The sequence below is a fragment of the Dromiciops gliroides genome, chromosome 2 (assembly GCF_019393635.1).
Source record: "Dromiciops gliroides isolate mDroGli1 chromosome 2, mDroGli1.pri, whole genome shotgun sequence".
NCBI lineage: Eukaryota > Metazoa > Chordata > Mammalia > Microbiotheria > Microbiotheriidae > Dromiciops > Dromiciops gliroides.
This window is the reverse complement of record NC_057862.1, coordinates 353,794,409-353,938,587: the sequence shown is the minus strand read 5'-3', so window position 1 is coordinate 353,938,587 and position 144,179 is coordinate 353,794,409. Positions and strand designations below refer to the sequence as shown.

General features: G+C 41.7%; 1 protein-coding gene across 2 annotated transcripts; it reads right to left on the bottom strand.

Moving 5' to 3' along the window:
• Positions 1-26,025: 26,025 nt before the first annotated feature.
• CPLX2 (complexin 2) lies at positions 26,026-111,876 on the bottom strand. Of its 2 annotated transcripts, XM_043982122.1 has the most exons (5): positions 111,631-111,876; positions 104,071-104,167; positions 36,845-36,962; positions 29,826-30,001; positions 26,026-28,846 (listed from the first exon to the last, which is right to left on the bottom strand). In XM_043982122.1, the coding sequence occupies exons 3-5, from the start codon at positions 36,873-36,875 to the stop codon at positions 28,649-28,651; spliced, it is 405 nt and encodes a 134-aa protein (XP_043838057.1). In that variant the 5' UTR covers positions 36,876-36,962; positions 104,071-104,167; positions 111,631-111,876; the 3' UTR covers positions 26,026-28,648. The 2 variants fall into 2 exon arrangements, with proteins under 2 accessions (XP_043838057.1, XP_043838056.1); XM_043982121.1 differs by lacking the exons at positions 104,071-104,167; positions 111,631-111,876 and adding an exon at positions 41,811-41,995.
• Positions 111,877-144,179: the final 32,303 nt, after the last annotated feature.

Below are 144,179 nucleotides of genomic sequence, written 5' to 3'. Positions count from 1 at the left end.
CAAAAAATAGAAGAGAATGGAGTCTGTGAACAACAGGTAGTGAGTTTTGACTTTGATTCTGGGCAGAATATACTAACATATTAAGGAGTTGGCTATAAAACATCTAGAAAAGGAAGTGGTGATCACAAGGAGCTTATATGGCTACATCAAAGACAGGTCTTACTAGACTAACTTAATTTCTTCTTTTTTTAAAAAATTGGTTTTTTAGATAGGTCAAGGGAATGTGGTAGATAAAGTTGACCCAGATTGCAGCACAGCATTTGACAAAATCTCATGCTATTCATGTGGAAAATAGAGAAATGTGGGTTAGATGATAATATATTGAGGTGGGCTCAGAGCTGGTTGGATGAATGGACCCCAAAGCAGTCATTAATAGTTCAATGTCAATTTAGGAGGAAATCTTTACTGGAGTGCCAAAGGGATTTGAGCTTGGCCTTATGGTAAATAACATGTTTATTAATGACTTGGTTTGAGCAGTCAATGAAAATCATTCATTAAGTATAAATAATGTAAATAAATAAAGTAAAAATAAATAACTATGTGCTAGGCACTAGAGATACAAAGACAAAAATGAAATAATCTCTGTCTTCAATGAACTTATATTCTATTGGGATATGTGTCAGGGGACAACACCTACACACATTAACAAATACAAAATATTTTCGAAGTAAACAGATGGCATGCTTATCAAGTTTGTAGACAACAAAAAGCTAGGAGGAATATCTAACACATTGGGTAACAGAGCTGATTCAAAAGGGAGAAGGGAACAAGCATTTATTAAGTACCTATTATGTGCCAAGCACGGAGCTAAATGCTTTATGGATATTCTCTCTGTTGATCCTTACAACACATTTAGGAAGAAGATGCTATTATCTTTCCACAATGCTGTTGAAGAAACTGAAGTGAACAGAGGTTAAGTGATTTACTCACACGGCTAGTATGTCTGAGGCTGGATTTGAATTCAGGTTTTCCTAACTCCAGGCTTGGTGCTCTGTCTAGCATATTATCTCCATGCCTCATCTAACAATGGTTGGAAGTTACAGAGAGGCAAATTAAGTCTTGATATAAAGGAAAACACTCAAGATCTATCTAAAAGTGGAATGGGCTCCCCAGTGAGGGAGGGATTCTTCCTTCCTGGATTTCAAGTGAAGGCCTTGTGCAGGCAGGAGTTGGAGTAGACAGTGTCTATGGTCTTTTTCATTACAGTTTCCATAGTCCTTTCTAGTCCTGATGTTCTGCGATTCTGTGAGCAGAGGAAAAAAAAAGAAAAAAATGAAAAGGCTATATTGCATGATAGATTATGCTGAGGGAGACTGGAAAGGTAAGAAAGGGCCAGGTTTGTGAAAGGCTTTAAAAGCCAAACATATATTTTAAAAGCCAAATATATATTTGGTCCTGGAGATAATGGGGAGCTACTTGAGTTTATTTAACGGTGTGTGTGTGTGTGTGTGTGTGTAATGCTATTTTCCCATATATCCACATGAAATCTACCTCTGTAGATCTAATTCCCCCTCTTTGTTTCCCTTCCTGGATATAATCATACATAATCATAACAAGTATAATCTTTCTTCTTCATGACAGCTCTTTAGACACTTGAATTCGGTATCTTCAGTAAGTCTTCTCTTCTCTAGGCTAAACACCCACAGCTCCTTCAACTGACATACCTTGGAGTGCTTTCCCAATCCTGGTCATCCTCCTTTGCATAAGCTTCTCATTTTCAATGTCTTCCTTTTTTTGTTGTTTCTTAATTTAAAAATTATTAATTAGTTTTTTCTCAATTAAGTGTAAAAACAATTTTTTTTTCCGTGAGGCAATTGGGGTTAAGTGACTTGCCCAGGGTCACACAGCTAGTAAGTGTCAAGTGTCTGAGGCTGGATTTGAACTCAGGTACTCCTGAATCCAGGGCCAGTGCTTTATCCACTGGACCACCTAGCCTCCCCTTAAAAACAATTTTTAACATTCGTTTAAACATTTTTTTTTGAGTTCCAGATTCTCTCCTTCCCTTCTTCCTCCTTGAGAAGGCAAGCAATTTGATATAGATTATACATATTCAGTCATTCAAAACATTTCCATATTAGACATGTTACAAAAGAAAATACAGACCAAAAACCAAACAAACAAAAATCCCAAGAAAAGTAAATTAAGAAAAGTATGCTTTGATCTGCATTCAGACTCCAGAAATTCTTTCTCTGGAGGTGGTTAGCATTTCTCATCATGAGTGCTTCAGGATTGTCTTGTATTGCTGAGAATAGCTAAGTAATTCACAGTTGGTCAATACACAAAATTGCTATTGCTATATACTATGTTCTTTTGCTTCTGGTCACTTCACTTTGACTTTGAGTCAGTTCATGTTAGTCTTCCCAGGTTCTTTTGAAAGCATCCTGCTCATCATTTCTTATAGCACTATAGTATTCCATTATATTCATATACTACAACTTGTTCAGCCATCACCCAATTGATGGGCAAACTCTCAATTTCCAGTTCTTTGCCACCACAAAAAGAGCTGCTATAAATACTTCTGTATATGTGGGTCTTTTCCTTTTTTATGATCTCTTTGGGATATAGACATATTAGTGGTATTTCTGGGCCAAATGGTATAGATAGTCTTATAGTCTTTTGGGTATAGTTCCAAATTGCTCTCCAGAATGGTTTGATCAGTTCACAACTCTACCAACAATGCATTAATGCCCCAATTTATTCATATCCTCTCCATCATTTGTCATTTTCCTTTTCTGTCATATTGCCAATCTGATAGGTGCGAGGTGATGAGAGAAATTTGCATTTCTCTAATCAATAGTGATTTAGAGCATTTTTTTCATATGGCAATAGATAGCTTTGATTTCTTCTTATGAACATTTCCTATTCATATACTTTGATCATTTCTCAATTGGGGAATGACTCATATTCTTATAAATTTGACTCAGTTCTCTATATATTTGAGAAATGAGGCCTTTATTAGAGACATAATTATAAGAGTTTTTCCTCCAATTTCCGGCTTTCCTTCTAATCTTGGCTGCATTGGTCTTTTTTTGGTGTGAAACCTTTTAATTAAATGTAATAAAAAATATCCATTTTATATCTTGCAATGCTCGCTATCTCGTTTGGTCATAAATTCTTCTCTTATTCATAGATCTGATGAATAAAATAATTCATGCTCTCCTAATTTGTACATGATATCGCCCTTTATTTCTAACTTATATACCCATTTTGACTTTGTCTGGGTATATGGTATGATTGGTCTATACCTAGTTTCTATTATACTGCTTTCTAGTTTTCCCAGCAGTCTTTGTCAAATAGTGAGTTCTTATCCTAAAAGTTTGGATCTGTGCTCTTATCAAACACTAGATTACTATGTTCATTTACTATAATGTATTGTGTACCTAATCTATTCCACTTATACACTACTCTATCTCTTACCAGTACCAGATTGTTTTTTTTTATTTGTTTGTTTTGTTTTGTGTGGGACAAGGGGGATTAAATGACTTGCCCAAGGTCACACAGTTAGTAAGTGTCAAGTATATGAGGCTGTATTTGAACTCAGGTCCTCCTGAATCCAGGGCTGGTGCTTTATCCACTGCACCACCTAGCTGCCCCAGTACCAGATTGTTTTGATGATTACCAGTCTGTCATACAGTTTGAGATCTGGTACTGCAAGATCACCTTCCTTCACGTTTTTTCCCATTAATTCCCTTGATATTCTTGGGCTTTTGTTCTTCCAGATGAATTTTATTATTTTTTCTAGTTCCATAAAATAATTTTTGGTACTTCGATTAGCATAGCACTGAATAAGTAAATCAATTTAGGGAGAATTATCATTTTTATTATATTGGCTCAGCCTACCCATGAGCAATTGATATTTCTCCAATTGTTTAGATCTGACTTTATTCATATGAAAAGTGTTTTGTAATTGTGTTCATATAGTTCCTGGGTTTGTCTTGGCAGGTAGATTCCCAAGTATTTTACTCAGTGACTCTCTTCAAAGGATGTACCTAGAATTGGATCCAGTACTTCTGATGGGGTCAGGCCAAGACACCCCAAAATGAGTGAGATGTTTCCTTCCTTTGTTCTGGACTCTACTTCTATGAATGCAGCCCAAGATGTAGTCAACTTTTGGATCACAGAATACTGAAACTTAGAGATGGTAAGGACATTTGAGATCACCTAGTACACTAATTTCATTTTACAGATGAGTAGACTGAGATGGAGTGACTTGCTTAAGATTGAAAAGGGAGGAGACATCAGAAGCTAGATTCAAACCCAGGTCCTATGTCTCAAAATCTAGTGGCAGGGGCAGCTAGGTGGCACAGTGGCTAAAGCACTGGCCCTGGATTCAGGAGGACCTGAGTTCAAATCTGGTTTCAGACACTTGACACTTACTAGCTGTGTGAACCTGGACAAGTCACTTAACCCTCATTGCCCTGCAAGAATAAATAAATAAATAAATAGTTTAAAAATCTATTGGCAGTCCCATGCTGCTGTAATGGCAGCTTTTTGGTTTGTTTCTAGGAAGCACTCAATTCAATTTAATTAATAAACATTTGTTAGATGTCTATTGTGTGAGAGATTTTGTGATGGTTGTTGGGAATGCAAAAGGTCTTGAATGGGAAGATGCTTTAAAGATAATCTACTGTCATGTTCTCATTTTATATCTGTGGAAACTAAGGCCCAGATTGGAAGTGACTTTTCCAAGGTCGCATAGAGGAAGGATTTCATCCTAGGTTCTCAGACTCCAAATCCCGTGTCTCTTTCCATTGTACCATAGGACCTTAGTAGAATGTAAGTTTATTTTGAGTATGGATTGTTTCATTCTTTTGTCTTTGTATCGCTAGGGGCTGGCACATAGTAGATGCTTAATAAATTCTATTTGATCATTGTTTGATATCATGTGGAAGAGTGATTAAACTTGCTCTGCTTGACCTTCAGAATGAAAAGCAATGAGGAGAAGTTGCAGGAAGGATGATTTTGTTTCATTGTGCAAACCCAGCTTAAGTAGTGGCCCCTCAAAGACATTTTGAACAATGATGCAATGCCTTTAATAGGCTGTCAGAGAATTGGGAAGACATTTTAATACTGAGAGCTGTCCTAAAGTGGAATAAGGAGGTAATGAGCAGCTCAGCATTGAGAAGATCTTCAGAGGACAACTTGTCAGGGATGCTAGAAAGTGGATTTTCCAGCACAGGGTCCATGTTGGTCTAGAATAATATTGGAGGTATTTTTCTGACCTTGAGATTATGGAATTCTCTTAATCTTCTAGGGAATTTAAATAATCCTTGTTGGAGCCAAGATTTCATATCTATCTTGGGCTATCAGTTGAGGGTCATTTTGCTATTGCCCCTCATGAGCCCCTGAGGATAAAAAAGTCAAAGTGAAGTAGCAAAAGGTCCTGAATTTGGAGCCAGAGGACTTGGGTTTGTATCCTGGCCATGTTACTTACTATCTATATGACACTGGGCAAGTTACTCTCTCCGTGGATCTCAGTTTCTTCATTTATTAAATGAGGGGGGCGGACTTGGTTATCTGTAGGCCTCCTTCCAGCTCTAAATCCTGTGAATTTATGACACACAGACTCAGAAAAGCACCCAGGATACCCAGGCAACATCCAGAGGTAGTCATGGGCAACCCCAGTGGTCTCATTTCTTTGGGCTGAAATACTTCAGGATTAGTGCATATTTTATCATGCAATGGAGGGCTCAGTAGAGTCACCCAGAAGCTGAGATAAATTAATCAGAGCTGGGCAGGACATAATGCAACCTGATAAATCAGAAGGGGCCCTGGATGCAGAGCCAAATGCCTGGATCCAATTCCCAGGTTTGCCTCTTACTAGTTGTGTGATGTTGGCCTGGCCCCACATCCTCTATTTGGCCTTCTGTTAACTCCTCTTGTCAAATTCTTTCAGTTGCTTCCTACTTCTCACTGAGTAAAGTCAACACCCTTTCCTCCACCCTTTTCTCATATTACCCTCCATGTACTCTATTATCCAGTCAAATTGGGTTATATTTTTTTCTCCTTCACAGACTCCAAATCATAGGATTTTTGATGTGGCAGAAGATCTTAAAGCTCAGTTAGTCTCAATTCATCATTTGATAGATGAAATGACTTGCCCCAAATCACAGACATAGCAATAGGTAGACCTGGGATTCAAACCCAGGCCTTCTGCATCCAAATCTAGAGTGATTTAGGCAATGTTACATTACCAAATAGGGCTACTGTCCTCTCTAGCAGCTACATGGCGCAGTAAATAGAGAGCTGGGTCTGGGGCTAGGGAGACTCTTCTTCCTGAGTTTAAGTCTGGCCACAGACACTTACTAGTTGTGTGATCCTGGGCAAGTCACTTAACTCTGTTTGCCTGTTTCCTTATATGTAAAATAAGCTGGAAAAGGAAATGGCAAACCACTTCAGTATCTTTGCCAAGAAAACCCCCAACAGGGTCATGATTAGTTGGACTCAACTGAAACGACAGGGCAACTGCTCTGGAACGATTCTTGTGGTCTTTCCAGCTTTGGGACTTTGATCATCCTTATTCCTGAAATTTCTTCTTCCCTCTCCCTTTGCATCTATTCCTTTCATGTCCATGTCTTAAAGCCCACCTGAAATTTTCTCTTTTCCAGGAAGCCTTTCCTGATCCTCCTGGGTCAGTAATCGATCTCACAAGGCATTTCATTTTCAGCTTTCTCATGCACTTCTCATGTAATACTGAGTATTATAACTCTATCCCCCTTCCTGCATTGAAAACAGTCTGAGAGCAGGAACTCTTATCTATATTTTGTACTGCTTTCAGTGTCTACCATGGTACTCTGCTAGCTATGGGACACAGTAGGTGCTTAATAAATGTTTGTTGAATTGAATTGTTGAATCTGAATGTCAGAATAGTAATACTTTATCTTGCCTTGAGCTTATTTGGTTGTTGTGAGGAAAGGGCTTCACGAATCCTTGAAATGGTAGAGAAGTGGGAGTTATTGTTCATATTAATATTAAATGTTCACATTTCTTTGGTACTTTAAAATTTAATACTAAAAATAGCTAACATTTATATAGCACTTTCTAAGTGCCAGGAACTCTGCTAAGCAATTTACAATTACTACCTTTTTTGATCCTAAGAACACTCCTGGGAGGTAGGTGCTATTATTATTCCCATTTTATGGTTGAGGAAACTGAGGAAAATAGAGGTTAAGTGACTTGCCATGGGGCACAAGCTAGTAAGTATCTAAGACTGGATTTGAATTTAGGTCTTCGTGACTCCAGGCTGATATTCTATCTACTGAGCCAACAACACTGTGCAGTACTGTGCAAGTATTATTATTCCCATTTTAAAGACAAGTAGATGGAGGCTCCAGGAGGTAGGGGGACCTTGCCAAAGGTTCAGTAGTTTCAGTCATGTCCAGCTCTTTGTGATCCCATTTGGGGTTTTCTTGGTAGAGATAATGGAGTTGTTAGCCATTTCTTTCTTCAGCTCATTTTATAGATGAGGAAACTGAGACAAATAGGGTTAAGTTACTTGCCCAGGGCCACACAGCTAGTAAGTATCTGAGACTGAATTTGAACTCAGGTCTTCATGGCTCCAGGTCTGGAGCTCTATCCCTAGCTGTTCCCTACCCCATTAGATTGTAAGCTACTGAGGCTAGGGACTCGCTTTTTATTAATTATATTCCCAGTGCTTTGTTGGAGATTAATAAATGTTTATTGGATAGAATTGGATTAAGATATGAGTTGTGCCTAATTTTCTCATTTACTAGCCATGTAAACCTGGACCAAATCCCTCAGAACCAATCTGGCATAAGGTGAGTTTGTACTAGTCTCCACAGGAGACTGGGGAGCAAAGTAGGAGTCATACAGAAAGGAGGGTTAGAAGGAGGATGGTGGAGAGGAATCAAGTTTCTTAGGACCAGAGCCCATTGCTGAGTTGGGAGAAAAGGAAAGTGATTACACAGATACAAGAAGCCCAAGGACATGGATTTAAGCAAAGCCCAGATTAGAAAGGACCTTGTATCTGAAGAGATCAGTCAGGTTAGAAATGGCAGCTCTCATAGGAATTGTAAGGCTTCCCGGATCAACTTTCTGGGAATGACCTTTCTCCTTTGACCTTGTGTAAACACATTATTTTGCTTCTCTTGAATTCACTTAATCTGTAATTCTTTTCTATTATATAATTATATTATGTTGTCGTCTCTCTACTGGACTGTAAGCTTCATGAAGGCAGAGATATGTCATTAACTTTACATCTCCCCAGGTACCAAGCCTAGGTGGTGTAGTGGATAGAGCACCTAGCCTGTCCTCCTCCTCCTCCTCCTCCTCTTCTTCTTCTCCTTCTTCTTCTTCTCCTTCTCCTTCTTCTTCTTCTTCTCCTTCTTCTTCTTCTTCTTCTTCTTCTTCTTCTTCTTCTTCTTCTCTTCTTCTTCTTCTTCTTCTTCTTCTTCTTCTTCTTCTTCTTCTTCTTCTTCATTGCTAACATTTATTCTGTTTACTATGTGCCAGGTACTGTGCTAAACACTTTGCAAAAATCTCATTTGATCCTCACAGCAACCCTGGGAGGTGCTATTATCCCACCCATTTTATTTATTTATTTGTTTTTTTTAGGCAATTGGGGTTAAGTGACTTGCCCAGGGTCACACAGCTAGGAAGTGTCAAGTGTCTGAGGCTGGATTTGAACTCAGGTCCTCCTGAATCCAGGGCCAGTGCTTTATCCACTGTGCCACCTAGCTGCCCCCAAAATTATTTATTTATTTATTATTATTAATTTTTAATTTTTATTTATTTATTTATTTTTTAATGGGGCAATGGGGTTAAGTGACTTGCCCAGGGTCACACAGCTAGTAAGTGTCAAGTGTCTGAGGCCGGATTTGAACTCAGGAACTCCTGAATCCAGGGCTGGTGCTTTATCCACTGCGCCACCTAGCCACCCCTATCCCACCCATTTTAAGGATGAGGAAGCTGAGGCAAACAGAGGTTAAGTGATGGTTAAGTTATATTTTAAAGTTCCTTTCAGTCTTGGAGTCAGGAAGACTCATCTTGAATTCAAATTTAGCCACAGACACTTACTAGCTGTGTGACCCTGGACAAGTCACTTAATCCTGTTTCCCTCAGTTTACTCATTTGAAAAGGAAATGGCAAATCACTTTAGTATCTTTGTCAAGAAAATCCCAAGTGGGGTCATGAAGAATTGGATGTGACAGAAAAATGATTGAACACCAAGGTGCTAAGCCTATGAATCTGCACAGAGTATCGATGCTGGATAAATGTTTGTTGAATGAATGAATGAGGTTATGGTTCTTTAGTTTGACTCTGAAGCCATGAGCCTGAGGATCAGGGCTGAAAGGAAGAGTCTGAGGAATAAAGGAAACTGTGATTGAAAATTGAAAACCCCGAGAAATCTGGACATCTAATTGGCATTTTGAGGACATCTGAGTAATGAGAAACAGCAGGAAAATCTCAGAAATCTCCAGATAGCGGTGACTTTCTGGCCAAGAGGTGACAGTTTTTAAGGACTTAATAGTTAAGTGTCAGAAGTCACAGGGCCAGCTATGCGGGACCCTCTAATGCCAGGTTGATTTGAAATTAGGCAATAAGACTTAATGAGTTCCAGCTGCTCCCACACTGAGCCCTCGCCCCACCTCTGTATCCAGCTTCTTACCTCATAACTTTATTGTGCCTGTACTTCTATCTCCTTGAAAATAGGAACTGCCTAAATCTCAGAGAGCATCTGCCAAAACCAAGAGGCCTATGGATAGGAGAGGTGTTTATTGAGGAAGGACATAAGTAAGCCTGGCACTTGCCTCACTTTCCTGTTCTGTAAAACAAGGGGTTTGGGCTGCATGGTCTCTAAGGTTCCCTGTAACTTTGGTATTTTGTGTTCTCCAGCTCTGATGTTCTTTTTTAAAAAATTATTCTAATGTGAGATGTTGTGTCCTGTAGTTTAACTTCCTTCTAACCTCTGATGTTTTGTATTTTAGCTTCCTTCCAGTTCTGATAGTGTTCTAAGATCCTTTTTAGTCCTGATAGTACTTATTCTGAGAGTACCCCCAATTCTTACAACAATGCAATCAAATCATTGAAAAAAAATTAATTTGGGCTATTTATTGGAAGGTCAAATGCTGAAGTTTAAATACTTTGGCCACATAATGAGAAGATGGAACTTGTTGGAAAAGACCCTGATGTTGGGAAAGATTTAAGTCAAAAGGAGAAGGGGACAGCAGAGGATGAGATAGATAGATGGTGTCATGGAAGCAATGAACATGAGGTTGGATAGACTTAGAGACTGTGGAGGATAGAAGAACCTGGCATGTTATGGGCCATGCATTCATGAAGTATCAGAAACACTGGACAACTGAACAACAATAACAAATTCTGACATTATATATGTCAGTCAGGTAGTATAGAGGCTGGAGCACTGGAGCTAGAGTCAGAAGGACTGAGTTCCAATCCTGCCTCAGACAATTACTATCCTGGTGGCCCTGAGCAAGTCATTTAACCACTCTCAGCCTCAATTTTCTTATTTGTAAAAAAGGGGACAATAATAGCACCTACTTTGCAGGGTCGTTGTGAGGATCAAATGAGATAATGTTTCTGCAAGAACACTTTGCAAACCTTAAAGTGCTATATAAATGCCAGCCATTATTCTAGCTCTGACATCCTGTGTTTCATGGCCCAAGGTTGCCTGTAGCTCTAACATTTTATGTTCTATGCTCTAAGGTCATTTGCAGCTTAATGTTTTCTATTTTCTATTATGATGACCCTTCTCCATCTGACATTCTGTGTTTTAAGGTCCCTGCCAGCCCTTATATTCTGTATTCTATTTCTATAGTCCCTCTCCCAGTTCTGACACTTTATATTCTATGTAAATCATCATCATCTTCATTGCTAACATTTACTCTGTTTACTATGTGTCAGGTACTGTGCTAAACACTTTGCAATAATCTCATTTTATCCTCACAGTAACCCTGGGAGGCAAGTGCTATTATCACGCCCATTTTAAGGATGAGGAAGCTGAGGCAAACAGAGGTTAAATGATGGTTAAGTTATGGTTTTTTTGTTTTGTTTTGTTTTTTTAGTGAGGCAGTTGGGGTTAAGTGGCTTGCACAAGGTCACACAGCTAGTAAGTGTCAAGTGTCTGAGGTCGGATTTGAACTCAGGTACTCCTGACTCCAGGGCCGGTGCTTTATCCACTTCGCCATCTAGCTGCCCCAAGTTATGTTTTAAAGTTCCTCTCAGTCTTGATAGTCTCTGTTCTCTTTCCCAGGTCTCTTCCTAGCTCTGACATTCTATGCTTCAGAGTCTCTTCTAGCTCTTACATTCTGTGTTTTGTCTTTCTGCCCCTGACCAGAGCTGGAACTAGTGGGGGGAACCCTGGATTTTGCACCATGCTTCCTCTCTCTGGAGTGCTGCCCATGTTCTCTGCCCCACTCCATGGCCTTTGTTAGTCTTTTAGTCTCTCAGCCTCTGGTTTTCATGCCCTTCTTTTTGGGCAGGCTTCTGATGCCCTATTTTTACCTCCTGGCCTGGGTGATCCACCACAGATTGCTGGAGGAAGAGGAAAATGTTTCAAGAAGAGAACATCTACAAAGCTGTCTGCTGCCCTCTCCCTCCAAAAAAAAAAAAAAAAGAAAAGAAAAGAAAAGAAAAGAAAAAGAAAAAGAAAAAAAGAGAAAAAACCCAATTTATAAGAGGGGGTAATAATGCTTACACTACCCATCTCAGAGTGAGGTTGGGAGGAAGTGTATGCTTAATGTGCCTCTTCTGCCTCCCAAATGTTCACTGTAGGTTTGGATGAATATCTCAGGCAGAAAGATAAAATATGTATGTTACTAGAGGAGGGTATGACCAGTTTTGTGAGTGACAGTTTACAGAGGGACCTTCGAGACTGTCTAGTCTAACAGTGAGACATGAGAAAACTGAGGCCCAGATAGGTAACCTTTCCAGTCTTCTTACACCCATGTACTCTGTGATCCAGTGATGCCGGCTCCTTATTGCTCGTTTCACAAGCTACTCTGTCTTCTGACTCTGGGCATTTACACTCACTGGCTGTTTTCCTTGCCTGGAACATTCCCTCCTCATCTTCACCTCCTAGCTAAAAAATTAAAATAAAACATTAGTTCCCAGCTAAAAATTCTACCTTCTACATAAAGCTTTTCCCACCCCCTTCCAACAATTCTAATGATTCTCCTCTGTTACGTCAAATGTGTCCTGTCTATATCTTGGTTGTTCACAATTGTTTGCATGTCTTCTCCCCCCTTAGACTATCATCTCCTTGAGAGAAGGGACTATGTTTTGCCTTTCTTTGTATGTTAGTGGATACATGTAACTGAGGTGCAGATGACTCCCCTTATAATTGCAGGGAATACCATCAGTGGTATCAGGAGCTGGAGTAAATGGTAGCCCTAAGCTGTGCTAAGTGTTTAGCGAAGTGCCTGGCACACAGTAGTCACTTAATAAATATTTATTGACTGACTGTCTTGACTTGCCCAGTACTATACAGCTAGGTAGGTCTCAGGACATGTGAGTTCTAGATGGGTTTCTGCCAATCTTAATGATTCCCATCCCTAAACTAATATCCTTGTGAAACAGCGATCATAGGTTGCTCTGTCCTGTGCTTGTTTTCACGCCCGCCATCTTGACAACTGAGTGGTAAACAGGAGCAGAGCCTTATATGTAGTGGTACTAAATAAATATTTATCTGATGAATGAAAGTGAATGAGTGCTCAAATATTGTGTAGGTGGAGAGTTATTTCTTAAGAGTATGAAATAAAGACTCTTCTCCCACTATTACTAGGAAAGAAAGCAGAGTTGACAGAGAAATGATTAATCTTAAGCACACATCATGATGTAAAATGGAACTGGTGACTCTTTACTGCTTCTCTAATACAAATAAGCCAGAAAACATTCCTGGGCGTGGGTGCATTCTTCATGTTTAGAGTTGAACAGTATCCTCTAGTCTACCTCGATGCCTCTTCCTTTTCATTTTGCTGTTTTGGTAGAGTTTCATTCATTACAAAGATACTAGGATGGGAGAACAGAATAATACAGGTATGTCAGTGAAGAATAGCAAATAACAAAGGGCTTGTTAGTGTATTGAGGCTCTTTGGAGTGTATCTAGTTCACCTGACATGGAGGCACCCCTAAGAGGGCTTTCCTGAGCACCCTCAGATCTCCTAAGATAGAGACACTCTTCATTCCCTAACACATGGTGACCTTGGAGTCGGGATCTTAGGCAGAACGTTATAGCCAGCCAGCTCAGCAGGGAAGCCTAGAGAAGCCAGGGTACCTGAGACTCAAGGCCAAGGGGTTTTTTTGATTTTTAATTGGGACTCTCATCTAGAAGAAGAGAGCTAAGCTATGAATTTAATTGCCTCCCCCTCCCCAGAGACTGAGGTGATACAAGGAGAGGTAAGGGAATGATGCCTCCCACATGTTGAGGGAATATGCTTGTATTTTTGTGATTATACCTTTTGAAGTAAATATTCTTTTTATTTTTTATTTTATTATTATTATTTTTTTTTGTGGGTTAATGAGGGCTAAGTGACTTGCCCAGGATCACACAGCTAGTCAGTGTCAAGTGTTTGAGTCCAGATTTAAACTCAGATCCTCCTGAATCCAGGGTCAGTGCTTTATCCACTGCCCTGTAAATATTCTTTTTAAAAAATGAATGCAATGTTAGTAGATAAATATAACTCAGGTGCAGATGATTGCCCCCTTGTAATTGCAGGGAATACCATCAGTGGTATCAGGAGCTGGGGTTAATGGCAGCCCTAAGCACCCCTAAACTCCCTTAAGGGTTCTGGGGAACCCTAGGGATGGGATGGAAGCTATCATGCCTGATCTTCAGGAGGTGGGGGCCAGGTAGTCAATGTTACATGAGAAAGAATATTTCTTTCAGTATTTCAAGGACCTGTGATTTTATTGAGAGAATTCCCTCTTCTGATTTGATCACAATCTTTCTACAACTTCCTAGATCAGGGGTTCTGTATCATGGACCCCTTTGGAAGTCTGGTGAAGCCTAGGAACATCTTCTCAGAATAATATTATTAAATTCATCAAATGAAATACAGAGGACTACAAAGGAAACCAGCTATATTGAAACATGGTTATCAAAATATATTAAAAAAAAGTTCATGACCCACTCTCAGGTTCAGGTTCAAAACCCTTGTCTTATATGATTTTTAAGTGTTATCATGGTAAAAAATGTCATCATTCTGCTACCAAGCTGGTGACAGATGTCTCTGGACTTTGTTAGGTTGGTTCTTGGACAGATACCTAGTTTACCATTGGGCCACTACAGAGAAGTCTTATTCTGATAGCTTGTCACAGCATGGAGATGGCCCTGGGCTCATGAAGGCTTTGACAGCTGAGTTCAAGCTTCAGCAAGTCCTACCAATTTGGAAATGATGATTAGAAGGGATATGGGATTAAAAATTCTAAGCCTCTGGGGTATATAGAACCTCTGGAAGTCATTAAGTTTATTCTGTCGCCTCAAAGCAGGGCTCAATTCACTGTCCCATTCAGAAAGGCATCTCTCTTAGCTTAAAAAATCCCCAGGGAAAGAGACTCCGCAGTTTCCCATAGCAACCCATTTCCATTGCTACACAATCAACTGTAATTTAAGACAGTATGTGATGCCATTGTAAGAGGGTTGGAGAGGGAGAGAGTAATTTGGTGTCTATGTTATTGAAGGGAAGTGTAGAATTGAGAGTAGAAAGGAAATGCCGTATGTACATTTTTTTGTTGTTGTTTAGTCATTTTTTTTTAGTCATGTCAGGTTCTTTGTGACCCCATTTGGGGTTTTCTTGGCAAAGATACTGAAGTGGTTTGCCATTTCCTTTTCCAGCTCATTTTATATGTGAGGAAACCGAGGCAAACAGAGTTAAGTGACTTGTACAGGGTCACGTGTATGAGACCAGATTTGAACTCAAGAAGATGAGTCTTCCTGACTCCAGGCCCAGCATATTGTGTCACCTGGCTGAATATTGTCTCCCTCCACCAGAATGTGAGCTCCTTGTGGGCCAGGGTTATTTTTGCTTTCCTTTGTATGCTCAGTGCTTAGCTCAGTGCCCAGCACAGAGTAAGTTCTTAAACAAATACTTGTTGAATTGATTTGATTGAGGAAAGTGTAAAACTTAGGGTAGAAGATTTCTGGGTGATACTTCAACTCACTCCATCCAATTCTATTCATGATATCCATGGCCTTACGAATCACTCTCCCTCCTCTCCAGTAAATTTATTACTTAATGTTTAGTTTATCATGTTTTTTATCCTCAACCTCTGGCCCCCTTGAATTCCTTAGTTTCCTCAATTTCCTCAAATCACTTGACATCTGTCACTAGTTAGTCTCAACTATACATAGAAATAATAGACCTCTCCCCAATCCCATCCAGGCTTCAACTAAATTTGCCAGAGGCATTAGAATTCCTAGTTTTAGTTCTGGCTCTGACATTCTGTCTCTCAGTTCTAACAGATGATATTCTAAAGCCCCTTCTAACACTGCCATTCATTCTGTGTTCTAAAGTTCTTTCCACTCTGCTATTCTGTGTTTTTTTTTTTAAACACATATTTTATTTGTCTTAATCAGCAATTTCTACCTTCTCATCCTCTCACCCCAACCTCCCCATACTCTCACCCCCTGCAGTTGTGAATACATGAAAAACAAAATCCTTTATAAACATGTATAATGAATAAAAACAAATTTCCACATTGGCCATGCCCAAAGAATATTTGTTTCATTCTGTACCGAGTCCTTCATCTCTCTATTAGAAGGTAGGTAGTATGTTTCCTCATTAGGTCCTCTGGAATCTTGGTTGGTCATTTACACCGTTAAGAATTCAGCATAGTGGTATTCCATCACATTTATGTATCATAATTTATTCATCCATTTTCCAATTTATGGGTACTCCCTCAGAGTCTCATTCTTTGCCACCCTAAAAAGAGCTATGACTATTTTTAGGCATCCTTAGAGTTTGTTTTGCTTTGAACTAATTCCTCCCTTAACCTTTGTTGTTGTTGCTGAGTCATATCATTCATGTCTGACTCTCCATGGCTCCAATTTGGGGTTTTCTTGGCAAAGATGCTGGAGTGGTTTGCCATTTCCTTCTCTAGTTCATTTTTACAGATGAGGAAACTGAGGCAAATAGGGTTAAGTGACTTGCCCAGAGTCATGCTGCTAGTAAGTGTCTGAGGTCAGATTTGAATTCAGGTCCTCCTGATTCCAGTGATCTATCCACTGTGCTACCTCTAGCTTCCTTCCCTTAACCTACTCTCCCTCTAATTCCCTCTCCCCATCTTATCCTGTTTCCGTCCTATTTCCCTGTTGAGTAAAATGTATTTCTGTACCCAACTCTGTGTAAATGTGTGTATATGTGTGTGTGTGTACCCTCTTCTTTTGATGAGTTCAAATGAGTGAGGTTCAAGTGTCCACCACTCCTCCCAACTTTCTACTCCTTGTACTTGCGTACTCTGATTACATGAGACAATTTCCCCTAACTTCCCTTTCCCTTTCTCCCACCTGGCGCATTTCTCTTTTCCTCTCTTTTCATTCTTATTTTCAGATCATCAAAACATGACATAACTACTCCAAGCTTTCTGTCTAATTAGACTCCCTTTGTGATCCATGATAATGATAGCGTTCAGAAGGGGCACACGTATAATTTCCCCATATTTGAATTCGAGTTTATCCTTGTTTAGTCCTTTATCATTGTTCATTTGTTGTTCCCCTTTTTCATGTTACTTTTCACATCTGTGTTTGAACTACAACATTTCCCCACAGTTTTGGTCTTTTCATCAGGAATACTTGGAAATCCTTCCATTAAAGGTCATCCCTCCCCCCACCCCCCTCTGCTTTGTAGCAACATTCTCAATTTGGCTGGGTTAAGTTATTCTTGGCCACAAGCTCATATTCTTTTGGAATATAATTTTTCAAATTCTTTGTTCCTTCACTGTGGTGGCTGATAAATTGTGCACGACACTGACTGTGGCTCCTTGGTACTTGAATTCTTTCTGGCTACTTGCAGGATTTTTTTTGTTTTGTTATGTTTATGGGAATTTTAATTTTGGACTTTCTTTTAGGAAGTGATCCATAGATTCTTTTTTTTTCCACTTTCAATTTGCCCTCTGGCTCTAAGAGATCTGTGCAATTTTCTTTTTCTTTTCTTTTTTTTTTTTCAGGGCAATGAGGGTTAAGTGACTTGCCCAGGGTCACACAGCTTAGTTAAGTGTCAAGTGTCTGAGGCTGGACTTGAACTCAGGTCCTCCTGAATCCAAGGCCGGTGTTTCATCCACTGCGCCACCTAGCTGCCCCCACAATTTTCTTTTAAGATTTCTTGAAATAGTATGTCTTGAGGGGCAGCTAGGTGGTACAGTGGATAAAGCACCAACCCTGGATTCAGGAGGACCTGAGTTCAAATATGGCCTTAGACATTTGACACTTACTAGCTGTGTGACCCTGGGCAAGTCACTCAACCCTCATTGCCCTGCAAAAAAAAATAGTATGTTTTGTTTCTTTTTTGCCCATGGCTTCAGATAGTTCAATGGTTCTTGTTTTTTCCTTGATCTGTTTTCCAGGTCAATTGTTTTTGCTATGAGATACCTTACATTATCTTCTATTTTTTCAGCCTTTTGACTTTGTTTTAATATTTCCTACTGCCATTGGCTTCTATATTATCCATTCTAATTTTGAGAGTTTGTTGCTTGGTTAAGGTTTTGTGCTTCTTGTGCCAAGCTGTTAATTCCTTTTCTAATTTTTTCTTTCATAGGTTTCATTACTTGTTCCTTTTTTTTTCCTCAAGGACCCTCTTTCCATTTATAAAAACATCTTTTAACTTTTTTCCCTCTTGCTTCATCTCTTTCAGGAATTCTAGATGAGTTTGCACCCAAGCTATATGCTTTTCTGAGACTTTACTTGTAGATGTTTTAGAGTCATTCTCTTCTGCATTATGTTTTGAGCATCCCTGCCACTTCAATAGCTCATTATGGTGGGGTTCTTCTGTTTGTTCATTATTCTAATTTATTTCCTGACTTCAGACTTGATGTTAGGAACAGACTTTTCTGCATTTCTGGAGGGAAGTCCTGAGCTAGTCCTGTTGATACTTTCTTGTGGGGTATTGAGTGTTTATGCTATTCCAGGATCTTAGGCAGATTGTGTACCTGTAAGCTTTTAGTCTGAACCAGGGTAAAGTCTCTTTGCCTTCCTGTTCTGAACTGTGAAAGTTCCTGACCTGGGTTTGGGCCTGAGCAAGAGTAGACTTCTCCTGCACACAGCCCCTATAAACCAGCTGGAAAGCTTCATTGGTTCAAAGCAATTGAATTATATGGTCCCCTTTAGTCTGGGGTTTCTGGCTTGGTTATTCCTCTGTAGCCTGGGCTAGATGCTGGAAAAAATGAGGCACTGCTTGCTCTTGTGGTCTGAACCAAATCACTATTGTTTGCTTCTGAATGTCCCTCTTTCTCCATATATCACCCCAAACCTCCCTACCTGGGAATGCCACAGCTGGCATGAATAGGTCCCTTTTTCACTCTGCCCTGGATCTGTGACCCAAAACTGGGTGCTTTTTCATACCTCATTCTTCTGCAATGGCCTGGTCTGGATCTGGGACCTCTTCCTGTCCTGGATACCAGAGTGTTCCACTTGCCATGTGCTCCTTCTCCCTCCTTCCCTTTGCTCTCACTGTCTAAAGACTTCCCTGCCTGTTTTTATATGCCAAGCTAGGCTGGACAAAGGATTCGTTTTGACTTTTCCTGGATTTACCCACCAGGATTCTGTCCGGTGAATGTTCTAGATCTGTTTGGATGAATCTATGGATGGGAGCTCACCACACTTCTTCCTACCACTCCCTATTCCATGTTTTAAGTTGCTTTTCCCAATTCTAGCATTATATGTAATGATGTACCCTATAGATATGATACACTTTGTCTATATTCTAAGGTACTCTTCCAGCTCTGACATGTTATATTTTCAGTTCTAAGGTACTTTCCATCTCTGGCATTCCAGTTTCTTTGTTCTAAGATTTCAGGCTCTGACATATTATATCCTAAGGCTCTCTAAGCTGGAATGCTCTGTAATTAATATTTTAGGGGCCCTCGAAGTTCTAACATTGTAAGTTTCTTGTTATAAGGTCCCTTCTTTTTCTTATATTCTATATGCTGAGCTTAGAAAGGTAGTTTGCATTCAGATTGTAGAAGGCCCTAAAATGTCAGAGGAAGGCGTTTATCTGCCAAATGACAGATGATGAGGTACAGTATATGTTCCAAGATTTCTTCTATCCATGCTGGTCTTTGTTCTCTGCCCTGTGTTCTCAGGTTCCTTCCAGCTCAGATATTTAACATTCTAGCATTCTGTGGTTCTACATACTAGGAAAATCCCTCTTATTGCAGCAAGAATAATAGAATCATTGAATTTGAAAGTTGGACAGGACCTCAGAAGCTATCAAGTCAAAATCATATATGAAAGAAATCCCCAGTACAACAATCCCACTAAGTGGTCACCCAGCATCTGCCTGAAGACCTCTGAGGAGAGAGAACCCACCACCTCTGGCAGAGATGAGCCAAATTGGCCTTTTTTCAACTTCTACCCATTATTTCTGGTTTTGCCCTTTGGGGCCAAGCAGGATAAGCCTCAGCCCTCTTCCTTGTGATTGCCCTTCAGATATTTTGTGGACAAATAGATATCATGTCCTCCCCAAGTCTTCTCTTCTTTAGATTAAACCCTTTGAGTAGTTTCAGCTAATTCTCTTAGGCCAAATTATGTGTGTAACTGAATTCTGTGAGTTCATCAATGTGGAGCTAAAGGGTATTGCTGGAGAAGAAATAAATGGGAGAATCCAAGAGGTGGTTTTTTGGTCTGGTGAAAAAAAAAGTTATCCTAAGATTCTTAGAGGAATCTGATCATGAAACTGTCCAGGTAGGTTTCTAGGCTCCCAGGCATTTTGCTGTTCCCTGGTTTAGAACTCTCTGTTGTTGAGAGGTGCACTGGGTCAGACTGTCCTGGCCACGGTACATATAGGATCTCAGGATGCTGCTATGGGTTGAATTTCTCAGGTTCAGGTCTGGGGCAATTGGAATCTCTTCTGAATGGTGTCACTAGAAACTTCTACCTCTAGATTATTATTTTTTTTTTTTTTGGTGAGGCAATGAGGGTTAAGTGACTTACCCAGGGTCACATAGCTAGTAAGTGTTAAGTGTCTGAGGCTGGATTTGAAGTCAGGTCCTCCTGAATCCAGGGCCGGTGCTTTATCCACTGTGCCACCTAGCTGTCCCTACCTCTAGATTCTTATAAGACATGCCCAATGTGCTCTGGTTCAAGACTGCCCTGTCCTGGGTAAACTTCCTTGGCCAAAGGACCAGTGAGGACAGATTCCCTACTCTAGTAAGCATTGTGGTGAAGTGGAAAGAGGAATGAATCTGGAGTCCAAGGGCCTGGGTCTTGACCCTAGGATTACACGAACACATTCTCTGTACAGGCCCTCTGTGTCACCAGGTCTCAGGAGTGGCGACATTTATCTGAAATAAATTGGGGAGTCATACTCGGTGCCTCCATTGCTAGCATGGGCTTGACTCAGCTTACAGAGGTCTAGGATCTGTACCTTGGGAACCCTGGTCTTACACAGATAGTCACAGTCCAGAGAGCATGGGGGTGGAGCCCTGGGAAAATCATTTATAGGGAGAAAGGTATAGGAGCATGGGGGCAGCTCTTTGACTTTCTCCCCTTCCCCTCCCCTCTCCCTGGGGTGACAGATGGACTCCATTGGCTCCTGGAATGAGAATCAGAGAGTAGAAAGACCACTGGACTTGGTTTGGAAGCCTGGGTTTGAATTCCTTTACCCTCAGCAAATCCCTTAGATTCCCCGAGTCTCAGGTTTCTTATCTATAAAATGGGCATAATAATAGCACCCTCCTGAGGGTTGTTGAAAGGACAGTGCTTGGAAAATTTTAAGGTGGTATAGAAATAGAACCCTCTGTTCTTAATGGCTTGAAAGGCTTAGAGGAAATGGCTCTTTAGGGATTGTGTGAATTTAGATGGAAATTACCTTCTTTTCTTGTCTTTTCAGAGCTGAGGATAAGCCTTCCTGGATCTGTAAAGTTCTTTAGAAAAAGGCATTAGGGCCCTTAAGCAATTAGTGACCCATTGTTGTCCAACCGCTGACAGGTTGGTGACTTGCTTTAAGATTTTACCTCCTTTCCTTCAGAAGTGGGAGAGAAAAGCAATTCAAAGGAGACAGGGCAGCTAAACAGGATACAGAGGGAAGAGATCATCCTGGCTGAGACCTGAAGCTGAGCTAGGCCCTAGCACCATGAAACAACTTTGTTGTTACATGAGACATACAGTCGCTGATGTCACCATCTATTGTGGTGCACTTGTCCTGACTTTGCCAGCACCTCTAACCCTTGGGAAAGCCTTTCCTATTGCTTTCCTGGTTCCCTGGCTTTGGTTGCCCCAGGGAGCACTGGCTTGTCCTGGGTAGCCCCCTGCTTCATCTTCTGGATCACAAATTGGACTCTGATCTCTTCCCCCAGGAGGGTTCTTTTCTACATGTTACTGGCCCTTTTGTTAATAGACTTTAACCGTCAGCTACCTAGCAGCCCCAGATAGAATAGAAGTTGGAACTCTGGACCTGGAGTCAGAAGACTGGTGTTCACACCCTACTGCCAACATTTATAGATGTGTGTGATAAGTGATTTAATTTCTCTGATCCTCAATTTCTTACTTTGTAAAGTGAGGGTTTGGAAATGAGGACCTCTAAGGCTCTGAGGTCCCCCTTCTACTCCTAAATCTATCATTCTCTGATTCTTGGGATGATTTTTGTTGTTGTTGAGTCATTTTTCAGTTGTATCTGACTCTTTGTGACATTATTTGGGGTTTTCTTGACAAAGATACTGGAGTGGTTTGCTATCTCCTTCTGCAGATCATTTTATAGATGAGGAAACTGAGGCAAACAGGGTTAAGTGACTTGCCCAGGGTCACACAGATCATGTCTGAGGCCAGATTGGAACTCAGAAAATTGAGTATTTCTAACTCCAGGCCTGATGCTCTATCCACTATACAACCTAACTGCCCTTGGAACAGGCTGTCTTGAAATGGCTGCTTTATGCCTCTTATAACTCTTCTAGCTCTTTTATTTTCTGTTATTTCTTCCCTGAATAATCGAGTCAAAATTATCTTCCAACTGTTTTACCTCCATAGATTGTTGTTGTTTATCCTGCATTCTTGGAGAGGACCATGACATCACTGATGTCATGACTTGTGGTGAATTGTATGTAAATGAGGGAGGGCTGTGCAAAGTCACCAACCTCACTCTCTCCTCCAGAGCCATCTTGGTCTAGTGAAAAGATACATTATCTGGACAACAGGAGATGGCCCTGGGTACTTAAGGCAATTGCGGTTAAGTGACTTGCCCAGGGCCATATACCTAGTTAGGTGTAGGAGGTGACATTTGAACTCAGGTCCTCCTGACTTCAGGGCCAGTGCTCTATCCACTGCATCAACTTCATAGATAAGAGAGGAAAAAAGGGGTGCCCAGGTGAAGGCTTAAGGAATTTCTGGAAGCACAGAAGGTGCAGGCTTTGGCTACTAGAGGATTATGGGATTCTAAGGCATAGACCAAAGGGAACTGTAGTAATCATTTTATAGATCCCAAATCATGCAGGTAGTTGGGACTCGCCCATGGCTTCTGCTCCCACAACTGTGCTCCTTTCATAACAACACACAACTGCCAAAGTTGTAGGGCACAAGGAGGAAACTCTCACAAACTCCAGAAGAGTTAGGCAGGGTGGTATAGTGGAAAGAACACTGAATTTGGCATCAGAAGGGCTGGATTTCAATTTGAGCTCTACCATTAAGTAAGCTGTGTGACCTGGGCCAAGTCCTTTCTCCTCTGTCTCTGAACCTTAGTTTCCTTCCTTATATAAGGCAGTAGTGGAGCGAGCACTGGACTTGGAATCAGCAAGACCCAAGTTCAAATCCTACCTAAGGCATTTACTAGCTGTGTGACCTGGACAAGTCACTTAGCCTCTCTGATCCTCAGTTTCTTTATCTATAAAATGGAAATAATAATAGCACACAACAGAGTTGTTGTCAAGACTAAGTGAGATAATGGATGTAAAGCACTTTGTAAACCATATAAAAAGGAGGGAGGGGCTTTATGGAGCTATGAATATTATTATTAGTACTGTAATAACAGCGACAATGTTGTAGAGCAGATCCTTGTTGAGATGCAGTTTGGACTGAATGGCCCTAACAGATCTGTGAGTCGAATTTGTGACTAAAGGTCTCATTCTGAATGTCCATTACTCCTTGCTGTCCTGAGGCATTTCTTTGTAACTGTAAAATCACTTCCTGAGGTTCCTTCCATACCTGGGGAATACCTGCCCTCCTCCCCCACCCATCTTCTACTTTGTCTTGTGACCAAGGCCCCCATACCTCCCATTGCCCACCCTGCCATTTCCCGCCATCACTGGATAGACAGAGACAGACAGATGGAGAGCTGTACAATGTCTTTTCTTGGTCGCAGTTGATTTTTGTACATCCGTAGTTAGCTTTTTGCGTCATACAAAGTTGGGGGTGGGGGTGGGGGTGGGGGGGAGCGGCAGCCATGGCTTTAGGTCAGATTCAAGAGGGTGGGAGGGAGCCCCCCTCCCCCAGGCACTGACACATTCAGGGGATGCGGGGCCACAAAGACACAATTACACACAAGAGGGTTGGGGGTTGGATTGCCTCTGAGGTTGATGGAAAGCAAGATGGTCACTCAGCTTGGCCTAAGGCCCCCCCCCACCTCACACTTCTTCCCCTTGGGACCAGGGCCAATGGGCCTCTGGGGAAGGTGGAGGCAGAGGGTCCAGAAATGGGGGAATAGGGTCCTGCCCCCAGCTTCCAGATGAACTCAATGAATAGGGAAGTTACTCCCTAGCTTTCAAACTCTCTCCCCCCAAGATCCTTCCTCTTTCCCCAGGTTTCTAGAGTCAGAGCCACCAAGCCACTTAGTCCTAGAGAAGAGTCTACATCTTGGATTAAGGGCAGGGTGTGGCTATCAACCTCTTGTCATGGTATGGATCTCAGGAACCAAGCTGCTAGGGGCAGACTTATTGCCTAAGGAAATATGGCATTGGGGAGATCTGTCAGATACCCCGTGTCTTAGATATGGTATTCACCAGCCTTTTAGATAAGAACCCAAATGGGAGGTCTGAGGGTCTGGGGCAAAGCCAGCCTTTACGTCTCCTTCCTAGCTGACAATTCTTGGCCAAGGAAGGAGGGTGGGAGGGCTTTCCCTCCAACTCTGCCTTTGCAATAGCTTCATGCACACATGCTAGCTATACCTTCCCCTCTGCCACATGCACTTGTTTGCTTCCTGAATCACCAATGAGTTTTCCCAGGTGGGGATCCTGCATACTTCACATTCTCTATTATCAAGTGCCAACATATTTCCACGGATGGCAGCACATGCTCTTTCTCTTTTCCTCTTCACCTATACTATGCCCTGTCAGCAGATTCTATCTCATTGCTCATCTGGGCAGGGAAGCTAGAATCAGTTTGTCTCAAGCCAGTCCCTGCGCCCAAACAACTTGCCGAACACTAACCACCCTTACCCCCCACCGCTAGCCTGGGTCATACACACACACACACACACACACACACACACACACACACGTACACACATCAGTCCCCCAGTCCATGCACTGAATGCAAACACACATAATCTCCCAGATGGTGCTCCATATATCATCCCCTCTTCCCCCAGTGTATCAAACATACACATGCCTTCTCTAGGCAGTGTCTTACAATCAGCTACGTAGGCAGTGTGTGTGACACACGTGCCATATATCCATCCCCTTGCCAATGTACTCCCTATGTGGCACCCCTTTCCCCATGGCCTATGTGCCATGCACACATTCCATCATCCCCAGATCCTTCCTTGACCTGCCCACTGGGGGTGCCTGGATCGGAAAAAGCTTGACTGGGATTAGTTACACTTCTTAGGCTCTCTAGAAACAGTCTCCTGGGGTGTATCTTCCCCCTTTCTCCTGTTTCTTAGGAGTGGTCCCCAAGGAAGCCAGCACCTTGGGGGTGGTTGGGGCCTCCCAGGGCAGTTAGTGGTTAAGTCTTGAACTTGTAGGAGGTCTGCTATGTATGTGGAAAGATCTTAGTGGAGAGCTAGTTACCCTCAAGGGCCCACCTTAGCTTGCAACTGTGGCAACAGCAGGAGCAGTCTTGTGCCCTGGGGGAGAGGCGGGGAGTGCTTTGGAAGCCCAGAAAGGCCCCTCCAAAGTGAAAGGCTCTGGGCAGCTGAAGGCCCCAGAGTTCCTTTTCACTAAGCAGGTAGATTTCCCTTTCTACACCCAGAAATTCTTTATATATGTTTGCAGACCTTTTCTTTTTCTATCAAAGTTTTTTTTTCCCCCCGACTTCAAACTCCTTTGTACCCCTGGGGATCCCCTTATATATCAGTAGACTCCTTATATGACTTGGATTCTCTTTGTACAACTGGGAATCCCTTTGTATTTCTGCAGACTTCCTGTGTATTTGGGAATTCCTTTGTGGGTCTTTGGACCTCTTGTAACTGGGCATCCCCTTGCGTCTCTGCAGACCCTATGTTTAGCTGGGAATTGGTCCCCAGACATCAGAGGAGCCTCTGATATTGTTTCCTGGAGCTCACGATGATGACAAATGACAAGAACCACTAACATTCTCTCAAGAGAGGCAAATGGCTCAGGGACTATCCAGTTTCTGCTCAGCTTCCACTTAGCCCCAGCTTACCCCTCACCTCTGACCCCACAAGACCTTGCAGATGACCATCTTACTCCATGGACCATGGACAAGCAGAGACAACAATGGGGTGATACAGCAGTTGAGGGGGTTGTTTCCCCCATTACAGAGACATACATGGACACACAAATATATGACCCTGGGGGCCGGAGACTGGGGCACAAAGAGGCAGGGGAAAGAGTTGGGAGTTGGGGGGAAAGGAATACCTGGGGGCTGGAGAAACAGATCACCCCAGGACAGAGGGGATGAACAAAACTCCCTTTCTGGTTTTAAATCTATGGTTTTTTTTCCCCTCATCTTTAAAGTATTGCAGTCTAACTGATATGGCTTTAACTATTGGAAACGGACAGAGAAGACACGACGTGAGCTGCTTTCTCTTTTGAAATTAAAGGAAAAATTCTCTAAAATGAAACACCCCAGTATGCAAACTGGGGTGATGGTGAAAAGTGGTGGTGGTGGTGGGCGGCGAGGGGCAGGCATAGCAACCCTCTCTGAGGCATCTCCCTCTTCCACCCCTAGATCCAGCATGGCTTCTCTGTTAGAGGGACAAAGGGCAGTCCTGTTCCTGCCATGGCCACCCAGACCAGTCTGAGCTGCCAAGTGCTTCCCAGGACCCAAACAGGATTCTTCCCATCACATCCAGTGAGGGAGGAAGGTAGCAAAGGCTTGGCTCAGGGAGCCCAGGGGAAGAGGGAAGGTCTTGGGCCATTAGGAAAAATTTCTCCTCTCACATCTGTTCCAGGGGTGGTGATGGGTAGGGACTGACTGGTCTGAGGGGGAGAAAAGATATTTTCCAGGCCCTGCTACCACTCTCAGTCATGCAGACAGTCTGCAAAGTGTTACACATGCATTTTCATACACACACATACCCCACCCCCCCAATATAGACAGTCTATGATACAGACACACAAAATCTCTAGCACACATACACACTTTCTAAAACACCCACCCACACACTCTCTATGCATACGTATTCGAATCCCTAGCATTCTAACACAATCTCTAATACACATATAAGAATAGTCTCTAAAACATACACATACAATCTTTGACACATCCATACACACATACATATTTATAACACATACATTCACACCATCCCAACTATATACATACCCATTCTGCCACCACCACTCCCATTCCACCCACATTCATATGCACTTTCACATTCACAATCCTTCCTGCCCTAGGGCTTCTCAGAATGGTGGGGAGGCAGAGTATTGGGTATGGGAGGGGAGGGGAGGGTTGAGTGAGGTGTATAGGGATTTCCTTGGCACATCTGAGAGGAGAATTTTTTCCTGGCCACAAGACAGACCCATAGATGGATGGACAGATGCCTGCTTTGGGGCTTAGCATATGGGCAGACAGATCCTCAGCCAGAATGAGAGGGCAGCAGCTCAGCTGGGGCTGTCTTCTCCTATGGGATCAGGGCTACACTGTAGGTAAGCCTGCCCTCAGTGCCTCAGCCTGAGTCCTGCTTATGGGGAGCCCTCCTGGGGGCCAGTGGAGCCTCCTGGACATGTTGTCCACTCAGGGCCCTGGAAGCGCCTGGATGGGCTGGGGAGTGGGGAGGGGAGCAGCATCTCTTCTCCACTAGGTGTTCTCTGGTCGAGGATTGATGCTGTCCGATGGCTCCAGCTTTTAGTATGTGTTTGGAAGGGGCTACCCTATTTAGGGAGAGGACCCTAGGCTGGGGTGGGTGGGGGGAGGGCCCAGCATGCCTTTTCAGGAGAGAAGGGGTCAAGTTACCCCTTTCATAGAGCATGTTCTAGAGTGGCCACAAGGATGTGAGTGGAGGGTGGAGGCTTCCGGGGTTCAGTGGTGTCACAGGGACAACCTTTATTGCCCTGTGGGAAGGATCTGCTCCACTACAGGGGCAAGGACAGGCTGCCATATTTGTGGGAATGGGAATCAACCTTTCTGGTGGTACCCTGCCCAATCTCTACCCAGTGGCCCCTCAGAACTCCAGAATACGCCTTTGGTTAGGGCACAGGCCCTTCTCTGACCCTCCCTATGCTTTGGGGTCTATCTGGGTCATTGATGACAAGGGAATAAGGCCAGGGCTAGGGACTAAGAGACTCTAATGATACCTCCCACAGTCAATTGATCTTCCTTGCAACTCCCAGGCCTTGCTAGGAACAGGGAGGGACTAGGCTGGCAGGGGCTGTTCTTACCATGGTGCGCTGAGTCCCTGGAATTGAAGTGCAATTGGGGAGGCATAGGGAGATATGAAGGAAACAGAGATCTGTTCCACATTCCTCTGGGATTGGCCAATGGGCTCCCTAATGAAGGGTCTAGCACTGGTCCTTGCCCCCTCATCCTTGGGCTATGTTGGGCAGGGCTGGAATGTGTTGGGCATTTTGACCCATTGGGGTTGGGGAACAGGGCTTAGAGCTCCAGTGATCTCTAGGGGAGTAGAGGAGGAAGGATAGGCAACCTGACCTTCCTCTCCTCTGACTCATTCCCCTAGGGTCCACTGGCCTGGCCCTTCCCCCCTCTCTGGCAGTGGAAATCATGCTCAAGGCATGAGGAATGTTCCTGGTGGGAAGAGGTTTGGGAAGAGCGTGTGCATGTGGGACTCAGTGGTGAGGCCTTTCCTCCCACTTCAGCACATCCCGGGCCTCTCCTGAGGTCGTCAATGGTTTGGTCCTAGTTTCTGGCCCTCAGCCCAGGCCAGCAGCCTTCTTTTCCTAGGGCTCCTCAAGAGGCCCAGGGCACTGTGGGGGCAGGGAGGGAGCCCGGGGAGTTTCTGGCCAAAGATGAGGGGCTTGGGTCCCACAGTCCATGTGAGGGGTGGAGGTGGGGGTGAGGTCAAATGAGGTTTGCCTTTCAAAATTCATACTGAATGGAAAGTGGAAAAAAATAAATTAAAAACAAAAGTGGGACTGTTGAGAATGGGATGGAGTTGGGCCAGGGTTACTTCTTGAACATGTCCTGGAGAGGCCCGGGCAGGTACTTGAGAACGGTGTCCAGGATGCTCTCTTCCTCCTCTTCCTCCTCATCCCCACAACCAGCTGGAATGGCTTTCTTAGGGCGGGTCAGGCTGCCCTCACATGGCTGCTCCAGGGCAGCCTTCTCTTCAGCCTCCTTCTCCTCCTTCTTCTTCAGGCCATACTGTATAGGGAGGAAGAAGGGGCAAAGGGGGAGCCCAGTTGTGAGGCCCTCTCCAGTCTCCCCCCACCCCAACCCGATCCTCTTCAGCTCTTCCAAACACCTGTGCCTTTGCCATGGGAGACCTGGCTTAGTTATTAGGATAACAGGATTGGAAGGGAAAACTTAGAGATTGTTTAAATTGATCCTTTTATTTTACCAAGGAAGAAACTGAGACCCAGACAAGGTCAGTGGCAGGGGTGGAAAGTTGGCAGGGATGGGATTCCAACTCTGGTCCTCTGACTTCAGATCCAATCCTGTATCTCATAACCAAAAGGAGGCCCAACTTGGGTGGGGAAAGCAGTGTGGTGTCTTCCAGCCTAAAAGGTGACTACAGGGCTCCCTCCTACAGGAACCTACTTTCCAAGGACCTCTCCTAGGAAGCTATTCTGCCCTAGGAATGATCAGGCACAGGGGTGAGAAGGGAGTGGGCTATGCTGGGAAGATACATACTGTTCTATTCCCAACAATCATAGAACCAGTCCAGTTTATATAAAAGAGCATTGGAAGAGGATTTTAGTTCTGGCTCTGCTAGTCAGAGAAGGGCCTGTGATCTTGGAAAAAATTAATCTCCCCTTTGAGCCTCAGTTTCCATATCTATAAAATGGGAATACTAATATTGACCCTGCGTCTTCTCAGAGGGTTTTTTTTTGTTTTTTGTTTTTTTTTTTGCAGGGCAATGGTGATTAAGTGACTTGCCCAGGGTCACACAGCTAGTAAGTGTCAAGTGTCTGAGGCCGGATTTGAACTCGGGTACTCCTGAATCCAGGGCCGGTGCTTTATCCACTGCGCCACCTAGCTGCCCCCTCAGAGGGTTTTTATGAAGATCAAACGAGTACTTTGTAAACTTTGAAGTCCTATAGCCGATATGAGAGACGATGATTGTTGTTACAGGCAATATCTGGGGAAGGTAAAGGAAAGGAAGTGGGAAGGGCAGACTGACCTTGTCTCGAATTTGCTGCCGGACCTTTTCTCGCTCTGCCTCCATGCGAGCATGCTTTGCTTTGCGTTCTTCCTCCTGCTGCCGTAGAGCCTCCTGCCTCTCCTCCTCTTTCTTCTGGGCATCTGGGTCCTTCTCCTCCTCACCCCCCAGCATCTTCCCCATGTCTTTGGTGGCCCCTGTGATGCAGTAGGAGAAAAGACTAGAATCAATCTGAGGAAAGGGAGGGCCAGAAGTGAACATGGGATGGGAGAAGGGAAGAAGGAGCTCAGGGATGATGGATGGATAATGAGAGGGACAGAAGGGCAATGGGAGGGATAGTTAGAAGGAGGAATGCAATGAGGAATGGAAGGAGAAAAGACTAGAAAGAAGCATGAAGGAAGGTATGGAGAAAGGCCTAAAGGGTAAGATGGATAGAAGAAGGAATGGAAGGATGAAAGAAAAAGGAAGGGGATAGATAGAAGGAGGGACAGATGGAGGAAGGGATGGTGGAACAGAGAGAAGTTTGGGAAGGCAGATATAATAGAAGGTGAGAGATAGTATATTTCATGTGTTAGAAAAGATCATACACCTACATGAAGAAGATTCTTGAATCTGAGGGGAGAAGGTTGTTTTAATTTGTTTGGCGATTAAAGGAAAGGAAAACCAGAAGTGATGTCCTTGTGAACGTGTATTCCAGACTTCCCAGTCATTTAGAGGATATCACAGTAGACTCAGAGGGTGGAGGAGACAAGGAGAGGAGCAGCTACTATAGAAAAAAATTCTGACCACCAAGGAGGAATTGGCCGATGAAGTGGGAATGATAGAAATTTGGAAGGGAGTGACCCTGTCATCTTGGAGTTTGTAGAAATGAAGGAAGGGAATATTCTTCATAGATGTGCCAAATTTTGAAAAAATTCAGAGAAATGGTGGTTATGAGGCCTTGGCTGGGGCTGTATAAAGAAGGTTGATAGGCTTTCAATAATTACATTATCACAGTATAATCACGAATGATTCTAATGAGGAAAAAAAGAGGGAACTCTCTTAAGAATTGGATGTGATCACACAAGCGAGCTCTCAAACTTAGACAAACTTAGATTTATTAAACACAAGTACAAAAACAGAATCATAGAGCTTAGACATTGGAATCAATCTAATAGTCATCTAATTCAATTTCCATCTGAACATGAATACCATTTCCATCCCTGAAGACCTTCTAGTCATTGTTCTATCCCTTACCACTTTCTAACGTAGCCCATTCCATTTTTGGACAGAAGGCATGTCACCAGTAGGAACTAAATATGAATATGATTGTGTGTGCTCGTATGTGTATGTGTGGAATTCTATCTAATCTTGTGAGAAATTCCCAGGCAGAATGAGGTAAATCATGACACATCAACTCTGGAGGACTGAATTATGGTAATTAGTAGGTCTGGCTCTTGAAGGAAATGAGAATGGCTGGAAAGGCATTAGCTTTGAATGGTAAATGGAACCCAAAAGTTAGATGATTGCTGGGATTAGGGGAAGAGTGTGCTGAGGGTGGGAGGTAGGGATTCCCTTAAAATAAGATGGCAGCTGGCCATGCATCATGGATGGTCCCAAATTTAGAGTGGGTAGGAATGGACTTATGTATTCTCAAAGTGGCATCTTCTAGTGTAGTCAAATTATGGAATGGGGGGATGGGAGTGGGGATGGCAGTTCAGCGTAGTAAACATTCAACTTGTCAGAAAACCTGGGTTCAATTACTGTCATTACTATCTTTATAACATTGGACAAGTCACTTAACCTCCATGGTCCTCAGTTTCATCATCTGTAAATTGTTAAATTAGATCATCTCTGAGGGCCCTTCTACTTCTGACATTTTATGTCCTAAAGTCCCTTGAAGCCCTGAAATGCTGTGATGCTGTGGATCCTGGTCTCAGTAAAATGGCAGTTTGGTGCTCTGCATATTTGTTGTCTTTTACCTTCTTGCCTTTAAAGGAAAAAAAAAACCCATCAAATTTCTGCCCTTGGGTGAATTGAGGAAGTGTTCAGGCCAGGCCAGGCCAAGTGAGGCAAGCTTTGGTATCAGGAGAAGAAAAAAAAGAGAGAAGGGGCCACAATGAACGATATCATGAGCCAATCAGTCAATGCCAATGACTGTCAAAATGACAGTAGTAACTTATATATTCAGATTCATGAAGGAATAGATTTGTAGAATCACTGAATATCAGAGCTTGAAGTGCCCTTAGAAACCAGCCACACCAACCCTCTCATGAAGAAATTAAGGCATAGAGAAAGAGGCTGACCTGCCCAATGTCACAGAGCTAGTAAGTGACAAAGCTTGGGACTTGAACGCAATTCTTCTAAGTTGAATCATTCCATGATTGTGCCACAAAGGGTTTGGTCCCTTTTCTTGTCCAGGTTTTCATTATTTGCAAAACAGGGTTAGGAAGACTCAAGCCCAGAAAGTGCTGAGGCCCCTAAGACATTTGAAGCTATATTTAGGGCTCTTTATAGAAGATGGCATAATGCTAATAGATGATATGGAAGTTGAACTAATTAGCTCTAATTCTTCTATCATTTTTTCCAGCAAGAAGGATGGTCATCAAATTGAGGAGGGAAAACAATTCAGCTCGATTCAACAAACATTTATTAAATGTCTGTTATATGCAAGGCACTACCCTAGGTGCTGTTGACAGAAGGCCAAGAATGAGAGATCTCTTGTCCTCAAGGAGCTTATATTCCAGTTGGGGTAGGGGAGGATTACAACATATACATGGTTAAGTAAATATGAGATTCCAGAGGATTCCAGAGCATTACCAATCAGGGGGATCATGGGATTAAAAACCCGGAAGGGACCTTTGAGATCATCTCTTCCAACCTCTTCATTTTATAGATGAAGAAACTGAGATCCAGTGTAGAGATGTGACTTACCCAAGATCACATGGGTAGTAAGTGGCAGAGTCAAGATTCAAGCCCAAATCTTCTGACTTCAGATCTACAAAACAATGCTACTTCCCAGTTTTGATTTATAAGCAAAGTGGCTACCCACTGAGGATCCATGCTTGTCCTTATGCTGTTTAACATTTTTATCAGTGACTTGAATAAAAGCATTCATGTTATGCTCATCAAATTTGCAAAAGACACCAAGCTGAGCTGAGATGGATAGCTAACAGTGTATGGCAGAGTCAGGATTGCAAGTTATCTTGATGGGCTAGAGCATTGTGCACAATCTAGTTAAGATAAAATCCAATAGGGATGACCCACATGTACAAAAATATTTATAGCTGCTCTTTTTATGGTGGCAAAGAATTGGAGATTGAGGGGATGCCCATCGATTGGGGAATGGTTGAACAAGTTGTGGTATATGATTGTACTGGAATATTATTGTGCTATAAGAAATGATAAGCAAGCAGGTTTCAGAAAAACTTGGAAAGACTTAAAAGAACTGATGCTGAGTGAAGTGATTGGAACCAGGAGAACATTGTACATAGTAACAACAACATTGTGCGATGACCAACTTAGCTCTTCTCAGCAATACAATGATCCAAGACAATTCCAAAAGACTCATGATGGAAAATGCTCTCCACATCCAGAAAAAGAACTATGGAGTCTGAATGCAGATCAAAGCATACTATTTTCACTTCTTTTGTTGTTGTTTTGTTTTTTCTTTCTTACCATTTTCCTCTTTTATTCTAATTCTTTCACAACATGACCAATGTGGAAATATGTTTAAGATGATTGTATTGTATCACCTATATCAGATTGCTTGCTATTTTGGGGAGGGGGGAAGGAAGGGAGGAAGAGAGAAACATTTGAAACTCAAAATCTCACAAAAATGAATGTTGAACATTATCTTTAAATGTAATTGGAATAAAATAAAATAAAATACTATTAAAAAAAGAAATTCAATAGGGATAAAAGTATGGTTTTGCATCAGGGAACAACCTCCCAGTGTCAGAGGTATAAGATGAGGGAGACATGGATAGACAACAGATACTCTGAAAAAGATCCGGGGGCATTAGTGGACTACAAGCTCAATATTAGGTAGCAGTGTGACATGGCAGCCAGAAAAGCTAATATGACCTAGGGCTACAGTAGAAGTGGCACAGCTTCTAGGAATAGGTAGGAGATAGTTCCTCTGTACTTTGCTCTCATCAAAATTAATTTGGAATATTGTATTCAGTTCTGGGAGCCATGGTTTAAGGACACTGATAAACTGGAGTGTTCAGTGGAGGACAACCAGAACAGTGAAGGGCCTTGAGTCCATGACATCCATATGAGAATCACTTGAAAGAACTTGGTTTGTTGAACATGGAGAAGAGAAGACTTGGGGTGGGGGTGGGGCATGACAGCTGTCTTCAAGTATTTGAAGGGCTTTCTTTTTTTTTCCTTTTTTTGAGGGGGGAGGGCAATAAGGGTTAAGTGACTTGCCCAGGGTCACACAGCTAGTAAGTGTCAAGTGTCTGAGGCTGAATTTGAACTCACGTCCTCCTGAATCCAGGGCTGGTGCTTTATCCACTGCACCACCTCGCTGCCCCCTGACAGGCTATCTTTAATGTGGAAAAGAGACTAGGCTTATTGCATTTGACCCCAGAGGGTAGAACTAGAAGCACATGATGGAGGTTGCAAAGAGGCAAATTTTGCCTTGATGTCAAAAAACAAAAACAACAACTTCCTTTTTTTTTTTTTTTTAAAGTGAGGCAATTGGGGTTAAGTGACTTGCCCAGGGTCATACAGCTAGTAAGTGTTAAGTGTCTGAGACCGGATTTGAACTCAGGTCCTCCTGACTCCAAGACCAGTGCTCTATCCACTGCACCACCTAGCTGCCCCAACAACAACTTCCTAATAATGAAAGCTGTCCAGGAATGGAATGAATTACCTAGAAAATTGGTAAGTTCTTCTTCCTTGAAGGTCTTTAAGCAGAGGCTGGACAAACACCCTTTTGAGTATATTAGAGTGGTGAGTCCTCTGTGTGTATGAATTGGATTATCTGGCCACTGGGATCCTTTCCAATTATCAAAATCTGTGACAAACCAAATTGTCCAATTTGGAACTAGTACCAAAAGTATGACATCTTAATAGAGTCACACACACACACACACACACTTCTGTATCTCAGAATTTACAAATTCTATTCATTAGGTATGCTCCATTGACTCTGGGCATTTCTGTCAGACCCCTGGAATTCACAGAAAGAAACCATCTATATATAACCTCAAAGGTCATGGATGAAAGATCTTATGAATAGGTAGCTATCCCCCATCTTTGAAATAGAAATGAGAATTGATACCCTATAATATACAGGGTCCTCGAATATAACTCTTGACAGGACATGGACTCAGAACACTTCTAGTATGGCAGAATCAATGAATGTGGTGCATGCCTTTTATTAATAATGATAGCCATTTCTGCCTCCTCACCTCTATATAGAACTCCCAACAGATCTGGGAGGTAGGTAGTTCAGGAAGCATTATCATTCCCAGGAAAGTCTTTATATAGGGTTTGGCACCTTAGCTAAACCTTGAAATAAACTAGAGATACTCAGAGGAGGAGAAGAGGAAGGAGTGCATTCCAGGCATGGGCAATCTGTTGGAAGACTTCGTGGTAAGAGATAGAATAGATAGATAGTTGTGAAACAAGAAGGAGATTACTTTGGAGGAAATGCATCCTTCCCTTTGCACTGGCTGTCCCCATACCTGGAATTCATTCTCCCCTTTCCTCTGTCACATAGAATCCCTGGTTTCATCCAAAACTCAAATGCTATTACTACATTCTACTTGAAGCCTTTCTTCATCTCCCTTCCCCCATGCTAGAGCTTCCCCCACCAAAAAAATGACCTGGTATCTATTTTGTATATACCTATATATGTATGTGTTGCCTCCCCAGCTGGATATTGAGCTGTATATGCTTGCTAATTGTTGATTGAATGAATATAGAATGCATTAAAAGCAGTGTAATGAAATACTTGGAAAGGTAGGCTGGAACCAGATTATGGAAAGCTTTAAATTTAAATTTAAGGAGTTTGCATTTCATCCTTGAGGCAAAAGGGAGCCACTGAAAATGTTTGAGCAGTGGAGGAAAATTATTTTGTTAACTATGTTGAGGATGGAGAGACAAGAGACTAGAAGAAGGGAGAGCAGTTAAGAGACTACTTAAATATTTCAGGCTGTAGATGATAAGAGCCTGAGCAAAACCCTCTAAGGAGGAAATTGTAGCCCAAGATAGAGGAGAAGATAAGAAGAGAGCATCCAGTAACTCTGAATGAGTTCCAACCTCCAAGCCCAGGTGGGTTACATTCTAGGGGGCTGAATGAGTTTATATACATGTAGGTAACAATATTCCTGACTTTTGAGCAATCATGGAAAATGGACAAAAAAACCCCCAAACAAACAAAAAAAGAAAATGGAAGACATGCCAGTAGAGATGGGCAAATGTTGCCTTGCTTTTTAATAATTGGGGGAAATGGTGGATTCAGTAGCTACAGAACAATAAACCAGATGGTCATTTCAGGAAAAATTCGAGTCTGAATTATTAAATAGATATTTTGTGAACATTTAGAAAAGAATTCAGTAATCACAAAGGGCCAACATGTATTTACTAAGAATAAGTCATGCCAAACTATCCTCATTTGTATGCTATATTCCCTTCCTCCCTACCCCCATAAATTCCTTGAGGCAGGGATGGTATTGTTTGCCATCTTTTCAACTCCAGCACTCAGCATGATGTCTTGTATACAAAATGTGTTTAACACATGTTTGTTAGAGTTATTTTATAATAATAGCAAGTAGGTAGATTAGGAGGATTGGAAATCAGATAATGTGTGTTCTGGTCTAGCTCTGCTACTAACTTGCTCTATGTTCCTTGGTCAAGTCATATCTTTTCTTTGGGTCTCAGTTTTCCCTCTGTAAAGTAAGAGGACCTAAATGGGACCCAGACAGCTTCTAGATTTCTTGAAGCTTCAACAGGCTATGTTGGAAGTCCCCTTTTAGCTCTTATGATCTATATTCTAAAGTCTTTCACAACATTGGCATTTTATGTTCTATGACTGTATGACTCACCCCCAAGGGCTTGCTTCATAACAAAGTCCATGATTGTTACTCCAATTAATGCACTCTAACCAACAGTGGAATTTGCATCCAGGGCTTGTAGTAGGACTGCTGAGAGGAAGAATGCCACCTAGAAAGGAAAAAAATGATCCTGGTTAGGTACAAATGTCCTTTCTGGGCAGGAGAGACAGACAGAATAGCAGAAGACAGAGTTTCCAAAGAAATACACTTGACTCAGAAATAATAATCACTTCCACTTCCATTTCTGTAGTAATTTAAGATTTACTAAAGTGCTTTCCTTAAACAACAACAACCACCCTGTGAGGTACATAATGCAAGGATTATAATCTTCATTTCATAGACCAGTAAAGTGGTTTGCAAAGAAGTGAAATGACTTATCAAAGATTAAGTCTGACATTGGGTGTCAGACCTGGAATCCAAACCTTAGTCTGAAAGTGGGTGTCAAATCTTAGCTCCATACCCAAGTCTGACAGTGGGTGTCAGACCTGGGATCCAACCCAAATCTGACAGTGGGTGTCAGACCTGGGATCCAAGCTCAGGTCTCTGGCATTCAAGTCCTGTGCTTTTTAATATATCAGCAGCTGAGGGACTCAGATTCTCAATTTAGGACCCGAGACTTGCAAACTGCTTCCTACTTCAGAGTATGTAGTGTTCCCTGGGAGTTCATGGCAACAGCTGTGTATTAGGAAAGATCCTGGACTTGAAGTCAGAAAACCTGGCTTTTAATCCTGACTCTGCCATTGACTACCTATGTGACTCTCATCAAATTGCTTCTTCTCAGTTTCCTCATCTGCAAAATGGGGTAATAATGCTTGTCCTCCCTAAATTATATAGGGCTGTGATAAAGGGAAAGCATTTTGCAGTGTTAAGTGATACAGAAATGGGATTTATTATCACAATCCTCCCAGATATACATCTCCTTTGCATGACATAAGCCATTCCAGTTAATCATATGGTCTTTTCCCTATCTGAAGAGCTGTCTTATGGAAGAGAGATTCTTTTCATTCTGCTTAGATCCAGAAGGCATAAAGAAGAGAAATTGGGAAAAGCTACAAGGAGAAAGATCTAAGCTAGCTATAAGGATATAAAGAATTCCTTAACAATTAGATGTCTCATGGTGGAATGGGATCTTCCTCCTGGAGGTTTCTAAATGACTGGATAATCCCTGTCTGGGTGACTGTAGGATCCTTTTAAGAGGTAGGAGGTCTACAATGTGACCTCTGAGGTCTCTTCATGTTCTCATTTTTTTCATATTTTTTTCATTTTTTTTTTTAGGTGAGGCAATTGGGGTTAAGTGACTTGCCTAGGGTCACACAGCTAGTAAGTGTTAAGTGTCTGAGACTGGATTTGAACTCAGGTCCTCCTGACTCCAGTACCAGTGCTCTATCCACTGCACCACCTAGATGCCCCCATGTTCTCAAAATATGGAATTAGGTGCCCAAACCTTGCTTTTATTTTCCAGGTCTTCAGAAGTCTTGTCTACTTTCACTCTAGAAGTAGAGCAGGAGGGGCAGTTAGATGGCGCAGTGGATAGAGCACCGGCCCTGGAGTCAGGAGTACCTGAGTTCAAATCCAGCCTCAGACACTTAACACTTACTAGCTGTGTGACCCTGGGCAAGTCACTTAACTCCAATTGCCTCACTAAAAAAAAAAAAAAAGAAGAAGTAGGGCAGGGGAAAGAGCCCTGGACTGGGCACAGGAGACCTGTGCTCTGCCATGAGTTCATCCTATGACCTTGGGCAGTTCAGATTCCCTCTCTGGACCCCAGTTTTCCCATGTGTAAAATAAGAGCATTGGATTGGATGATCTCTGAGATCTCTTCTGACTCCAAATTCCTATGATATTATACTCATATAGGGACAGAGTCACTGCACAGGTGGGAAGGGAGAGAAGAAGTTGCCAGGGTTTGAGTATAAACCTGAGGTTCGAAGGAGGGACATCTTGTAAAGCACTGATAAGTGAGGCCCTGGATCCTGACACTAGGTTCTCACTGTCACCTTAGTAACTGCTGGCCACACTGAGTACTATTTCCTGATCAGGGACAAGGGGCACAGGGCTGGGCAAAAATATAGACCCAGCCTAAAACTCACACCTATACATATATGTGTACTCACAGAGTCATCTAAACATGGCTGTGTGGATATCTTCTCAGTCATGTACATATGTTCATGCAGACATATACATAGATATTCACACAGAAGTGTACTTAAACAAAAAGGCATGGGAAAATACAGAAAAATGGGGTCTAGGGCTTTGATGTATATGGAGGGAAGACAGGAAGTTCTGCATTCATCCTTAGCTGGGGTGCTGCAACATTGAAGGAGTAAGCCCTGAAGGCCTGGTGGACCAATCACAAACATTCATGGTGGCAGCAGCAGCACAAAAGGGTTGGGGCTGGATCAGGACATGAATGTTCCTGATTGTCAAACCTACTTTAAAGCTAAGCAAATGATAGCAAAAACCCAGCAGAATGACTATAACAATAACTACATGTGTGAGTGTGTGTATATTTATGAGTCTTTGTATATGTGAATCTCAGTATTTATATGTATCAACATGTATATATTTTTGTGTCTATATGTCCAAGCGCATATATTATGGGTGAATCTGTATATGAATTCCAGCATATATTTGGCTATGCTTGAGTTGGAGTGTGTGTATACCTGTGTTTTCATAGGGGAATATACACACATCACACACATATATTCACATTTATATTTGATGCCACCAGGGGGCTCTTCCAGCTGGCTCTCCTGAGTTTTTGCAAACCTGTCAGGGTCAAGGTCTGGACTTGATTCTCTCAATTTGGGCGACACAAGGCCTCTGCACCAGGTCTCCCATCCCATTATCCCCTCATGTAGAGTCCCCACCCCATTATTCCTTCAGATGGAGTCCAGAAGCTAAGGGAGCTAGTGATGGGGGTGGCAGCAGTAGGGTTAGGAGGTATCCCTCCCTCTGTCACTTACTAGCTTTGTGACCTTGGGCAAATCACTTGTCCTCTTGGGACTCAGCATCATCATCTAGAAAATGATTGGCCTAGAATGTATTTCAGTTGTCTTTCAGCTCTAAATTGTACAGCCTTAGGTTAAGTCATAGGATTGGGAAGTGGAAATGATCCTAGAAATTATATTGTCCAACAATCCATTCTGAAAAACGATGATTTTACAGTTGAAGAAGCCAAGGCCTGGAAAGGTTATATGACTTGCTCTGCTATGGGGTGAGGTTTCCTACATGCCACACAAATGCAACTCAGTATCACCAAGTGCTTAATTGATATTTTTCTGCTGGGAGGCCCTTCAGATATTCATAAAAATAATAGCTCCAATTTCTATAGCACCTTAATGTTGACAAAAGGTTCTCCTCACAACATCCCTATGAGGTAAGTCATGCAAATGCTAGCTCCATTTTTTCAGATGTGGAGAATGAGGCTCAGAGAGATGAAATGATTTGCATAGGGTCACACAGGTAGCAAGCTTGGAGTTGAGATGTCAACCCAGGTCTTCCAGATTCAAAGCAGGCTTTCTACTACACTAGCTCATCACCCAGAAGATCCTAGTCCAAAGGAAGGAACAGAGCCACCAAGAGGTGTATCTGTCCCTGAATGTCCTCCCCTCCCACTCTAGGTCACCTCTGGACTCAGAGCTGAGGGTAGGGTTCCAGGATGAAGATGGAGAAAAGAGGGGAGAGAAAGTGGTATTTACTCTGGAGTTAGAGTATGCCTTCAGGTCTGGGGGACATATCTTTACTGACTCTGGATTCTAGTACCCACCTAGGCTCTAAGGGACAAGTACATTTTCCTGCCCAGGATTTCCTCTCCTAGCTAGGATATCCAGATTGCAATCAGGTGTCCCAGTGGAATGTGAAAGTGGGAAGTGTTCTGGGAGCTGAGAGGAATGGAGTATCTTTGGAGGGAAGTAGGGAGAGGCTGTCTTATGGTGAGGGAGAATGTTTGGGGGGGTAGAAGGGAGGGAAGGAGGGGGTGTACCGTACTGGCGAACGAAGGGGGAATTTTGGAGAGGGTAAGGATGGAGGGAGAGAGGGTGCGTCTTCTGGAGGTGGTTGAGGTGGATTGCAGGGGGTATCCTGAGCAGCCAGGGAGCCATTATGCAGAAGGGCAGAATGTACTCTGTGTGTCAGGGGCGGGGGGAATGGGGAAAACATGATGAATATATCTGGCTGAAAGGTGGAAGAAAGACAGATCTCCCCGGAGACAGCCGCGCTAAACCCAGAGCTGAGGCTCTCCGGCTCCTGCAGGGGATGTCCAGATTTCTGGGACTCTTGCTCAGGTCCAGCAGCAAAGTCGGTAGGAAACTTTGCAGTAGCTGGGGGAAGCTACACTTCTATGGGGCCCCAGACTCAGTTTCTCGGCTGCTTCCACTCCCCTTTTCCTCCTCTTCTCCCTCCACCTCCCACCCGTTGCAGGTTCCCGCCGTCTTGCGGTCTTTCAGTCTGGAGCGTGTGTGTGTGTGTGTGTGTGTGTGTGTGTGTGTGTGTGTGTGTGTGTGCGCGCGCGCGCGCGCGCGCTCCCTCTCGAGTGTGTGCGCGCGAGTGTGTTGTGCGTGTGTGTGTGTGTGTGTGTGTGTGTGTGTGTGTGTGTGTGTGTGTGTGTGTGACTTTTCCCTCCCCGAGAGGGGTGGCTCATAGCGAGACCCTCCCCTTCAGCTTTCCAGAGATGCGGCTAAGGGCCAAGGATGCTATCCTGGTCCCCACCACCTTAGGTCTATTGGGTTAGAGTTGGGGGGACAGCTTTCCTTTCGAGGGCAGAGGCTGCTTAGAGAAAGACTCCCCTTCTGGGCCCCCAACTCGGCCTCACAATCAGATGGCTTCTCGCTTTTTTTCCTGGGTCCGCTGCCAGTCGGTACTCAACCCTTCCCGGAGCTGTCCCGTCAGCACCCCCCAAGCCAAGACCCTCTTTCCCTTCCTCCGCCCAGTCCCGCCAGTCGGTGCTCACACTGACCTGGCTGCCCCTGACACCCGCCAGTCACTGCAGCGATTCCGCCTGGCCCACAGACGCCGCCGCCGCCTCCACTTCCCTCCTCCCGTTCCGGCTCCGGTCCCGGCCAAGTGCAACTCTGCTCCCCGAGCCCAGCCTGCCGCCGCCGCGGCTAAACACGCCCTCTTCCAATCCCTCCCATCACTCTGGCCCTGACGCGTTGCCTCTCCCCTTCCAGATGGGAAATTCAAACCAGCCTGCCTCTCTCTCTCTCTCTCTCTCTCTCTCTCTCTCTCTCTCTCTCTGTCTCTCTGTCTCTCTCTCCTATCCCTCCCTTTCTACTTCCACCCTAGTCTCCTCTCTCTAGTTCTTTACCATTCTTTTCCTCTCCTATCACTTCTTTTTCATTCTTTTCACTCCTCCCCTCTTTAATGCCCTTTCTCTTTCATTTCTTTCATCTCCTTTTCTACCTCTCCTTTTCTCTATGATTTCCCTCTCTCTGACTCTAGCTTCCCCTTTCTATATTTTCTTTTTACCTTTCCTCCTTACCCCACCTCCCACATCTTCCCTACCTCCATCCATACTCTCAAACCTACCTTCTCCCATTATGGCTACCATTCTGGTGACCGCTAGATAAATGGACGAAAGTGCCTTTGGAGGAGAAGGGTTCTACACTTGTGTGGGGAGAGGGAGGCTAAGAGGACCAACTGTACATCTTTGGGGATGTCTGTTATATTCAGCATTTGCTTTCTGGGGATCTCAAAACACTAACCTCCTGCCTCTTTCCTACTGCCTATGTACGGCCACAGAGACTCTTTGTGTAGAACTGAAATAATTTGTGACCCCATTTTCTCAAGGAACTCATCCTCTGACCCCAGTCCTTCATCTTCTTCAAACCAGGGATTCTTCCCTTACCACCATCCACTGAGAAGACCACAGGATCAAGTGAAACAAATTTCCTTTTTCTCAAGTCTCCTATGAATCTTTTGTGGCTTTCACTCCTCCGCTCCAGGGAATAACTGTATTTTTGCTCACCATCTCTACTTCTACCTTGCCTATATTAATCATTCTTGGCTAGGGGGAAACAGCCCCAGAACTGCCACCCTGCAATGGGGCCTGGAAGGAGTTGCAGCAGTTCATAAATAAGTCACAGCCATGGTAAAGCTGCAATGACTTAAGTTACATCCCTTCTTCAGCACTGCCTGGAATCCTGAAGCAGGAGAAATAGAGTGATGTCAGGGAAAGAGCTTTGGATTCAGACTCAAAATATCTGGGTTTTAGCTCCAGTGGTGCCATGACCTCACTGTGTTGACTTTAGGGCCCTATCTGAACCTCAGATTCCTTCTCTCTACAATGAAGGTGTTGAATTAGGTATTCTTTGAGGTTCTTTTCAGTTCTAAGGTCTCATCAAGCTCTGACATTTTATATCCTAAAGTTCCTCTCAACTTTGACATCTGACATCTAAGTTTTCTTACATGTTCTATGTTCTAAGTTCTCTTACATGTAGTTCTGACATTCTATGTTCTAAATTCTCTTACATGTAGCTCTAACATTGTATGTTCTAAGTTCCCTTGCATGTGCCTTGACATTCTGTTTTAAGTTCTCTTACATGTAACTGACATTCTATGTTCTAAATTCTCTTACATGTAGCTCTGACATTCTATATTCTGAGTTCTCTTACAGCTCTGAAATTCTATGTACTCAATTAGGTTCCTTCCAGTTCTGACATTTTACGTTCTATGGCCCCTCCCACCTTTGATAGTCTATGTTCTAATAATCTCTGTTGGAAGGCTCCTTCCAGATCTAAAGTTCAGTGAGTCTAGAATAGGAAAGTAGAGTTTGGTGTTTAATTCCAGTGTGTTAGATCTGTCATTGATGCCTGCCCTAAGGATTCAGTTTAGATGGGGAAGAAGCCTCATGTTATACATGTTATATTTCTCCCTTTCTCCCAAGACACACAGATTTGGTCAGCATTACTCTGGTCTTGATGGGACACCCCCCCCCCCCATTGAGAGGGACATGGTCCAAGCTGAGATAACTACCAAGCTTGTTTTTTTTTTTTTTTTTTTTTTTTTTTTTTTTAGGCAATGGGGGTTAAGTGACTTGCCCAGAGTCACACAGCTAGTAAGTATCAAGTGTCTGAGGCCGGATTTGAACTCAGGTACTCCTGAATCCAGGGCCGGTGCTTTAACCACTGCACCATTTAGCTGCTCCCAAGCTTGGTTTTAAAGAAAATAGAGTGTTCAGTTCTGGGTATCTCATTTTAGGGGGGACATTGAAAAGCTGGAGCGAAGGAGACCAATATAGGGAAGAGATTAAAAACTATGCCATTTAAACATCAGTGACTAGTGATACTTAGACTAGACATAAGAAGGGATAACTTGAAGGATACCTGTTTTCTAGTATCTAAAGGGATGTGTGGGAGAAGAAGAATTCATCTTGTTCTGCTTGGCCCTAGAATATAGAATTGGGAGTATGAGGGAGGCAGATTTCAGTTCAATATAAAGAACTATCTACTAGTCAGTGCTGTCCAATGATGGAGTGGGATGTCTTGGGGGCAATGGGCTGTTTTGGGGGCCAATGAACTCTTTGTCATTGGAGGTGTACAACCAGAGGCTGTATGCCCAACCATGAGGGAAAGTACAGAGTATTTCTGCACTGACTCATAAATTGGACCAACTGACAATGTAGTACAGTGGAAACACCATGGGGCAAAGGGTTAGAAGCCCTGGAATTGAATCCCAGATTTACTGTTCACTATGTAACACTGGACACAAGTCATTTTTATCTCTTTAAATCTCAGTTTCTTCATCTATAAAATGAGAAAGTTGGGCTAGCTAAATCTTATGCTAAGACATCTGAGGTGTTTTCTAACTCAAATTCTATGATTAAATTCACCTGATTGTTTGGTATTTTGCTGGTGAGAAGGAACCAACAGTCTATATCACAGGATTTAGAGCTTGGAAGGGACCTTAGAGATCATTAGTCCAGCTTTGTGATTTTACAGATTAGTATATTGAAGCCAAGAGATGTAAGTAACTTGCCCAAAGCCATAGAGCAGGTAAGTCATAGAAACAGATTTGTTTTTTTTTTGGGGGGGAGATAGGGCAGTGAGGGTTAAGTGACTTGCCCAGGGTCACACAGCTAGTGTTAAGTGTCTGAGGCCAGATTTGAATTCAGGTCCTCCTGAATCCAGGGCCAGTGCTTTGTCCATTGCGCCACCTAGCTGTCCCCTAGAAACAGATTTTAACCCCAGGTCCCCTGACTTTATTTGATGCTATTTCCATGACAACATATTGCCTATGATCTTAGATCTGCCACATCTATAATTCTAGTGCCAAGGCTGAAGGGTGCCTGGAGGTCCTTAGAAAGCAGGGCGTTATCAACATCTCCACTGAGATGTTCTGACTGCAGACTTATGGAAATGTGACTTTTGCTCTACAGATATTTTTACAGTGACATTTACATTCTTGCCCGTCCTCCAGCTTCTCACCAAAGAAATGGGAATTCACACCCCGAGCAGCGCCCTCCTGTCACACAGGTTGTCTGAATTTGTCTGGAACTTTTGAATTTCTCATCTATCCAAGTGGGAGCAAGAACCAGTCTGACTTCTATCCAGTGGTCCTGCAGAGCCATCTCTGACAGCTGTTTAGAGTCACCTGGTGAAATAGAGATACTGCTCCCCTCATATTATTCTAGAAGGCCTGTCTCTGCTTTTAATTTCTATTTACCAGCAGAGTCAGTGCACCCCAGGAAGCCCATCTTTGAACAGATTTTAATGATATATGGCTTGAATGCTCAGGCAAAGCTAATCCCTGAAGCTAATGATAGTACTTTGCAAGAAGCTCTGGGAACAATGTGGAGAGAATTAAGACTGTCAGATACAGCAAATATGTTGATAAGGGAGGATGGGCTCACTGGCCCCAAGTGCCAATCCAGTTGGATCCCGGAATCACTGAACCATGGCATGTCAGAGCTGGCAGGGCTCTTGGGCACCATCTAATTCAACCCCTTCATTTTAGAGGAGTTAATTGCAGTCCTTAGAGGAGTAGTGACTTGCCCAGGAGCATGCAGGTAGTTGGGTACTAAACCTGGCCTTCTAATTTGAAGTCAGGAGTGATTTCTATCTTACCAGGGAGGTTTTTTCAGATTCCATAGGAATGCATCAATTCTGAAAGGCTCCCTTTCCTATTCCTATCATTCCATCCTTTTAACTTCACTCATCTCCCCTCTTAACAGTAATCTGGCAATGAAGACAAACCAGGGCAAGCTGTTATTCTTTCAGACATATCTTGGCATTGTTTAGTCACTGCCCTATGACTATACTTCTCTAGGGTTTTTTTTTTTGGTATTATGGCTTTTAGTGGAAAGAGTAGACTCCTTAGAGTTGGAAGACCTGGGGCTTCAGATTCAGGCTCTTCTGTTAACTTCCTGAGTGAACTTGTACACTCTACTTTATGAAGATTCAGTAAAATGATGACCCATTTGTGAAGGAGACTTGTAATACAATAAGTAGGTGCTATGCAAGTGCCAGACACTAGCCTAGGCTCCTAGCATCCTACTCAGTTTCTCTAGCTTTTTAAATATTCTGCAAGTCTGACCACCCCTCCCCCCACCTCAGCCTGCAACTGCTGCCAGGGAGGTATGAGCATATCAGAAATTCTCACTTAGCCCACTTGTTGCCCTGCGTTATGCTAGCTGTTTCCACACACCTGCATCTGATCTCATTTGTCCTATCCGTCAATGACTGTGTGCAGGATCCCATAGTATATTGGGCTACGGGTGAGGAGAAGGGTTATGAAGTTTAGAGAAGTCACTGTCTCTAACTTCAGAGAGCTCTCAGACTGGTGACAGGACATAGATAAGTAGGATACAGCATAGATAGCACATGATAATTGCCATTAGAGATGCAGATGAAGAGCTATATCAAATCTAAGGGACAAAGGTCTTTAATGACTTGGGGCATCAGAAAGGGGCTCCCCAAGAGGGTGGAATTTGACTGGATTCTAAAGGAAGAATGAGTCCCGTGAGAAAGTCTCTTTCCTTCTATGGGCCTCAGTTTTCTCATCTGTAAAATGGGTTTACTGATACTTGAACTAGCCATCTTAGCCCTTTCCTCCCAGGGTTGTGAGAAAAGTGCTTTGAAAATGGAAAGTATTAATTATTATTATCATCATTATTATTATATTATTATTATTATTATGTTGTGGGGCAATGAGGGTTAAGTGACTTGCCCAGGGTCACACAACTAGTAAGTGTCAAGTCTCTGAGGCCGAGTTTGAACTCAGGTCCTCCTGAATCCAGGCCAATGCCTTATCCACTGTGCCACCTAGCTGCCCCTTATTATTATTATTATTATTATTAAGTTAATGAAGGGAGGGGGAGAGAAAACATTCCTGGAATAGAGAACTATATAAACAAAGGCATGGAGGTGAAAAAAAATACAATGCTTATTTGGGGGAGAGAATAGGGTTGTTAGGGCTGGTATGTAGAATATGATAAGAAATAGTAAATTCACATTAAGGGAGGGTAATCTTAGGACCTACAATGCCAGGCAAATGAGCCTGAACTTTACTTACTAAGGAATAGGGAGTAATTGTAGGGTAAATGGGGGTGAGATGGAGGCAGAGTGTGTGGGTCCAAGTTTGACCCTCAGGTCCACTTTCGCTTGCCTTCTGCTCTTTATTTTATTTGTTGTTGTTGTTGTTTTTTAGTGAGGCAATTGGGGTTAAGTGACTTGCCCAGGGTCACACAGCTAGTAAGTGTTAAGTGTCTGAGGCTGGATTTGAACTCAGGTCCTCCTGACTCCAGGGCCAGTGCTCTATCCACTGCACCACCTAGCTGCCCCTCCTTCTGCTCTTTATTGAAACAAGCACTCTATGCCTACTGTCTCCCTTCTACCAATCATGGTCCAAAATCCAAATCATTCAGGAAGCTTTCCTGGGTTACCTCAAATCATTTGCCATTCTGCCTCCATCCCTTCACTCCCTATGTTATAGGACAGAACTGGAAGTTCTCAAAATTTGCCTCCAGAGCCTACACCTCTGCTTTCCTAGGGTTTTTAGGCACTGGGGAGATGATCTTCCTCTCTGTTTTTAGATGCTCAAAGTCTTGTGTTCTTTCTTTCTTCCTGCTATCAAAGCCTTCTGTTAGGAAAGGATGACATAACAGTCATTCATATACCATGAATCACAAAATTTCAGAGCTGAAAGGGAACTTAAAGTCCATGTAGTCCAACCTATTCTTAAGCTAGAGTCCCCAGTACAATTGGTCATGTCATTTCCATTTGAAGCTTCCCAGTGTTGGGGAACTCACTCTCTTCTGGGGCAGAACATTCCACCTTAGAACAACTCTGTTATGAAGATTTTTGAGCCCAAATCAGTTTCTCTGCAACTTCCACACATTGCTCCTACAATAGTTCTGCCCTCTGGGGCTGAAGAGAACAGGCTTAATCCTTCTTCCACATGACAGCTGCTGAATAATTGAAATTTAGAATCATAGAACCTTTGAATGATAGAATCTTAGGTTCAGTATATCACAGTACCTTAGAGTTATATAGACTCATAAACTTTCAGGATCAGTGGATCACAGAACTTTAAGAATTCTGCAATCAGACTAGCAGAATCTTAGAATCTTAGGTTAATGGGTCACAAAAGAGTTAAAACAGACCTTCCCGGGTGAATTTGTCCCTGTGTTCCCTCTCTCAGGACTGTTTGAATTCTAAGTAAGACTAAGGCTTATCTCTTGGTGTTGAGAGGCTCTGTCCTCTTCGAGGAAGCAAGAGACGGTAGGATTGGGGTGACAGGTAATAACCTTCAGGGTATCCCTGAAATCTCATTTCCCCATCCAATCTGGCACAAGGCTAACCCTGCATATGTTAACGTGATATTTACATATTGTTGTATAGGCAACCATCAGAGGCCAGTTATGGATGCTTGAGCTGGAGGGGACTCCTCTGTTCCATTTCATAACGGACACCCCCCCACTCCTTTCCAGCAAGGCAGATATTGATCTTAGATAAAGCCTGTGAATGAAGGGGCCTTATTGCTGTTCTCATCTCTGAAGCTGTCTCCATCTGAGGAACAGGAACAAAGGAGACTAATCTGCCCCAGTGCCTCTGGCCAAGGAAATGAAATAGGCCCAGAGGTAATTTTATGCTTTGGAAATCTACCATCTTCCCCCCTGCTCCCTCCCTCTCCCCCTCCCCCTCCCCCAAGAATCCTGCCGCCTGCATCTTGACTACCCATGCAGCTCTTTCCTCACCACACTAGCTTGCTCCCTGAATGAGAGACCTGCTGGGGTGGTGGAAAGAATGCTGCATTCAGGGCCCCTATGTCTGAATCCTGGCTTTGACAATCATTAGGCAAGGCACTTCTTCTCTCGTCTCCCTAGTTCCCACATGTGTAAAATACAGATAACAATACTATTACCTAACTCATAGGGCTGGTGTGAGGAAAGCACTCGGCAAACTTGGAAGCCCTATATGGAAGTGATTTATTATCATTATTATTATTAGGAACTGAGGATTTATTGCTCGTGGGCCTTTGGTTTTACAAGAGAAGGCACCTGTCAGATATTTGAGTGATGGTAATACAGTTGGGCAATGTTCAGATGCTAACAGGGAGAGCTCTGACAAATCTGAGTGATAGAAAACATTACCCAGAGCCATCGTAACTAGACTGATTTGATCTGAAGGACAATGCAAAATTGCCATAATATAGGTATGCCAGCCTGCTTTGGCAAGGGCTCAGAGTTAGGAGACCTTGGGCAAACCTTTTCTTTTCCCTAGGCCTCATTTTCCTCATCTGTACAATCAGCTGCTTGGCCTAGACTTCTGATTCAGGCATCATATGTTTGGTGTTCTAGAATTTTATATATTTAGATATATTCTAGCTGTAATGTTTGAAAATCCTACCTTCTAATCAAGTGTCCGAAAAAGGCGATTCATTTAGAAATTATTCTTTAAAATAAGTTTCATTGATATATTTTTATATCACTTATATTTACTACTGTATTTCTCCTCTAACACCTTCTTAGGGAGTCATCCCTTATAATAATAGAATAAAAAAAAGAGGAAGAAAGAAAAAATTCCACAAAACCAACCAATATTATCAAAAAAGTCTAATCATTACTAGTGTTTATATAGCTCTTTAAGGTTTGCAAAATGCTTTACAAATATAACTCATTTGATCGTTTTAACAATCCCATGAAGGAGGTCCCCATTTTATAGATGAGGATACTGAAACAAAAAAGAAAAAAAAGGGTAAGGGATTTGTCGAGGGAGTATTTGAGGCAAAATTTGAATTCAAGTCTTCCTGACTCCATGTCCTACACTCTATCCACTACACCATCACAATGTATATAGAAGGACAACAATAATAGCAAAGGAAAACTGAATGCAGTATGATTGTGACTAAGACTGTCCCCAGAGAAAACACACCTCTGGTCCTTCTTTGCAATGAGTGGAGAGACTATGAATATGGAACACGGCATATGCTGTCATATTTGGTTGGTGTTGGTTACTTTTGCTGGATGACTTTTTTAAAAAAAATTCTTTGCTTTAAGAGATGGCTCTCTGGGTGGAAAAGAAAAGTATGATATTTTAGGAAATAAAGGCAATATAAAAACAAAAAAACCCCATCAAGGCAACAAAATATTTTTTAAAAGAACAAAAAAAGACTGAGCCCAAAGTTCTGGCCTATTGAGATTTTTTTTGGATCCCGTCCCTGTCATCTGACATGTTAATTATCCCTTTTAGTTGTGAGAAATTTGCAAATTTGATAAACATGGAATCTATACTCTTATCCAAGTCATTGAGAAAAATGTCATATAGCTCAGGGCCAAGCATAGAACCCTGAGGTGCTTCACTAGAGACCTTCCAAGTTGGCATTGAACCATTAATGACTACTCTTTAGGTTCAGTCATTTGACTAATTCTGAATCCCCATAATTATATTATCATGTAGTCCACATTTCTCCATCTCACCCATGAGAATAACATAACAGATTTGGTAAAATGCTTTGCTAAAATCTATCTATAACATCCTCCTGATTTGCCAGTTTAATGACCTTGTTAAAAAAAATGACATTAGTCCGATGTGACCTGTTCTTGATGAAGCTATGCTAGTTCATTCTGGTCACTCCTATAATAACGACTACGACAACAACAACAGCTATTTATATAGCATTTTAAAGTTTGCAAAACACTTTACAAATGTTATTTCATTTTATCTTCACAACAACGCTGGGGAGTAGATGCTATCATTACCTTTGTTTTATAAAGGAGGAAACTGAGATAAACAGAGGTTAAATGATTTCCCCAGGGTCACACAGCTAGTAAGTATCTGAGGCAGGATTTGAACTCAGGTCTATCCTGACTTCAGGTCCAGCATTCTATCCATTGTGTCACCTAGCTGTACCCACCTGGGCAGATAGGGTTTTCATTATTTCCTTGCTTATTTTGGATTCTAAATCCTCATTAGCCATTTTGGTTTTATCCTTTCCAGTTGAATTATTCTTCTTGAAAGAGAAAAAAAAGCATGAATTGAAAAACTCCATCTTCATTCCATTGTTCATTATTTTTGTCAATCATCCCAAATAGCCATTTTATTCTTTCTTCAGTCCTTCTCTTTTCCCAATACAGTTACCTGATTTTTGGTCTTTTTGTTGTTTGTAGCTTTCCCACTGGTCTCAACTTTTTCTGGTTTTAGCACTATTCTTACAGGACTATGTATTTGTATCAGACCCTTATCATTTGCCCTTACTTTCATCCTCTATTCATGTCTTTTATGAGTCTAACTTGGTTGATGAGTTCACAGGACCATCACATTATTCTCTTAAGATAACTGCTTCTTTTTTCTTTATTATAATTGTTTTTCTTTGTGTCTTCAGAATTTCATCCTTGAGAGTTTCCCATATCTTGTGGGCTGAATTCCTCTGTAGAATTTTAGACCAAAGGATATTACTTATCCTTTTCTTGAATCCTTTGAAATTTGTTCTCTGGAAGTCTGGAATGTACATTTCTTCTCTTTATCATAGATTCTAAAGTTGTGTGTTCACAAAGCTCCCATCTTTTCTAGCCAAGGAAGCTATTTCTTGTTGGTGAGAATCAGATCCATAATAGTAATTTCCCTCATTGGTCCTTGTACCTTTTGAAGGATGAAATTCTTTTCATTGTCAGTCAGTCAGTCAGTAAATCGATAAACATTTATTAAACACTTTCTATATGCCAGAACTTATACTAAGCACCAGGGATACAAAGTAAGGTCAAAACATGGAGCCTGCCTTCAAGGAGCTCACATTCTAATGGGGGAAGATAATATGCAAATAACTAGTCCAGGCATGAGACAATGAGGGCTGGAGCAGGGTGGTGGTCATATGAGAAGGGAATATATACACACACACATACATATATACATATACACACACACACACACACACATATATATATATGATGCAGTGAAGGTAGAAATAAAAAGACTCGACAAAAGTTTGGATTAATGCAATTCAATAAACTATTTGTTGCTTTCCTTTTGGCAGAGAAGAGCTATGGTAGATGACTGGATAATTGAAATTCCCTATCAATTCCATCAGGTCTCTGTTTCAGGATTGTGATTTATGTTCCAAACTACTCATCTATTTCCTCTTTCTATGCAAATGGTCTCTTGTATATCTTGATGATAATATCATTTCTGTTTCTGTCTGTTGAATTTTACACAAATGCTCTCCACCATATTTCCCACTTCTCTTTTCTGGATTTTCTCATGTGAGAAACACACACTATCTATCTATCTATACACACATCCACATACATATGTACATACATAATGCAATACCACTCTACTTCCAACTTCACCTGTTACTTATCTCATTCTTTTTGAATAAAGTATACCTTGTCAGTGCCATACTTCAAACTTGGTTCCCTTTCCACCAAGTCTCAGTGATACCTACAAGCTGGACTTAAATATTTGCATTAGGATCTCCAGTTCACCTTTCTTGTTACAGATACCTCGTGCCTTTCTATGCAGACACCTAAGGCTATGCTTTTGGCTCCGTTTTTGTATTTTGCTCCTGCTATCCTGCATGTTGGTTACTTTCTGTGATCTCTAGTTTGGTACATAGATACAGTCTGTTCCTTTTCTCCCTCTTTCCTTTTCACTTTAAAGCTCCTTTGGTTAGATTTTCAAATCTCCAGGTACATGATTTTTTTTTTTTTATGATCCCTTATTAGGTGCATTTCTTCTCTGGCCAAGAGAGTCATTCCTATATTTTAAACCATCATCTCCAATCCACATCCTGTGCTCAGATACCATCTTCTTAACCAGCTGTTCACTTCCCAAATGCACCATTCACTTCCCAAATGCACTGTTCTCTTCTCAAACCCTTATCTTCAATTGGAAACAGTGATGAAAACACCACCTGTGGTCCCAAAGGTCCTCAGTTTTTTGCCCAACTCTGACTTCAGAATACTTAAAAAATTTTGCCTGGATTCCATTTTAGATTTAGATTTATTTATATTTTATATTATATGATTCATATACACATATACATATAGACATATGTCAAGATGTATGTATTTAAGTATATAGATATCTACATACACACAAATCTGAGCATAGTACTCCTCAACTCAATAAATCCTAGTGGCTACCAACTATCACCAGGATTAAATATTAATGCCTCTGTTTGACATTTAAAGGCCTTCACAACTTGGCTTCAACCTACTCTTCTAACATCATCACACATTATTCTTTTTCTTATATACTGTGGTATGGACAAACTGGTTGTCTTGCTTCATATATGGGACTCTGTGTCCCTAATCTGTGCCATTTTCATTGGTTGTCCCCGTGCCTGGAATGAATTCCCTCCTCACCTCCATCTCTTATTCTTCAGCTCATCTGCCACCTACATATGAGGCCTTTCTGATCCCTCACCTCCTAGTGCCTTCCCCTCTAAATCACCTGTCATTTATTTCACATATACCTTTATACAAAATAACTTAGTGGGGCAGCTGGGTGGTGCAGCAGATAGAGCACTGGCCCTGGAGTCAAGAGGACCTGAGTTCAAATCTGACCTCAGACACTTGATACTAGCTCTGTGACCCTGGGCAAGTCGCTTAACCCCCATTGCCTCACCAAGAAACAAAAAACAAAACAAACAAACAAACAAAATAACTTAGTGTAGTTTAAAATTAGGGACAGCTAGGTGGTGAAGTGGATAGAATGCCAGGCCTGGAGTCAGGAAGATTCCTCTTCCTGAGTTCAAATCTGGCCTCAGACACTTACTATATGACCCTGGAAAAGTCACTTAACCCTGTTTGTTTCATTTCCCTCATCTGTAGAATAAGCTGGAGAAGGAAATGGCTAACCACCCCAGCATCTTTGCCAAGGAAAAGCCCAAATGGGGTCATGAAGACCTAGAGAACAACAACAAAAGGAAGTCCTTAATAGAAGTTTGCTGAATTGGATTGAAGCATTCTATTTCCTAAGGACCCTTTAGCTTTGCCATTCTCTGTTTTAAGCTCCTTTCCATCTCTGGCATTGGATGTTCTAAGGTCCCTTCCAGATCCTACATTTTATGGTTCTTTGATCTGATCCCTTTTGGATTTTGGTTCATATGCAAGTAGATGCTTACTGAATTGAAATGAATTAACACCAGTGACAGTCTCAAGCTTATAATCTTTCCTTACTTAGGATTGTGAATTTTGGCTCACCTGTACTCCTGGAGCTGAGTTGGTTAAGGGACTGAGAGCAGAGGGGAGAAAAGCAGCAACAACTGAGAAAAGGGAAGAGAACAGGCATTAGAACAGCCCAGAGCTCTGCTCCTTGCAGGGATGGGGAGGGTCCTCCCATGGAGCTAAATCTTCTGATGTCTTAGTGTCTCTGACAGTGAGTGTGGGAGAGGGATGGTGCCAGTCAACTCCTGTAGCTGCACACTGATGAGAGCAAGGCCCAGGAAAGGGAAAGGATTCACATTTTCCTTCCTTCCTTCCTTCCTTCTTTCTTCCTTCTTTCTTCCTTCTTTCTTCCTTCCTTCCTCCCTTCCTCTCTTTCTTTCTTCCTCCCTCCCTCCCTCCCTCCCTTCCTTCCTTCCTTCCTTCCTTCCTTTCTTTCTTTCTTTCTTTCTTTCTTTCTTTCTTTCTTTCTTTCTTTCTTTCTTTCTTTCTTTCTTTCTTTCTTTCTTTCTTTCTGTCTTTCTTTCTTTCTTTCTTTCTGTGAAGCAATTGGGGTTAAGTGACTTGCCCAGGGTTACGTAGCTAGTAAGTGTCAAGTGTCTGAGGGCGGATTTGAACTCAGGTCCTCCTGACTCCAGGGCTGGTGCTTTATCCACTGCACCACTTAGCTGCCCCCAGGATTCACATTTTCTACCAGGAGGAAGGATCTATGAGCGGCAATGAGAATGAATTAAGGAGTTCAGTTTTCTAGCTCACAGTCCTTGGCCAGCCCCAGCATTTCCATACTTTTAACTTTCTAGTTTACTTTTCTGGGAAGTCTTAAAACTGTGGTTTCCTCCTGCTGTTTCCCTTTGCCTCCAATTGCCAAGTCATAGTTGCAGAAAATTAAAGCTGGAAGTGCATCAAATGTCACTAGACCGTGGACACTGACCACTTAGACAACTTCTAGTCCAAGGGTTCCTAACCTTTTCTAATATCCTGGATTCCTTGGGCAGTTTGGTGAAGCCTATACACCCTTTCTCAGAATTATGTTTCCAAATGAAGGAAACCAAATATATTGAAATACAGTCACCACTTAAAAAAAAAAATTCAAGTTCAACTTCTTATCTAGTCTAATTCCACTTGTTACAGAGGAGGAAACTTGAGTTTCAGAGAAGTGACTTACCTAGTGTTACTCAGAAAATTAATGTTACCCAGCCAAAAAAAAAAAAAAAACAACTGTTACGCTTGTTACAGAGAAGAGGAAACTGAGTCTCAGAGAAGGTGAAGTGATTTGCCTAACGTTTCCCAGCAAATTAATGTTACACAGCAAAGAAAAGTGATACAAAAAGGAGGAAACAGAGTCTCAGAGAAGTGACTTATTTAATGTTACTCAGAAAATTATTGTCAGAACCTGGGAGTAGAAGCCACACCTCCTGTCTCCTTACCAGTTAACTTGAGTAAGCTGGGTGGGAGGTGGGCATAGGGATGTGCTTTATTTCCCACCTCTCATATTAATACTGTGGGCTCAAATCTAGGTGTAAGGCATAGTTGGGTGGGTGCTTCTCCCGCTATTATTTAATGGGTCATGGATCCTATGTCAGGGCAATGGGTTATTACCTGATGAAATATTATAATTATTTGTTTTCTTTCATCCCATTCAAAGAGAGGTCTTTTCCATGGTTCCCTGGGACTGCTCTGAATGGTAATGGGGAATGAAAGAACTCCTTGGAGGAGTTAAAGGGGAAGGGAGGCAGTACATGGTGGAAAGATCACTGGGAGTAAGAGACCTGCGTTTGAATACCCGGTCTGTCTCTTACTAGCTACAAGGCTCTTTCCCTCACTGAACCTCAGTTTCCTCAATAATTTATACTTGTTGAGAGTTGTGAGGCAAGCTTGTGAAAATGCAAGAATGTGTGCTATTATTACTATCACTTTTTTTGCTCTTCCCTCTCTTCCTCTCTAGATTATAGGAATGGAACAAGTGGTCCTGACCTCTTCTCCTGCATTGGGAACTGCCTCAGGGAAGCTGGGAGGTGGCCCTGGCCTGGATTTTCTGCCAAAGGGTGGGAGGAATTTGCCACCCACAAATCTAAAAATTCCTGCTCCCTGCCACTCACCCGCCAGCTGTTTCTCTCTTGGGGAGGGGTGGGTGGTGTTGGGGAAACTTCATTCTGCAAACATGCCAGAAACCTTAGGAGATCTTTCTGAGGTGAGTCAAGAAGGGATCAGAGAGAGAGGTGGGAGAGGGGGGATATAACTCAAAGTCAGGTTATAAGGCTCAGGTGGATGAGAGGCAGAATGTGGCTGTGTGGGAAGGACACTAGACTGTGTGTCAGGACATGGAGATTTGAATTTTGCCTCTGCTAATTATTAGCTGTATAACTTTGGGCAAATTGTTTCACCTCTCTGACTCAGCTTATTTATCTGTAAAATGGGGATAGTTACACTACCTATATCCCAAGGCTGTTGCTAGGTAAGCATTTTGTAGACCTTAAAGCCCTACAGAAATGGGAACTACTGTTATTGTTATAATGATCTTGGAACTGAGTTTGGGAGAGGCTTTGTTTATTTTATATATTTTTATCTATACATTTTCTCTTTATGTTGTCTAGATTTTTTATATTGTCTGGGGAGAATCTATGAAAGTCAAGCACAAGCCAATAATTGCTCCATGGTCATTGGTCACAGAGTCCTTGGGTGGGGAACTGTTAGCTAACATAAGTAATGAATGGGTCCTAATGTGGTGTAACAGAAAGAATGCTGAAGTCAGAAGATCTGAATTTGGATCCCAGTTATGGTGATTATTATCGGTGTTAAGTCTTGTCTAAGACTTAACCTCTCTGGGCCTTGCTTATCTGTAAATGAGGAGCTTGGGCTAGATAACTTCTGAGGTCCCTTCTAGCTCTAAACTTGTGATCCTCTGAGGAACTTGGTGTTACTGCTTATAGGATGTTCAGGGGAGTTAGAGATTGGGAGTTAAGGCTATAGACATAATAATAAAAATAATTCTGACTTCAATATTTCAAGGATCCAGAATCTCATCAGTATAAGCATTTTCTTCCCCAGTGTAGATTTCTACCTTCTCTCTATAGCTAATAGTTTCTTACTGAATTTAGAACTGGAAAGATTCTTGGAGATTACCTAGTCTAACTTCCTCATTTTACAAATGAAGAAAGGAAAGCTCAGAGGAGGCGAGTGACTTGTCTTAGTTCTCCTGAGCAGCTTCATGAAAAAGAAAAACAAACATTCAGTTCCAGTTTCTGATGCTGAGTCACTCTCAATGCAGTTAGACTGGTCTTTGGACCATGGGCACTCAGTTTATCACTGAGCCAGTACTAGAAGTCTTTCTAGCTTATTAGGATCTACCAGGGCTTGTGTTCCATTGTCATTCCAGAATACAGAGTCACCACCATGTTCAATGCTGACAAAAGTGCACATTATTATGGTGCTTGGAGATCTAGAAAAAAAGATTTTCTCACAGCTACTGTGAGGAATGAATGGCAAGGCCCAGAATGGAACCAAGGTCTCTTGCCTTCTCCTCCAATTCCCATTCCACGCTTCCACTCTCTATTTTGTAGGGTTAGATGTAGAACTGGAAGCACCTTTGAAGCCATGGGGTCCAAATGTATCACTTTATGGATGTGACTTGCCTAATGTTACATAGGTAGCAATAGTCAAGTCAACAAACAATTATGAGTCAAATGAGATATAATTGCCTAGCGCGGTGCCTGGCACATAGTGTCTGCTTGACAAATGTTTATCCTCTTCCCTGCCCTTATTAAGCACTTAAGCATTGTGCTAACAGTCTGTAAGCTTCAGAGTTGTGGGTCAAACCGAAGTTCTGTGAATTCAAGTCCAGAGCTCTTTCCATTGTTCCAGCATGCTTCCTTATCTTATCATATCTCATCTCATCTCATCTCATCTCATCTCATCTCATCTCATCTCATCTCATCTCATCTCATCTCATCTCATCTCATCTCATCTCATCTCATCTCATCTCATCTCATCTCTTCCCATTTGACCTTCTGAGGTCTTGGTCCTCCTGGCTTTGCCTTATCACAACTCCCTTTGTGTTCTCTTGCTCCTTGCTCCATCCCCACGTTGTCTACTGGATCCCAATCTCCTTAATTAGGGAAGTGGTCCCAAGTCTAGTGTTCTGCTGCAGACCAGGACAGTAGCTCAAATCCTGACACCTTGGAAGTAGTTTGGATGATTTTCCCCTGAACCTTCCACTTGCCTACACTTTTCCACCCACTCACACACCCAAGCAAGATCTTCCTGCAATTTATCCCTCTCATCTTGGCATTTCACTCTCTGGGAAAGCTTTAGTGGCAGCTGCAGACTGAGAGATGTCACTGTATGCACCCTCCTTCAGATCATTTATACTTACTTCAATCCTTCAAAGATATGTGATCCCATTTGTATGGGTACTTTCTCCCCCAACACACCTTCCACCTCCTGCATATCTTGATAGATAGTCTTTGAATTTTGTTATAACCCCCCAAAATTCATGACCTGGTGGCCACCTCTCAGGTGAGGAGGATCCTGGGCACTCAGTGAGGCTGGTCTTCAGATGACAGTCTTTATCTGGGCCCATGCCTGAAAATTTTCCAGCTTGGTAGCACCTTCTGAAGTCCCCTGCTTTGCTAGCCCAGCTTTTGGGAACCCAGAATTACCTCCACGTCCCAAATGAGGTATTGAAATAGGACTTTAGTGGAAGCAGAGCATGTATTAAAGTGTTGATTTGATGATGCCATAGGAATACCCTGCTCTTAATATACTTTTCAGTCCAGAGAAGTTCCTATTTATCCCCACTCATCATTTCTTGCCTCTTAATCAATTGTCTTTCCATGACCAAAATCTCCCTAATCTCCCAGCGACACTAATTCCTAAAAATAGTTTTTGGCGGAGGAGCCTTGCCAAAGGCTCGTACAAAGTGCTAAATAGGTGTCTGCACAGAGTGCCCTCCATCTAGATACATATTTACCCCCTCTAAGAACCATCAAATAACAGAATGACCAATTTGGAGCTAGAAGGGACTTCATCAGCCATCTGGCCCAACTTTCTCATTTTACAGATGAGGGAATAGAGGCACAGAGTACTTAAATTACTTTCTCCAGGTCACATAGGCAGTAGTGTCAAAAGCATGATTAGAACCCAGGTCGTCTAACTCCACTGTGAGTGTTCTTTCCATTATCTGTCTATAGTATATTTCCTGCCCTCGTGGAGTTTACAGAATCATAGAATCTTAGCACCTCAGGGGTAATTTAGCTCAATTCATACCTGAACAGAAATCCCCTCTACATCTTTTACAAGTGACCATCCAGTTTCCACTTGAATACCTCACTGTGATAGAAACTCATTACCTTATGAGCTTCTTTTGAAATGTTACCATTATAACATGGGGCAATTGTATTTGTTAGAGTTTTTCCTTCTCTCAAGTTGAAATCTTCCTATCTGTAACTTTCTGTCATTTCTCTGAGCTCTGCCCTCTGGGAGTGATCAGAGCAAGACTAATCCCCTTTCCCTCTGACAGCCCTCCAAATACATGAATATAATGGTTATTTCCCAATAAGTCTTTTCTTCTCAAGGTTAAATATCCCCATTCCTTTCAACCAATCCTCGGAGTTGTAGGAGTGCTGGTTCCCTCCTCATTCTGGTGGTCCTCCCCTGGATATAGTCCTGTTCTTAAAGGTGACATCCATACCTGAACATAAGACTCCTGACAGGGTCTGACCAGGGTGGAAGAGAGCAGGGCCAAGCCCTTCCTAATTCTAGACAGTTGGAACTCCAGTAGATTTGGGCCCCTGGTACACAATTCTGCCAGAGTTCCTTCAAAACTCTGGGGTGGATGTTCTCCAGTGCTGTTATCTGCATTCAGCCCAACCATTCTCTGTCATTGAGCTGATTTGTTCAACCTCTCTGCTTCAAAAGGCATTTTTGGGGTGGAATTCTTCCTCAGGCAAAAGAATACTTAGGTTTCTTTGATCTTTCTCTTCCTGTTCCCAACTATTCTGCTTGTGCCTTGAAGATCAAATGGTCTTGCTGGCTCTTGGACAGAGGCCTTTCTTGGTTTATTTAAAGATTCCCTTAGTGTTGTCCTTTGCTAGGTCCTCCTTGAAGCCTTTTGGTCACCAAATGTTGAGGGAACACTTGAGCAGCCTCCATTTTTGAGCTTTCCTGTTTTCATTAGTTGAACTATATAAATACACATATATACTGACACATACACATATGTCTACCTATCTATCTATCTATCTATCTATCTATCTATCTATCTATCAATCTATCTATCAATCTATCTATCTTATTGTTTGTCCTTCATTCTTGAAGAGCACAATGTCATCGGGGCAATTTCATGATGCACTAAATTGGATTTTTTTTTTTGGTGAGGCAATTGGGGTTAAGTGACTTGCCCAGGGTCACACAGCTAGTAATTGTTAAGTGTCCGAGGCCGGATTTGAACTCAGATCCTCCTGAATCCAGGGCCGGTGCTCTATCCACTGTGCCACCTAGCTGCCCCACTAAATTGGATTTTAAGTGAAGAAGGGCTGTGCAAGGTCACCAGCCTCACACTCTCCTCCAGAGCCATCTAGGTCCAGTGGCAAGATCTAGATGAGGATGACTGCAGATGGCTCCAGATGTTTAAGGCAATTGGAATTCAATGACTTGCCCAGGGTCACATGGCTAGGAAGTGTCTGAAGTGAGCTTTGAACTCAGGTCTTCCTGACTTCAGGGCTAGTACTCTATCCACTGTGCCACCTAGCTGCCCATCTCCCCCCTCTCTATATATGTATATGTAAGTATATATATATGTATACATACATACATAATACACTTCTTTATTCAATTCATTTCTACAGTGGAGAAAGCCACTGGGCTTTGTAGTCAAAAGATCTGGGTTAAAATTCTAGCTTTGTTGTGATTTGTGTGACTTTGGACAAGCAGCTTCTCTTTGGGCTTCAGTTACCTTTTCTGTAAAATGTGGCATCTGGAGAAGCTGCCTTAATGTCTATTCCATCTCTAAATATTTTGATACTTTCTATTTAATTCAGTTCAATGAATTAAATGTCCATTAAACATTTACTATGTGCAAAATGAAAGGCAGTGAGGTGTAGTGGAGAGAACCAGGAAGCTCTAGGTTCAAGTCCTGTCTGTGACAAGGACTATCTATGAACAAAGTCACTTAACTCTTCAGGGCCCCCGGTTAATTCTCCATTGCTTTAAATTAATAATGAGTCACCAGTCTGCATCAGTGGTGGCAATTTTCATGATGAGTTCTCCATAGCATTGAAACTACGGGTCTGGAGAAAAATAAATATGCAGGGTCTGGGCTGTGTAGAGTGGATAGAAATATAAACCCCCCAAAGGAAATACATAGCTGTAGCCCTCAAGGGGATTACATTCTAATAGAGGGAATAAAACATGTCCATGGAGAAATGTGATGCAAAGTAGGTTGTGGGTAGGTACAAAGGAAGCCAGGTGACATGCTTAAGGAAAGTTATAAGCAGGAAAGAAAGATCCTTTTTATTTGGGGGGTGGTGGTGGATCAGAGAAGGTTTCATAGAGGAGATGGCAAGGAGCTAAATGAAGAGAATAATTTCAGCAGGTGCATATGAAGATGGACTATGTTCTAGGGATGGGAAACAGACTTCCAAAATACGTGGAAAAGGGAGAGGGAAGGAAGAGAAATAGAGTATAGTCTTTTTGGTTTGGAGTGTGGGGCAATGTGAAAGGAAATAATGAGAAATAGGCCTGGAAAGATAGCTTGGAGACAGATTATAGATAGCTTCAGAGGCCACGCTAAAGAGTTTCTATTTTATCCTATGAGCAACAGGGAACTACTGAAGGTTTTTGAGCAGGACAGGGGCATGGTGAGACCCATGAATGAATAATTGACCAAGGTTCAACCTTAGCCACAATAGGTTTATTTTCAATTGGTGGTTGTGATTCTTAGCACAATTATTCTTGGATTCTAAGCAAGAGTCTTTAAATAGTTCCCCTACTTTCTATATGTTCTTGACTTTAACTTGGTCTTTAATGATTCTCTAACAAAAGTCCCAAAGTTTGTTTGGGGGGAGAATTTATAGTTTCATAAATTGATGGAGATGGAAGAGACCTTGAAGATAATGAGTAGATTTGAGTAGCTATATGTTGTAGTGTACGGAGCAGGGGGCTTGGAGTTAGGAAGACCTGAGTTAAAATTTGGCCTCAGTTACTTATAAGCTATGTGACTCTGAGCAAGTCATTTGACCTCTGCCTTAGGTTCCTCATCCATAAAATGGGGATAAAAATAGTGGTAAATGGATTCAATGAGATCCTTGTAAAACACTTAGCAGGATAGTGGGTACTATAGAAATTGTATTATTACTATGATCATCTTGTCTAGCTTCCTAATTTTATAGATGTAGCAACTGGCCCAGCTTGCTAAGGTCACAAAGCTACTAAGAAATCTGGGACTGGAGCCTGGTTTTAACAGGGCACTTCAGTTAATTCAGTTCCACCCTCTAGGTAGAAAAGCTTAGGAGCATCCCTCCCCCCATCTCTCAATGCCTTACTTCGTCCTAAGGAACTAGGCACTGGACTGACTCAGTTGGCTGACTCAGGCTGGCTCTCAGATGTCCTGAGCATTCAAACCATCAAGACAACTTAGGTTTAAAATTGATAGGGGGACACAAAGAGAAGGCAATGGGATGCTGGCCTTGTTAGTCATTAGGAGGCTGTCTGCATATGGATGGAGAGATAACATTAAAGAATAGGGGAGTGTGAACGGGGGATGTATAGCAAAGCAATGTCTATGTGTATACCACTGTGTGTATCTGTCTCTGTCTCTGTCTCTGTCTCTGTGTATACAAGGAAAGTAGGAGCACGGGGATAAAAGAAAATCTGTGCCTGGCACATAGTAGGCACTTAATAAATGTTGATTGATTGATTGAAGAAAGTGGTTTAGCTGTAAGCTCTTCTTCCAGCCTGGGAAGGTTAGGCTTGGAAGGAACCTTGGGCTGAATATAGAATGTAGAGAATTAGAGCTGGAAGTAACTTTAGAGATGATTGGCCCAGGTCATAGCAGGATTCCTCTCCAAGGGCATCTCATTTAGAGTCCTTCCACAGCAGTAGAAGTTGAAACAAGCACCTATCCCCGAGGCCTCGTGAGCCTTTTTCTTTCTGCCTCCTCTTACTCCACCCCCAGAGTGGTTCTTCCCTGAGTCCCATCAGGGAGGGACTGTCTTTTGCTCTCTAGAGGAGGGGATGCTGGGCGTGACAGCTGAGATGCTCCTGTTTTTAGCTGGTTGTCGGTACTGCTCCCACCCAAACGAGTATTAAATAAACACATCCCACCAGGGAGTGTGGCTGGCTTATTTTGACTCATGACATCACGGAAGCCACGTGGGGAGGGGGAAGTATGTCAAAACACATCTGTCGCTTCTGGGGGTTGCCCACTTATTCCTCAGACTCACAAGGGGACCTGAGGTGCTGCCAGACATGCACATCTGGAACTCAACCCCAGGAGCTAAGAATGGTCCCAATGGGTATGCCAACAATAATCCAGCTTTCTCTTTTACAAGCTATGGAGAAGGAGAATATACTCCTCCCAAAGCTTTCAATAAGGAAGGTGACTTTGAGTGGTGATAGTCCTGACAAATAGGGCAATTAGGTGATGCGTTGGATAGAGTGCTGAGCCTGGAATCAGGAAGACCTGAATTCAAATCTGGCCTTAGACGCTTACTAGCAGTGTGACCCTGGGCAAGTCACATGACCCTGTGTGCTTTAGTTTCCTCATCTGTAAAACGAACTGGAGAAGGGGAAGGAACTGCCTACACTGTTCCCTGACTCCTTCAGGATCTTTACCAAGAAAAGCCGAAAAGGGGTCATGAAGAGTAGCACATGACTGAAAACAACTAGATAACAAAAGTTCAGACAGTCACTGGACAGAGAATCAGGAGACCTAAGGTCCAGTCCTATCTCTGCCATGAAGGGGCTTCTGTGAATCCACTTAAATCACTTCTCTGTTTGGGGCATCAGATTCTTCTTTTGTAAAATGAGGAAAATCGACTGCATGATTTTTTTTTTTTTGTGGGGCACTGAGATTAAGTAACTTGCCCAAGGTCACACAGCTAGTAAGTGTCAAGTGTCTGAGGCCAGATTTGAACTCAGGTCCTCCTGAATCCCGGGCTGGTGCTTTATCCACTGTGCCATCTAGCTGACCCCTAAGCTACTTTTTATATATAAAAGGATATGAGGGGTAACATGAAAAGCCCTCTGTTACTTACTTTCTGTGACCTCGGGTAAATCACTATTATTTCCCCACTATGGGTTGCTTGTTTTCTCCTCAAAAGAATCCTCTCTGTTCTGCCTTATTCCTAGGACTATTGTGAGGATTGGATGTGAGAGTATTTGTGAAAGTGTCATATTCATGTGAAGGAATGTCATTATAATATCAGCCTAATATTAATATATCAAGATGGAAATATAATAGTAGTAGTAATAATAATAATTCATATTTCTGTAGCACCTTATGATTTACAAAAGCACTTTCTTCACAATAACCTGTGAGGTATATAATACAAGTGTTATCTTCATTTGACAAATGAGGAAACTGAGGCATGGAGAAGGGAGGTGACTTGCCAAAGGTTTTAGCACTAGTAACTGGCAAAGACAGAACTCAGAGTTAAGTTTTCTGATTTTTTTGCAGGATGGTGATGGCCCTAGGGTCTGAGACTACAACCTGGGAAATTGGAGTTCTGTCTAACATATAATCTTCCAGCTCTCTGGATTTTCTTTATGGGGCGGCACTATTTACAAAGGGCTTTCCAGAACTACATATGAGAATTCCCTCTGTATGATTCTATCTTTCCTTCCAACGCAGCTCAATCAGCTCAAGCTGTCCATGTCACCTTCTTCAGATATTGCTGTTTTTCCTGTTTTCATGGTTTTCCTCTACTCACAAACTTTCCGTGGCTCCCCATTACCCTCTGGGAAAAGTCCAGAATTCTCAATCTGCCATTCAGAACCCTTTGTAATGTGGCATCAACCTACCTTTCTACTTTTATTTTATACTTCTTTCCTCCCTACATCTCTAGTTAGGCTGATCTGCCTACACTGTTCCCTGACTCCACTGGTTTAAAATACCCTTTAACTCCCCCTCCCTCCAACTCCTACCCCATCTTAAGGCCTAGTTCAGGTTTCACCTTCTCCAGAAAACCTTTTCATACTATTCCATCCCTTTCTGATTCCTCCTTTCCCAAACTCAGACAGCTCTTATAGAACCCTAGAATCTCTGAACTAGAAAGGACCCTGTGGGGCATTTAGTCTATCCTATATCCAAGCTGGAATTCCCTTTACAACAGATCCAGAAATAGCAATTCAGGATCTTGTTGAAAGTCTATATATGATGGGGGGACTGACCAATCCATTCCATTTTGGGACAGTCTTAATTATTAAGAAGTTTTAACTTTTATTCAGCTGAATGCAACATTTTCCTTTTCTCCTCCTTGCCCTCCACCCCTTATTACTTGTTTTAAATCTAATCCCTCTCCCCCATGATATTCCTTAAAAAAAATTGAAAACAGCCATTGTATTCCAACTGTTTTCTCTTTTTCAGGTTAAACATTTGCACTTTCTTTGACAAATCCAGTCCCCTCATCATCCTGGCCCCTCTTTTCTGGCATCCTCCAGTTTGTCCATATTCTTCATAAGACATAATGTACAAAATGCAACACAATCCCTTCCCCTGCATGCAGCTCCTCCCTTCCCTTGCCTTTGTTAAATGGCATCTGATGAGGAAGAGGATCTAGAAGATCTATCTTTATTAGTTCAGTCTAAGGTTACTTTAGGTTTTTTTTTGACAACACAGGATGAACTTGCAGTCTACTTAGACCATCAGGTCTTTTTTTCCAAATAAACTGTTGCCTAGCTCTCCCCTCTCCCCAATATTAGTACAGGAATTAAAATTTTAAACCCAGATGTGTAACTTTATATTGATCTCTATTAAATGTCATCCCTTTAGGTGTGACTGATTGTTCTAGCCCATCAAGAACTTTTTGGATACAAACTCTGTGGTCTGATAGGAGATATGCCTCCCAGCTTTATGCCATGCATAAACTTGAAAAGAGTCCCATTTATGATTTCATATGGTTGACTATATCGCACCATCTAGAACTGCTGGACTGTAACCTTCTGGAAAGCAGGGGAAGTGTTTATTTCATTTTTGAATTGTCTCTAGCCCCTAAAACAATGGATTGAACACACTGTATGGATTTAACCAATGTTTGTGGTATCAAAGAATCCTGAGCTAGAAGATATCTTTGAGAGATAGAACTTTGCTTAATTATGCTTCACTTTATTGTGCTTTGCAGATATTGCATTTTTTTTTACAAATGGAAGGTTTATGGGAACCCTACTTTGAGCAAATCTGTTGGTATCACTTTCCAATAGCATGTTGTTTTGTCACATTTTGATAATTCTTACAATATTTAAATTTTTTCATTATTATTTTCTATTTTCTATTTTTGTTTGTTTGTTGGGTGATGAGGGTTAAGTGACTTGCCCAGGGTCACACAGCTAGTAAGTATCAAGTGTCTGAGGCCAGATTTGAACTCAGGTCCTCCTGAATCCAGGGTCCGTGCTTTATCCACTGCACCACCTAGCTGCCTCTTGTTTTTATTATTATATCTGTTATGGTGATCTGTGATCAGTGATCTTTGATGTTACTATTGTAATTGTTTTGGGGCACCACAAACACATAGAAGATACCGAATTTAATCAATAAATGTTGTATGTCTTCTGACCGCTCCATTGACTGGTCAATCCTTTTCTTTCTCTCCTTGGGTCTCCCTATTCCCTGATACACAACAATATTGAAATTGGGCCAATTAATAACCCTCTAAGCATTCAAGTGAAAGGAAGAGTCAATCAATATGGCAAGCTTCATTATTGTCTTATTTTAAGAAATTGTCACAGCCACCCCAGCCTTGAGCAACCACCACCCTGATCAATCAGTTAGCGGCCATCAACATCGAGGCAAGACCCTCCACTAGCCAAAAGATTACAACTTGCTGAAGGCTCAGATGATGATCAGCATTTTTCATCATAAAGTATTTTTTAATTAAGGTGTGTACATTGGTTTTTTGGCATGTACATTGGTTTTTTAGACATAATAATATTGCACATTTAATAGACTATGGTATAGTATAAACATAACTTTTATATGCACTGAGAAACCAGAAAATTCGTGTGACTCCTTATCATAATATTCCCTTTATTACAATGGTCTGAAATTGAACCTGCAATATCTCTGAGGGATGCCTGTAATCTACCTCCTTTATTTCACAGATGAGGAAACTGTGGGTCAGGGAGGAGAAGAGATCTTCTCTAAAGTGAATAAGTAGAGAAGGGAAGGGAAAGGAAAGGAAGGAGAGGGTGGGGAAAGAAAGGGAAGGGAAGGGAAGGGAAGGGAAGGGAAGAGAAGAGGCCAGGCCTTCTGGCTTGAAATCCATTGCTTTTCCCACTATATCTCAGGTTTACAAATTGCTTTCCTTACCAACAGCTCTATGAGAGCAGTAAGGCAGGTACTACTACTTCCATTGTATAGATGGGAAATCTGAGGCTCAGTGAAAGTAAGTGACTATCTATGAAAAGTGTTGGAATTGAGACCCATGTCTTCTTATTGTAAATGCAATGTTTTTTCTATTATTCCATACCCAATGCCATCCAGTCTGCAGGGGGTGACTCCATCAGGGGATGGTGGTGAGGAAGGCAATTAGCTACATTGTGCAGTGGGATTATATTTGGAGTCAGAGGACCTGGGGTGAGTCCTGGCTATGTCGCTCACTACCTACCTCTGTGACCTTCAGCAAGATGTTTAATTTTTCTTAGCCTCAGTCTCCTCATCTATAAAACAAATGAGTCGGGCTATATGATCTCAAAGGCCCCTTCTAGCTCTAAGTCTGGTGAGCCTATCATTGCCACTAAGTAAGGATATTCTAGAAGGGAGTCTGTACAAGATGCTCTGTTTCATCCCTGCCTTCTTGTAGGGACCATCTGTAGGTGCTATTGTCTTCACACCTGGGCAGGATAAGCTTGCTGTTTCCTGGACAGCCCAACTCTCTTGGACTGGCCTGAGAACTGTCTGGGTTGTCTGTTTTCCCGTGACTCTCTCTTACAGAAAACCAGGCTCTGTCAGAAATGTTTTAGAAAATTTAATGTATCCCAAGATTAACTTATCACTGTATATATTATTTTGCCCAGTGGAATATAAGCTGCCCAAGAAAGGGATGGTTTCATTTTTGACTTTGTATTCCAAGGATGTAGGTAGGAAATGCTCTCAGAGGTCATCCAAAGGTCAGACCCTTCCTGATGTATGAATACCACCTATAGCATCCTCAAAAGCAGTTTTCTAGCTTTCACCTGAATATTTCTAGTGATAGGAAATTCACTACAACAGAGGCAGCCAATTCCATTGTTAGATGGCTCTGTTTGTTAGGAAGGTCTGGTCATTCTGTTCCTCTGCTCAGAGTCTTCAGTGGCTACCTGCTAGCTTCTGAATAACGTCCAAATCCAACAGTTGACTGGCAAAAAAAAATCCTTGCAGCAAATTTCTTTGATAAAGGTCTCATTCCAAGATATATAAGGAACTGATTCAAATTTCTAAGAACAAGAGCTATCTCTGATAAACAGCCAAAGGATATGAACAGGCAATTTTCACAGGAAGAAATTCAAGTTATCAACAGTCATATTTTTTTAAAAAAATGCTCCAAATTACTAATAATTAAAGAAATGAAAATTAAAGCAACTCTGAGGTTCCATTTCATAGCTATCAGATTGGCAAAGATGACAAAAAAGGAAAATGACAAGAGTTAGAGGGACTGAAGGAAAACAGGCATGTTTATGCACTGTTGGTGGAGCTATAAATTGATCTAGTCATTCTGGAAAGCAATTTGGAATCATGACCTAAAAGTCACTAAACTGTGCATACCGTCTTGACCCAGCAATAAATCAAAGACAGAGGAAAAGGATCCATATTCATAAATAGTTATAGCAACTTTATTTTGTAGTGTCAAAGAACTCAGAACTGAGAGGGGATACCCATTTTTTGGGACCCTGAATGAACAAATTAAGGTATATGAATGTAATGGAATATTATTGCTCTAGAAGAAGTAACAAGGCGGGGGGGGGGCGGTTCAGAGAGAGCTGAGAAAACCTGTATAAACTGATGAAGAATGCAGGACTAGAACAATTTATATGATCACAATGTAAAGAAAAACAACTTTGAAAGACGTAGAACTCTAATCAATACCATGAGCAATTACGATTGCAGTGGATCCATGATGAAGGGCCTACCTACCTCCTGACCAAGAGGTGATAGACTCAAATGTATACTTTTTGGACATGGTCAATGTAGGAATTTGTTTTGCTTGGATATGTACGTTTGCTCACAAGAATTTTTCTTCTTTTATTTCTCTCCCTCAATTTGGAGGGGAGAAGGTGAGAAAATAAATAAAAATAAAAAATTTTAAAAGAAAACACAAATTGGGCTTAAAAAGTAACATTTAAATTTTTTGTGTGTGGGCTTAAATGCCCTTCATAATATACTTTTCTAGCCTTCTCTCATGTTATTCCCTGTTACATATTCAAAGTTTTAGCCAAACTGGACTACTCACATATCCTGTCCTTTCTCACCTCAGTCAGTGCCTTTGCTCAACCAGTTCCATATACTTGAACTGGCAGCCTTTCCTGATAGCCATGTAGTAAAAAGAACTTTAGCCTTTGATCTTTTAGGATTTCTACACCTTTCTAATCTCATTAACATATATTCATTTTGACATATATTGATCACCACATATTAATAACTTTTCTATGTATCTGTGCACATGTACTACCTATTCAACAAGAAGATCTATGAGAGCTAGAACAGTGTCTTCTTTAAGCTTGAGATCTCTTCCAGTGCTGGGTATCTTCCTCTGCATCCTGCATATCATAGCATTCAGAGCCAGAAAAGATGCTGGAGACCATCTCGTCTAATATGAGCTTATCAAATGTGTTCTGTGAAACAGCACAACTTATCTCCATTACACATCATTAGTACCTAGGATATAGCACATTATTGTGAGTGTAGTGATGAGTAGAGATCCCTTAAGCACAGAAGAAAAATCTTAAAGTTTAAGAGGTATTTAATAAATACTCGATTAATTAATTGAGTAGAAGGGCAGCTAGTGGCAGGGTATTGCAGAAGGAAAGGGAATTACTATGTGGGGATAGTAGGTGGAGGCAGATTTAATGTTACTGGTTTACTATAATGCCTAGGATTATGTAGGGTATTATGTGTGCCATTTCCATAATCAACTTTCACTTCTATTTGTTGGGATATTTTTTTTTGGTGAGGCAACTGGGGTTAAGTGACTTGCCCAGGGTCACACAGCTACTAATTGTCAAGTGTCTGAGGTCAGATTTGAACTCAGGTCTTCCTGAATCCAGGGCCGCTGCTCTATCCACTGCGTCACCTAGCTGCCCCGGGATACTTTTTTTCTCTTTGGGAACGCATCTATGGTTTTATAAGGGAAGTTAACAAACAAATAGAATTCACTTCACAGAAATTCGCTTTCTATACAGCCTCACTGGAATACTTTCACACATGTATATCACCCATTTTATATAGACATTTCCCCATCACGTGTTTAAATACAGAGAGATAACTGGGCTTTGGCCAGGACTGAGAGCATGTGGTGACTTTGAAAGAAAACTGAGTGACCTCCTAGCTAGTTCTTACTCTGATACTTTACCCACTAAATATATTTGGGCAAGAAACTGAGTCTCAATTTCCTTATCTGTAAAATGAGGTAGTTGGATTAGTTGATCTTTAAGGTTCCCTCTAGCTGTGACTTACTATGTTTTAAAATCACTTCCACACCTAACATTCTGTGTTCTAGGCTCCTTTTTCAGCCATGAAATAATTCCATGGTTCTAGGGTTCCAATGCCAGATCCTGGCACAGACAAGGTCCTTTTCATCTGTGAAATGGGGGCAGGAAGGTATCTGGAGCTCTCTGGGGTGCTAGGAGGATTAATTAGCAATTAGTGTGTAAAGCACTTTGAAGATGAACGTTAAGTAATATTAGTCTTTAAATTTAGCTTCTTCTTCATATGCATCCCTAGCAAAGGGAACAGATGGCCCTCTCTTCCAGGTGGAGAGGGGGAAGGGAGGGAAGAGAAGGGAAGAGGGGGGCAGCATGGAATTAGAGGTTTCCATTTCTCCAGCTCCCAATTAGCTCCTGCCTGATTTCAGATCCTCATATGTGTGCACTTCCCCCTTCCATTTATACCTCAAATCTCATCACTTCAGGGAGGTGGAACTTTCCCATCCAGCCCTTTTTCCTTTAGGGCTGGAAGGGAACTTGGAACTTGGAATGTTAGATATGGAAGGAACCTTAGACCTAGAATGTCAGAGAGGGAAGGGGCCTTAGAACACCAAATGCTAATACCCTAGAACATAGACTATCCAGAACTGGAAGGGATCTTAGAACATATAGATTGTCAGAAGTGGGAAGGAGAGAAAGAGTGCCAAAATGGAAAGAACATCGGTTCTGTAATTTGAGGATCTTGATTCAAATCCTGCTTCTGATACCGCCTTGGTGACTTTAGGGAAATCACTTAAAATTTCTGGGCCTCGGTTTCCTCAGTTTTCCTTGTTGTTGTTGTGGTTTGTCCTTTGTTCTTGAAGAGGGCCAGGATATCGGGGTGATGTCATGACTTGCAGTGAATTGGATTTAAGTGAGGGAGGGCTGTGCAAAGTCACCAGCCTCACTCTCTCTTCCAGAGCTGTCTGGGTCCAGTGGCTATATATATAAAATTAATATGACTGTAGATGGTCCCAGATGTTTTTTTTTTTTAACTTTTTTTTTTTTTGGTGAGGCAATTGGGGTTAAGTGACTTGCCTAGGGTCACACAGCTAGTAAGTGTTAAGTGTCTGAAGACGGATTTGAACTCAGGTCCTCCTGACTTCAGGGCTGGTGCTCTATCCACTGTGCCATCTAGCTGCCCCCAGATGTTTTTTTAAAGGCAATTTGGGTTAAGTGACTTGCCCAGGGTCACACAGCTAATGTTTGAAGTGAGGAGCAAGGTTGTCTGTGTATATGCAGAAATGAATAGGTAAAGAGTAAATAGATGTCATCACCTGCCCTATGTGCATGTGTGTGTGTGTGTGTGTGTGTGTGTGTGTGCGCCCATGCTGTGGGTTGGGATAAAGAGTAAAGGGGGGAACTGGTGGCTGTTTGAGGACCCCACATAAGCATTCAACTTTCCAGGAAAGAAACAGAGCTGAGGAGTCTTAGTCATTCTTCTGTCCAGTCTACAGAGACAGAGCAGCTGGCTGTCTCTAGGTCTAGAGTTCTGGCTGCCAAGGAAGCAAAGGACAGTGCCCTTGGGCAGGAACTCAGCTGGCATGGTTGGAAGGGCCCAGAGAGCACATCTCAGCAGGGTTGCTGAGTCAGATGGACTTAGAGGGAGAATAGACAGAGCTTGGTGCTCTTGGAATTGTACTTTCTTCAAGGGCCATTACCAGCATGGGGACTTTCCTTCTTTTAGGCCACTTTCTTTTTGTTCCACTCCCTACCCCCATAATTAATCCCTCCACACTTCCTTTGAAGCTGCCCTTGACTCAGGCCATGGCCATGAAGGTCTAGCTCTAACTTGCTATGTGACCTTTGGGAAGTTGTTTCCTCTTCTCAAGTCTCAGTTTTCTCATTCATAAAAGGAAAGGATTATACTAAGATTGTTTAGGTCTCTCCTATCTCTAAAACTCTATGTTCTAAAGTCTTTTCTATCCGTGATAGTCTATGGCTTTATGATATCTCTGCATGATGAAATTTCTCCTTTTCTTCTAAGTACTCTGCATTCTCTGCCCACCTACCCCCACTCCTGGGCAGAGGGCCACTGCAGTGTAAGGAGCCCTTCCTGATTGCTTTTTGGTCTTGTTACAAGCTGTATGAACTCTGCCATCCAAAGCCCAAAAGGATTTGGAGGGGTATTCATCTCCCAGGTTACAGGCTTCCAGATATTGCTTTTAAAAATAGATTCCTTGGCAAAGGAAGCTTTGGAGGTGGGATAAAGCTGTGGGGTTTGATTTTTACCTATCCCCTTTCCTCCACTCAGTCCTCCCAGATAACTGCCTATTTTAGTCATTACCTTGGGGATGCAGGGAACCCCTAATCACTCAGAAAAGTTGGGGTCTCCTGGCCCTTTTGATTGGCAACTTGTGGCATAGGGGAATAGAGAGAAGATAAAGGGAGCCCTGGAATTAGAGGGAGAAAGAACTGCAATGAGAAGTCTCCCTTTTCTCAGTGAGAGAGGTCTTAGCATTGGGGTATTCAGATACAGTATCCCATACTTGGATGGGGCTGGTAGGGAGAGGTAAATAGCATTTCAGTCTTTTTTGGAAAAACGTCTCTATGTCAAGAAGTCATTGGTTCTTAGAGGTTCCTGGATTGAATTCCCTTATTTTACAGATGAAAAAACTGAAGCGCAGGCCAGGCAAAAATGCATAAAATAACTTGCCAAGATCATACTCCATCAGGACTCAGTCTTAGAATCTGACTTAGAATCTTAAACTCTTTTCATGATGACTTTGTAGTCGAGGTTCTGGGGCTCTCATTGAGGACCCCATACCCTCGATTCATTGTAAGAGCTCAGAGGTAGGCAGGGCAAGGGCTGGTTCTTTGTGGGGATCAAAGCTAAACTCTTTGATATGACATTGGAGGGCTTCCTTTCAAAGACCGGTCCACCCTCTGGATCTGACCTAACATCTCTAACATACCTCCCTGGAGCTAGTAAGACCTGTCTTCTTACAGATCCCTACAACCTATGCTTTCCTATCTTCTTGAATTTTCTCATCCCATTCCCTAGACTGAGATGCCTCTGATTCATGCTATCTCTGTGTCAAAAGCCTACCCATCTGTGCGGTCCTATGTTTCCACAGATGGGGTTATTAAGGCTGGATCTCCCTCCTTACTTCACCATATCTAGGGACCTGGTCTCCTATCTTTAAAGATCACCTAATCCAACCCCCTTGTTTTACAGATGAGGAAGCTGAGACTATGACTGACTATGACTATGAGACAAGACTATGAAAACAGTTCTCTTTCCCCCAGACCAGCAAGGATTTCTAGCCAACTCTCCTGTGGTTGATTTTCACTCACCCCAAATCACCAGTTATCCAACCTCAGAATCATGCCCTCCTTGACCTTGAAGAAGCCTCAGAGGTCGTTAGGCAAAATTACTACTCTCTCTATTACCTTTTTGACAAGGGATCATCCAGTCTCTGTTTCCAGACCTTCAGTGACAGGGAGCTCAGTACTCACAAAAGCAGCCGATTCCCTCCTTGGACAAGTCTAAGTTGTAAGGAGATCTCAGCATATAGGCCATGGACTGTCAGAGCTGCATTGGATCTTCAAACAGAGAATATGGAATGACAGATCTCAGAGATCATATGTTACATAACCCTTTCATTTGACAGATGGGAAAACAGAGTCCCAGAGAAGGAAAGTGACTTGCCCGAGGGCACACAGCAAGGAAATAGCCAAGCTAGGGGGCAAAATTCCCACCTAGTCTCCAATGTCCTTGTCTTTGCAAAGCGGGCTTTGTGCTGGGCTCTCCCTACAGCTGGCTGAGCGAGAGGGAGATTTCCATTTAGTCTCGGCCAGCCTGCCTTTGGGAGGTAATTGGGTTTTCCAGGCGCCTGTTTGAAATCTGACAGCCAAACAAAAGCAGCTGGCCCTAGCGGGGAGGAGGAGGGAAGCTGTGGGTGGCGATGTACAAAGCCGGGACCTGGAGCCGGCCGACCTTGTTCCGCTTGACCCCAGAGGGCAGAACTCAGAGATGTGCAAAGGGGGCAGATTGGTTTGATGTAAGGAAAAACTCACAATCAAAGCTGTCCAAAAGTCAACCAGACTGCCTTGGGAGGCTAGAACTTTGGAAGACATTTAATTCCATTCTCTCTCTTTTTATAGATGAAGAAAAAGGCCCAGAGAGGTCCTGGGCCTAAGTCTTGTGCAAGGTCAATAGACCATAGATTTAGAGTTTGAAAAGGACTTCAAGGAGCATCTAGACCAGAGGATCTTAACCATGGGGGTATCATGGATCCCTTGGGCAGTCTGGTGACTGCCATGGACCTCTACAGAGAATAAGGTGTGTGTGTGTGTTTGGAGAGGCAGTGAGAGCTAAGTGACTTTCCCAAGGTCACACAGCTAGTACGTGTCAAATGTTTGAGGCCAGATTTGAACTCAGGTCCTCCTGAATCCCAGGGCTGGTGCCTTATCCTCTGTGCCACTTAGCTTGCCTTAGAACAATGTTTTTAAATGCTTAAAATAAGACATCTGAAATTACAAAGGAAACTAGTTACTGTGAAAAATAGTTTGTTTTTATTTTAGTCATATCCAACTCTTCACGACCCCATTTGGGGTTTTCTTGGCCAAGATACTGGAGTGGTTTGCCATTTCTTTCTCCAGTCATTTTATAGATTAGGAAACTGAGGCAAACAGGGTTAAGTGACTTGCTCAAGGTCACACAGCTAGTAAGTTATCTGAGGCCAGATTTGAACTTCATGAAGATGAATCTTCCTTATTCCAAGTCTAGTGCCTTACCCCAGGTTAAAAACCCCTAATCTAGACCAGCTCCTTCATTTTAGAGATGAGGACCCTGAAATCTCCCCAGAGGTGAAGTAATTTACTCAAGGTCACACAGATATTAAATGCCATAGAACTAAGACTTGAACACGCTCCCTTGACTCCAAGTCTAATCATTCTTGCCACTTACAAGATTCACACTGCTAGTAAGATTCTGGTAATATTTCATAGAGGCTGTTCCTGTTCAGGTATGGAATGAATGTGAATGCCTCTTAGGGCACTTACAACACCTAAATTTCATGACTTTGTGACCCGAAATCCACTTGTTTATTTGGTGTGTTCCCTTAGGAAAAAGACTAAATTTCTCTAGCCTCAGTTTCCTCTGTAAAACATGCAGGTGAAACTAGATTGTGTCTAAGGTCCCTTCCAACTCTAAATCTCATCATTGCTTTCCAGGGGGTGAGGGGAACTCTGGCTAAGAGGAAGAATGGAAGCAATAGATGTCACCAATAAGCCTGGCCTACAGTGGAAGGGAAGGGGGTTGCACCATCGCAAGGATGTGGCCTGCCCAAGGCTTTTCCTGGTAGGAGTAACCGGTAACTGGTAGGGCCATCTGGATCCACCAGCTCTGACCTCATTCACCTAGCCTGACCTTTGATGTGTAGGGTTTCCTAACCAGAAGGTAGTAAGCCCATATATTGCTGCTCACTTGGCCATAGATGACCAGAGGATCGAAAGTGATGAAAGCCAGAATCATTAGCATGCCAGCGCTAGAAGATAGTTTAGAACACAGACCCTAGAAGGTCCAGGCTGAAGTGGAATCTTAGAGTCCAGAATGTCAAAGCTGGAAGCTGGAGTAGCTAAGTGGTGCAATGGACCCTGAACAAGTCACTCAACCTCTATTTGCCTCAGTTTCCCTATCTGCTAATGGAAATAATAATAGTATCTACCTCCCAGAGTTGTTGTGAGAATCGAATTAGTTATAACTTTTACATAGCACTTACTGTGCTCCAGGCACTGTGCTGAGCATTTTACAATTATATCATTCCAGACAATAACAACAACAATAACTAACATTTATATAGTTCTTACTATGTGCCAAGCCCTGTGCTAAGCACTTTACAATTATTATCTCTTCTTTTTGGGCAGGACAATGAGGGTTAAGTGACTTGCTCAGGGTCACACAGCTAGTAAGTGTCAAGTGTCTGAGACTGGATTTGAACTCAGGCCCTCCTGAATCTAGGATCGGTGCCTTATCCACTGAGCCACCTGGTTGCCCCTGATGATTATCTCTTCTGATTCTCACAACAACCCTGGGAGGTTCTCCACTTTACAGATGAGTACACTGAAGCAAATGGAGGTTGATTTGTTCAGGGTCACATAGCTAGTAAGTGTCTGAGGTCTGAGGTCAGATTTAAACTCAGGTCTTCCTGACTCCAGACCCAGACCTCTATCCATTGTGCCACTTAGCTTCCTCATAATAATAACATTTGGCCCATAAGATAATATTTATAAAGAGCTTAGCACTTAATACATGCCTGTTTCTTTCTTTTCTTTCTGGAAGAGCCCTTAGCACCTAGAATGTCAAAACTGGAAGGGATTTTAGAACTCTTCTGATCTAATCCCTTCATTTATAGAGAAGGAAACTGAGGCCCTAAAAGATGATGTGACCTGCTTACTGTCACATAGCACGTGACCCCTGAATCAGAGACAAGAGATCCAGAACCTCCCTTCAAACATTGTCCTCAGATTCCAATCAATAGTCTTTTTCAACATGTTGAGGTATCTAGTGGGAGGATAGGGAGAAGGGCAAGTTATTGGTAGGGAAAAGGTGGACCCACAAACTCAGAGATCCTCAGTTAAAAGGGACCTCAGAAGTTATCTAATCCTTCGATTTAAACTTGAATAAGAATTCTATCTATGACATGTCTGACAAGTGGTCATCCAGTTTCCACTTGGGGAGCTCAGTCCAACTCTTGAATAGATCTAATTATTTGGAAGTTCTTCCTGATATTCAGCTGAAACATGTCTTGACATCTTCCTCCCATTGGTCCTAATTTTATCCCCTGAGGCCAAGGAGAGTGTTTGATCCCTCTTCCCCATGACAACCCTTCAAAATGGTTGAATACAGTTATTGCATTCCCCCTAAGTCTTCCCTCCTCTAAGTTAAACATTCCCAGTTTCCTCAGATGATCCTCATGTGACAGGATTTGAAATTTCCTCACTATCCTGGTTGCCCTCTTCTGGACAAATTCCAGTTTGTGCATGTCCTTCCTAAAATGCAGTGTCCAAGACAGCACGGTACAAGAGTGCTTTAGAGTAGGAAGGACCTGGATTTAAATCTCACTTTGGCTGCTTATTAGCTGTGTGACTTTGGGCAAATCACTTCACTACTTTGGGGCTGTTTCCTTGTTTGTAAAATGAGGGGGTTAGCATAGATGGCCTCTAATGTCATTTCCAGCTCTGAATCTATGATCCCATGATTTTTCTGGGCCTGTTTACTCCCTATAAAATGAATGGAATAGTTGACTTCCGAGGGGTCTTCCAGTTTGGGATCCATGATCCTATGGCCTGAATATAATTCTCTGCCTCTCATCAGCCCTTCTAAACACTAGATCTAGGAATAATAATATTTGGGGTCCCTTGGATCATGGGATTTTGAACTGAGCTGGAAGAAACTTTAATTAGAGATAAACTGTTCCAGGGGCAGCTAGGTGGCACAGTGGATAAAGCACTGGCCCTGGATTCAGGAGTACTTGGGTTCAAATCTGGTCTCAGACACTTGACACTTACTAGCTGTGTGACCCTGGGCAAGTCACTTAACCCTCATTGCCCTACCAGGGGGGGGAGAGAGAGAGAGAGAGAGAGAGAGAGAGAGAGAGAGAGAGAGAGAGAGAGAGAGAGAGAGAGAGAAACTGTTCCAATACCCTTATTTTAGAGATGTGGAAATCAAGTGAATAAAGAGCTGGAATTCAAACCCAAGGTCTCAGCTTCTCAGACTCAGTTCTCTTGCCCCTGTGCCACAACATCCCCTTCCCTGTTAGTCTTTTTATCAGAGGGCTGGTGGGAAGAATGTTGGAGGGAAATACTGACCCTTGGGGGGAAGATGAAGCATCCTCAAAGAACCTTAGACTGTTACCTAGGCTTCAGTATGAATGAGTGAATGAATGAATAGAAAAGATTTATCAAGTGCTTATTTTGGGCAAAGCATCGTGCTACCCACCAGAGATACAAATATAAAAGCAGAACCGCCCTGATTCTTAAAGAGCTTACATTCTACTGGGAGAAACAACACAAAAAGGAGGTTTCAGCTGTAAGTCAGATGGAAAGGTCCCATCGTCCTTAGGGTGCATCAGCAGAGCAGATGGTGATGCTTCTTCTGTAATGTTATTTCCACAGATAAAACCATATCCATTTCTGCTGTTGGAGCATTTGATAGTGCCAAGGACTCCCTTTTCAGGGTCTTGACAGCTCTTGCCATCCATGAGGCTGGGGCTGCAACATCTCCCCTCCATCAGAGCTAGTTCTCTGGATGATGGGTGTGGGGGAGTTGGCTGAAAGCAGTGATGGGTGGGGGTTGGAACTGGGAGGCACTGCCATTTCCAGGGCTTTTGAATTTGGGGTCCTGAGCTATCTCCTTCATGGTCTGAAAGGAGGTGGTAGTTGATATGGTGATAATGGTTGGATTCTCCTAGAACATGCCACCCCTTATTCCTCCCCTCAGGATGGCTTGCTGATTCAGCTAAGCCTGCTTGCCTGCCCTGTCAGCAGTAGGTAGGATGAAATCACCAATGGGCAGCCATGTTTTCTCTTTTCCCAATGCCTTAGATCTTCTATGATCCTCACCCTGGGGTCTTTCCCCATGGAGGTGAGCAATGACCTGCCTGAGCCTGAGCCTAGCCAATGACAGGATCTGAGAAACAGCTGAGGAGCTGTGGAAAGAGTAAGATTTAATTCTGCCATTGCTTAGTAGAGGCAGCCTAGCATAAAGACCCAGCTCTTTATTCACTTGGAATTAGGAAGACCTTTGTTTCTAGTTTTACCCATCACACCTGCTGCTCTTGTGGCCTTGGCCAGTCACTTAACCTCTTAGTACCCCTAGGAGGCTAAGGCCGATCTTTCACTGATGTGTGCTGATAGAAAGATCAGAGATCCTGGGAGGGACCTCAGAAACCATTTACCCCCTCACTTGTAGATGAGGAAACTGAGGTTCAGGGAGGGTATGAGTTGTCTATGCCACACAGGTAGTAACTGAATGGAGATTTGAATGGAGGGCCTTTGAGTCCACTGAGTTTTCTTCTTGAGAGTTCCCATAGCTCTGGACCAAAAAAGCTATTTCCTTTGTGCTGCTACTTAATAGCTGTGTGACCTTGGTCGAGTCAATTGACCTCTATAGACCTGTTCCTCTGTAAAGTGAGAGAGTAGGACTGAATGATCTCTAAGAGCTTGCTGTAAGCCTGTGATCCTATAAGGGAAAGGTACTGCCTGGCCCTTTAAAGAGCCTGGGTCTCCCCCTCCCGAGGCCCAACCGCTAGTGCGGGGGAGGACATGCATTATTGAAAGTGAATTTCAATACCTATTCACTCTCCTCCACTGGTGGGTGGCAATCACTTACTTTTATCTCTGGCTGGCTCTTGTTTACATAATCTTTCTCTGTCACAGCCCGGGCCTTTCCTGGGCCGCTGCACTTTTCTAGCAGAGGGGCCCTTGGGTGCAAGATTAACCCTTCCCTGACATACCTTTGGTTGTAATAATTGCACATATTTCTACAATGCACATTTTAAGTTTTACAAAACACAAAGACAGTATGGTTCAGTGGATAGAGAGCTGGCTTCTGAGCCAGTAAGACCTGTATTCAAATCCTGCCTGTCACACTAACTGAATGTGTGACCCTTTGCAAATCACTTACCCTCTTGGGCAGCTTGGTGGACAGAGTGCTAGACTTGGAGTTTCAAAAAACTGAGTTCAAATCCAGCTGTGTGACCCTGGGTAAGCCGCTTAACTGCTGCCTGTCTCTGTGTCCTCATCGGTAAAATGGAGATAATAATTGCACCTACCTCCCAGGGTTGATATGAGGCTCAAATTGAAAATAAGATTTGTAAACTGCTTAGCACAATGCCTGGTACATAGGAGGTATTTAATAAATGCTGGTCTTCTTTCCTCTTCAGTGTTCTCTATAGTGCTACCTGGCATTGATAGAGGGAGTTTCCTCAACTGAACACCCAATATCAATGAAATCACAGGTCCAGTCTCTATCCCCAACATTTTGAGAGGGAGGGAGGGAGGGAGGGAGAGAGAGACAGAGACAGAGACAGAGTCAGACAGGAAACAGAGAGACAGAGAAGAGGAGAATGAGAGACACAGAGAGAGAGTGAGAGTGAGAGTGAGAGCAAGAGAGAGAGAGCGAGAGCGAGCAAGCGAGCGAGCGAGAGAGAGAGAGAGAGAGAGAGAGAGAGAGAGAGAGAGAGAGAGAGAGAGAAAGATAGTGGGGGAGGGAGCAGAAGACAGGGCAGGGATTATTGGATGGGTGCTGCAGAAATAATGCCAGGGTCAGGAATCCTACTGGAATTTTGGCTCTGCCACTTACTAACAGTAAAATGTGGGGTTGAACAAGACAAGACCTCTGAAGTCCCTACTAGCTCCATTTTACAGAAGAGGAAAGCAAGTCTCAAGGAAATGACTTGTCTGGGGTCAAACAAACAGGTAGCAAGTGTCCCAGCTGGGCTTCAAGCCCAGGTCTTCTGACTCCTGTCTCAGAGCCCTTCCCTTTCCATCTTGCTGTCTCCCAGATAAGTGAGTCCTCCTGAGGGATACACAGAAAGAGCTCTTGGAAGGATTTGAATGTTTTCTGCATATAAGCCCTTGGCTGGGAGAGAACCTTAGAGATCATGTAGTCCAACACTCCCATTTTACAGATGAGCAAAATGAGAGGTAAATGACTTGTCCAAACTCACACAGCTAGTCAGTGGCTGAGTCAAGGTTCTTACCCGGATTCTCTGATTCCCAATCCCACTGTACCACAGAGTTAGGAGGCCTCTGAGTGTTGGCTCTGCCACTTACTAAATGAACAACCTTGAGAAAAATCCCTTCTCTGTGTCTTAGTTTTCTCATCTGTAAAATGGGGGTTATACTTCTATTCCCTAAGTGCTAGGAAAATGAGGGTTGTTATTAGGCAAATGATAAACTGGAGTTTTGGGGCCCTACTGATTGATTAAAGGATTAATCATAACTCTCTTTTCTGCCATGAGCCTACCCCAATGTAGCTAGGGCCTGAAGTCAAGAAGACTTGTTCAAATCCAGCCTCAGACATTTTATTAGCTGTTAAGTCACATAAGCTGTGTCTGCCTCAGTTTCCTCAACTAAAATGGGGATAATAATAGTACCTACCTCATAGGGTTGTTGTGAGAATAAAAGGAAATATTTGTAAAGCATTTAGCACAGTATCTGGCACATAGTAGGTGCTTAATAAAGACTTGTTTTCTCCATTGCCTTGCCTTGTCTTCCCTTTCCTTTCATTATCTTCCCTTCCCTTGCCCTGTCTGGCCTTTCCTTGCCTTTTTCCCCCAGGGGAAGCTAGATTCCTTTTTTTGGTGGAAAATTCCTATTCCATTGAGGTCCCTTTTCCTAGGACACTGATAATTCATGGCAAAGCAGTCTCTTGTGCAGAGTACCTTCTCATTTTCTGGGACTGTGGTTAAGGGAGAGGAAGTGGAGTAAGCCAAATGAGATGTATGTAAAGTGAATTGCAAACCTATATGAAGGTTAGTTTCTAGTTTTGGAAAAATTCCTGGACTTGGGTCAAAGACCTGGGTGAGGGTCCTGGCTCCATCACTTGTGAATCTATGATCTAATACTCTGATTCCAAGATTCTAAAACTCTATAATTCTAAGAATCTTTGAGTCCAACATCCCAAGAGTATGGTTTCGATATCCTAAAAGTCTGTGATAAATAGACTGGAACTAAGAAGAAAAATGAGTTCTGGGACAGCTAGGTATAGAAAAGACTAGATCTGGAAAGGGCCAAGACACTAACTGTTCTGTGGCTTCCTCACACTGCAATAAAAAAGATCCTTGTCCTCTCAAAGCCTGGCTGGGTATGAAGTGTCAGATGACTCACTACAGAGGAGGAGGAGAAGGATTAAGGAACAGGGCAGTATTTCCCCCAACCCTGTCAATACAGTTTGAGGAGGACAGAAATGTCCTTTCCCACCCTCAGTACCTCTCTGCCCCCATTGGACTCCTGCAGGAATCCTGTCTCTCTTTGGGGTTATCATAACTTGAATGCAGTGATGAGGCAGCTCACCTTGTACATTTAACTTTTACTTTTAAAGCCTGAGAGTGGAGGTAGAGAACCTCAGAGATTTGGGGTCTAGGAAGGCTCAATGGAAGCTGGATGACTTTAATCAAGCCATTTCTCTTCTCTAAGCCACAGTTTCCTCATTTGTAAAATGCATATGATGCATTATTTCCTCAGGGTTGTTGTGGAATTACATTTAGATACTTTGATGAGATAATTAGCATGTCAAGTACTTTGTAAATTACAGGACACTATAGAAATGTGAGCTATTCATATTTTTATTATAAAATACTAATCAAAGGAGAGCAATGCTATTTGAACTTCCTTTTAGCTTTGTTCCAGAGCTCAATTTGCCCACAAAGTCCCTACTGGATCTCATCCAGGGCAGCTCCTGGCAGGGGTGAGGGATGCTCATTATCTGAAGAGCTCAGCAGAATGGCACGAGAATGGACAGGCTGAGTGTAGAGGAACAGTCAGGAAGCTTCTTGACCTTTCCTTGAGAGAGCTAGAGGCTCTACCTTGAGTGCTAAACAAGACCAATTATGGAAACGGAATTTTAGAATAATAGAGCTGGTAGGGACCTTAGAAAACAGAATAGTAGGGCTAGAAGGAACCCTAGAACATAGAATAGTGGGTCTGGTCCTTAGAAACACTTACAGTAGGGTTGGTGGGGACCTTAGAACACAGAACAGTAGGACTGGAGGGGACTTGGAGCATAGAACTCAGAATGTTAGAGTTGGAAGAGAACACAAAATATAGAATGTCAGAACTGGGGCAAGTCTTAGAATACAGAATGTCAGAGTTGGAATGGGCCTTAGAATATATAATGATTGAGGTGCAACAGACCTTAAAATGTAGAATGTCAGAGTGGGAAAGGACCCTACAACATAGAACAAAGGATTTTACCACTTTGAAGGGACCTTAGAATATAGTGTTATAGCTGCAAGGTAATTCAAAACCCAATGTGAAAACAAAACAAAACAAAACAACATAATGTGTCAGTGCTGGAAGAGATCTTAGATCACTGAATGTCAGACTTGGGAGAAAGCTTAGAACAAAGAGCTTAGAACATCAAAGTTGTCAAAAATCTTCCTTATCTTTCTAGGCCCAGTTATCCCTCTGTGAAGCTTCCTCTATAGGAAATGATTTCTCTCTTCTCTAAACTCCTTTGCATATGTCCTATGGCCCTTATCACATTCTGACTGGTACCATAGATATTTGTATTCACATGTTATATCCTCTACTAGACCTTAAGTTTTCCTAAGGATAGGGACTATATTTACTTTTGTCTTTGCCCACCCTCTACAGCTACCTTGAATATATAGTAGGTGCTCAAGAAATGTTTGTTGAATAAAAATGAATAAATGTTTGTTGAATGAAAATGAACATGTAGGTGTCACAGGGCTGGGTGGAGACCCTTTGGTTCCAATCATTATGGATCCCAGTGCTTGGAAGGTGGAGGCTGCTAGTAACTCCTCTCTTTAAGGGTAGGGGTAGAGAGCAAATAATTTCTTAATGGTGAGATCCGGTGGCTTTCCCCGTCTTCATCTTCCTTGACCTCTGTAGTGGTTGCCATTGTTGACTAATACTTTCTACTAGATACTCTCTCATTCTCTGGCTTCGGACAGACCTCCAGAGAAGAAAGTGAGGCTGGTGACTTTGTACAGCCCTGCCTCACTTAAATCCAATTCACTTACAAGTCAAGATATCACTTTCCTGATGTCACTGGTCCTCTTTGAGAATGAAGGACAAACAACAACAACAACAATCTGATAGAGCATACTCTTCATTCTCATCTTACCTCCTTGACAACTTTCTCTTGTTTGTTTTATTGGCTTTTGTTTCCTTTCCCCTAATTGATCTAATTGATGGTTCTCCAAAGCTTTCCCCTTGGCCCTGTCCTCTTTGCTGTCTATCTTTTCTCTAAGATCATGTCCTAAGGTTTTAACATCTTTTAGGATGACTTCCAGATCCAAATCTCTATAAATGGTTTCTTAAATCTGACTTTCATTCCTGTATTTTCAACCCTTGGATTCAACACTTCCACTTGGATATTTTGTTGGCACCTCCAACTCAATATAGAATCAGTGATTCCCAGAACCAGATGTGACCTTGGTCTATTCTACATTCTAATATGGGAATCTTCTCTAGAGAGACCCTGTAGTTGTCATCTGATCACTTGGATACTTCCAGGGATGGGAGACTCAGGACCTTAGGAAGAAATCTTTTTCCATTCTTGGAAAGCTCTTATTGTTAGGGTCTTCTTCCTTAAATTAATATGAAATCTATAGCTTTATAATGTGCACCCTATTACTACTGGTTCTTCCCTCTGGTGCCAAGCAGAACAGATATAATCCCTCTTCCCCGTGATGATCAATCAATCAAGCAGCAAGCATTTTCTAAGATGTGCCATGTATCAGATATTGGGCTGGTGTTTAGATATTTTTAAGACAGCTATTAGTACTGGACTTGGGAGGCAAAACAGAGGGATAGTTTTCATAAAAAAGACCTGGAAGTTTTAGTGGCCAGACGTTCAATATGATTCAGCAGTGTGACATGGCTACCAGAAAAGCTGATGGCCATCTTCAGCTCACTGATGGAAGTGTAGAGTCCAAAATATAGAGGATAGGCCTTGCTGCTCTCTGCCCTACTCAAATCCCATTTTAAAACATGTTCTTCAGTTCTGGGCACCACATTTTAGGAAGGGCATTAAAAACAATTTACTTATGTTTATATCGTGCTTTAAAATTTGATAAGCACTTTACATACATTAACTCATTTGATTTTCATGATAATCCTGGGAAGGAAGAATTGTTTCCATTTTGCTGGTGAGGTAACTGAAGGTCAGAGAGGTTAAGTGACTTGTCCATTGCCACATGACTAGTAAGCATCAGAGGCAGGATTTGAATGCAAGTCTCCCTGACTCCAAATCTAGTATTTCATATACTCCCAAACTGTGACATGTTTGAGGGAGAATGTCCACAAAGGTGAGGGGAACAGACTGTAAGAGCAACAACTGAAATAACTGGGGATATTTAGTCTGGAGAAAAAAAAGATTGAAGGGAGTTGAGTCTTCAAGTATTTGAGGGTTTGTTATGTGAAACAAGGATTAGATTTGCTGACCCTGTCATCAGATGCCCAAACTGGAAGTAATGTGGAAGTCTCAGAGGGGTGGATTTAGATTTGATACAAAGAAATATGTCAGTAATTATCACTATCTATCCAAGTACAGAATTGGCTGCCTTAGGAAGTATAGGACTCAATTTAGTTTAATTAAGCTTAATAAACATTTAATAAGTACCTATTTTTAGACAGCCAGGTAGCACAGTATATAGAGCAGGACCTGGAGTCAGGAAGACCTGAGTTTGAATCTTGCCAAAGACTCCTTACTAGCTGTGTGACCCTGAACAAGTCACTTAATCTCTCAGTGCTTCAATTTTCTCATCTGGAAAATGGGGATAATAATAGCATCTACATCACAGGTGTAAAGAATTAATTGTTATTTGAGGTTTTTATGCCTCTGAGAGCACTGGCCTGGGGTTCTGAAAACTGCACGGTGCTCCACCCACTGGTTGTAGCCGTTGCCAGGGCTCTGGCACCTTATGTCATCACCACTTGCCAACGCCTACATGGGCCTGGCAAAATTATAATGATTGGAAGCCTAGTGAGGGCAGTCATGTGACTGTCAGAGCGGCCATCCCATTGGCTGGGACTGTGTGGGGTGTTTCTAGGTTTGGGGGAGGAGAATTGGGGATTCTAGGTGGAAGCTGGAAAGCGACAGGCATTCTGCTGTGTATTTTCAGCTGATTCCTGGGCAGTGGTATTTTTTCAGGTATTATAATTTCCCTTTCCCCATTTTATTTCCTTTCCCTTGATCCTACTGATCCTGGGTTTTTTTTTTTAAGTTCGTTCTTGTTAAAATAAATCTTGTTCTGTTTTGAGGGAGGCTGCCGGTCTCCTTCCTTGCCCCAATATTGCGGCGAGCCGCTTAGCTAGCACTCCCCAATTAAAAATTGGTCCCCATACAGGGTTGAGAGGATTCAATAAGTTAACATATGTAAAGTACTTTGTAAACTTTAAAGTGCTACACAAATGTTAGTGATGGTGTTGGTGTTGGTGGTGAAGAAGAAGAAGAAGGAGAAGGAGAGGGAGAGGGAGAGGGAGAGGGAGAGGGAGAAGGAGGAGAAGAAGATGAAGATGAAGACGATGGTGACAATTCCTGGCTTCAGAGAGCTTATGTTCTATGGGGAAATTGCAACATATCCAGATTGTCAGCCAGACTGTCACCAAGCATTTAATTATGACTTACTATGTTCCAGGTACCATCCAGATACAGATAAGGTCATTTGTAACTAGGATGATCAGAAGAGATTTCACTTACCTGAGCTTTCAAGGAAGCTAAGAATTCTGACAAGTAGAGATGAAGAGTGTGCTCTAGGTATGGGGGACCATTGGTATGATGCTGAGAGGGACAATGGAATGTTGCATTTGGGGAACATCTTGGTTGTTCCATTAGGACTATGGTAATCAGGCTCTACAACAACTTTTCTGTTTGACTGAAACATCAAGTGTGTGAAGGGTCCTTCTTTACTAGAGATGATCAATTGGATATTGGATGGCCCCTTTTGGGGTGGGGATGAAGGGTGTTGTGACAGTGTGGTGCAGTGGAAAGGCTGCAGAACATGGATAAATCACTTTCACCTTTCTAGGCCTGAGTTTCTTTATCTATAATATGAAGGGGCTGGACCAAATGTCCTTTAAGGTTTCTTGTAATCCTAAATTTATGACCCCGTATTTACTGTTCGAGGAAGGAGTGGATTAGATGATGTCTGAGATCTTGTGCCATGCCTCTAAGGAGTCCTCTCTTCTCTAGGCTGAAAATACTCAATTCCTTCAGTGGGTCCTCCCAGGACATGTTAGTTGGTTAGTTGCCATTTTTGTTGGTCTGCTCAGGATGATCTCCAGTTCATCCACCTCCCTCCTAAAATGTGATGTTCAGAATGGATCATGAAACTCTTTTCAGAATCTACCATGCCACTATGTGGTGTCCTCCAGCCTCACCTCATCAGGCATTTATTTCATTAGTCTGAGCCCTTTCTTTACTGTCTCCAACAAATCAACTTCAACTGAGTCCTACTTCTGTATTATTAGTGTATTAAAGTAGGAATAACAACAATAACAAAAACCATCAAGGGAAAGATAAAGTGCTAGGAAAACTATATGTGAAGTCAAAGGGCATGGGTTCAAATCTCTTCTCCACTTTGTACTACTGTGTGATGTTGAGCATTAGCTTCCTTATTTCATCCAATCAATTGGGCTGGACTTAACTCAATGATCTCTAAGGTTCCTTTCAGTTCTAAATCTTATAGACATCACTTTTTGAAGGGGATAAGGGGAAATGTGAAAAGAAGGCTGATCATTGTTCACAGCTCTCTCTCTCTCTCTCCCTCAGGTTTTTAAAGCAGGTGTTCTTAACATATTTTTGTGTCATGGACCCCTCTGACAGTCTGGTAAAGCCTGTGGATCTCTTCTCAGAATCATGTGTTTAAATGCATAAAACAAAATGTAAGGATTACAAAGGAAATCAAAGGTTAGTGAAAATAGAGATGCCTTTTCCCCCCTATCTGAGGGACCCAAGATTAAGAATTGCTGCTTTAGAGTCTGTAATCTGATTATTGTAGTTGTAATCTATGGTCACCCATGGGTGCTAAGAGGGTTCTTCAGAGCAAGTATCACTTCATAATTACTGGGCTCTAGCATTTAGATGTTGTCCAGCTAGCATCTTTTTATCATGTTTTGTTAGGGAATTAAATAGCATGTTCTTTGGATTTACATCTTTCTAGTAGAGAGTGGACCTGGAAAATGTTTAATCTGCAATTTCTGTCCTCTCCCTCCACCACACACAGAAATTGAATCTGCCCATTGTGGAAGAAGAGTTTCTTGTTGGGAATATCAGTTTATTATATGACATTAACTCCCAGTGATAGTAAGGCCAAAATCTGAATACTGGAGGTCAAGGAAGGGATTTAGTGGTGTGGAAATAGGGGCAGAAAGTGTGGAGTCTAGACAACTGATTCAATGAGCTGAATCACAAAATGGGAGCAGGAATGAGGAGGTTGAAGGAACAGTAATTTTGTACTCAGTGGCTCTGGGCAAACTGATCTTTAAATCTGAATTTAACTTTGTTCATCTATAAAGTTCTTTTAAATTCAACGAGGTTTATTAAGACCTTGTTGGGGACAAAAAAATCAAAAACAAAGTCTCTGCCCTCAAGGAGCTTACATTTTACTGGTTGTTAATGGCTCATTGCACTGCAGGACTGTCTAGAGTAGGATTTCTTGTGCCATGAACTCTCTGGAAATCTGCTGAAGCCTAAGAACCTCTTCTCAGAATAAGGCTTTGTTGCCTGCATTTATTATAGAAGGAAATTCTCAATTTCAATTATATGTTAGTGAAAATAAATATGTAATTTCCCCCTATCCGAGTGGATTCCCTGAAATCTACCTATGATGAGGGTCTATGAACCCCAAGTTAAAAAATCCTATTCTAGAGAGATATATTATTAGATAAAAGAGAGCAATGAAGTCCCTGGGTAAAAGGCCCTAGCAAGATGTTAAAGAGAATAGAATCAGAAGACCTGGCTTTGAAATCCTGTCTTACCACCTACTAGCTATGTGATCTTGGGTAAGATGATTCCCCTCTTGGCCTTATTTTCCCCATCTGTAAAATGGGAGCAATAATCTCTATTTTGTCTTCTCACAGGGTTATTGGGAGGATCAAATTAGGGAATTTATATAAAGTGCTTTGTGGTACAGTGAAAGAGCACTGAATTGGGAATCAGATAACCTGGGTTTGAATCTTGGCTCTGTCAACTATTAGCTGTGTGACCCATATTTTTCTCCACAGAGACTAGGGAAATTAGGTATCTTTAAGGTCCCTCTATGATACTAACCAGAAATCACTATACAAGTGAGTTACCATTAATCACCACCACTACCACCATCAACATCACCACTGCCACAACCACCACCATGTAAAAGGTAGCTTACTATAATAGATAGATAATGGCTTGTATTAAGGATGTCCTGGGTTCAAGCCTTGCCCCTGATAGAACTGTTAGTGCCCTCCCTCCCAAACACCTTTGCATTTATTCTCTTTATAATTATTCTGTATATACCTAAATGAACAATTCTTGTCCCTCCCATTAGATGGAAGCTCTTTGACATTCAGAATTGTTTCATTTATTGTTTCTGTATTCCCAGCACCAAGCAGAGGACCTGGCTCATAGCAGATGTTAATAAACATTTGTTGATCAATTGATTAGCTGGGTTGGTGGGGGGAAGCAACCTTTCAGTGTCCCTTTGGCAACCCTTTTTTAAATCTATAAATTACAGATGAATCACCCATCTGCATCTGGGAAGGGAGGTTCCATAATGAAACTCCAAAGGGGATGTACTGGTAAATATTTAACAACTGCTTCTTGGGGTGTGTAAAAAAAAGTATTCACAATGCACTTTTAATTTTAATCTGCATTTTAAACATTTTCTCCATCATTTTATTCAGTCCAGACAATAAACAAAACAATAAATCAGTCTCAGATTTGTAACATTTAATAATTTTGAAAGTGTAAAGGCTCACACTGAAAATTTAACAACCAGCTCTCTAGAGTTCTTTTTAAATTTTTTTTTTGATGAGGCAATTGGGGTTAAGTGACTTGCCTAGGGTCACACAGCTAGTAAGTGTTAAGTGTCTGAGGTTGTATTTGAGCTCAGGTCCTCCTGACTCCAGGGCCGGTGCTCTATCCACTGCGCCACCTAGTTGCCCCTCTAGAGTTCTAAGCTAGCTTCAGGACACTCTTGCCTTCTCCTCTCCCAACAACAATCACTAAGCAGAGAAGCAATGTGGGTTGTATGATCCAAGAGGTTTGGGTATTAGTCTGTAATTTACTGTGTGACCCTGGGCAAGTCACTTCTCTTTAGGTCTTAGATATAGACCTCATCTCTACAATGGGGGGGATCATCTATGACCTACCTAACATACAGGGTGGTTGTGAGGCTCAAATTAGGGAAAGTATATAAAATGCTTATAAAATATTTAGTCTGGACCTATGATTCTCCCTTCAACCACTTCACATTGGGATCTTTTAGGCCACTTACTCATGGTCTTAGAGAATTACTGAGTCACTGAGAGGTTAAGTGACTTGTCCAGGGTGATACATGACATATGTGTGCATGGGAGGTGAGAGGGGTATATGGGACCTTAGTCATACTTGCTCAGGAGAGCAGATTGTTCACTTTTCAGTGTGAGCATTTATATCTCAGAAATTGGCAAATGCTGTATAATCAAGGCCTGATTATAATTTTGTTGATTGTCTAGACTTAAGAAAGTGATGGAGAAAATATTAATAATGCAGATTAAATTTAAAAGTGTGTGGGTACATTGTTTTTTTCAGAGAGCAAGTTGTTAAACATTTACCAGCACATCACTGGGGAAAGAGGGACCTTAATTAAACCTGAGTCTTCCTGACATAGAGGCCACTTCTCTATCCATTAAGCCAGGCTGTCTTTCAAAGTGTTATATAAATATCTCATCATTCTTAATAATAATAGTAGCAGGGGGGCAGCTAGGTGGCGCAGTGGATAGAGCACCAGGCCTGTAGTCAGGAGGACCTGAGTTCGAATCCGGCCTCAGATACTTGACACCTACTAGCTGTGTGACCCTGGGCGAGTCACTTAACCCCCATTGCCTCACCAAAAAAAAAAAAATAATAATAATGATAGTAGCAGAGAGGGAAGAGAGACAATCCAAGTGAGTCCCAGCTTTACCACTCATTGGCTACGCCATCTTGGGCAAGTTGCTAAATCTCCTGGGCCCGAGTTTCCTCATCAATGGAAGTGGTCTAGGGGCAGCTAGGTGGCGCAGTGGATAAAGCACCGGCCCTGGATTCAGGAGGACCTGAGTTCAAATCGGGCCTCAGACACTTAACACTTACTAGCTGTGTGACCCTGACAAGTCACTTAACCCCAATTGCCTCACCAAAAAAAAAAAAAAAAATAGAAGTGGTCTGATTAGATGACGATCTCTGAGGTCCCTTCCATCTCTGACATGTTATGTTCTGTGTTCTGGGATCTCTTTCAGCTATTTTACAACTAAGCTTCCCTTCCAGTCCTTCCCTTTATGCTTCTGGGAGAGGGGAGAGAGAGGTGGTGGCAGTGGTGACGGGGGAGGGATAATTCAGTGGAGAACAGGCTTATGGGGTATTCCACATTTTCTGAGGCCTGAGTTTCTCCTTCCGAACTCCATCAAGGAGCAGAGGTAAGATTGCCCACCACGAAGGAGAAGGAAGCAGTTCTGCAGAGAACTGTAACTTGGGTACTTGGAATGCAGGATGGAATTCCTCAGTGGATTTCAGTGCTGGTGAGTCACCTGCAGAAATAGCTCCCATCTGGAGAGGAGATTATATCTATCTCTATCTCTATATACATGCCCGCGCTCTCTGTACAAATATGTGGCTCACTGTGTGCTAAATACTGGGTGGCATGGAGAAGACTGGCTTCGTTTCATCTCCTAAAAGACTATTTGGTAGGAAACTCAGGGCCTTTTATTTAAAGAAACAAATTTACAACTGTGCCCCTCGATTATGCTCCCTGAGGGTGGGGGTGGAACGGAAAACTCACCATGCGGAGGAGGTTGTGTCAATGAAAGGAGAGCCAGCCCGCTCCGGGGAAGTAAAGAGTCATGCTAGGCCAGCACCCTGCCGGCTGCTCCTGAGCAAATCTCATTTCCATCCTTTAGCGGATCCTCGCTGCCTAATAAAGAAAGTTGGAAGTCCTGACTCTGCCATCCAAGGTGCTCTATCATCTGTCCCTGACTCCCCTCTACTGCTTTATCTCCAATTCCTTATTCCCTATCCAGCCAGAATTTGACAGTCCAGCTACAGTGGATGGCTTTCTGCTCCCTGCTCTCTCCCTTTCCTCTCTCATGTCTGTGTCTTTGCTCAGGCCCCAATACCATCCATGATTGGAATGGATTTTCTATGCCTCTTCCTTCCCCCCATTCCCCCCTTGAAGGCTTTCCTGATTTCTCCTTCTCTCTCTCTCCTGGTGAAAGTGATTGAATCAATCAATCAATCAATCAATATTTATTAAATATCTACTATGTGCCAGGAAGCTAGGTGTGGATAGATCTCTGGGCCTGAAGTCAGGAGGACCTGAGTTAAAATCTGGCCTTGGACACTCACTAGCTGTGTGACCCTGGGCAAGTCACTTAACCCTGCTTACTTCAGTTTCCTCATCTGTAAAATGAGCTAGAAAAGGAAATGGCAAGCCACTTCAGTATCTTTGCCAAGAAAACCCCAAATGGGGTCGTGTAGAGTCTGAAATGACTGAACAGCAACATATGCTGTTCAAGTACTATGCTAAGCACTGAAGATACAAAAAGAGGCAAAAGACAATCCCTATCCTCAAGGAGCTCACAATCTAATTGAGATTTGTTCTAGTACTTTGCCTTACTCTCCTTTGTCTCAAACATACTTTCCTTTGTATCCTTTTTTACATATGTTCTCTGTATCTTTTCCACATCAGACTGTAAGCTCCTTGAAGGCAGGCCCTATATAAATTCTAATCTTTGTAACCTTAGCACTAAGTACAGTGCCTGACACATAGCAGGTGCTAATAAATATTTGTTCACCTCAATTTTCATGTATCCTCTCTTTATGAAGAGGAGGAGGCTTTTTATATGTGTAACACATATAAAGTGCTTTGAGATTTGGGGGATAGGCAGGAAGGGAGTAAGCCATTCATTCCTTTATGAGGACCTAGACTCTAATGTATAACCATCTGGGCAAGTCATTTAACCTTTTTTTGGTGGTGGGGTGGGGCAATGAGGATTAAGTGACTTGACCAAGGTCATGCAGTTAGTAAGTGTCAAATGTCTGAGGCTAGATTTGAACTCAGGTCTTCCTGAATCCAGGGCTAGTGCTTTATCCACTGCCACCTAGTTGGCCCCCAAGTCATTTAACCTTCCTGAATCTTGGCTTTCTAATCTGTCTTTTTCCTGTTCATGTTCTTCCTTTGTCTTCAGTGAGAATCACCTAAGGTTATTTCCCTTTGAGGAATACCTGAGACTTCTTATTATCCTTATCCCTATTACTCTTCTAATGTTTTTTGTTTGTTTGCTTTGTTTTGTTTTGTTTTGCTTTGTGGGGCAATGAGGGTTAAGTGACTTGCCCAGGGTCACACGACTAGTAAGTGTCAAGTGTCTGAGACCAGATTTGAACTCAGCAGGGAGTAAAGGAACTCGGGGGGGAAGTAAAGAGTCATGCTAGTGACTCCCGAGTTCCTGAATCCAGGGCCAGTGCTTTATCCACTGTGCCACCTAGCTGCCCCTACCCTTCTAATGTTAAATTTTTCTTCTTCCCACTAAACACCCAGACAACAGTCTCTTTAGAGAGACATAGACTGTTATAACTGGAAGGGACCTTAGGCCACATCTAGTCCAATTTTTTTCATTTTACAGAAGAGAAGAAAGGAAGGAAGGAAGAAGGGGAAAAGGAAAGGAGTATAGGAAGGAAGGAGAGGGGAAAGTTAAGAGAAGGGAGAAAATGAGCAGATAATGAGAGAGAAAGAGGTAGTAAGAAAGAAAGGAGAAGTAGAGAAAGAAGGAAGAAGAAAAGAAAGATAGGAAGGAGAGAGAAGGAAGAGGAGAAAGAGAAAGATAGGAAGAAGGAAGTCTTTTCCACTCCATTGGTTTCCAGAATAGGTCTTGGGAGCTCAATCCTATGTAAAGGGCTGCCAGAAATCCTTGGCCCATTTCCCACATTTGCTCCCATTTCCCTGTTGCTTCCTGCCCCTGTCCAGTGTGATCTGATCTTTATTTCAAGGTTACTGTTTTTGGAAATAAGGTTTGAGACTATGCTTGGGGTGCCCCCAGTGTGATGGTGCAGCAGAATTTGTGACTAATGTTGATTTCCTAGTCTGGCCACTATAGACCTGTCCCCCCTCCTTCCCCCCAGCCAATATTGGTCTAAAATCCAACTTATCATGCAAATTCCCTTCTCTCCTTTGGGGAAAGGAACTGACATAGACCAGGCATTTTTCAAGAAATGCCTGAACATCCCAAGGAAATTGCAAAAGCCAGCTAAACTGTGGACCCACTCACTCTCTGAAAACCTTCCTCAAACAATAGGCTGTCTTGAGAGGTAGTAAGTCCTTGTCATTGAAGTCTTCAAGCAGAGGCTGGAGGACCAGTTGCCAAGGAAGCTGGAGAGAGAATTTTTCCATTTTGGGTGGGAGGTCACACCAGATGCGCTCACAAAAGTCCCTTCCAACTATGAGATTTTGGCATTGGTTGAAACCATTTGCTTTCATATTATGGGATGATAAAATCTTAGATTTAGAAAGGAATCCCAAAGGGCCTCTGGTACAATCTTTACTTTCACAGGAGTTTCTTGAGGACAACGTGGTACAGTAGGAGAATATACTGACTCTGGTTCAAATCCTACCTTTGATGTTTACTGTCTTTGTGACTGTGTGACTTTAGGCAAATCACTTAACCTCCTTGGACCTCAATTTCATTATTTCATTTCTCCTCTCTCTCTCTCTCTCTCTCTCTCTCTCTCTCTCTCTCTCTCTCTCTCTCTCTCTCCCCCTCCCTCCCTCCCCCCTTTTTTGTGAGGCAATTGGGGGATAAGTGACTTGCCCAGGGTCCCTCCTCTTTTTTTTTTTTTGCAGGACAGTGGGTGTTAAGTGACTTGCCCAGGGTCACACAGCTAGTAAGTGTCAAGTGTCTGAGGCCGGATTTGAACTCAGGTATTCCTGAATCCAAGGCTGGTGCTTTATCCACTGCACCACCTAGCTGCCCCCAGGTCCCTCCTCTTTTAAGAGGTTTTTCAGGAGAGTTCAGGGTTGTGAGCCTTTGTGACTGTGATTATATCTCATCTATTGATGGGTGAATTGGTTGGCTTGAACTTCTTTTTTTAAAGGTTGATACCCTTCTTTTCTGCTGGATCTATGAGAAAGAAGAAAAGTCACACAATAGACTTTTTCTTGGGTATTTTTTTTAAAGGCAGACCAGAGAGCAGCAGAGCTAAGGGAAGCCTGTGCATGCCCCCATCTCCTGTGTTGGGGCAGAAATGCATAGGAGGTGCACATGTTCTTACAGATGTGACCTGAGAGGAGAGTTCCTTGATCCCAAGTTCTGGAATCAAATCTCATAGATAGAGATGGGGAGAGCTCTTGGGTGGTGCCAGCTTTAGGGCTGCCTCTCTAGCAGCCCCAAATTTGAGAGTTTGGGGACTATACAGTCAGAGAGAGCAGGGGGAGTTCCTGGGCAGTGCCAGCCTCTTAGGGAAGAAGAGGATTGAGCCTCTGGCTTTGAAGTTGGGTTTTTTTTTTTGGTTGGGCAATGAGGGTTAAGTGACTTGCTCAAGGTCACACAGCTAGTAAGTGTCAAGTGTCTGAGGCCAGACTTGAACTCAGGTCCTCCTGAATTCAGGGCTGGTGCTTTATCCACTGTGCCACCTAGCTGCCCCTTGGCTTTGAAGTTGGAAAAGCAGCAAAGGATTAAGTTATGAAATGGGAGAATAAAGAATATGGACCTTTCCCTCCACTTATAAAACGAAATATTTGGACAATGAAAGTTCAGTGTAAAGGGGGTCTTTCTAGTGATTTTGAGTTCCTCTCTTTCTAGGTCAAGTGCTAAACCTCTAGGGTAGTATCATAAAACCAGAAGTCTTTATATGTACTTGGGGTGAAAGTAGGATTTAATAGATGGTTGGGGGTCAAGAATGTCTTTGTTGTCTCCAAGTTTGTTTACCTTTCAGTGAGACTGCAAACCAAAGTGTGATATGATGAGACTAGACAGGTCTTTTGTGGGTTGGGAAGATGAGGCTTACTGGAGAGGAAGAATTATATTGATTATGGGCTGATACGGATCCTTTATGTATTTTTGTTATTTCTTGCTGGGTGAAATAAAGGCAGTCATTTATTTAATATGCCTTATTACTTTTAGTGCTTGCATGGAAATTGGGAACCCTTTTACCCATACCTGTAAAGCCCTATGCATAAATTATTTTTGGACATTTCCCAGACAGATTCTTGTATGGGGGCAAAATGAACCAAAGAAAATGTGACTTATTTTTCTTCTCTCAAGACTTAACTCAGCCAGTGTAAGTTTGGATTTTGGGGTGCTGGGCCACAGGTAGCATAGAACATAGTAAATTTTTAAAAAAATTTTGTCTCTGCTTCAATATCTCTAGTGATGAGGAACCTGCTACTTCTCAAGGTAGCCCATTCTAATTTTGCACAGCTCCATTAGGAACTTCTCATTTATATAGATTCAATTTGTGTCTCTCTGTTCAGAGTTCTAAGCTCTGGGGCAAAACAGAATAAGTCTACTACTTCTTCCACAGGCTAGTCTTTCAGATATTGCCTATTTTCTAGTACCTGTGCCATATTTATCATTTTCCTCTGGACATGCTTCAGCTCCCTAAGGCCATATTTAAAATGTGGTGTCCCAAACTAGACACAATTTTCTATATAAGATCTGACCAAGGCAGAGGACAATAGAACTACTACCTCCTTCCTTATGAACTCTCTTCCTCTAAGATCAAGTTAGCACTTGTGACTGCCATGTCATATTGTCAACTTAGGTTCACTTAAAATCTGAGGTCATTTTCATATGAATTGTTATCTATTCATGCTTCCCCTCATATACTTGTGAAACAGATCTTTTAAAACCAAATATAGGGGCAGCTAGGTGGCACAGTGGATAGAGCACCGGCCCTGGAGTCAGGAGTACCTGAGTTCAAAGCTGGCCTCAGACACTTAACACTTACTAGCTGTGTGACCCTGGGCAAGTCACTTAACCCCAATTGCCTCACTAAAAATAAAAAAAAAACAAATATAGGACCTTGTATTTATCCTAAAAATGCTTCATTTTATTAAATTTTGGCCCTGGGGTCCCAGCCCATAAACATCTTTTTGGATCATTATTCTGTTGACCAATGTAATAACTATCCCTTCTAGCTTTATGTTTCTGGGAGCTGTACCCTACAGTCTTGGGGCTGGGGAAACCTTTTACTAGTAGCCACTAGCTCTTTCCTGATATTTCTGATTTTTTAAATCCTCCTCACCCCAGTTCTATTGTCTTGAAAAGAGTTAATTCCATTCTCCAGGTAACCCTGGTTTCATTAAAACTAACTTGGCAATTGAAAACTCTAGGATAGACATACATCAGCAAAAGCCATCAATGGTAATCTAGGGGATCTGAAGAGATGGGACTCTTCTAGGAGAAGGAGAGGGTCAGAGAATTTTGGAAACAGAACACAAAACAAAGCTTGCTTTCATATTTGAACTTAGAGCCTCACAAATTTGTGATGTATATCAGTAATAAAACCATTGTATATACTAAGGTGGTGTGGTCCATTGGGAAGACTTGTAGACTTGAAATCCACCCTGCTGTCACTGTGTATCACCCCTTCCACCTTCTACTTGTTTCTCAAGGATTGATAATCAAATAAACATTATTTTTGTTACCGTGAAGGATGTGTACCTTATGAATTCACTCAGAATTTCCAGGTTGCCCAGGCTAAGGATTTTGTTCCCTGATCACCATTCCTTGTTTCTTCATATCTATTCCTTCAGTGTTCCCAACTTATTCTTCCCTATCCTTCCAATGTGTACTCTGGAATCCCTGTTCTATTGATAACAAATTGACCTTCATGTTAGACCTGTGCCCTCTTCTAGGAAATTACCTTTATATATTTTGTGATTACATGCGTAATGCTGTTCCCTCAATAGAGTGTAAACTGCTTAGGACAGGAACTGTTTCATTTCATCTTTGTATTCCCAGTGCCTAGAACAATACCTGGTGCATACCAGGCACTTAAATGAATAGCTTAAATAAAGAAATGAAATAAATGCTTGGTGAATTGAAATCATAAGATCTTAGCTCTCTGACCTTACTTGCTATGTGACCTTGGGCAAATCTCTGGTTTTTTCCACTGTAAAATGAATGGGTTTCACTGGCTGATCTCCAAGATCTCTTGTAGCTCTGACATTCCATGTCCTAAGGGTCCTTCCAGCTTTGACATTCTGTGGTGGTTCCATTAATACTTTAGAGTGGAAATGGCTAGTATTGAAATATCCCCAAAGTCTTATTCACATAAGTGTACTAGAGAACAATACATGGTAAACGTTGGGTTTTGTGGGTGGCCAAGGAGAGAAGTACCAGAAAACAAACAATACTTAGCAGCTTCAAAAATCATTAAGCAACAACTCCTGGTCTAAACAACTATTTAACCCTCTTTTCATCCCTACCCATTCAGAATCTCTGTTTCATACTTTCCTTCCTTTCTCCTTCCTTCTCCTCCCATCTAGGAGGGAAGGTCTAAAATAGTTGAAGATGAAATAAAATCCTTTCATTACAACCATATTTAGGTCCTGATCTCTTTTCTCCTACCTGAGCTATCTGAATAGCCTTTTAACAAGTCCCCTAATTCCAGTCCCTATTCTTTCCAGTTTATTCTATCCTCTGCCTCAGGTATCCTAATACAATACCTTGATTATCTTACTCCTACACTCAAAAACCTTTAGTAGCTCTCCACTGCCTTCTGAATAAAAGCTAAATGCTTCATGATGACATTCAAGGTCCTCTGCCATATGGCTTCAACATACTTTTGAAACATTATCACCCACAGCTCCCATTCATGCGCTCTGTATTGCAGCCCTAGTAGACTCTTCTTTCTTGCCCTGTCTTTTATCATTTCTGTCTCTTTGCCTACACCATCCCTATGCCTGGATTGGATTCTTCTCTATCTCCTGTCTCCATCTGTTGAACTGTCATCCTTCTTTCAGGAAGGATGCCACCAACTCCATGAAGCTTTCTCTGACTGCTTCTGCACTCCTCCCTTTTTGAAAGTGGTATCTCCCACCTTAAAACACCTTTAGCATGTTGCTTGGACTTTTCACCTGCATTTATCTTAGTTTCTTCTATCATAGTTATTTGTGCACTTGTCTTTTCCCTCATAACATTGCAAGATCCTACAGAGAAGAGTCTTTGTCATATCTGTCTTGATATTCCCAACCCATAATCCCTTGCACATCATGATTACTTAAACAATGTTTATACTGAGTATGAGGAAATGAGCAGAATATAACCACCACAACTCAAATTACAGTCCTCTGGACCTGTTTGAGGACAAAGGTCTCACTCAGTTCCCCTTCCCTCCAGCAGACAGGTCACGTGGTCCTAAGATGGTCTCAACTAGGTCTTCTCCTGGGAGGATTTAAGGAATGTCCCTGTGTCCCCAGCCCATTATGTAAGAACTCGAAGAATAATTATGGAAATTAGGGTTAAGAATACTCTGTTTCCATTAGCTAGCTTTCCCGCTTGGATTGTAACCCTTAAGTAAATGGATAATGATGAACAAGGGGAGGGTCCATTTTGAGTGAGGGATTAGGGATTAAAACGGGGCCTGCAGCCCTATGCTTTACACTTGCGGGCTGTGACACTTATTTGCAAGTGTCTATTCTCAGGAGAATGAAAATAAAGTAGGCTTTGACACACCTCTGACGAGTTCCAGAGAATTATTGAGCAGGGGTCATTTTCTTCTCACTAAGTATGATTGAGGTTTTTATTTTTGTTTTTGTTTCACTAGTTCTTTCCTGGGAATGTGCCACTTTAGGGGAAAAAGCATCTTCTTTCTGGAGATTAGACAAGTAAGCACAAGTTATTGACTGATTATGACCAATCTCCAAAATACTCAAGCTTTGGAGCTATTAATAGAGGTCTTAACATGGAGTCCATGAACCCTTAAGGAGTCTGTGGATAGATTTCAGGGGGTCTGTGACCTTGGATAAGAAAATTACATTTTTACTTCAATATAACTAGTTTCCTTTGTAATTCTATGTTTTGGGGCAGCTAGGTGGCACAGTGGATAGAGCACTGGCCCTGGAGTCAGGAGTACCTGAGTTCAAATCCGGCCTCAGACACTTAATACTTACTAGCTGTGTGACCCTGGGCAAGTCACTTAACCCCAATTGCCTCACTAAAAAAAAAAAAAGTAATTCTATGTTTTTAATTTTGTGCATTTTAAATATTATTCTGAGAAAGGGTCTATGACACAAAAAATGTTAAGAACCCGTTATGTGAGGAGTCATTGTCCTAGGACCAATGGTCAGAAATGATAGGAAATCAGATTTTGCCTTAATGAAATAACAACAACAATCATGAACACTTATATAGCACTTGCTATGTACAAGGAAGAACTTCCCAACAATAATTGTTTTCTATTAATAATAAAATGGACTATGAGAAGCCACGAACTGCCTATCACTGGAAGTCAGAGAATTGTAGTATATTTCCCAGGTGTTTAATGCATGCTACTAGTGAGCATGTCACTTTCACAATATTTTTTCTGCATATTAAAGAATGCTCATTTAAAATTTTTCTTTCCTTTTAAAAATGCTTTATTGATATTTTCTTTTTATATCATTATCACTTCCCCAAAATTTCCCCTTCTCTAGAAATAGTATTTATCCTTGTAATAATTAAGTTCAGCCAGACACAACAAATCAACATGTAGACTATGTCTGAATATATGTGTACATATATATACATATACATGTGTGTGTATATATGTATATGCATATGTATATATATGCACACCTTATTCTGTACATATTACCCATCACTTATGTGCTGAGAGGCAGGAGGCAGAATCATAGGATCTTAGAGTTAGAAGGGACCTTAGAAGTACTGTAGACCAACTTGCTATCCAGTGGAGGAACCCCCCTTGAATATTCACAAGAGATAGATCATCCAGTGTCTGTTTAAACAGCTCCAGTGATAGGGATCTTGATACCTCTGACAGCAGTTCCTTCCATTTTTGGAGAACTCTAATAGTTAAAAAATTCTCCCTTCTACCAATTGGTTCTAGGTTAATGACTCCTTAATGGGTCTCAAGCTTGAGCAGATGAGGATTGTTCATAAAGACACCCTCTGGATTCATTGCCAATATCCTGTGTTCACTTCTCCAGAAAAAAGGGGCTTCCCCAGTATGGTGGGGCATCTCCAGTAAAGAATTAAATTATATATTCAATGAGACATATGAGCCTTCCTCTAGTTTTCCAAAGTTAGTCCTAGTTCTCCTCTGTTAGTCACATTGAGCAAGCTTAATTCATCTCCCCATGACAACCCTGCATATATTTGAAGACAGTGATCATGTCCTCCCTAAGACTTTTCTGCTTCAGGCTAAACATCCCCAGTTCTTTAAACTGATCCTCATATGACATAGTTTCCAGCCCCCTCATCATCCTAGTTGCCTTCTTTTGTATGTACTCCAGATTGTAAGTGTCCCTCTTAAAATACGGGAGGCGGAGCCAAGATGGCAGAGAAAAGGCAGGAAATTGCCTGTGCTCTCCTCAGATTCCCTAGAAACAACTTTAAAATATGCCTCAAAACAAATCCTGGAGCAATAGAATCCACAAAAGGATGGGATGAAACAATTTCCAGCCCAAGATAACTTAGAAAGACTACAGGAAAGGTCTGTCCCACTTGGGTAAAAGAGGAGAGCAGCCCAGAATAGGCAGTGTCCAGTGGGAGGTCTCTAGCCCCAACACAGAGCAGCAGCCAAGTCCCCTCAGCCCTGCTCAGGAAGCCAGTGACACAGTGGACCAGTTGTGAGGTCCCCAGCCACTCAACTTTAAAAGTCACAAAATAGGCTGGAAAATGAGCAAGAAATAAACAGACAAAAAAGTCCTGACCAAAGAAAACTACTGTAGCCACAGGAAAGATCAAAACAAATTCAGAAGAGGATAATGATGTTGAAATACCTACATGTGAAGCCTCAAAAAAGAAATATAAATTGGTCTCAGGCTCAAAAAGTCCTACTGGAAGAGTTAAAAAAGGATTTAAAAATCAAATAAGAGAGGTAGAAGAAAAATTGGGAAAAGAAATGAGAGTTATGCAAGAGAATCAGGAAAAAAGAATCAACATATTCATAAAGGAAGCACAAAAAAAATGGAAAAAGAAAACAACTTCTTAAAAAGTAGAATTGGCCAAATGGAAAAGGAAGCACAAAAATCCACTGAAGAAAACAACTCCTCCTAAAATATGGTCCTTAGAACTAGATACACTTCTTCAGGCGTAACTGAACAGGTCAAAGGACACCAAGGTTATCATCTTCCTTGATCCAGACACTATATTTCTGTTGGTGAAATCTGTGATTGTATTAGCTTTTCTGGTAAAAAATGTCATACTAATGACTCTCATTGAGCTTGTAGGCCATTAAAGCATCTAGCTCATTTCCACATGGACTATTGTCCACTCTTATCTAGATAACCCTTCATATGCATTGCTGGCTACTCCATCCTAGATCTAAGGAGTCAATTGATCCATCTGCATCTTAGTCTTGGAAGGAGGTAGCTTTAGTTTCTTTATTTTATTTTATTTTATTTTTGTGAGGCAATTGGGGTTAAGTGACTTGCCCAGGGTCACACAGCTAGTGTTAAGGCCGTATTTGAACTCAGGTCCTCCTGACTCCAGGGCCAGTGCTCTATCCACTACGCCACCCAGCTGCCCCAGCTTTAGTTTCTTAATACCACAGTAGAAAAACATCATTCTTCCCTCACTAGCTAGTTACTTTGTTTTTAGTAACTGGTCTAGTGAGGAGGAATACTTCTAGAAAATTTAGAACATCAAGTGAGGGAAACAACCTTACCTGTGCTCTTGGCTTCAGTTGGGTCTGGTTTTGCCTTAAGTTGACTAGCACAGAAGTTTCTGATTCAGTGTATACATGTCAGAGATGGTATAAACCCCTAGAGGAGGAAAGAAAGGAGAGAGGGTAAAGAGTGCTTCCATGCAAATTAGTTTCAAATCTCCAATCTCAGATCTCAGGTCATGTATCTACAGGTGGAAAGAACCATAGATGTCATCTAGTGTGAAATCTCAATTTTACAGATGAGGAAACTAAGGTGTAGGGCCTTGGTAAGACCTGAATATCAGTTGTAAGGAATAAAGTCAAAGACGTTGGATCTAATGGCTTGGGTCATTTCTTCTCTCTGAGCTTCAGTTTTTTCTTCTAGAATATGAAAGAACTGGATTCAATTATATGTAAAAAGTTCTCTCCAGATATAATATTTTGTGTTCATAGGGTCCTTATCATTTCGAATTTCTATGTTTTTTGTTCTAAGACAGATTTCATCCTAAGGAACCTTCCTGCATTGACATTCTATATTAAAAAGGTGTTTTCCAGTTATGATATTCCATAAAGTTCATTCTAAGGCTCCTCTAAGGTCTGAAATTCTGTGTTCTATGTTTTAAGGTCCCTCTCAATCCTAACATTGTAGAAATTAACATTCTCTGTTCTAAGCTCCCTTTGAACTCTGGCAGGTTGAGTCTGTGAGTTCTCAGAGGACTCAATGACTATCATGACCTCACCTCTCTTGATAGTTATCATGTGATACAGTCCTGTGGGACAATTGCAACTCTAAGGAGAAGCTCAGGAGAGCAGATCCGAACCCTCTGACTACTCCGAAACTGTGTCCTAGCAACATTACAACCCTTGTTTTGGCAATCTTGGCACTGCCTACTTAGTTTTACTTTGTATCAAGCTATAATTGAAGGTGGTACGAGGCTGCTATACTTCTAGAAATGTTCTACTAGACAAACTCAATCAGAACATTAACAGTCACTAGTTTTTTGCCTAGTGGAGTCAGGTGCTGTCTCCAGCCATCACTTTCCTCTGGGTGATGCTGTAGTGGTCCCACCTTGGGTTAAAAAGGGGAAATTTACTTGGATCATTTTAGGAAGGTAGTGTGGTATAATGGAATGATCACTGATCTGGTAGACAGAAGACCTAGCTGCATTCTTCTCTTTATCACTAATTCACCATGTGACCATGAGAAAGCAACTTTCTCTTTGTGAGTCTTTTTTTATGTGTAAAATGGGGGGGGGTGTGAGTTAAATAATCACTAAGGTCTCTTCTTACTCCTACATTTTATATTCTAAAGTTCCTTCCATATCATAAAATATATTAGTCCCTTATATATTACAAAATTTCCTCTGCATCAATGAATTGATTAATCAATTATTTGACAAGCATACAATCAACTAGTGATCTGCAGGAAGCACCAGTAGATGAGGGATCAGGAAAAGCCTCATAGAGGAAGCAGCACTTGAGTTGAACTTTGAAGATAGATAGGGATTCCAGGAGATAGACATAAGTAAGGAGGCATATCCCAGGTTTTGGAGATAGCCTTTGTAAAGTCATGGGCATGGAAGCTGGAACAGCAAGTTGGACTGGATGGTAGAGTGTTTGCAAGGGAGAAATATTCAACAATACTAGAAAATCAAGCCAGAGCCAGATTTTAAAGAACTTTAAATGCCAAACAGAAAAAATTTTATTTTATCTTAGTGGCAATAGGGAGCAACAGGAGATTTTTTGATCAGGGAAGTGCTATGGTCAGACTTTTGCTTTAGAGATAGTACATGGGCAGATGTATAGAGGCTAGATTGGGGAGGAGAGAAATTTGAAGTAGGGAGATCTACTGAAATGGTCCAGATAAGAGAGGATGAGGGCTGGAACTACCTTAGAACATAGAATTTCAAAGCTAGAAGGAGCCTTAGAACACAAGATTTAAGAACTGAAAGGGTAGTCTTCTTGTCAATAGAGAGAAGAGGATGCACATAAGAGATATTGTAGAGGGAAAATTGATGAGACTTGGAAACTTGACTGAATATGGTAAGTAAGTGAGAAGGAAGAGTTGGAATTGATGCTGAGGTTGTACATCTGAGTGACTGGAATGGTAGTGGTTTCTTCAGTAGAAATAAGAAAGTTGGGAGGAAGGGTATCTTTGGGGGGTGGAAAGTGAATTCTATTTTGTATATGCTGAGTTTGAACTGTCTATAGAACATTCAATTCAATAGGTAGTTGGTGAAATGGATTTGGAGCTCAGGAGTGAGACTAGATCAGGGGGTATAGTCTAGCTATTATCTGCAGAGATAATAGTTGAATTCAAGGGATCTAATAGGCTCAGTGAGAGAACCTCAGTGAGAGAGAGGGTATATATATATATATATATACAGAGAGAGAGAGAGAGAGAGAGAGAGAGAGAGAGAGAGAGAAAAGGGCCCTGGAAGAATCTTGATGTATACCTACATATTCCTTCCAGAAGACAGGTGAGACAACAGGGCCATGAAAACCCAGTGAGTGAGGAAAGTCTATTGAGAAGGAGTGAGTGGCCAACAGTGTCCAGTACTACTGAGAGATCATAAAAGTTGAAGACTGAGAAAAAGAAATTGGATTTAGCAGTTAAGCGGCCATTGGTAACTCTGGAAGGAGTAGCTTCAGTTGAGTGACAGGGTCAGAAGCCAGATTATTAGTAACTAAGAAGTTAGTGAGAGGAGGCACTGAATGTAGAAAGGTTTTTCTAGGAGTTTTGAAGTAAAAGGGAAGACAGATATAGGACAACAGTTTGAGGGGATATGGAGTCACATAGAGATTGGTTTTTTTTTTTAAAGAATGGAGGGAGCTGGGCATATTTATAGGCAGCAAGGAAAGAGCTAGTAGATATGAAAAGTTCTGTGAGTATATGAAATAAGAAATGAATAACTTAGAGGTGCTAGTAATATAATAAGAACCAGGACTGTTCACCAGCTATATGGCAGATTTCCCAAGCAAAGAATTCAACTAAATCCATTATATTGTGGAGTATTTTGAGGGTACCCTAGCCAAATGACTGAAGAAGGGTCACTTTAGATGTGGGAGGGCCCCAAAGCTTAGCAATTTCTGGGTTCCCCATACTCACCATAGGTACCAAATTTTCTCACTAAAAAAAAGAGGCTTCCCTCCAACGGGACAGAGCTGAGAATTCAACTGTCCCTCTGGGGCCTAGACTGAATGCATTTCATTAAACACCTTGGCCCTGAGAGAGCTGCTGTCTGTGACCAAAGAGGAACAACCTGCAATTTCTGTACAAGGCATAGGGCTGGGGGTGGGGCTAGAGTTGAGCAGGGATGATATTTCTGAGGTCTGAGAATCACAGGAAAACAGAATAGTAGTGGGGGACTCTTTACTTATCTGTACACTGAGGGAGTTCGATTAGATGAGAGGCAGTGTGGTGGGAAGGGAAGAGCTCCCACAGTTGAATATGGTAGGCCTGTATTCTACTCCTGACTCTGTCACTGACTCATTGTGTGGAGTTGAGAAACTCCCTCCTCTTTCTCAGAGCCTCAGTTTCCCTATTTCTAAAATGAAGAGGGTTAGATTAGATATTTTCTATGGTCTCTTTTGATTCTTACAGGCCATGAATCTATAGCTCCTTTTCTGTTGCACTTTGTGGTTTACAAAGCCTCTTTCCATAATATACATATGAGGTAGACCAGTACAAGTGTTATCCCCATTTTTATAGAAAAGGCAACTGAAGCTCAGAAAATGGGAAGTGACTTGCATATGGTCATATAACAAGTAAATGGCAGAACCAGGACCCAAACCAAGGTCTTCTGACTCTCAGTCCAGGATTTTTTTGGTAATATACAACTCAGACTTCCTTTTTCAAAGTTATGCCTGAATAATTCAGATGTAGATGAGGGAGGGTAGGAAGGTTTATATTAGAATTTGGTATTTTTTTCCTCATTACTTCAGGATCTGGTTGATTGCCCACCTCCTGTACTTTAGATTTCAAATGAGTCTTGCAAAAAAGGCACTAATCCACTGATGGGGATAGGAATGCCTTTGCATATTGCTTGTCAGGTAAATGCCCTCTGGGTACAATTCTTTTAACTCATTGGGAATGTACACCTACTGTGTGTGTATGTGCATTTGTGGGTAGGTCTTATCCCTAAATTCTTCTGCTAGTAAGGGGAGGGATGTATTAGATTTATTTGGAAGTCAGAAAATTAATGGAAGATAGATAGTCTCCCAAAGCCCTAGATCATCTGTTAATTTAATGTGTGCTTCATTCTCAGCCCTCGATTTGGTATCCACACAGAATATGGTCCTATCAGCAGACATGTCCTGTCTCCTCCAAAAAGATATATTAAAAATAAGAGTCTTCAAGAAGACATCTCTCTAAACATACTACAAATAATCATCGAATCTTAGGGTTGGAGGAGACCTCAAAGGTCGTCTTGTTCAACCTGCTTTTGAAAAGAAGCCTTCTTTGTAACATACCAAAGCAAGCATCCTCCAACTTTAGTGAGTAGGAACCTATTCTCCAGAGGCAACCTATTCTATTCTTCAGAATCACTGAATCTCAGTTTGAAAAGCTCTTAGAAGTCTCTAGTCCAGACTAGAACTGACCATGAACCCTCTACAACTGTGGTACCAAACTCAAATAGAAAGAGATCTTTACTGCCTCAAATTGACTCAGAAAACCAAAAATTGACATTATTGTATTGTGTTTTTAATTTATTTTGTTAAACAATTCTAAATTGCACATTAATCAGATTACAGCCACATTTAGGAGTTTTGCACTTGGAAGCTACACATTTCACACCTCTGCAACATCCTCCAAGAACAGTTATCAGTATTCCCTTGAAGATCTTTGCCTCCCAAGATGATCTATTCTTACCTTTGAAAGTTCTCATAGGTTTTTCCTTATACTGAGCCTTAATCTGCCTCTCTGAAACTTCCACTTATAGTTCCTTGATCAGCCCTTCAAATACACGTTTCTTCCAAGTCTTCTCTAGGCTTAACGTCTAATATCAACCAATCTTCCTTTATAACAATCTAGAGCTCCTTCTCTATCCTGACCATCCTTCTATAGACCCTGCATTTTATCAATATCTTCCCTAAAATGTGGGATCCAGAGCTGAACACTATTTATCAGATGTGATCTTACTAAGTCAGTGTACAGTGGGACTATGACCTTCTTAGTTCTGTTTATCATGCTTCTCTTAATGCAGTCTAAAATTTCATGAACTTCCTCCCCCTACTGCCATATTACATTGTTGACTCATATAGAGCTTGCAGTTCACCAAAACCCCTAGTTCCTTTTTTCCCCCCCAGATAAACTGATTCTTCCAAAGAGGCTCCTCTAAACAGGTTTCCTCCCTTTGAAAATAACACTCAATCAATAGAACCTTAGATCTGAGATCTCTTGGCATAGAAATAACCTTTGTCTAGCAACTGAGATTCCCAGGTTCTAGTCCTAGTTATACAATGAATTCTGTGCATGACCTTGAACAAGTCATAGCCTCCATATAGGCTCCATTTCCCTCCATTGTAAAGTGAAGGGGTTGGGCTAAATGATTCTTAAGGTTCTTTCTAGCCCCAGTGTTTCCGGATTCTTCATTTGAGTTCCCCCAAATCTATTAACTGTTACTATAATTTGTGAGAGATCATAGATTTAGAACTGGAAGGGTCTTTAGAAGTTGAATCCAACTACCCCATTTTACAGATAAGGAAACTTAAGGTGATTTCTCTTCCCTATAATAAAATAATAATAAACTCTTCTTTGTGAATAGAACTTAGTTTACAAAATGCTTAAACTCCTTTCCCCTCTTTTGTTTTCATATCACTACCAGGTAGTAGGGCAGGTATTATTAGCCTCACTTTATAGATGAAGAAACTGAAGCTCAGGAAGGTTAAATGGTTTACCCCAATGTGACATCTCTGCCTTATCTTTCTTTATCCTAAGGTGACTTCTTGCCTTTAATTCTATCTTTCAAGACCCCTTTGAGGTCCAACATTCTATTTTCTAAAGTCTTTTCTGATGCTGACATTTTATATTCTATTTTTCTAAGGTCCTTTTCAGCCCTCACATTCTATGATTCAAACAAGGAAAATCCTATGTGGAAAATCAGCCAGCCCTTTCTTTGCTAATGTTGGGCTCACTTCCTGACTGCTTTCAGTTTCCTGGCTTCACATCCATCCTCAGTTTAGCTTCTTTAATTTTTTTTTTCAATGAACAAAAATCTGTATTCTCTCCTTCCCATCTACTCCTTTTGCAACAAAAATGAAAGAAAGAAAAAAGAAAAAAAGGAAAAGGAAAATAAACCTCTTATAACAAATAGCTTAGCTTTCTACAAAAGATCTGGGACAAACCCAAACTGTGCTTCAGTCCCAGACCTAGGTGGTAAAGGGCTTCCTTTTTGTTCAGGGGGCGGGGCAGGCACGGTGGGTGCGTGGGAGCAGCAGGAGGCAGTCCGCTACCCGAGAGGCGGCTTCCCAGTGATTTCCCTAACCCCTTAGCAAACTCTCGGCCTCACACTTTCGAGGGATGTTCTAGGAGGGGCTAGTACAGGGTGATGGCCGTTCCCATCCGCGGGTGAAGTCTCAAAGCTGGAGGCCCCGAGAAGGTCTGTTGCTAGGGATCTCTCTCAAGCTCTTCTCCCACAGTTTCCTCCCATAAGCTGAGGCTCCAGGCCTTATCCTCTGGGAAACCACGCTTCTGGTACACCGGGAGAGCAACTGAAAGACTTGGGGGCTACTCCTTCCGGGCCTAGCCCCCACTTCTAATGGAACCCGGCCTGATCCCTCTTACCCCTCCCCCCTCTACAAAACTCCCTCCCCTCTTCTCCCCCTCTACTCCTCACCCCAGCAAACGCTTCCAAACCAAAACAAATTCTGACGTAGAAACATGGTTATTAATAGCTTGGGGGAGCCAAGGCCCGGTGGTGTCTAAACAAGGTGATGACTGGGGCATCCCTCTGGGGCCTCATGAGGGAGGAGGAGGGCGAGAAGGTTAGGAAGGCCCATAGCTCTTGGGCCCATTATCCAGCTGCAGACCACAGCCTCCCCGGGGCTTTGCTTTGTCTGAGCTATAGGACCAGCTCGGCTAAGGGCTGAGGCAGTTGCTGGGGCTCGGGGGCCCTGGGGCAGCGGAGTTGTTCCTCAGGTTTGGTGATCAACTAAAGCGGCCTCGGGTTTGGTACTAGTCTGCCCACATGGGACTGACCCAGAAGGCCGGGTTTTGGGAACTGTCTCCTACAACTGTGCTGAACTATGGAGGCTCTAGTTTAAAAGCTCTGCACCCTCGAGAAGCTGAAAGACGCGGCGGGTTTCCGGAACTGTCTCCCAGCACAGGGTTGAACTGAGGAGACCAGGATGAGATCCATCGATAGAGTGGTACTGAACCCAGGAGGCCGGAATTTGGAGCTGTCCCCAGTAGTGGTGCTGACCCAGGGCGAACCAGAAAGGAGGAGGGAAGGGAACGAGTGAACAAGGGCGCTGCCTGGAGCGCGCTCCAGCTTAACAGGGCCTAAGACTAGAATCTCTCTGGCGCTCTCGCTCTGAGGAGAGGCGGACGATTCACAACAAAGACCGTACCGTACCAACCTGCTGCAGGCTGCGGCTCTTTCCACCCTCGGCGACTGGAACACTGCTTTCTTTCTCGCGCTTCTGCCTTCCTTCTCCGTTCTCCCGCTGCTCCGTGGAGACTGGCTCCCTCTTGCAGGGGAGCCGGGCTAGTACATGTGCACTAGGGGAGTACCAAACAGGGGCTCTGCTCCGAACCGACTCTCGGCCGGGCTCCTAGGCTCGGGCTTTCAGCTCTCAGGCGGCCCGCTTCCTGGGTGAGCCAGGCTTCCTGAAAGGAGGCGGGGGAGGGGTGGAGGAGGGAGGACGGAGAATAGGGAGAATGAGTGAGCTAGCGAGCAGCTGTGGCTGCAAGATAGAGAGGGAGTCAGCGGGTCACTCATCCATCTTGCAGTCTATACAGATTTCTACCCTGACGTGGGGTGGTTTGGGTGTGAGTAGTAGCCCCAGTATGCTGGCCAGAAAGGTCATTCTCTGGGGAAGGGGGTCTTGACAGCATCCTTTTCTCGTTTTTAATTCCAGCTCTAGGAGACCCCTGGAATCAATATCTCAAAGGCCGAGGGGGTTAGCCAGAAGGCAGCACTGAACCAGGAGACTTGAATTGGTGGTCCAAATCTGCCACAAGCTAATTGTATGACCTTGGATAAGTCACTTCCTTTCCTGTAGCCTTCAATTTCCTCCTTGTTAAAAAGGAGTTGGTCTAGATGATCTTCAAGGTCTCTTAAAATTTTAAAATTTTAACATTTTCTATTCCAAGGCTACTCCCATCTCTTAAATCCTGTGTTTGGAGGGTTCATCCATCTCTCACATACTCTAATTCTCTAGTCAATGGGAATTTCCCAATTAGAAGTGGGAGAGGCACACCAATAGGCACTGATAAAGGACGACAGTTTTGGAGGAGGAAGGAAATGTAGAGATAATCTGGTCCAACTCCTTCATTTTATAAATTAGGATACCGAGGACCATGGAACCTGTGATTTGATGAAGGTTACAAAGGTAGTAAGTAACAGAGATGGAAATCAAGCAGGTTCATGGACTAAGAAATTCCAGTACTCTTTCCACCAAACCATGCTTCTTCCAAAGATTTGCCTGACAGTAGTGAGTGGGAAGAGAAAAAATAGAGAGAGCCAAGAATTTGGAAAGACTTGACGTTGGCCCTTTTTGGATGCTCCCCTTTAGTATCTATTCTCCTATCTAAAGAGCTGCATCTCAGGAAGTGCATGATCAATACATGGGGGAGTTGCTTAAGCACACATCCTTGTTTAATAGGAATTTCTTCATAGTTGTTCTTTCCCCTTTTTGGTATCTATAGGCAGTATGCATGGGTGGTCTCTTCCTTTAGGTTGAAAGAGAGGGCAGTTGGTGTGGCAAAAACCACTGAGCCAGGAACCAGGAGAATTGAGTTACGGTCTTGGTTCTGTCACTGATTTACATGACTTTAAGTGAGTCATTTTGCCTCCTCAGAGGCTCAGTTTCCTCATCTGCAAAAAGAAGATTGAATTAAGTGATTTCTAAGTTCCCTCCCAGTTCTAACATACTATATAAGAATCTTTCTAGCTCTCACACCCCATATTCCAATGGTTATTTAGCTTGGTAAGGCTACATTTTAAATATATTTCAGCTCAAACAATTTGTATTCCATGCTTTAAAGTCTTTTACAGTGCTGAGGGTCTATATTATGTGTTCTAAGTTCCCTCCCCATTCTAATTCAAATACCCCCTTTTGCTTTCATAGTCTATATTTTTGGATCCTTTCTAAGCTTTAACTTCCCTTGTTCTACAGTTTCAATTCTAACATCAGAATACCCTAGTTTGGGGATGGTTGTAGATGAACTTGAGAAGATAAGATTCTAGATGGAGTTAGAACAGGAGTATTTGAAGGAAAATGCTAAACACTTAGAGCCAGGGGATATCAAAAATTTCAGGCAAAAGAATTACCCTATGCTGTAAAAATTCCACAGATTTGGGTTCAATCTGTCAAACTGTGAAATAGAATTGGATACAAATTCATGGCTAGAATCCCAAACCTCTCACCAGCTGGAGCCTTTGCTTTAGGGGACCAACAGGGTAAATAACTCTTCTGTCTTATTGAGTGCTCAGGATTCTTAGCCTGGTAGGAGGGTGGGAAGGTTGCTTATTAGTTGTGTGACTTTGGGCAAGTCATATAGCCTGTCTTAGCTTCAGGTTTCTAATTTGTAAGTTAGGGAGAGTAATTCTAGTGTTATATACCTCTTGAGGAAGAAAGCCCTTTCTAAACTTGAAAGCATAATAGAGATGGGATATGCTATTATTATTGTTTCCTGTGATTTCTGTAGAATCTGATGTAAGTAAATGTTTTGGTGAGTTGTCTTTGTAGCAACTTGTTAATATGAAACCAGAGAATCATAGCTCATTAGAGCTGGAAGAAATATTAGAGGTCACCTAATGCAAATTTCATTTTTACAGAGGAGGAAATTGAGGCTCAGAGAGACTTTTCCTCTCATAAATGACCTGTCAAAGTTAACATAATGGGTTAGTGGCAGGACCAGGAACAGAGGTCAGGACTTCTGACTCCTATGTCAGTGGCCTTTTGCGTGCCACCCCCCCAATTGTATTTGAACAGCTTCTAGATATCTCATTATTATAGAGATGTCTAATTGAAAACAGCAATTTTTGAAATTCTTAGATTGTGGAGGAGTGTTCAGGTTAATTACAAACAAATTCTACAAGTAACTCTAGCTTTCAATAAGAAATGAAAACAGTTCAAGTGCCCAGTGTCTTCATGTCAGTGTTTCTCTCTGCCACTGGCTGCATCTGTATTAGGGTACTGTGAAGTATATGATGAAATGATAAGTTTTCAGAGACATTTGTGATTTTGGAACACTGGATAAAGCCTTCAACAATTCGTAGGATGACAGAGATAATAGGGGACCTCAGAACATAGAATGTTAGAGCTGGAAGGGGATTTAGAAAATAGAATGTTAGTGCTAGATGTAGAACATAATACATTACAGCATAGAAGGTGAGTGCTGAAAGAGCCTTAGAACAATGCATTGTTCTATAATATTAGTAAATAGAACCTGTTACTATAGGTGTTTCCCAAGTAGTGAAGATAGATTTATGTTGAACCATCCATTCTATCTGGTCCCTGTTCCCTCACACCAACAGCACACATGGGCTAGGTGGCTTTCTTGCATCTGTAATATTGGATCAAAAACAAGAACTAGAAGACAATTTTTTTGAGAACTTGATATCTTATTTATTTATTTTATTTTATTTTTGTGGGGCAATGACAGTTAAGTGACTTGCCCACGGTCACACAGCTAGTAAAAGTGTCAAGTGTCTGAGGTTGGATTTGAACTCAGGTTTTCCTGAATCCAGGGCCAGTGCTTTACCTACTGTGCCACCTAGCTGCCTCAAGAACTTGATATTGTTAAAGATATAACAAAGGGTAGGAGATTAGTTCTGAGGGGGAACAAGGGGGGCAGATTTGGAAAAGGAAGGGAGAGCTACTTTGGTTTTTATATTCAACCACAGTGTCTCTGGGTTGAAAGAGACTTGAGTTTACTTAGTCAATTCACACCCAAACATATTGTACCTGAATAATAGTAAATCATTGTTTGAAGTTCTCCAATGACAAGGAACTCATGATCTCTTAAAGCAGCCCATTTTACTTTTGTTTGTTTGTTTGTTTTTTTTCAGGGCAATGGGGGTTAAGTGACTTGCTCAGGGTCACACAGCCAGTAAGTGTCAAGTGTCTGAGGCAGGATTTGAACTCAGGAACTTCTGAATCCAGGGCCGGTGCTTTATCCACTGTGCCACCTAGCTGCCCCCAGCCCATTTTACTTTTGAACAACTCAAATTGCTGGGAAGTTAAAAAAAATTTTTTTTTAAAAGTAGGTCAATTCTCTCTCTCTCTCTCTCTTTTAATGGGGCAATGGGGGTTAAGTGACTTGCCCAGGGTCACACAACTAGAAAGTGTCAAGTGTCTGAAGCTGGATTTGAACTCAGGTACTCCTGAATCCAGGGCTGGTGCTTTATCCACTGTGCCACCTATCTGCCCCTGGAATTTTTTTTAATTATCTCCAATATGCTTCTCTGCCATTTCTATGTATTTGTTCTTAGTTCTACCTTCTGGGGCCAAGCAGGACATGTCTCCTCTTTATCCTCATAATAGCCTTCATTTATGTGAGGACACAAGTCATATGACAACCTATGTCTTCTCCAGGTCAAAAAAATCTTAATTACTAAATCCAATTACCATTCCTCAGTCCTCAAGGTTTTTTTTTTCCATCTCTGCAGTAAAACTGTTGATCACTACCTCCTCCAGGATTCTTCTCATCTATGGGCTTTCTCCTATGGTTTTATTCTTAGTTATCTGACCACTTTTTAATTTCTTTTGCTTGATTTTCATTTATGTCTGATCTATGGTTAAGTATGCCCCAGAGTGCTATACTGGGTCTTATTTTCTTCTTTCTCTAGCCTGTTTCTCTTGGTGATCATATCAATTCCTATGGGTTCAGTTAGTTTCTATTAAGATGACTACAAAATCTATATATCCCAGTTTTCATCTCTCTCTTTAGCTCCAATACAATATCAAGAACTGCCTAATGGGGAAGCTAGGTGACCCAGTGGATAGAGCAATGGTCCAGGATTCAGGCACTTGACACTTACTAGCTGTGTGACCCTGGGCAAGTCACTTAACCTCATTGCCCTGCAAAAAAAAGAGAGAAAAAAGAACTACCCAAGAGGCATCTTCAAATGGATGTTCCATAGGCACCTCAAATTCAACATATCCAAAGTAGAATCTTTCTTTTTATTGTTTAAAAATATTTTTATTTATATATAATATTTATTTATATATTTTGTCTTTGTATTATCTTGATTTCTGAATCTTTTTTTTATGAGGCAATGAGCGTTAAGTGACTTGCCCAGGGTCACACAGCTAGTAAGTGTCAAGTGTCTGAGGCTGAATTTGAACTCAGGCCCTCCTGAATCCAGGGCTGGTGCTTTATCCACTGCACCACCTAGCTGCCCCCAATTTCTGAATATGTCTTCTCCCTAACCTGATTTAATAAGCTATCCATTGTAGCAATGCATTAAAAATGAGAAAAACAACAACAGTTCAGCCAAATCAACCAACATGATCACTAAGCCTAACCACATATGCCATATTGCAAAAAAAAATTTTTTGTTGTTTAGTCTTTTTCAATTGTGCCTGACTCTTTGTGACCCCATTTGGGGTTTTTTTGGCAAAGATACTAGAGCGATTTGTCATTTCTTTCTCCAGTTCATTTTACAGATGAAGAACTGAGGCAAACAGGGTTAAGTGACTTGGTCAGAGTCACAGAGCTAGTAAGTGTCTTCCTTACTTTCCTACCTATGTCAAAGGCATCACTATGCTAATTATTCAGATTTGCATCCTTAGAGTCAACCTCAACTCTTCCTTCTCCCTCACTACCCTCCACATTTAATCAGTTGCAAAATCTTGTTGATCCCACCTCTATATTGTCTCTTAAATTTGTTCTGTTTTCTCCACTCATAAGATCATACCATAGTTTAATCTTTCATCAACTCAGATTGTGGTCATAGTATTAATTGGTTTATTGCCTCGACTCTTTTCTATTTCCACAATGTATCTGTCAAAATGATATTCTTAAAGTATACTATAGATCTAACAAAGTCACTTCTCAAGAAGTATGAGGGCCTCCCTATTGGCTCCAGCATACAATTATACATTTTTCTGTTTGGCATTTACCATCCTTCATGATCTGTCTCTATAGGCTTATTACATATCATCTCCTTCATGTACTTTCCTTTTCAATTAAATCAACATACTAGTTGTTCTCTACACAAGACATTCCTTCTCCCATCTCTTTATCTTTGCACAGATAGCCTTCTTGTGATACTCATCTCTACCTCTTAGGATCCCTAATTCACTTCACAGTTCTCCTTTCCCACAAGTCATTTTCTGACCTTTTCAGTTGTTAGTGCTCTCACAAAATCATTTTGTGTTTATTTTTATGTCTCTATATACATGTTGTTTCCTGTCTTTATAATGTAAACTCTTCAATTTGGAACTATACCCAAAGGATGATAAAATTGTGTATACCCTTTGATCCAGTGATACCACTACTAGTTCTGTATTCCAAAGAAATAAAAGAAAAAAGAAAAGTACCTATATGTACAAAATATTTAAAAGCAGATCTTTTTTGGTGGCAAAGAATTGGAAATTGAGGAGATGCCCATCAGTTGAGGAATGGCTGAGCAAGTTGTGTTATATAATGATAGAATACTATTGTGCTATAAGAATTGATGAATGGCATATTTTCAGAAAAACCTGGGAAGACTCATATGAACCAATGCAAAATGAAGTGAATGGAACTAGGAGAACTTTGTACATAATAACAGCAATATTGTATGATGATCAACTGTGTATGGCTTGGTTATTCTTAGCAATACAATGATTCAAGACAATTCCAAAGGACTTATTATGAAAAATACTATCCACCTCTAGAGAAAGAACTGGTGGAGTCTGAGTGCAGATTGAAGCAAAATCTTTTCACTTTCTTTTTCTTTTTGCAACATGGCTTAATGTGGAAATATGTTTTGCATGATTTCACATGTATAATTGAGGTCATATTTCTTGCCTTCTCAGTGGGTAGGGGAGGGATGGGAGAGAATTTGGAACTCACAATTTTTAGAAAATGAATGTTAAAAATAATGAAGAAAGAAAGAAAGAAACAAAGAAAGAATGTAAGCTCTTTGAGGACAGAGGCTACTTTTTTGTCTTTGAATTCCCAGCAGCTATAATGGTACCTGGAACAAAGCAGACACAATAAATATTGCAATTGAATAGAACATCCTAAGTTCTTCCAACCAATCCATGTATTGTATGGTTTCCAGTTTTCCCTCCATTCTGGTTACCCTTTTTTTTGGTGAATGTTCTAACTTGTTGATGTCCTTCCTAAAATAACTCCTAGGTCTAAATACAGTACTCAAAGCGTAGTCTATTTATGGATGGAGGACAGTGGGCCTATAACCTCCTTTTCTCTGAACCCACTAATTTCATTAACACAGTCTAGGATTTCTTTAGCTTCTTTGACTGTCATGTCGCACTGTTCATTCATATTCAATTTGCATTTCACTAAAATCTCAGTGCTCTCTCTCTCTCTCTCTCTCTCTCTCTCTCTCTCTCTCTCTCTCTTTCTCTCTCTCTCTTCACCCCCCTCCCCCCAGTGTTACTACTGGAAAGAATTGTAGAGAGCCCTCTCATTTTATTTTTTGCTTTAATTTTTAAAATGTACTTTAAAAATTAGGAATTTCATAAACATGAACAAATGTGAATATTTCCCCATATAAAGAAGAAAACAGAAAAAGATGACTACATATGAAGCCTTGAATCTGCACTCTGCACAGTTTTAAAAAAAAATATGTATTTCAGGTTTAACGTAGTAGTTCCAACCTTGCCTGCTTGTTTGTTTTCCCTTTGGAACATTCTTTTCTCTTTTGTGTTATTTTCTAATCGATTCATTGAGACTGCTTTCTTTTTTTCTTCCCATGTTGTTGTTAACATTTTTACTACCTCTCAAACACTTCTCATAACTCTCCCTTCTCAACCCACCCCACCTGAACCCTCCTTTATCTGCCTAGGAATGGGAAGCATTGTTCATGCTTAACTTTCTTCCTGGTCTTTTCCACATGAATTTTTATATATACATGTGTAACAGGCTCTCTGGGACATCTAGTTTAATCCCTCTCTGAACAAGCATCCCATTTATAAAATCCCCAGCAAATGGTATTGCCTCTGCTTGGCACCTGCAGTGTTGAGGAATTCATAACCTCTTTTTTTTTTCTTTGCAGGGCAATGAGCGTTAAGTGACTTGCCCAGGGTCACACAGCAAGTAAGTGTCAAGTGTCTGAGGCTGGATTTGAACTCAGGTCCTCCTGAATCCAGGGCCAGTGCTTTATCCACTGCGCCACCTAGCTGCCCCCAATTCATAACCTCTTAAAGCAGTTCATTTCATTGTTAGAATGTGTTTTGATGAACTATATGTATTTATTACAATAAATTTTTCTCTTTTTTTTTCCAGTGGGAGACATGGGAGGAAAAAGAAATGCATTTTTGTCAATTGAAAAAAATAAATAAAAAAGGAAAACTCATTATTGGAATACTCTTATCTGCTTACTTGTAACCTTGGACCGAATTTTCCTTTCACTATTCTGAATTCAAGAGAGAGGGAGCTCTTTGTGCTGATGATTCTGATTAATTATGGTCTTTGGTCCTTAAAGAACCTACTTGTTAACTGAGATGGTGGGATTTCATATTTTTTCTATCCTTTCTAAATAAAAGGCCATCATAAAATTTCCCCTCCAACATGCAAATGTTTTATTTGGTTGTAGCAGTAACTGGGTTCTGTTAAGTCAGGATTTTCCTTACATGATTAGCACATGAACCTTTTTGGTTTCTGGTTTTCCACATTAACATCTTTATTAAACATCAACAAAAATTTTAGATGATCAATTATTTACCACCGAAGCTCAGAATTGGCTGTAGAACTACAATCCACTTTCCTTGTAACTCCATACTTAATCCATCAAGCACAGGACTTTTGACTCCTGCAGAAGTAGATTCATTGAGGATATAATTTATACTTTGGCCAGGTCTTGCTTCTCATACTGAGTCAACAATCTCACACTGTGACTAAGACTGAGATTAAAGACAATTGCTGCAAATTTTGACAGTCTAGAAAGTTTAGATATGTATCCATCCAGGTGTGTACATACCCCAGTGAAGGACTTTTGACTATTAGATAAGATTTAGAGGGTGAGAACTGATAGAGAAAATATTAAGAGTTATTGAGAAAGATACTCTATTGTATCTCAGATATTTATTTCTTTAAATACATGTTTATTAAGAGAATTCAAGCCTACCTGTCTTAATAAAATGGTATATTTTTAAACAAGGCAATATAGAAAATTAATGCTTATGAATCCTCAGGGACTTAGACCTCATTTGAATCTCAGGGACAGCATAGGTGTTGTATTTTGGATCATGTGATTGAGATACCACCACCACCACCTGGTGGCAGTATACCAAAGTTGCAAGTTCCATTTTGATTTGGAGGGTGAACAAACCTTGTTGGTATCTTGTAACTGTCAGATTACAGAGTGAAAGAAAAATCACTGGATGTGAATAAAATCACAGTACACTCAATCACATAATTGGGTTAATCAGGACATCTTCCTACCACTCAATTATCCATGGAAAAAGGATGCATGAAACCCAGAGAGAATCCTCAGACTTTCCTTTTGGCCATTGTTCATCTCACTTTGTCTTCTCACCAGACTGGTCAGAATCTAGGCCTCCTGAGGGCAGGGTCTATCCATAAGCAATACCCAAAACTGATTGCATGATAGACACCTATGTTCCCATGATGGTAAAGGCAGTTTAATTTGATTCTTTTCCTCAATAGAATGTAAGCTCCTTGAAGGCAGGGACTGTTTTATTTAATTTTTTTTTTGCCTTTGTATTCCTAGAACTTAACACAATGCCTGACATATACTAAGACTTTAGTAAGTACTTGTTGATTAATTGATTTTTTTTTTCAGGGCAATGAGGGTTAAGTGACTTGCCCAGGGTCACACAGCTAGTAAGTGTCAAGTGTCTGAGACTGGATTTGAACTCAGGTCCTCCTGAATCCAGGGCCAGTGCTTTATCCACTGCACCACCTAGTTGCCCCTGATTCATTGATTTTTAAACACCTATTACATGATCCTGTCTGATAATGTCCTCCACAAAGGAGGAGGACATAACTTTCAAAAGCTCTGCCAGTGAAGCCCAAGTTTGGGCAGATATTAGAAAGCCAGAATGGCTACAAGGAGGGGCCCAGTCTTGGGCTTTATGTTTGTTGTTGGAAGCCCCAAAGTGCAGAGAGGCACCAGAAGTTTGATCATTGGGGGACGATTATTTTGGCCATACCATGTCACAAAAATATTCAGCTAAGGTGTGGAAGAGATGAGTTCAGCAAAAGTGAAAGAGGGAATATTCAGAATAAATGTAAAGATAATAGATCAAAAATAAAAGCAAAAGAGGGAAGATTCACACTAAGGAAACCATGGATGCTTGAAGTATTGAAATGGCATGTGTATGGGGCAGCTAGGTAGTACAGTGAATAAAGCACCGGCCCTGGATTCAGGAGGACCTGAGTTCAAATCTAGCCTCAGACACTTGGCACTTACTAGCTGTGTGACCCTGGGCAAGTCACTTAACCCTCATTGCCCTGAAAAAAAAATAGTTTAAGAAATGGTATGTGCTGGGCACTGAATGATGGCAGAAGATGCTGCCAGCCAGGGGAGACCTGTTCTTTGAATCTGACCCTGGTTTAATTCACCTTCTTGGTAGAAAATATAATTTTATATCAGTTTGATGGCTCCTTTGCCTGAACTCCTATATGCACTGACTTTACTACTCATAGAATAATAAAATCCCAGAGTTAATATGGATCTACCATATTATCTAATCACTGATCCTGAGCCTCAGTTTTTTTAATCTGTAAAATGGGAATAGTAATATCTGCTTTTCTCACAGGGATGTTGTGAGGATCAAATACATGGATTTTGTTAGATATTATTATTAGAGTATTAATGATACAAGACATGCCTTGGTTTCTTTTGAAGAGAGCCTCTGCCTCCCATAGGGACATTTTTAAGAGTGAGACCTCTCTTTATACCAGGATTTTTCTACCCAAAATAATGGGATAACTCAATTTAAAAATTCAGAATTTGTGAAGCATCTAATATGGACTATACCAGGAGTTATGAAAAATGGAAAATGAGCCCTTAAGGAGCTTACAATCCTAGGGGGATATTCCATGTGCACCAAATAAATATAATACAAGATAGAATGTGCTAAGAGCAAAGGAGAGGGTCAGCAAAGGGCTTTAGGAAAATTTGAGGAGGAAGAGATCACATTTAGCTGGAATAGGAGATTGGGGTGGAGGGGTAGAAAAGGTCAGAGAAAGCTTCCTGAAGGAGGTGGCCTCATGAAGAAGGGAAAGGTTTCTACAGGCAGGGATGAGAACGGACTGCTTCTCTGTTCCAGCAACAGAAGATAAGAGGAGATTGTAGAACCAAGCCAGAGAATAGGTACAAAACTAGTTTGGCTGAAATACAGAGCATATTGTGGAGATAAAAGCTAAGATAAATAGGAAGATAGTAGGAGAGGTCTTTCAGTAGCTGCCCTGGAGGAGTTCAAGTAGGTCAAACACTATGAGAATGCTTAGTTGCCCTTGACTAACCATATTCCAAAGCACTGAAGGAATTGCTCACTGACAGTGATCTTTGAGAGAACACGTTCAAGAGGAAAGAGCTACTATAGGACCGGAGAAGGACCGAAGTGGTCCTGCTATATTCTCTGGTTTAGCCCACAGATGAATTTGAGGCAGAACAAAAAGGGAACACACAGACATGAGCTGGATTTAAATTCTTGCTGTAGCACCTGAGGCATCCCCTTTTCCTGTGCAAGGCAAATAGCTGTCATAAGTTCAAGGTACTCTGTGGGTTCAATTCCACTCGCTACCACAGCTCCTGGTCCCTTTCTCCCTCCCTCACCCCACAAGCCACAGGCATGACAGAGCTCACATGTGCCTTTGACCCAGCAGAGAAGCCAATGTCTTCTGCTGATGTCATTAAGCTGCTCCCCAATCTTTGCTCTGTTATGACTTCTCTGTACCCTGTTTGTCTTATAGTCTGTCTCTACTGGGAAATGCTTACCTGCAACCAACTTTTGAGCTCCATGGTTTCAGGGCAACCTGTCATCCATCTCAGTTCAAGTCTGCAAAGGTGTGGTGACTAGAGGCCTATTTCTGATAAAGGCAGGCTGATATCTCCTTAGTCATAGCTAGACTGTACCCAGGTATCAAAAGCCAGGCAGATTGTCCCCAGGTTAAGATTAAATATTTTCTTCTTAATGCCTATGTTTGGGACTGACACTATAGTCCTTTGTCCGAAATAACTACCTGATTACAAATTCCCAACGTGTTCTCTGGTTTAGCCTACAAATGAATTTGAGAAAGAATAAAAACTAAGTGAAATAGGAAAGGTTCTTATTTCCTTCCCACCTAGTCCAAGTTCCTGCCTTTATTATGTGTAGGTCTGCAGCAAAACCCCATAGCACTTGTGCTGTAGGTTTATCAAAAACCAAACCAAACCAAACCAAAACCTTGCTGTGTGAGATATGATTCATTAGGATCTCTACTCTATTCCCAATCAGAATTAATCAGTTTGATATTTTACATAAATTATATAGGGATAATTAGATAAGATAGGTTCTTATTGTAGGCATTAAATTTTAAAGTAATGCTCACTATTTGTTTACCAGTTATAAAGCTCACTTGTACAGTGCTGGCAAAGATATCTCCATCCTGTTTTGCTCAAATTCCATATCCAAACCCATTGTGGGTGGGATACCTTGATTCTTCGGAAAGTGCCCCAACTTATTTTTGTAACATAGACCACCCTCTCTTGTCTAGCATGAGCAGGTGACCATCTTATGACCACAAGGTAATTTGCCTTGCCCATTTTAATTTTTGGCCTTCAAGAACAAGGTCTATCAACCAATGAGATTCTGTATTTTACCATGCCTCTTTTTCATATTTGGGTATCAAATCCAAAGGTCCTGAGGACCAGGGACATCCCAGATTGTGAGGAAGATCTGAGGTCCACTTCATTAGAGATGACCATAAACCCTTTAATAAAGTGCCATTGGCTCAGAGCTCTGTCTCAGTTTCTTTTCTTTTCTTTTTTTTTGGTGAGGCAATTGGGGTTAAGTGACTTGCCTAGGGTCACACAGCTAGTAATTGTTAAGTGGCTGAGTCTGGATTTGAACTCAGGTCCTCCTGAATCCAGGGTCAGTGCTCTATCCACTGTGCCACCTAGCTGCCCCGTCTCAGTTTCTTTTATCATAGGTTGGACAATTAAAAACTCCATACTGTCTTCCTATACAGGCAAAACACCTAGAACATATTGTTAAAAGGATTGTGAGTGAACATCAGAGAAAACTGTACCAGGAAGTTCATTATTGGGAAAACCTCATCACCTTGCAAGATCCTGTAAGCCCTGGTACTCCACTTCATCTCACCTTCTGTCCTGAGGGGCCATCACCAGTTGTCATGACCTATGTCTTGCCACTGGATTCCCGTGACTCTGGAGGAGAGAGGGAAGCTGATGACTTTGCCCAGTTCTGCCTCACTTAAATCCAATTCACTTGCAAGTAAAAACATCACCCTCCTGATGTCATTGGTCCTCTTTTAGATGAAGGATGAACAACAACAACACCTTATGTCCATCTTATTAAAGGGTGGAATCATGAACTCCATTTAAAGAGGGAGCTCAGCTCCCCTGGCTGCATGACTTTGTGATTTGGTTGACTTTTTTACTATGCCCTTGTGTTGAGTACCTTCCCTACTCCCATCCCATCCCCGACTTCCAACTTCCTTTTGTCTTTTGTGTTTTGTCTTCTCTCATTAGATTGCAAACTCAGATCTGCCTTTTTGGGGGGATATTTATTTTTTCAGTGCATAGTACAATGCCTGGCACATGGTAGGTGCTTGATAAATGTTTATCCACTATCAATTAGTTACAAAGCTAGAATAGTTTTAGCAAGTAGAGGTCCTGCCAGGCTAACCTTATTTCCCTGTTTTCATAGGGTTAACTGGATTGGTAGACAAGGGGAGTATTATAGCCATAGTTTACTTAGATTTAAACAAAATATTTGATAAAATCTGTTATGAAATCCCTGTGAAAATATATATTGATCAGGTAAACTAACTGGGCCTATTATATATTCTTAATTGGGCCAATCAGGCAACACCACCAGGACTTGCTGTCTTTCTGCAAAATTGGTTGGCCAAAGCCTACTACCAGAATCTCAGTCAGCTGACTGATTCACATTGCCCTAATAAGGATATTTTATAGGGGCAGGTGCATTGTTGTAAACAAATGGGCAAACTACAATTGAGAATGGTTAAAGGCTTCATGGACACTCTAAAACTCAGCTCCACAGAGGCCTAATGGAGCTGTTCATCCAGTGATCACTTATCTGTATGATATTTAGACCAATAAATACAAAGCTTTCTAGGTTTCTAGAGTCAGACAAACTAGAACCCAAGATGGTTATTCAGGAATTCTTTCATTGAGGACTGCCTGTGAGAGAAAGAGAGAAGGAGAGATCATAAGTCTGGATGGAAGAGCCTTAACATTCCAGTGCTGCATGACTTTTCTACATCACATAGGCTGTACACTTAAAAAAATTAATTTTAATTAATTAATTTTTTGTGGGGCAATGAGAATTAAGTGACTTGCCCAGGGTAATACAGCTAGTAAGTATCAAGTGTCTGAGGCCGGATTTGAACTCAGGTCCTCCTGAATCCAGGACCAGTGCTTTATCCACTGTGCCACCTAGCTGTCCCTGTACCTTTTTTATATTGATAGCTTTTCAACACCACTTACATGGCATACTTGCTATGTGATTATCATTGTAAATAATAGGCAAGCTGGATGATGTGGTAGATAGAGAACTGAACCTGGAGTCAGGAAGACCTAAATTTGAGTCCAGCCTCAGATAGTAACTAACTGTAAATCTTTGCCTCCATTTCCCAATCCATAAAATAGCCATAATAATAGCACCTGCCTCCTAGAGTTGTGAGGATAAAATGAAATAATTTTGTAAAGCGTTTTGCAAACAAAGAGCTATATAAATGCTAGCTATTCTTATTATTGTAAACCTGTTTATAGTTATATCTTGTGGCTAACCCACAACCTAAGAATGCTGTATCAGCCAATTCTTTACCCTTTATATTCACAAATTTGTGATTTGTTCTTTTCTTTCTTTCTTTCTTTCTTCCTTCCTTCCTTCCTTCCTTCCTTCCTTCCTTCCTTCCTTCCTTCCTTCCTTCCTTCCTTCCTTTCTTTCCTTTCTTTTTTTGGCAGGGTAATGAGGGTTAAGTGACTTGCCCAGGGTCACACAGCTAGTAAGTGTCAAGTGTCTGAGGCTGGATTTGAACTCAGGTCCTCCTGAATCCAAGGTTGGTGCTTTATCCACTGTGCCACCTAGCTGTCCTCTGTGATTATTTCTCTAGTTTATCCATCTCACCTGCATCTTGGGGGGGGGGTTGAGGGGGTGGGGGGCTGGCAGCTGGTCTCCTGTTTCTACCAATTTGATTACTTTGTATACACTGAAGTATTTGCTACTCTCATCCACTTGACAGTGACCTCTATTAATGCCATTAATTTAGAAGTAATTTGATCAGATTAGATAAAAGGTAATAAGAACAGAAATTTGTATGTAACATAGGCCATACATTCTATTTGATTCCCAGCCTGAGTCCTGCTCCTCTCAAGGGCAGAAACTCTATTTGGGCTGAGGTCTATATCTCTACCAACCACTAAAGCTTGAGTTTGGTGATTGTATATGTTTATAACCATTCTGGTCACCAGTAAGCGTGAAGCTGAATGCATATGGTTTAGAGAGCTATAGAAGCTTAGAGTGCCTTTTCTGGTCACAGCTGCATGGGTAAATAGAACAGAGGGTGCCACAGGGCACCCTAGTGGCTGTTGTAACACTAGGTTTCTCCCTATATTCATAAAGCTCCCTTTAGCCCTGGAACCAGATTTGTTGTGTTGTTGTTGTTGTTGTTGTTGTTGGTTTTTTTTTTTTTTTTGTACAGGGAGATAACCATTGCCTACTAACATCAGACTTGCCTACAAAGGCAAAATTGCATAAAGAGGGTGAATTGCTGCTAGTAACTTGCTTAATCCATGGTTATTTTTCTCCCAATTTCCTTGAAAAACCTGAATGCTAGGGATATCTCTTTCATAGGTATGCTCTACTTGGGTGTGTATATCTCTCTTTGGGCAGCACCAGTTACACATATATCTTTTTGCATCCCTAATAAAAACTCATGGGATTTTTTTTTTTGCGGGGCAATTGGGGTTAAGTGACTTGCCCAGGGTCACACAGCTAGTAAGTGTTAAGTGTCTGAGGTCAGATTTGAACTCAGGTCCTCCTGAATCCAAGGTTGGTGCTTTATCCACTGCGCCACCTAGCTGTCCCCTGTGATTATTTCTCTAGTTTATCCATCTCACCTGCATCTTGGTGGGGCTGGCAGCTGGTCTCCTGTTTCTACCAGTTTGATTACTTTGTATACACTGAAGTATTTTAAGTGTCTGAGGTCGGATTTGAACTCAGGTCCTCCTGACTCCAGGGCCAGTGCTCTATCCACTGTGCCACCTAGCTGCCCCAAACTCATGGGATTTTAAGGTGAGTCCACTCATTACTTTTGATATCCAAAATTTAAACAAGAGTTAACGAGATGTGAGTGAACAAGATGGAGAGATATAGCTAGACAAAATAGTATAGTTAGGGGCATTCCGAATTAGTTGAATGACCACATGCCAAGAAAGGCTATTAATAGCTCAATGTCATCTTAGACAGAGATCTCCAATGAAGTGCCCTGTGATTTAACCTTGGCCAGAACTATTTAACACAGGCTTATAGGATTCTAGTCTTGGAGAAGGGAGGGACCTTGGAAGCAATCTGGCCCAACCTCCTCATTTTAAAAATGAAGAAAATGAGACTGAGAGAACTTAAATGACTTGCTTAAGGTCATACAGGTAGGTAGTAAATGATAGAGTTAGAATTTAAACCCAGGTCCTTTGACTCCAAACCCAGTGTTCTATACACTGGATCACATTGTTTCCTGTTATGCTTATCTAATGGGTTGGGAGAGACAGCTAGAGAGTTGGAGGATAGTCAGTATGTAGCAACATCTTGATGAGCCAGAACATTGGACTAAATCTAATAGAATGAAATTTAAATTGGATAAATATGAAGTACAACATTTGGGTTTTAAAAAAAATCAACTTTTAAGTGCAAGACGGAGGAGATGTATCTAGGTAAAAATAAGGTTTGAGGACTTTAGTGAATTAGAAATTCGAGATGAGTCAACAGTGTGATGTCAACCAAAAAATTCTCCTGCAGTGTGAAACTACCTTAAGAGAGGTATGTTATTCAGAACTAGAGAGATGATAGCCACCTTCTACTCTGCCCTGACTGGACCACATGTGGAATACGGTGTTCAATTCTGGGCACAACGTTTTAGGAAGGACTTCTTTCCTCTCTAAACTGGAGAGATTCTGAAGGAAGGTGACCAGGATGGTTGAAGGATCTTGAGACTGTACCATACTAGAGCTATTTGAAGGAGCTGGGGATATTATGGTTATAGATGAAAAGACTTAGGGGGAGGTTATAGCTAACCTCAAGTATTTGAGAGGCTAGCATATGGAAGAGGAATTACCATTATTTTTGGTCCTAGAGAGAGCCAAATTAGAAACAGTGGATGCAAGTTTCACAGAGGAAGATTTAGGCTCATGTTAGACCATGGATTTGATGCCAGAAGGGACTTTAGAAGGCCATCAAATTTAGAACCCTCATTTTACAGTTGAGGAAACTGAGGCACAGAATGATTAAATGACTTTTCTGGGGTCATACAGCTTAGGAAGTGTCTAAAGCAGGATCTGAAGTTAGGTCTTTCTGAGTACAAGTCTATTGTCCTATCCACTACACCAGGCTGCCTTATTGAAGTAAAAATTCTGTGATTCTGTGACCACAGAAGGTTTTCATTCCCTCCATAAATTCCTTCTGAGATAGCAAGCCTAATGGGTCCAGAAATGAGCTTTCAGGCTTCCTGAGACCCATATCAACCCTAGAAATTTAGGTCAATTACCTCTCCTCCATGTTTCTTTCTACCCAACGGTCCATCATCTATTTAACTTCACCCTTGTTGGGTATTCCCCTGAATGAAGAAGATGAAAGTTTTGAGCCACCAATTCTACTCTGGGTCATGGGTAAATGAGGATCTAGGGACCAGGGTACCACTGGCCAGAAGAGCAACAGTTTACAGATGTTCAGGGTGGGTTCCTCTGGTATTTATGTCCCACCACAACTTGTTTTTCTAGCCTTATGAAAACAAAAATATCTTAGGTTTGGAAGGGATGACAAGACTCTAATTCACCCCTGAATACACAGCACACCTGGAGTGGTCATTAGGCCTTGGAAGGCTTCCAGTAAGGGACAGAGCCCATTTCACCTTTATATGTGGATCTCTTAGAAAATTAGTCCTTACATCAAACCTATATTCGCTTCTTTGCAACTGCCACTGTAACTCCTAGTTCTGCTCCCTAGGGCTAAGAAGAATAAACAGAATTCCCTTTCCACATGATGGCCCTTCAAATACTTCAAGACAGCTCTCATTTCTCCCTCAAGTCTTCTCTTATCAGTTAAATCTTCCAAGATCTTTCAAGTCATCCTCACCTTCCATGATTTCTAGAGCCTTCACTGTCCTGGTCTCCCTCATCTGGCTGTTCTCTAGCTCATTGCTGCCTTTCCTAAAATCCAACTCAGATGGGGTCAGAGGACAGGGACACCAATCACCTCTCTATTTCTGCATACTCTGCTTCTCTTATGTTGCCAGAGCTTTCGGAAACCTTTTTGGCTGTTACATCACACTATTGACCCATCGAACTTTCAGTTCAATAACACTCACCCCAGATCATTTTGTAGACATTCCTCTCTAGGCCCCAATTCTCCAGACTTTATCCATCATGTTAGGGCAATGTTCTCGACCTGAAAGTCCACTCTGCTTCTGTGCCTCTTTTCTCTTATTAATTGATTCCTTCCAGAACCTTCATTTTAAGCAAAGTGTCTTCTTCAGTCATATCTTCAGTCTTCTCTTGGCTCCACTCCCGATTCTGAACTTTGTCATCCCTCCCCACCCCCACCATGGGCTACTACCTCCTCTCTCCCAACTCCACCTGCTTTTCAACTTCCTTTTATGTGTCTTCTCCCATTAGAATGTAAGTCCCTTGAGGGCGACAATTGTCTCTCTTTTTGGTTGTATTTTTATCCTCAATTCTTAGTACAGTGTTTAGCACTTAGTCAGAACTTAATAAACATTTGTTGACTTGGTTAAACAGATTATGTTGTGCCAGGGTTACACAAGAAGACCTATTGTAACGCTTTCTCTCTTAGCTCCCCTCTTTTTATTAATTGCATCTGTATCACCTAGGTGCTAGAACTGGCCCTGTCCCTTCTGCCTCCACCAGGGCTGCCTGGCTCTCAGGGGTCCATAAAACATCCAAACTAGGCTAGAAGGTAGAAGAGTTCTTAGAGTACACCCCCCCACCCCCCCACCGCCCCACCCCCACCCCCACACATGTGTGCATATGTAAATACACAGATATGTAGATATGTATATATACACAGATGTACACATATTTATATATACATATCACACATCTGTGTATATATACATATATACACATAGATAAAATGTATATATGTATGTATATGTATATGTCCACACACGCATATATAATGTTCAAGGAGGACTAACACTTCTGGTGTGAGGTCTTGCTGAGCCTTTTTCAGGGCTGTTCATCTACCTATCACCCAGCTCTCTTATCTGTGGCTCCAAGAAGCTGTAGCATGCTCAGTGGCCACACCCTAGTCTCAGCAGCTGGGCTAAACCAGGTTGCGGGTAACCAACAGGCCTCACACCTGTAAGTTAGGTGGTTGTCTAGCCCAAGCATGTGAAGACTTCCCCAGGAAGAATAGGCAGATGAGAACAATTTGTTCCAGTGACCACAAAGGTGACTTGAAGGAGGTGCTGTGGAGTGCTTAGAGTTTGGTCAGACATTAAAGATGCCAAGGTCATTCACTGTATTCTGGCCATTGCCACTTGTCTTAACTTTTGTCCTGCCACTGGACTTTGATGACTTTGGAAGAAAGAAGGATGCTGATCACTTTTTGCAATTCTGCCTCACTTAAATCCAATTCACAAGCAAGTCAAGATATCACACAATGATGTCATTGGTTCTCTTTGAAAATGAAGGATGAACAACATATAGATACTCCCTCTGTGTGTGTCTCTGTCTCTGTCTCTCTTACACACACATGAATATCAGAACTGAGAGGGCCAATTAATATAGAGCATAAAATGTTATAAATGATAGATTCAAATACCTCATCTCACAGATAGGGAAACTGAAGGCTAGAAGGAGGAAATGACTTATCCAAGGTCACACAATAAGACCGTGGAAGAGATAGGACTGGGACCCAGGCCTCTTGACTTCCAGACCTAGTATATTCTCCTTCTTTTCCCTATCTCTCATGTGCACAAACAACACAGTATTTATCTGCTTAGTTATTCCCTACACGTCTGGAACAGGGCCCTTTGTGATTAAGCTGCCTCAAGGCATAAAACTCAAATTGATATGTTCACTAAGTACATAAACCAAAACAAAACAGCAGCAGCAAGTAGAGTTACAAAAACAGGCCCAATCCCCCAGCTCTAGTTTGGTCCAGTATTCAGAACTAAAGAGGCAAGGGTTTTATCAATATAAAGTCTGACCCTAGCACTGGGCACCCCAGGGGTTCTTTTGGCTCGTCTCAGAGTTCATATTATATTAATGCATTGCTGAGAATCTTTCAGGGGTTCTCTACTATCTGTAGTTTAAAGTAGATATCCTTGGTTTTGGCAATCAAGGCTCCCTTCCATGTACCTCTATGTTGCCTTTCCTGTCTTATATTTTGCTACTTTCCTTCACATACTGGCCATTCTAGCCAATTTGGATTATTCACTATTCTCTGACTTTGTTTTGTCAGTACCTCACCCAATATATTCAATAGGATGCTTTCATGCTTGGAATGAATTCCCTTTCCATCTCTGTTTATTGAAATTCTCCTCTTCTGTCAAGATCTGGCTCAAGTGCCTAGATATTGTCTTTCAGTAGAATAGGTGAGTGTTAGCTCTAAAGTAAGAGGATCTGGGTTCAAATCTCAGCTCTGCTACTTACTATGTTGGTACCTTGGGTAAGTCATTTAACATCTCTAGGCTTCAGTTTCCTCATCTGTGAAATGAAAGAGTTTGATTAGTTGTGGTCCAAATGCTGTAGTCCTATGATTTTTCATGCAATCTTCCCTGATTATCCCAGCCGAAAGTGTTCTCTTCCTTCTTGAAATTTCACTTTGGCTCTCCCTGCAGCCTCCTTATGTCATATTCATCTGTGTACATGTGTCATCCTTTATAAGAGAGTGTATGTTTCTCAATGGAAAATATCATTTCTCTTTTCATCTTTGTATTCTTAATGCCTACTATGCACATAGTGCTCAGCAAATAGTCCTTGAAAGTTGGATGAGTTAATGAAATAACATAAAGAGAACATAAGGTCTGAGGTCTATTCCCAGCTTGCTGTGGGGGAGAGAATATCTTGCTTGAACAACCCTCTTGCCAATTATCTAATACATGTGGTACTTCTATTTAATACAATTATTGAATTCTATAGTCAGGCAGTTGATAAGCAGTTACTAAAAGCTTACTATGTGCTGGACACTATGCTAAGCACTGGGAATTCAAAGAAAGGCAAAAATATTCCCTGTTCTCAAGGCGTTCACAGTCTAATTTGGGAGATAGCATGAAAACTACTATGTACAAACAAGATATTGACAAGATAAATTGTAGATGATCAACAGAAAGAAGGCATTAGCATTAAGGAGGATTGGGGAAGGCTAGTTGGAGAGGATCTTAGAGATTACCTAGTCCAGATCCATGTATGATGGATTATTCTTTTTGTTACATTTCTAACAAAAGTAACATCATCATCATCATCAACAAAAACAACATCAACAAGACCACCAGTGTTTTAAAGACCTTCAGTGAAGGGGAGCTCTATACTTTTTGAGAAAGTCCACTCCATTTTTGGACAGCTCTTGTTAGGGAGTTTCCTCTTATAGTAAGTAAAAAGTAAGGCTGTTTTGTTTTGTTTTTTTTTTGGGTGGGGCAGTGGGGGTTAAGTGACTTGCCCAGGTAGTAAGTGTTAAGTGTCTGAGGCTGGATTTGAACTCAGGTCCTCTGAATCCAGGTCTGGTGCTTTATACATTGTACCACCTAGCTGCCCCCTATAGTAAGTAAAAATGTGTCTCCCTCTAGCTTCCTCTCATTGTCATAGTTTCACCAATGGGCCAAGAAGAATATGGCCAATACTTCTACACAATAGCCTTTCAGATATCTGAGGATAGTATATTTCCCTAAGTCTTTTCTTTTTTTGGAAAACTCTCTCCCCTTCTCTACCTCCCCCCTTATTTCCTTCAACCCAGTGCTTGTCTCACATGGATTTGCCACTGTCAGTTTGATACCTGAATTCACTAATGTCTTGTGAATTGCTATTGGTCAGTGTGAATCTAAGTCTTAACTAGGAATATTTGTGTCTGGGGAAAGGAGGGGCTAAGGGGATGGCTCACCTCAGGAGTGAGCCTTGGAACACTGAGATTTCTATGCTATCAAAGGATTGTTAGGGGTTGGGCATAGGATGGGCCCTGTGAGATTCAAAATTGGATATATGAGCATTAAACTCCCCCTTTTAACTTTTCCCTTATATATCTCCCAGACCACTAAGAAAAAGAAGCCTCTAAGCTTTAATCAGTGAGGGATGAGTTTTTATTGTTTGGGAATTAATTAGACAACAAAAGGTGATACCAATTAGGGAAATAGGGAAGTAGAAATACAAATGAATAATCTTAGATCTAAGCTTAGTCTATATTCCTTTATAAAACTCACTGAATCCCAAACTGCCTGCCAGGCCAAGAACCAGCACTGAACACCAAACACGTGCACCGCCACAGCTAAGCTGAAAAGCCAGAGAGACTGAACTTCCGTTCCACCCTCAGTTTTAAGCTGGCGTGCTAGAAGTTTGTTGCGGACTCCACCCCAAAAGGGAGGTCCTTCAAAAGCCACTTCAGTAGCATGTGTTCAACTCTCTCTCTCTTTTTTTTTAGTGAGGCAGTTGGGGTTAAGTGACTTGCCCAGGGTCCCACAGCTAGTAAGTGTTAAGTGTCTGAGGCCAGATTTGAACTCAGGTACTCCTGACTCCAGGGCCAGTGCTCTATCCACTGTGCCATCTAGCTGCCCCAGCATGCCCTCAACTCTCAAATGATTCAGCTAAAACTTCTGTTTTTTACCACAGCCCCTCGTAAGGAGAAATTGTTCTTCAGGATGAGGGTGAGGAAGAATTTACTCAGGTATGGCCATGGGAGTGTGATTAGGGACTTGGAAGAAAGCCCCCAGTAGTCAGTCTTTTTAAAATAGTATTTTATTTTTTCCAATTACATTTAAACATAGTTTGTGGTCAGCCTTTGAATGTCAGCACCCTTGGGCAAAGCCTGCCTTAGTTAAAGCTTTGGTATGAATCAATCTCCAGAGATTGATCATTCTGGAAGGAAGTGATCAGATTGAGTTTCTGGATCAGGGAACCAGTCTTGATCTAAGAATGAGGTGATGGAGACATCTAGGTCTGAGCATCTAGCCTTATCTATTCCTTTACAATAGGGATAAGGAGGTATGGCAAAGTTCCTTAAGGTTCCCCAACCCTCCCTCATCTGCTCTGTAGTTGGTGTCAGAGGACTTGGGTTTTGATAGATAGATAGATAGAAAGGTAAACAGATAGACAGACAGGTAGGTAGGCAGAGCATTTATTAAGTGTTTGCTATGTTCCAGGAATTGCATTAAGATCCAGAAATACCAATACAAGAAAATAAGATCCCTAACCTTAATGTGCTTACATTATAATGGGGGACTATAACACAAAAGGGGGGCTGGAAAGGAAATGGAAGGAGACCTACATGGGAGAAAAGAGGCTATTGAGGAGAAGTTTAGAGAGTGAATGGAGTCATAACGTGAAGGTTGACTGGGGTTTCTCTTTAAATGGTAGTTTGGGTGAGAGGACCAGCCACCTGTCTGAAGCCTTGTAGCAGAGATTTCTTTCTGGTGTGAAAGTGGCTGATGATGAGGATGAAAAGAGATTTTGGAGAATGAATGGGGTCTTGAATGAAGTGAAGCATGATTGGGGCTCTTCCTGAAATGGAGGTTTTAATGCAGGCTCTGGCACTGACTTGGTGTGTAATTGTGAGCAAATTGTATCAGCAACTTAAGCTTTAGTTTCCCTAAGCAAATCACATCAGCTACTTTAGCCTGAGTTTCCCCTAAGGCTCTGAATGGCATGGTTTTGAAAACTCCTATCTAGCTCTGACATACCATGTGTCAGCCCCATTTAGAAGGGACCTGCTACCCTGAACTATACTCTTGTTTTTGCTGATAACTGTTCCATATTAAGGATCAACCTTGATATTTTAGAGAGGGGGAAACTGAGGCCCTGCAAAGGGAAGTGACTTGACTGAGGTCATGCTTGAGCAGGTCATTGGCATAGCCAGGATTGAAGTCTTTAGACCCCAGACTTCTTCTCTTTTGTCTTCACCACTGTAGGTTTCAATCAGCTGGTGTCAAGTTTCAAGGAAGGTTCTAGCAACATCTGGCTGAAATTTACTCTGTTCTTTAGCCTGTAAGTCATGAGTAGAGAACATCAGGTTTCCTTTTCTAACAATGGTGGTAATAATAATAATAGGTTTGTGAAATACTTTACGTTAGCTCATTTGTTCCTCACAACAACCCTTGGAGGTAGGACCTATTATTATATCCATTTTACATACAGGGAAACTGAGACAGACAAAGGTTATGTGACTTGCCCAGAGTCACACAGCTGATAAGTGTCTGAGTCAGGATTCAAGTTCAAGTCTCTTCAATCTCAAGTCCAACACTATCCACCATACCATCTAGCTGAAATCTATTATAGGCTCTGCAGGGGAAATTTTGCCTCTCATTTTCATTTGTGTAGGTGCCCACAAGTAGGTAGATTGACCATTTCTCAGCATGTTGATCTTTTCTTCTTGCCACCCCACTTGTTTCCAGCCTTGATTCTGCACCTCTTCAGAACTTATAATTTCAGTGAATGTAATCATTCCTCTGTAGTCTCTGTGGTTCACAGCATGCTGGAGCTGGAAGGACCTTGCAGGGATCCTCGAGGGCAGACCCTCCCCCTAATTTTACAACATAGGTGACCGAGACTCAGAGAGGAAACAGTCTAACGTAGGTCACACAGCCAGTTAACTGATAGAGCCCTGGCTAGAACTAAGGCATCCTTCCAGTCACTATATAGCCTGTGTTTGGCAGACACATCCCCAGGTTTCCTGGGAAGAAACAGGCACAATAAATGTGAAATCAACCAGTCAGTTCCCTGGTGGATCAGGTTTCTGCTAAGGGCCTGGGGGATGAAAATGATCAGAGGACTGGCAGTCTCTTTGCTGACAGCCCAGAAATTGCTTTGCTCCCTGGGGCTGGTCCTCGGGGTGCTGGCTAAGTAGGGCAGCCAGCCTGTGATAGGATGCTCAACAGGGGGATCATCTGGGACAACAAAAACTACTTCTAGGCTACTGGGACTGCCTACCCAGATGGTTCCAGACAGGGGACAGCACGATGTAGTGGAAAGGATGCTGAACCTGGAGTCAGAATGATATGCATTCAACTCTCAGGTTCTGCTACTTTCTATCTGTGTGACCTTGGACAAGTAATTTCCCCTCTCCTCCAAGGCTTCTTCCTCTATAAAAATGAAAGAATGATTGATTGGTTTGGATTAGATGACCTCTGGGATTCCTTCTCACACCAAGTCTTCCCAAGGGACTATGAGATTTTACTATGGTGAGAGAATAACTTTGAGTGTCCCCAGCGGGGTTAAGTCTTTTTCACCAGGGGCCTCAGGACCCTAGCTAGGCTTTGGGCACAGGCAAAAAGGCAGAAATTAAAAGAGAAAAAAAGAGGTTTGAGGGGGAAGGCAATATGTTATAGGGGGAAAAGCCACAGCCAGGGAGTCTAGTTCTACACTTGGTTCTCTTGCTAACTCATTCTGTAATCTTGCAAATCACCTACCTTTCTGGACCTCAGTTCCCTCATCTGTAAAGTGAGGGGTCTGTACAAGGTGACATTCAAGCTCCCTGCAGTTCAGAAAGTTCTATGATTAAATTAAATTCAATTCACAATGGGAGCAGTCTAGGAGGTATTGTGATAGATACATAGAACCTACCTTCACGGACCTGGTAATCTAGTTAGTGGATATGACACAAATACAGACAATTGTGGGGACAGCTAGTTGGCACAGTGGATAGAGCACTGGCTTTACAGTCAGGAGGACCTGAGTATAAATCTGATCTCTGATCTCTCAGACATTTACTAACTGTGTGATCTTGGGAAAGTCACTTTACTCTGATTACCTCAAACATTCAGGGTCATCTCCAGTTGTCTTGATGTGTATCTTGCCACTGGACCCAGATGGCTCTGGAGAAGAGAGTGAGGCTGGTGACTTTGCACAGTCCTGCCTTACTTAAATCTAATTCACATCGAGTCATGACATCACCTTCTTTTTTTTTTTTAATTTAATTTAATTAATTTATTTTTTTAGTTCTCAACTTTTGTTTATATGACATCACCTTCTAGATGTCATGGTCCTCTTTGAAAATGAAGGACAAATAACAACAGATCACTGTATAACAATTTTACATGAGAAGTACCTTGGAGAGGTACAAGCCATGTGCTCTGTAAGGTCAATAGAAGGAAAGGTCCTTATGAGTGGGGGAAATCTTCCTGGCAAAGGCTTCTTGGGAGAAGACAACTGGATCATCTAATTAATTCCCTTGTGGGAAGTAGTTTGATATAGTGGAATGAACACTAAAGTCAGGTTTTAAGCTGAGTCCAAGTCCCAGCTTTGCCACTTGTTAGTTTTGTGACCTTGTGGAAGTTCCTTGCCTTGCCTTCTTTGAGCTTCAGTTTCTTAATCTATGAAATGAGAGAGTTTGATTAGATAATGTCTGAGGTCCTTTCCAACTCAAATATTCCATAATGTAAGAAGAAAAAGAACTGGTATTTATATAGTGCTTCACAGTTTGCAAAGCACTTTGTCTCATTTGAATCACAATAATTTTGTAACGTAGGTGTGATAAGTATTGTTATCTTCATTTTACAGATGGGAATCTGAGGCTTATGATGAAAAAAGTGACTTGCCTTTGGTCACATAGCTATTAAGTATCGGAGGTAAGATTTGAACCCAGGTCTTTCTAACTCCCAGTCAAGCTCAGTAGCCACTACTGAAGCCCTCTTCTTTTAAATTTCATTTTACTTTTACAATTACATGTAAAGACAATTTTAAACATTCAGTTAAAATTTTTTTGAGTTTCAAATTTTTCTCCCTCTCTCCTTTAGCTTCTCCCTTGCCTAAGATGGTAACCAATTTGATGTAAGCAATCATGTAAAACATTTTCATATTTGTCATGTTGTGAAAGAAAAAAGACCAAAAGGACAAAGACCAAAAAAGACAAAAGGAAAAAGACAAAAAAAAAAAGAAAGTGAAAATAGTATGCTTTTATCTGTATTCAGATTCCATCAATTCTTTCTCTGGATGTGGATATCATTTTCCATCATGAGTCCTTTGGAATTGTCTTAGATTGTTGTATTGCTGAAGAGAGCTATCATTCATAGTTGACCATATCATAATGTTGCTGTTACTGTGTACAATGTTCTCCTGGTTCTGCTCATTTTACTTTTCATCAGTTTATGTACCAGGGTTCCCTGAAATCTGCCTGCTCATTGTTTCTTACAGCACAATAGTATTTCATTACAATTATATACCGCAACTTGTTCAGCCATTCCCCAATTGATGGTCATTCCCTCAATTTCTGATTCTTTGGCACCACAAAAAAATCAGATATAAATATTTTTGTACAGGTGGGTCCTTTCTCATTTTTTATGATCTCTTTGGGATACAGACCTAGTAGAGTGGTATTGCTTCAACCCTTCTTTTTAATGAGTTAGAAGGTTAGGGCTACAAGATGGCGAAGAGGAAGCAGCAAGCTGCCTGAGCTCTCCTTCTGTTCCCTCAAAACGAACATCAAATCAAGCCTCTGGATGGATTCTGAAACTACAGAACCTGCAAAGAGACAGAGAGACACAGTCCTCCAACCAGAGATAATTTAGAAGACTTCAGGAAAAGGTCGGTCTGACTCGGGCAAAAGGGAGGCCCAGCGCAGGGCAGCAACCCAGCGCCGAGGGGGTCGGGGCAAGTCAGCAGGAGCTGCGGGCCACAGCCGAACAACTGAGGCTCCCGGAACCTGGTTCAAAAATCTGGTGGCCAAGAAGGACAGTGGAAAAACTTACCTGCACCGGCCGAGAGGGCCACGAACGGCGGGATCAGACGCTGGGGTCTGGCGCCTGGCTGGCCGAGCACAATCATACAGGAAGTGCAGGGCGGGGCATCTCCACACACCATAAAGGCCTCAGAGTAAAAGCCCGGTCACACAGCACCTATACACCTGCACAAGAAGCCCAAAACAGGGACCCTGGTGCCCCCAGAGCAGACCTCAACTTAAAGAATAAATAAATAAGCTGCAATAATGAGTAAGAAGCAAAAAAGAGCCCTCTCCATTGAGAGCTTCTGTATCAATAGGGAAGAAGCCAACACAAACTCAGATGAGGACAATAGCCTCAAATTGTCTACATCTGAAGCCTCACAAGGGAAGGTGAATTGGTCGCAAGAACAAAAAGCCTTCCTGGAAGAGCTCAAAAAGGATTTTAAAAATCAATTGCAAGAGGTAGAAGAAAAAATGGGGAGAGAAATGAAAGCAAAACAAAAAAACTATGAAAAAAGAATCAGCAGCTTGGAAAAGGAAGCTGAAGAAAACAAAGCCTTAAAAAAATTCATTTGGCCAAATGGAAAAAAAGCTGCATAATCTCACTGAAGAAAACAATACCTTAAAAAATTCACTTAGCCAAATGGAAAAAAAGGTACATAATCTCACTGAAGAAAACAATACCTTAAAAAATTCACTTAGCCAAATGGAAAAAAAGGTGCATAATCTCACTGAAGAAAACAATGCCTTAAAAATTAAAGTGGGACAGTTGGAAGAAAAGGAATCCATGAGACACCAAGAATCAGTCAAGCAGAATAAAAAAAATGAAAAAATAGAAGAAAATGTGAAATACCTCATTGGAAAGACAACTGATCTGGAAAACAGATCGAGGAGAGACAATTTGAGAATCATTGGACTGCCTGAAAGCCATGACCAGAAAAAGAATTTAGATACCATATTCCAGGAAATTATTAAGGAGAACTGCCCTGATATCATAGAATCAGAGGATAAAATCATCATTGAAAGAATCCATCGATCACCTCCTGAAAGAGACCCCAAAAGGAAAACTCCAAGGAATATTGTAGCCAAATTCCAGAATTATCAGGTGAAGGAGAAAATACTCCAAGCAGCCAGAAAGAAGCAATTTAAATATCATGGAGCCACAGTCAGGATTGCTCAGGACCTGGCAGCTTCAACATTAAAGGACCGCAAGGCTTGGAATATGATATTCCGGAAGGCAAAGGAGATTGGATTGCAGCCGAGAATCTATTACCCAGCAAAAATGTGCATTTTCTTTCAGGGGAAAAGATGGACATTTAATGACATTGGGGACTTTCAATCTTTCCTGGTGAAAAGACCAGAACTGAATAGAAAATTTGATCTCAACATACAAGACTCAAGAGAAGTTTAAAAAGGTAAACAGAGGGGAAAAAAAAAGTTACCCTATTAGGTTAAACTGTTTATATCCCTACACAGGAAGATAATACTCATAACTCTTAAGAACTGTAAATGTATTTGGGCAGAGAGGACTTTATATAGAGGGTATAAATATAAATTGTCTTTGATGTGATGATACAAAAGAATTAAGGGGATAAAAAGGGAGTCTATGGGGAGGAGAGGAAAGGGGAGGTGGAATGGGATGAATTATATCATATGAAGAGGTGGAAAAAAACCTATTATAATAGAGGGAAAGAAAGGAGGGGGGAACATGGTTTCAACCCTATTCTCATTAGATTTGACTCAAAGAGGGAATAACATATACGTTCATTGGGATAAAGAAACTTAACTCATTCTTTAGGGAAACAAAAGGGGAAGGGAAAGGGGGGGACTGATAGAAGGGAGGACAAAAGCAAGGGAGAAAAGGGTAAAGAAAAGAGAGGGGGGTGACAAAAAGGGAGGGCAGATTGGGGGAGGCAGGGGTAAGAAGTAAAATGTCGGTGAGGAGGAATAGGGTGAAAGAAGGGGGGAAAAGTACAAAGGGGGTAAATAGAATGGAGGGGAATAGACAGTCAGTAATAATAACTGTGAATGTGAATGGGATGAACTCTGCTATAAAACGGAAGCGAATTGCAGAGTGGATTAAAAACCAGAACCCTACAATATGCTGTTTACAAGAAACACATTTGAAGCAGAGAGATACACACAGAGTAAAGGTAAAAGGCTGGAGTAGAATATATTATGCCTCAGCTAAAGTAAAAAAGGCAGGGGTAGCAATCCTTATCTCAGACAAAGTGCAGGCAAAAATAGATCTCATTAAAAGAGATAAGGAAGGAAATTACATCTTACTTAAAGGTACTATAGATAATGAAGTAATATCAATATTGAATATGTATGCACCAAGTGGTATAGCATCCAAGTTCTTAGAGGAGAAGTTAAATGAGTTACAAGAGGAATTAGATAGTAATACTATACTAGTGGGGGATCTGAATCTCCCCCTCTCAGAATTAGATAAATCTAGCCAAAAAATAAATAAGAAAGAAGTGAAAGAGGTGAATAGATTACTAGAAAAGTTAGACATGATAGATGTCTGGAGAAAATTGAATGGGGATAGAAAGGAATATACCTTTTTCTCAGCAGTACATGGCACATTTTCAAAAATTGACCATGTATTAGGGCACAAAAACATCATAGTCAAATGGAGAAAGGCAGAAATAGTAAATGCATCCTTCTCAGATCATGATGCAATAAAAATTACATGTAAGAAAGAGCCAGGGAAAAGTAGAATGAAAATCAATTGGAAACTAAATAATTTCATTCTAAAGAATGAATGGGCCAAACAAGAAATCATAGAAACAATCAATAACTTTATCCAAGAGAATGACAATAATGAGACAACATACCAAAATCTATGGGATGCAGCCAAAGCAGTGCTTAGGGGAAAATTTATAGCTCTAAATGCTTACATGAATAAGAAAGAGAAAGAGGAGATTAATGAATTGGGCATGCAACTTAAAAAGCTAGAAAAAGAACAAATTAGAAATCCCCAATTAGACACTAAATTAGAGATCCTGAAAATTAAAGGAGAAATCAATAAGATTGAAAGCAAAAAAACTATAGAATTAATCAATAAAACTAAGAGCTGGTTTTATGAAAAAACCAATAAAATAGATAAAATACTGGTTAATTTGATTAAAAAAAAGAAAGAAGAAAACCAAATTACCAGTATCAAAAATGAAAAGGGTGATGTTACCACCAATGAAGTGGAAATTAAAGCAATAATTAGGAAATATTTTGCCCAACTGTATGCCAATAAATTTGACAATCTAAATGAAATGGATGAATATTTACAAAAATACAAACTGCCCAGGTTAACTGAAGAGGAAATAAAATCCTTAAATAAACCCATATTAGAAAAAGAAATTGAACAAGCTATTAATGAACTCCCTAAGAAAAAATCCCCAGGGCCAGATGGGTTTACGGGTGAATTTTACCAAACATTTAAAGAACAATTCCAATATTATACAAATTATTTGGAAAAATAGGTGAAGAAGGAGTTCTACCAAATTCGTTTTATGACACAAATATGGTGGTGATACCAAAACCAGGCAAAGCAAAAACAGAGAAAGAAAATTATAGACCAATTTCCCTAATGAATATTGATGCTAAAATCTTAAATAAGATATTAGCAAGGAGATTACAGCAAGTGATCACCAGGATAATACACTATGACCAGGTGGGATTTATACCAGGAATGCAGGGCTGGTTCAACATTAGGAAAACTATTAACATAATCAACCACATCAATAAGAAAACCAACCAAAATCATATGATTATCTCAATAGATGCAGAGAAAGCTTTTGACAAAGTACAGCACCCATTCCTAATAAAAACACTAGAGAGTTTAGGAATAGGGGGAGCTTTCCTTAGAATAATAAACAGTATCTACCTAAAGCCATCAGCAAGTATTATATGCAATGGAGATAAATTAGAGGCCTTCCCAATAAGATCAGGGGTGAAACAGAGATGTCCATTATCACCCCTATTATTTAATATTGTCCTAGAAATGTTAGCTTTAGCAATCAGAGAAGAGAAAGGAATTAAAGGAATTAGAATAGGCAAGGAGGAAACAAAACTATCACTCTTTGCAGATGATATGATGGTATACTTAAGGAATCCTCGAGAATCAAGTCAAAAATTACTTGAAACAATGAACAACTTTAGCAAAGTAGCAGGATATAAAATAAATCCACATAAATCATCAGCATTTCTATACATGACCAACAAAGTCCAGCAGCAAGAGATAGAAAGAGAAATTCCATTTAAAGCAACGGTAGGTAATATAAAATACTTGGGAGTCTACTTGCCAAGACAAACCCAGGAACTCTATGAACACAACTACCAAACACTCTTCACACAAATCAAATCAGATCTAAATAATTGGAAAGATATCAATTGCTCATGGATAGGCAGAGCTAATATAGTAAAAATGACAATACTGCCTAAATTAATTTACTTATTCAGTGCCATAC

Bases quoted from the DNA above. Each gene is read 5' to 3' on its own strand.
- CPLX2 (XM_043982122.1), bottom strand. From the start codon at position 36,875: ATGGACTTTGTTATGAAGCAAGCCCTTGGGG. The intron at 30,002-36,844 runs GTGAGTCATACA...ACTGCATCACAG, and splicing joins TATGAAGCAAGCCCTTGGGG to GGGCCACCAAAGACATGGGG. The intron at 28,847-29,825 runs GTCAGTCTGCCC...CTCCCTATACAG, and splicing joins GGCAGCAAATTCGAGACAAG to TATGGCCTGAAGAAGAAGGA.